The 126,007-nt window shown below is 43.4% G+C and overlaps 2 protein-coding genes and 1 long non-coding RNA gene across 9 annotated transcripts; 1 reads left to right on the plus strand and 2 right to left on the minus strand.

Moving 5' to 3' along the window:
* Window positions 1–44,768: 44,768 nt before the first annotated feature.
* Window positions 44,769–47,927, minus strand: LOC100911370 (uncharacterized). The gene is given in 3 exon segments (NR_102358.1): window positions 44,769–45,166; window positions 46,954–47,089; window positions 47,711–47,927. It is a non-coding gene; the product is annotated as an uncharacterized LOC100911370 (long non-coding RNA).
* An 18,586-nt stretch (window positions 47,928–66,513) lies between these two features.
* On the plus strand, window positions 66,514–103,976 carry Gcfc2 (GC-rich sequence DNA-binding factor 2). 7 transcript variants are annotated; one of them, XR_015685546.1, is made up of 18 exons: window positions 66,514–66,781; window positions 68,788–68,916; window positions 73,426–73,650; window positions 75,364–75,461; window positions 79,903–80,018; window positions 83,465–83,651; window positions 85,521–85,644; window positions 86,791–86,872; window positions 87,261–87,373; window positions 89,265–89,464; window positions 91,410–91,560; window positions 93,269–93,387; window positions 94,778–94,854; window positions 97,058–97,124; window positions 98,923–99,069; window positions 101,589–101,713; window positions 102,708–102,780; window positions 102,968–103,976. XR_015685546.1 is itself a non-coding variant. In XM_087657430.1 (18 exons), the coding sequence occupies exons 1-18, from the start codon at window positions 66,541–66,543 to the stop codon at window positions 102,970–102,972; spliced, it is 2,316 nt and encodes a 771-aa protein (XP_087513556.1). In that variant the 5' UTR covers window positions 66,514–66,540; the 3' UTR covers window positions 102,973–103,976.
* Window positions 103,977–106,508: 2,532 nt separating this feature from the next.
* Mrpl19 (mitochondrial ribosomal protein L19) lies at window positions 106,509–110,739 on the minus strand. The gene is given in 5 exon segments (NM_001029898.1): window positions 106,509–107,018; window positions 107,141–107,322; window positions 108,657–108,791; window positions 108,967–109,085; window positions 110,519–110,739. Coding segments are annotated over 5 exon segments (879 nt in total). The 3' UTR covers window positions 106,509–106,796.
* Between the last annotated feature and the right edge of the window lie 15,268 nt (window positions 110,740–126,007).

Consider the following 126,007-nt stretch of genomic DNA (forward strand, 5'->3'; position numbering starts at 1 on the left):
AAAAGAATGGGACAATGCCTGACAAGGTGGCATTTGCCACTCTGCGTTATGGGCTTCCCTTTCTCCTCCCTAAGTTCGCATGTGTTGTACTGCTTGTTGTGCTGGCTTTAACTCTGGGATTTGGCCCTCCTCCCCACCCTCTTCCTCCCTCCATTTCTGGTTACTCTTTAGTAACTCAAGGATCTCAGGCCACCCTCCCAGGTGTCTGTGAGGCTGAGTATCTCCTGAGATGGCCGACGCTAAGCGTCACAGCATATGACTCTCTGCTCAATAAATAAATCTTGCTGCAATTATTTCACTGCCACCAAGAGTCAGGGACTTTAATATCTACCTCCTATTGAGATGTGAAATCAAGATAATTATCTGTCCCGGTGCTAAATAATCTGGGATCTAATGCCCTTTCCTGTCCCTGTGTCCCCAATTTTGGCAGGAACCCACTTTCCTGTTGAGTGTTCTCAGTTATGTTGGACCTGAACAAAGGCATTCATTCCCTTAAGTGCCTTGTTCTGGGAGAAAATTGTACACCGTATAAACAGTGGGGAAGGGGGGTAGGGGGATCACTAATCAAAGGCTATATCGTCTCAACTATGAAAGGCAAATAAAGCTCAGAACCCCCCTACATAATTTTCACCAACCTGCAGCCCATGGGCCCCAAGAAGTCATAGGCTGCAGAGTACAGCTACAAATGTGGCCCACCACAAACTCACAAATGTACAGAAAACACCATGATGGGGGGATTCTTTATAAGGGGGTACTTGACTGCATTCTCAAACATAAACTTACATGATCAAAACTACATGATCTACCAAGCCCCACATACATGTGGTAGGAAAGAACTGATTGCCACATGTTATCCTACCTCCTTCACATGCGCACACACACTTTTTTTAAAAATTCAAATTAAAAAAAAAAAAAGGAAGAAAACCTATCCGGTGCTCCTAGGAGAGAAAGGAAGTAGTGTCCAAGATGCTTTGAAGCAATCTTCCTGTAAGGACCACGTTACTCACTAGAGGGAGCTCAGCAGCCATGGTCCGAAGCTAGACAAGCTGAACAGAATATCCTTCTCCCAGGAAGGAGATCACAGATGGGACTGACTCTATTTTCCCATTGTTAACCTCTGCGATTCTGAATAACCCAAGCCTCATTGTGACCACTCCTGCCCTAGTCTCCTCTCTCTAACCAATGGATTCCTCACCTAGATGGGATTTCAGTCTCCTCCAGTCAGTTTTATTTTATTTTCTTGAAATAATCCAAGATTTACTTTGTTTATCTGCTTCTTTTCAAGACTGTATTTGCTTCTTTGCCCCTATTGCTGTGTCTTGAACAAGAACAAGCTTCAGTTACATCCAATGATCTAAGAAGTAACAGTTGGATGGCAATCTTGTTGCAGAAACTGGAGAATACTACCACTCTTTGTGACTCAGTTACACCACCGGTTTCCTAATGCTTTCGATGAGATGAGTATCTTAGCAGGGTTAACAGAGAAAGTGTAGGATTCAGATATCATCAAAACTTCTATCATCTCCATGGTGCGTTACAAACAGCATGCCCTTAGCTCAGTAACTTTTTTTTTTTTTTTTGGTTCTTTTTTTCGGAGCTGGGGACCGAACCCAGGGCCTTGCGCTTCCTAGATAAGCGCTCTACCACTGAGCTAAATCCCCAGCCCCAACTCAGTAACTTTTTTAAAAAAGCATTCCTGTGAGCATTTCCAATCCTGACTCTTCCTATCCACTGGGTGTGTGAGCGTGCAGCTGTCACAGGTTCTACTAGGTCCCAGCAAGTCTCTAGTATTGACTATAGAAAAAACACACATCCTACCCCCAGGAATTTATAGGCTGAGTGGTACAAAATGTATCCATGCCAGCCTCGCTTAGTTTAAAACTTGTCTGATCAGGAAACCGACTACATAACTCATTTGTCTGGTTACCGGGTGGTGCTGAACCTTTCTGTCTATGCCTCTCTACGTAACTATTTTGGCTTATTACTAATGGTTGGCTTGCAGGAACTTGGCACCTAGCGCTACACTGGGGTTTGGGGGAGAACACGTGCTACTATAATGAGATCAAATAAAGTCAATCACCACGATCCATTGTTATCTTGGGGAGGCTGAACATAATTTCAGGCACCTTCATTTTTGTTAGTTCGTGAGGATGAGCTGCTTTGCTCACAAGGACCTGAAGTGAATGGGCAGTCAACAGAGAGATTCAGGAGCGCCCCAGACCACATGTCCTGCCTGAGGTGATTCTACTACAACTATGTGTTTCATTGTGATTCCTATGTTAAACTATTACCTCAAGGACTGTTGCGATCTAAAATATTCACATAATTTTAAAATTACAAGATGCTGAGATAAATTGTTAAAATAACATTTGTTGTGGGTGATGGTCTAGTGTTTACCACTGTGTATAAGGCCCTGAGTATGTGACTTACTATGTCTGGAATGGAAAATAACTGTGGTACAATTTAGTTGTTAGCGCAACTTCAACCTTTTTTTTTTCTTTTTAGTCCTGGTGACAGAGCCTAAGGTTTCCCAAAGGCTAGCACACACTCCTAGCAGTGAGCTATACCTCAGCCCTAATTATAGCTTTACTGATGCTTTCGTGGACCAACCGGTTACATTCAAGCTGTCTCCCCCTTCTATTGGCTCCATTTCCGGTTGTCTTTCTCAAACGTTTAACTGGAAATCCAAGGATGGAATAATAAAATATCTCTTACAGTTCTGAAAAGCTCAAAATAAATAACCTAGCCAGTAACAGGGTCTGATTGTAGCTAAAACAGCTATTACAAACTGTAGTGTTGGCTGAGGACATGGGGGTAGCGCACCTGCAAAGCCCTGGGTTCAATCCCCAGCACCAACCCACAGCCTCTCCGGACAAAACAATGAAGGGATGATTAGTGTTGACATAGTAACATTTAGCAAAATTGCCTGAATATAAAGCAGACGCTAAACTTGGGGGTGGGGGTATAAATATCTTTTATTTATTACTTGACAATTTCATACATGTTCATAGTGTTGATATTCTGTCTAAGCTCCACCCCCACAGCTACCTGGCAAGAACCAGGTGTGCTCTGCCCCAGAGTTGCCTGGCAACAGCCAGCTGTGCCTGACTATATAAGGGGCCGCTTGCCACACCCTCTTTCTCTTGCTCTCCCTTGCTCTTCCTCTTGCCCTTTTTGTCCCTGTCCCTTCTCTCCCCATTCCTGGCCCCTCCGTCCTCGTGCCTATGGCCGGCCTTTGCTTCTCCCCTCTTCTATTCTTCTTCTCTCATTAAACCTCTCCACATAAAACCATGTTGGCTTGGTGTGTTCTGTCTGAATGCGAGCCGAGATTTAAACCCCCAACATTGGTCCCAACACACAGAGTTTCTTGAATGTATCCACTCAAGCTTTCTCTGCCTACCCACCCTATTCCCAGGATATCCCCCTACCTCTTTCATTTCCTTTCTGTGTTTTGTTTTATTTTATTTCGTTTCGTTTGAAGTGGAAGGAAGATATAGTCAGGTGGCATCCAGAGCAGGGAAGGAAGGGAATCGAGGTGGATATGATCTAAATACATTCATTGTGAGCATGTATAAAACTGTCAAGGAATAAATAAATATGGAATACTACAGAAAGGCAAAGACAGAGACTGACCCTCTCTCCCAGACCTAGTGGTAACTTAAGAAAAACCACACCATAGCCTACAGAACCCAGTGGGGTGGAGACCAGAGAATCTCTGAGGCTTGCTGGCTTCTAGCTTAGCAGATAAAAACCTGAGTTCCAAATCCCATAAGAGACCTTCCCACAAACAAATAGGCAAGGAGGAATAGAGGACACCCAGTGCCCTGGTGTTACATATGTGTACAAGTAGATCTGCACATAGTTACACACTACAATCTCTCTCTCTCTCTCTCTCTCTCTCTCTCTCTCTCTCTCTCTCTCTCTCACACACACACACACACACACACACACACAGAGAGAGAGAGAGAGAGAGAGGTATTGCACTTATCTCTACTATCAGTGCTGGCGGGTGTTAAATCCACTATCAGTGCCTGCTCCTGGATGAGGGAGCCCAAGTCTGATCCTTTCACTACACAGTACTCTAGTCTCCACAGAGCTGACACCAGCTCAATCATAGGAATCTCCAAGTTCTCATAGGAATAGACAACCTGAACTTCAGAGTCACACTAGGGATCACTGTGGAGAGTAAGAACTGAGTGGGTTTCTGTAGATAAATTACAACTAAGCAGGGGTCGTTCTGTATATCAGCCCAAAAAGCAAGGACTGGTGTCAAGACAAGGCTGTGAGAACCACAGGACCCCAGCCCTTCAGAGTCTTATGTTACATGAAACAGCACAGGGATTTGTTCCAACTTCCTCTGTTTCCCTACATTCTACTTTACCTTTCGTGAAAGATCCCATCTTGCTCGATGGTCCCTTACTAGCTACCTTGTAACAGATCCCCAAACCTTAACACAACTGATACCGTTGTAAAACTCAGCCCTTAGGCAGCACCACCTGCTAGAACAAAACCAAAGAGCTAATCTGTCTTAGCCCATAGTTCTGAGAAAGTCTCTAAATCCACTAACCTCGTTTTTGTTTGTTTTCGTTTTCTATAATTCCGCGTCTAGCTAACTGTATTGTGACTGAGGCACACCAACCCAGGATGTGATTTTGGGAGAAAGGCTCAGGTTGAACCGCAACACACACCATGGTAGCCATCTGGCTCATAAAGACCTTTTATTGGTTTAAACCATTTCTGAGTAGTTTTCTCTTGTGAACGCCCCCACAACATCCTAACTTCTATGGATATTGAAGGGACTCCAGCCAGACCAAGCATGTCAAGCACAGCTCTAGCAGGCTTTGCCATTCTGCCCCACTCCCTCTGCCTTGCTAAAAAGCAGTAGATTACATTCCTACAGATGGCCACCAGGCTTCCTGTTCTTTTATTTGGCCACTCACTCCTTCTGGAGCTGACTACCAAGGTCCAGCTATCCACGTATTGAAGTCCAGCAATCAAAAGCCCCCGTTGACTCACCTAATTAATGTTCCCAATGAAAATTGATCACCTCATCCTCACACAGGGTTCCCCTTCACCTTTACAAACCGCCATTTATCTGTCTTTCTTTCCTCTATCCAGGAGTAGTCCTTTGTCACACCACCTCCAGGACAAATACCCCTGCCCCCTCTTCCTTGTTCCCTCCCCCTTCTCCTTCAACCTCTATCTCTTGTCTATTATTCTTGTCTATTGTCCCTCTGAGGCAAATAAATCTCCTTTGTGTTGAGAACTTGGTTTGGGGGTATCCTGAGTCAACTCTGAGGGTCATTATAGGTATTCTAAAGGAAACATAAAAGGCACAAAAGCAACCAACCACATATAAGAGAAAAGAAGCAGTTTGCTTTCTGGGTTTGAGCCACCTCTCTTAGGGTAATTATTCTAGCTCTGTAGTTCAACAGCTGAATAATATCCCACTGTGTAAAAAGCACAGTCCATCAGTTGGTGGGCATGTAGGTTGTTTCCAGTTTCTGTTTAGTATGAGTAGAGGAGCAATGAACATGGGTGAGCGAGTGTCTCTGTAAAACGAGGTCGAGTTCTTTGGGTGCCCAAGAGTTACGGTATAGCTGGAGTTACGGTATAGCTGGGGTTTGTGGTAAGCTGGTTTTCAGCTTCCTGGGGAATGTCCACATTGATTTTCATAGCAGCCATACTAGTTTTGCTCTCATTAGCAATGAATACTAGTTCCCCTTTCTCTGTATCCTCACCAGAATCTACTATCATTTGTTTGATTAATCTTGGCCATCCTAACTAGGGTAAGATGAAGTCTTAAAGCAGCTCTAATTTGTAGTATCCTGATAGCTAAGGATGTTGGAGAGTTTCAAGCATTTGTCAAGCATTTGTTTTCCATACTTTAAGAATTCTTTGTTTAGATCCATGCCTCATTTTTAAATTGGCATTTCTTGATGTCCAGAGTTTTTTAGTTCTTTGTATGTTCTAGCTATTATCCGTCTGCCAGATGCCAAACTTTTTTTGGGTAAAGTTGTTTATTATGTTGTGCCAGGAAGTGTTCAGGAACCCCAAAATATCACCAAAGTGGCATTTTTGATGTAATTGCATTAGGAGCGAGCTTTATTACAAGCTCGTGCTCAGGTTCTCTTCAGACCCAACCCTTACACCACAGGACTGGAAGACAGAGCAGCCTTGAACACTCAGCAGGACAAGGTTTTATAGGGAATGAGAGAACGGGGCTGCGGGGGCGGGGTGGTAAGAGTCCAGCCTGGCAAGTATCTAATGGGATGACTATAAGCCAACTGGTGGGTGTTCTGAAGCAAGGCCATGAACAATCACAAACAGTCTAAAAGTACACCTGAAACAATCAGACTAATCTTTGATTAATTGTTGCTAGGAAGTAGCTAGGGAGTAACTCTGGCCAAGGACAAGCCATACGGTCCTTCCTGGTACATGGGTGCAGCTTGGGTTCTGCTGCAGGTCAAGTTCTCAGGCTTTTCTTCATTAAGATAAGCACTGGGCCCAAGATGGAGTATGTTTGCTCTCTCAGTTCTTACCATTTTGTAAGTTGCCTCTTCACTCAAATGATGGTATCCTTTGCTATACAGAAACCTTTTAGTATCAGGAGGTCCTGTTGTGGTTTGCCCTGGAGTTATCTGTATTTTGATGCTAATTCTGCTGCCCCAAGGATGGCTGCCTAGTCACAGACTCAGGACTCAGGTGGCTTCCTCAGAACCTTCTCCCCCATTCAATTTGTAAAATTGATTGGGCAGGGGAGGGGAAGTTGGAGGGGAGGAGGAGAAAGAAGGGGTTGGAGGAGGAGGAAGAGAAAGCTGAAGCACATGGCATGGAGAAACTGCAAGTTCGGAGGGATTTCAGAGCTGGGAAATAGGATAGTGCAATGGTGGATCTGCCCAATCTAGGCACGAACTTGTATTCATATTAATCGAGTTGTGTTTTCTTTGCACGGGCATATTCGGGTTGGAGAGGTGACTGCAACAGGTCCCACTTACTCATTGTTAATCTTAATGCCTGCACCACCAGGGTCCCATTCCTAACGTTTTCCCTGTGCATTGCAATGAGCTCAAGCCCATTCCTTACCATCTCTTCTATCACATCTGGACATATGGTCTTAGGCTAAGGTCCTTGATCCATCTAGAGTTGAGTTTTGTTCGGCATGATAGATGTGGATCTATTTTCATTCTTCTAGATGCAGGTATGTAGTATGACCAGGAAGTTGAAGATGTTGTCTTTTCTCCAGTGGTTTTTCTTTTCTTTTGTTTTTTTTGTTTTTTGTTTTGTTTGCTTCTTTGTCAAAAACCGTGTGTCAGTTTGGAATTATGTCTGTGTTTTCAGGTTTGTTCCCCTGATTAGCATCTGTCCGTATGCGCATCCCATTCTGTCTCTTTATCATAGCTCTCTGTGGTGTGGATTAGAGTCTGGAATGGTGACACCTCCAGCTGTCCCTTTATTGTTCAGGATTCTTTTAGCTGTACCAGGTTTTTGGCTTCCATATGAAGTCAAGGTTAGTTTTTCAATTTCTGTAAGGAATAGTGTTGGCATTTTGATTGGGGTTGAATTGATTCTGTAGATTGTTTCTGGTAGGATGGTCATTTTCACAATCTTAATACTACCAATATGTGGTCATAAATGATCTTCCAACTTCTTAATGCCTTCTTCAATGTTTTTAAGTTTTTATTGTACAAGTCTTTCACTTCATTAGTTAGAAGTTGTGATTGGTATTCTTGGTTGCCAACTTGACTATATCTGGAATTAACTAAAGCCCATGTGGCGGGGTACACCTGTGAGAAACTACTTCTTAATTAAGTCATTTGAAGTGGGAAGACCCATATACCTGTAAGAGAGATCTCTTGAGGTGGGAAGCTCCACCTATAATCTGCATCACACCTTCTGCTGACAGGATATATAAAAGGCATGGGAGAGAGAAGCTTGCTATCTTTGCCTGCTTGCTCTTACTTTCCCTAGCAAATCCATTTTTTTCACTGGCATTGAAACCTACTTATTCAGGATTCCAGCAAATACTGAAGACCAGCTTGAGACATTCAGCCTCATGGACTGAACAACTACTGGCTTCTTGAACTTCCATTGGTTCGTAGCCATTGCTGGATTAGCTGGACCATATCCTGTATTCCATTCTAAGATTTCTTGTTCTGTATTTTACCAAATCATGTTCAGATAGATAGATAGATAGATAGATAGATAGATAGATAGATAGTCTTCCCTATCAGTTCTATTTCCCTAGAGAACCATGACTAATACAAATTTATCCCAATATATTTTATTGTACCCAAGTAGACACCATATGGTACCAAATAAAATCCCTAGTACCAGGAATGGGTTTCCTATTTTTGAGCTGTTGCCTGTTAGGGTTTTATAGATATCCTCTCCCCAACATTACAGGTTACTGTGAATGCTATTGGTTACCTCAAAAATGTATGACCCAATTACCTAAGATACCACATGCTTATGACACAGGTAATATCTAGCTAGTACTTAAGTGGAAGCTTCAACCTGCTCAATGATACTTATAGTGCTGGAAGGCATTATACAAGAAGAGGATAGTGGTCCTTAAACTTGCCCCAGTATGAACCCTTCAATTCACAATAATGACCTGCCTGGCAAGATGTGTCCCCTAGTACAAGACACTAAGTGTTGTGGAAGTAACCAGCTGCATTTTAAAAATGGTTTAAAGCATAAAGATGGAACCCGTCGCTAATATTGCCAATGAGGCTGTGACCCTGAGACCAAATAGTTCACAGGTCCTATGGGAAAACCTACCACTCTTCTGCTAAGTGGACATAGCAACAAAATGACTCATATTTTTATACACATAGATTAGTAAGTCACTTAAATTTCACCAGAGAAGTTTTCCTCACAGTAGGTGGCAATTAAGACAGAAACCCACTGAAGTCAATGAGCAGAGAATGAGGGGCTTTAGAATACTCATCCTGAATGAGATATCCATGTTACATACCCTCAAGTCTCAGGAATCTGTGTGCAAAGAGGAAAGGATTGTAAGATCCAGAGGTCATGGGTGACTTCAAGAAAATTGTGTTTTCAAAACACAACAGGGCTCTTCCTCCTCTCGCGCCCTCTTTGTCCCTGTCCCTTCTCTCCTCATCCCCGGACCCTCTGTCTGTGTGCCTATGGCTGGCCTTTGCTTCTACCCTCTTCTATTCTTCTCTCATTAAAACTCTCCACGTGAAACCATGTTGGCTTGGTGTGTTCTGTCTGGACATGAGCCGAGATTTAAACCCCAACATTGGTCCCAACACACAGAGTATCTTGAATGTATGAATATTCATACAGGATATGTATGAATTCACAGAGGCTGAGGCAGCATACATCACCTCACCGACATGGCTACACTTTCTGAGAACTGGTGTTGGCTGAAGTTTACAGAATCCCCATAGTGGGTCTTCGTTGTCTCTGTGGCTGACCTAAAATCTCCAGGGCAGCACAGAGCTGCTGAGATTTAAAAAGTCTCAGATCCTGAGCATTGGAAAGGAGAAAGGAGCTGGTGCTGCCCCTCCGGAGCCTCACCGACAGGCAGGACAGCAGGGCAGGGGGTTGAGTGAACGTGGAACACTGCTGCCTCTCCCAACCTGCTGACGTTAGAACTGTTCTAATACACTGTTTCAGTTTTATATTTCAGAAAGACGAAAACCTGAAGAGTCACCTCCCACAGAGGTACACCAAGGAGTATAAACAGCACCTGGCAGTGAAGGGCACGGAGACAGGAGGATTGTGTGTTGGTTGGCTACTCTGCTTGGAGTCTGTGTGATTTTAATGAGTTGGTTCATTCTATGTGGGCACAAAGACCAGTGACTCAAAACAAGCAATCACCAGTGGTATACACAGACTCAACCTACATGTCTAGGAATGTGACTTGTGGACAGATACCTGTGACCTTTCTACCTTATTCACAGCAAGAAACCTCCCCACAGTAAACACTCTTGCCAGGACATAAAAGTGTTTCTCAGGCAGGGTCGAGAAGATTAGATCATATGTGGTTGTTCCTAAAGTTGTGTGTAGTCACTGATCTAAAACAGTGACATAATAAACCAGGGGATGGTGGTGGCTGTGGTCCATGGCTCCAGGGGTATCTGGCAGAGCATAGATTTTGAACTGGGGAGTCAGACCAGATGCTCTAGGCATCTGCATGCTGACAAAGCCCTTTCTTCTGAATTGGGATGTATTAGCCTCAAGCCCTTTTCTCTTTCAGTAGAAGAAAAAAGAAGAGGAAGTGATGCCACTTGCTGCCTTCTGGCAAGAAATGGAAGAGAAAATAAAACTTCTACAAAAAAACCACCTAAGGAATTAACCAGTGAGCGCCCTGGTTCAAGTAAATCATTTGTTGCTGATTCAAAAGGTCCTTCTGAAGAGTTTAATCCCCCACTGCATCATGAATACCCACAAAGCCATAGGTGAGGCAGTGCTGGTGGACATGCATCTGAAGTCTGGGGGCACCGAGCACCACAGAGAAGGCTGCGTCCCCTTGTCCATGTCCTCAGTCTCCTCTGCTTCCATGGTCCCACTTACTCTGCTGTGGTGCAGAACCTCGTGTGATGAGTGCTGTCCTTTTGTGTCCTGCCACACTGACTGTCTGGTAAAAACGGTCAGTTTCCTGAAAACGTGTTGGAAGTTGGACCCTCATCTTTTGAGGGTTCTGTAGAAATCTAAAGAATCACAAGTAAGTGTCTATTTAAATCCTCTCCCATCGTAAGGAAGGTTTTGTGCTATTATTCTCTGCAAACCAGATTCTCGGATAATCTTGTGACATAACAGAAAGATGTGAAGTCAAGAGAATTTTAATCCTATGAGATCATGTTTTCAAAAATGTTGAAGATCCTCCTTGGATTCTCAAGTAGAACCAGGGAGATGATGACTCTGTGGATGAAGTTGAAAGGAGAATTATACGAATTCTAGGTTTGGAGATACAAAATTAAAAGAATAAACCCCAAAAGGCCACAGATACAAAATTAAAAGAATAAACCCCAAAAGGCCACAGACCGAGGGCTAAGCCCTACAGCCAGGACTAGCAGGCCATAAAGATAAAGGAGCACAGGAAACACTGTCCAGGCAGGACTGGCAAGCCATAAAGATAAGGAAAAGGAATGCAGGAACCAGCCTGAGTTAATGGGACTGATTCATGGGATGTCTGGCAGGAAGACATCTCCCCCCAGCTCACTCAGGGCCATCCTCCAGACCCTGATAAGCCCCTGACTTCTAGCACGTACTCTTTCTGCTTTGTTCTCACTGCTATGTTTGAATGAGCCAATTGTATGTAACCACGCCAAAACCCCCTAGCTTTCTCTATATAAACCTCTGACTTTTGAGTTTTGTGGTCGATACCTCTGTCTCCTGCGTGGGATACGTGTCGGCCCTGAGATCTCTGTAATAGGTCTCCGTAATAAACCTCGCCTTTGCTTATTACATCCAAAATGGTCTCTCTGTGTCTGGGGTCCGCGATTTCCCAAGACATGATTAAGGGTCTCTCTTCAGGGATCGTTCAAAGTACTGGCCCTGACTGTGTTAGGATAGATCACAACTGGGATCTCCAGGAAGCACATGAAGACTGGGTATGGTTGTACAGGTCTCTATTCCTAATGTGAGACGGAACGTGGGGACTGAAGAATCCCTCACAGCTCACGGTGCAGCTACTTAGGCAGACACAGCAGCACAAAGAAACTCTATGTCCAAATCACAAGGGAAGGGCAGACACTCTAGGCTATCCTTTGATGTCGATTAGAAGAAAAAGAGAAAGAAAAAAAAATTCCCAAACACTTCAATATAGAGAAAGTTCTTAAATATCTCAGCCATTTTTTCCCTTTGTTACCTCTAAATTTGCAGCCTGACTGGTCCTGATTTGAGATCCTGCTGCCTCAGCTTCCAGACGCTGAAATCCCTACATGTGCATCACCAAATAAACTTTGCATTGATTCTTTGTGGCATTTTCTTAGCTAATTTCCAACTTATTGGCTGATCCTTGTCCTACCTTGCTTGAGTCAATATCTTTTCTTGAAAGAAGAAGAGCTTCAAATCAAACTGTAGTGCTCGCTCTCAATTAGTCACAGGTGAAAGTCGGTCTTCCCCAGACATGAGCCTGTGCAGTCAGCAATCCACATACTTGCAAAACACAATGAAGGTTCGAAAGCAAGGTGCTCAATTCCATTACAGAAGAAAAGGTTAAGAAAGAAAGGGGTGGGTGGTCCCAACTAAGAATGCTTTCACTATGGTTTTGCTGTGCTCACTCTACAAGCTGCTGTCACAGTTGAAGTTGACCAAACATATATGCATACACACTGCTTAGGTGAGGAAATAGAACTCTGCCAGGAGCCTGGTCCACATCTCCACTTCCTTCCTCAGAGTGAGTCCTCTTTTGCTCCCCACCATTGCTTCCTTGCTTTCCTGAGAGTTTGTCTCCCAAGTGTGAGTCCCTACATTGTACTTCAACTCTTTTTTGGGTCTATCCTTCTTGAAAGGCAACTGTAAGACATGTAATTTTTTTCAGTTTTGAATGAGAGATTTTATCAACACGTAGGAAGCAAAAGTAAAAGAACAAATATTGCTGGAGAGATGGCTCAGTTGTTAGAGGCACTGGCTGCTCTTCCAGAGGTTCAATTCCCAGCAAGCACATGGTGGCTCACAACCATTTATAATGGGATCCAATGCCCTCTTCTGGTGTGTCTGAAGACAGATAAATTGTACTCATATACATAAAACAAATAACTAATAATTAAAAAAAAACAAATATCAAGTAGCAGTTAAAAGTCACAGACAGTGAACCATCATTGAATTTTAAAATGTTCATCAGAGAGGAGTGGGGAAGCCATGCTAAAGTTTCTGACTGAGAGCTAAGTCAAGCAGAACTGATTGTTCTTTGAATAAGCTTCTGGATTCTAACCCAACACAAGCAGTTTTACCCCAGGGTGCAAGCATGGTAACCTCTCCAGTAATCATTGCCTTCTAGCTGTTTCCAGAACACAGTGTTTTGATCGCCTGGATTGTTTGCTGTTCTCTTTTTTCTTTCTATGACAGGGCCAGTGAGCTAGTCTGCTCCAGAACAAGGGACACTTGGAGACTATATGAAATATTTGTTTGTTCTCAGACAGGCTTCTTGTCCAGTGGCGAAATATACAACCGTTTTGCATATCAAAGATGCTGTCTGAATCAGTTGCGGTGATCTATTCTTCTAAATATAAACAGTGAGCATGTTGGATGATGTTCTAGAAGGTATAAAAGCAAAATGCTCTATGACACAGACCTGTTTAAACACTAAATAAAATCCACAGGGTGTCTTAACTTGTTGCTCTAAAGGCTTTCATTAAAACTACATATTCTAGACACCCGCGGATCCCGGCCCGCAGCAGCCCTCTGCCCCAGACCCCATGGGAAAGAGACCTCACCGCCTGGTCAGGTGGGCACTCCTGAGGCTGCAGAGCGGAAGAGACCACCAACACTGCCCACCCCTGCCCACATCCCTGGCCCAAGAGGAAACTGTATAAGGCCTCTGGGCTCCCGTGGGGGAGGGCCCAGGAGCGGCAGGACCCCTGCCTGAGATACCGCAGGAACCTGAAGGAAACAGACCAGATAAACAGTTCTCTGCACCCAAATCCCGTGGGAGGGAGAGCTAAACCTTCAGAGAGGCAGACAAGCCTGGGAAACCAGAAGAGACTGCTCTCTGCACACACATCTCGGACGCCAGAGGAAAACACCAAAAGCCATCTGGAACCCTGGTGCACTGAAGCTCCCGGAAACGGCGGCACAGGTCTTCCTGGTTGCTGCCGCAGCAAAGAGCCCGTGGGCAGCACCCCACGAGCGAACTTGAGCCTTGGGACCACAGGTAAGACCAACTTGTATGCTGCAAGTGACCTGCCTGGTGAACTCAAGACACAGGCCCAGAGGAACAGCTGAAGACCTGTACAGAGGAAAAACTACACGCACGAAAGCAGAACACTCTGTCCCCATAACTGGCTGAAAGAAAACAGTAAAACAGGTCTACAGCACTCCTGACACACAGGCTTATAGGGACAGTCTAGCCACTGTCAGAAATAGCAGAACAAAGTAACACAAGAGATAATCTGATGGTGAGAGGCAAGCGCAGGAACCCAAGCAACAGAAACCGAGACTACATGGCATCATCGGAGCCCAATTCTCCCACCAAAACAAACATGGAATGTCGGAACAAACCAGAAAAACAAGATCTAGTTTCAAAATCATATTTGATCATGATGCTGGAGGACTTCAAGAAAGACGTGAAGAACTCCCTTAGAGAAACACAGGAAAACATTAATAAACAAGTAGAAGCCTACAGAGAGGAATCGCAAAAAAATGCCTGAAAGAATTCCAGGAAAACATAAATAAACAAGTAGAACCCATAGAGAGGAGACACAAAAATCCCTGAAAGAATATCAGGAAATCATAAATAAACAAGTAGAAGCCCATAGAGAGGAGTCACAAAAATCCCTGAAAGAATTCCAGGAAAACACAATCAAACAGTGGAAGGAATTAAAAATGGAAATAGAAGCAATCAAGAAAGAACACATGGAAACAACCCTGGATATAGAAAACCAAAAGAAGAGACAAGGAGCTGTAGATACAAGCTTCACCAACAGAATACAAGAGATGGAAGAGAGAATCTCAGGAGCAGAAGATTCCATAGAAATCATTGACTCAACTGTCAAAGATAATGTAAAGCGGAAAAAGCTACTGGTCCAAAACATACAGGAAATCCAGGACTCAATGAGAAGATCAAACCTAAGGATAATAGGTATAGAAGAGAGTGAAGACTCCCAGCTCAAAGGACCAGTAAATATCTTCAACAAAATCATAGAAGAAAACTTCCCTAACCTAAAAAAAGAGATACCCATAGGCATACAAGAAGCTTACAGAACTCCAAATAGATTGGACCAGAAAAGAAACACCTCCCGTCACATAATTGTCAAAACACCAAACGCACAAAATAAAGAAAGAATATTAAAAGCAGTAAGGGAAAAAGGTCAAGTAACATATAAAGGCAGACCTATCAGAATCACACCAGACTTCTCGCCAGAAACTATGAAGGCCAGAAGATCCTGGACTGATGTCATACAGACCCTAAGAGAACACAAATGCCAGCCCAGGTTACTGTATCCTGCAAAACTCTCAATTAACATATATGGAGAAACCAAGATATTCCATGACAAAACCAAATTTACACAATATCTTTCTACAAATCCAGCACTACAAAGGATAATAAATGGTAAAGCCCAACATAAGGAGGCAAGCTATACCCTAGAAGAAGCAAGAAACTAATCGTCTTGGCAACAAGACAAAGAGAATGAAAGCACACAAACATAACCTCACATCCAAATATGAATATAACGGGAGGCAATAATAACTATTCCTTAATATCTCTCAACCTCAATGGCCTCAACTCCCCAATAAAAAGACATAGATTAACAAACTGGATACGCAACGAGGACCCTGCATTCTGCTGCCTACAGGAAACACACCTCAGAGACAAAGACAGGCATTACCTCAGAGCGAAAGGCTGGAAAACAACTTTCCAAGCAAATGGTCAGAAGAAGCAAGCTGGAGTAGCCATTCTAATATCAAATAAAATCAATTTTCAACTAAAAGTCATCAAAAAAGATAAGGAAGGACACTTCATATTCATCAAAGGAAAAATCCACCAAGATGAACTCTCAATCCTAAATATCTATGCCCCAAATACAAGGGCACCTACATATGTAAAAGAAACCTTACTAAAGCTCAAAACACACATTGCACCTCACACAATAATAGTGGGAGATTTCAACACCCCACTCTCATCAATGGACAGATCATGGAAACAGAAATTAAACAGAGATGTAGACAGACTAAGAGAAGTCATGAGCCAAATGGACTTAACGGATATTTATAGAACATTCTATCCTAAAGCAAAAGGATATACCGTCTTCTCAGCTCCTCATGGTACTTTCTCCAAAACTGACCATATAATTGGTAAAAAAAACGGGCCTCAACAGGTACAGAAAGATAGAAATAATCCCATGCGTGCTATCGGACCACCACGGCCTAAAACTGGTCTTCAATAACAATCAAGGAAGAATGCCCACATATACTTGGAAATTGAACAATGCTCTACTCAATGATAACCTGGTCAAGGAAGAAATAAAGAAAGAAATTAAAGACTTTTTAGAATTTAATGAAAATGAAGGTACAACATACCCAAACTTATGGGACACAATGAAAGCTGTGCTAAGAGGAAAACTCATAGCGCTGAGTGCCTGCAGAAAGAAACAGGAAAGAGCATATGTCAGCAGCTTGACAGCACACCTAAAAGCTCTAGAACAAAAAGAAGCAAATACACCCAGGAGGAGTAGAAGGCAGGAAATAATCAAACTCAGAGCTGAAATCAACCAAGTAGAAACAAAAAGGACCATAGAAAGAATCAACAGAACCAAAAGTTGGTTCTTTGAGAAAATCAACAAGATAGATAAACCCTTAGCCAGACTAACGAGAGGACACAGAGAGTGTGTCCAAATTAACAAAATCAGAAATGAAAAGGGAGACATAACTACAGATTCAGAGGAAATTCAAAAAATCATCAGATCTTACTATAAAAACCTATATTCAACAAAACTTGAAAATCTTCAGGAAATGGACAATTTCCTAGACAGATACCAGGTACCGAAGTTAAATCAGGAACAGATAAACCAGTTAAACAACCCCATAACTCCTAAGGAAATAGAAGCAGTCATTAAAGGTCTCCCAACCAAAAAGAGCCCAGGTCCAGACGGGTTTAGTGCAGAATTCTATCAAACCTTCATAGAAGACCTCATACCAATATTATCCAAACTATTCCACAAAATTGAAACGGATGGATCACTACCGAATACCTTCTACGAAGCCACTATTACCCTTATACCTAAACCACACAAAGACACAACAAAGAAAGAGAACTTCAGACCAATTTCCCTTATGAATATCGACGCAAAAATACTCAACAAAATTCTGGCAAACCGAATCCAAGAGCACATCAAAACAATCATCCACCATGACCAAGTAGGCTTCATCCCAGGCATGCAGGGATGGTTTAATATACGGAAAACCATCAACGTGATCCATTATATAAACAAACTGAAAGAACAGAACCACATGATCATTTCATTAGATGCTGAGAAAGCATTTGACAAAATTCAACACCCCTTCATGATAAAAGTCCTGGAAAGAATAGGAATTCAAGGCCCATACCTAAACATAGTAAAAGCCATATACAGCAAACCAGTTGCTAACATTAAACTAAATGGAGAGAAACTGGAAGCAATCCCACTAAAATCAGGGACTAGACAAGGCTGCCCACTCTCTCCCTACTTATTCAATATAGTTCTTGAAGTTCTAGCCAGAGCAATCAGACAACAAAAGGAGGTCAAGGGGATACAGATCGGAAAAGAAGAAGTCAAAATATCACTATTTGCAGATGATATGATAGTATATTTAAGTGATCCCAAAAGTTCCACCAGAGAACTACTAAAGCTGATAAACAACTTCAGCAAAGTGGCTGGGTATAAAATTAACTCAAATAAATCAGTAGCCTTCCTCTATACAAAAGAGAAACAAGCCGAGAAAGAAATTAGGGAAACGACACCCTTCATAATAGACCCAAATAATATAAAGTACCTCGGTGTGACTTTAACAAAGCAAGTAAAAGATCTGTACAATAAGAACTTCAAGACACTGAAGAAGGAAATTGAAGAAGACCTCAGAAGATGGAAAGATCTCCCATGCTCATGGATTGGCAGGATTAATATAGTAAAAATGGCCATTTTACCAAAAGCAATCTACAGATTCAATGCAATCCCCATCAAAATACCAATCCAATTCTTCAAAGAGTTAGACAGAACAATTTGCAAATTCATCTGGAATAACAAAAAACCCAGGATAGCTAAAGCTATCCTCAACAATAAAAGGACTTCAGGGGGAATCACTATCCCTGAACTCAAGCAGTATTACAGAGCAATAGTGATAAAAACTGCATGGTATTGGTACAGAGACAGACAGATAGACCAATGGAATAGAATTGAAGACCCAGAAATGAACCCACACACCTATGGTCACTTGATTTTTGACAAAGGAGCCAAAACCATCCAATGGAAAAAAGATAGCATTTTCAGCAAATGGTGCTGGTTCAACTGGAGGTCAACATGTAGAAGAATGCAGATCGATCCATGCTTATCACCCTGTACAAAGCTTAAGTCCAAGTGGATCAAGGACCTCCACATCAAACCAGACACATTCAAACTAATAGAAGAAAAACTAGGGAAGCATCTGGAACACATGGGCACTGGAAAAAATTTCCTAAACAAAACACCAATGGCTTACGCTCTAAGATCAAGAATCGACAAATGGGATCTCATAAAATTGCAAAGCTTCTGTAAGGCAAAGGACACTGTGGTTAGGACAAAACGGCAACCAACAGATTGGGAAAGATCTTTACCAATCCTACAACAGATAGAGGCCTTATATCCAAAACATACAAAGAACTCAAGAAGTTAGACCACAGGGAAACAAATAACCCTATTAAAAAATGGGGTTCAGAGCTAAACAAAGAATTCACAGCTGAGGAATGCCGAATGGCTGAGAAACACCTAAAGAAATGTTCAACATCTTTAGTCATAAGGGAAATGCAAATCAAAACAACCCTGAGATTTCACCTCACACCAGTGAGAATGGCTAAGATCAAAAATTCAGGGGACAACAGATGCTGGCGAGGATGTGGAGAAAGAGGAACACTCCTCCATTGTTGGTGGGATTGCAGATTGGTACAACCATTCTGGAAATCAGTCTGGAGGATCCTCAGAAAATTGGACATTGAACTGCCTGAGGATCCAGCTATACCTCTCTTGGGCATATACCCAAAAGATGCCCCAACATATAAAAAAGACACGTGCTCCACTATGTTCATTGCAGCCTTATTTATAATAGCCAGAAGCTGGAAAGAACCCAGATGCCCTTCAACAGAGGAATGGATACAGAAAATGTGGTACATCTACACAATGGAATATTACTCAGCTATCAAAAACGACTTTATGAAATTCGTAGGCAAATGGTTGGAACTGGAAAATATCATCCTGAGTGAGCTAACCCAATCACAGAAAGACATACATGGTATGCACTCATTGATAAGTGGCTATTAGCCCAAATGCTTGAATTACCCTAGATGCCTAGAACAAATGAAACTCAAGATGGATGATCAAAATGTGAATGCTTCACTCCTTCTTTAAAAGGGGAACAAGAATACCCTTGGCAGGGAAGAGAGAGGCAAAGATTAAAACAGAGACTGAAGGAACACCCATTCAGAGCCTGCCCCACATGTGGCCCATACATATACAGCCACCCAATTAGACAAGATAGATGAAGCAAAGAAGTGCAGACTGACAGGAGCCGGATGTAGATCGCTCCTGAGAGACACAGCCAGAATACAGCAAATACAGAGGCGAATGCCAGCAGCAAACCACTGAACTGAGAACAGGACCCCCGTTGAAGGAATCAGAGAAAGAACTGGAAGAGCTTGAAGGGGCTCGAGACCCCATATGTACAACAATGCCAAGCAACCAGAGCTTCCAGGGACTAAGCCACTACCTAAAGACTATACATGGACTGACCCTGGACTCTGACCTCATAGGTAGCAATGAATATCCTAGTAAGAGCACCAGTGGAAGGGGAAGCCCTGGGTCCTGCTAAGACTGAACCCCCAGTGAACTAGACTGTTGGGGGGAGGGCGGCAATGGGGGGAGGGTTGGGAGGGGAACACCCATAAGGAAGGGGAGGGGGGACGGGGATGTTTGCCCGGATACCGGGAAAGGGAATAACACTCGAAATGTATATAAGAAATACCCAAGTTAATAAAAAAAAAATGTAAAAAAAAAAAAAAAGAAATACTCAAGTTAATAAAAACAAACAAACAAAAAAAACAAAACTACATATTCTAATTAACACCAGCTGCTCCTAAAAGATATGATGACTACATTGCTGTTTTTCAATGGAATGATTAAACTTCAAGAGCCAGAGGTTAAAGAATTTGCATACCAGACACAGTACCTGTGTATCACTATTTTTTTTTCATTCTCAATGTCTTGTTTATTGTGAATTCCTCAGCAGAACTAATGTGGTGAGAGCAATAAAGCAGACTACTTACTTCCTTTTTAAAGGGAAAATAACCACTCTGGATATTGTTCCACAGGCCCAGTGGACTCTGTTTTTAACATTCCCTTTTGCCCTAGCTCTGAACCCCAGATTGAATAATCTGAACAGACCTAATTCATTGATTGATTCTTTCTTCTTCCTATTAATTTCTGCTATTGAATTCCTCTGCAGACGTTTATATGTTTAGGTAGAGTCTAAACTCAAAGATTTCCTCCTTGGTCACTATTTATGATTTCTAGAGAAAATCTTTGAGAGTAATGGACTAGAAAGGAGAGACAAGAGCTCTTATTCTAGCAAAGCCTTCTCAAAGTACCTATGCCTTATTAGGTTACTGTGCAAGGATTGAGAGAGACAGACAGAGAGACTGAGGGAGACACAGAGAGGTTAAAGGACGGAATAAGAGGAGGGACAGGAGGTGTGGTGAAGAGAAGAGAACAGTGGAAGACAGGACAGGACAGGACAGGACAGGACAGGACAGGACAGGACAGGACAGGACAGGACAGGAGGGAGAAGAGAGAGAAGAGGAAAGAGGCAAACAGACCAAGACAGAAGGAAAGGGAAAGTAAGGGAGAGAACAGGAGGTAAGATGGAGAAGGGAAGGAGACCGGGGGCATCTCTGCCAACTGTTGTGTGTCTGTTGTTTTTCTTATTTCAGAGTTATAGTTTTTACCTGAAGCTGTTTGGACTGGAAGAAATACCATTCTGCCCACTGAGGGGTGTCCTACACCTCTCTTCTGCATCCATACTTCTGTACAAGAAATCAAGGTCAGGTTCCCAGCCAGGACACAGAGCCGGTGAGGTTTATCACCACACTTGGGCGTTCAGCAGTATCACTCACCTTCCAGAAATCCACAATGGCCATGTACCAAGGAGGCAGTGGGCTATGGTAATGGCTTTTCTCTGACTTGCAACCTGGTCACTTACTGTCCGCGAGGATACTGATCCTTCCAGCCCAATTTCCCTGATATCTGGGGTACTAATTCTATGTGCTTTACAGGGAGGTTGAGAGGATGAAGCACAAAGGACTCAGTGGCAGAGTGTGCACTCAGCATGCTTGGGTCCCTAGATTCTGTTCCTAATAACAGGCGTGAGGTAGGGGCCGGGGGAAACAAAGCATGGAATCAATTAGCTTGGTTAATAATGACTATATGTTACTTTTTTCCTCATTGATGTCACTAAGTTTCAGTCTAAAGTCTGAATGAAAAAAAAACCATTTAAGATGGTTTTCAGCTGAATGTGGGGAAGAATTTTCAAACAGATCTGTTCAAAAACACCAGGCTCTGTCTTGGGACACAACAATATTTAGGTGTAGGATATTGAACTAGAGATTGCGTGATTTAAAAGAAAGTAATGCCTGGAACACCAATGCCCATGTTCCCTCTGTGAGGATCCTTTCCAAACCACATGGCCTGGCCACGGCAAAACACATCTGTAATGCCAGGATTTGGGCAACTGCAACAGGAGGATCACCAGTTTGAGGCAAGCCGAGGCTATATAGCTAAACTGTGTCAAATTGCTGCATCCTTACAGCATTGCTTGTCAAATGTGAGCATCCCCTCAAGGACTATTAGGTCACCTTCACCAGATGATTCCAACACTACAATGAAGTTATTAGTCTTTTTTCATAAAGAATATTTCATGGTGCCTCAGCTCTCTGCACCCAGATCCCACTGAGAGAAAGCTGGTCTCCCAGGAGTGCTGACACACCTGAGAGCACGCGTAAAACCACCACTCCAAGTGCTCCAAGGGACAGGCCTAGAGCACTCAGGACACAAGAATTGAGGGGAAGTCTGGGACAGGATCCTTCCAGTTTCTGTCTGCACCCTAAGCTGACCCTGTGCCACAGCTCTCTGTACCCAGATCCTGCAGGGAAAGAGCTGGTCTCCCAGTAGTGCTGACACACAGGCTAACAGGAGGGTCAATCCACTGTCAGAGACAGTAAGACCAGCTAACACCAGAGTTAAGCAGATGGTGATAGGCAAGGGCAAGAACATAAGCAACAGGAACCAAGGCCACTTGTCATCATCAGAGCCCAGTTCCCCCACCACAGCAAGCCCTGGACACCCCAGTATACTGGAAAAGCAAGATTTTGATTTAGAATCACAAATCATAATGATGTTAGAGGACTTTAAGAAAGACATAAATAATTCCCTTAAAGAAATACAGAACAATACAGGTAAACAGGTAGAAGCCCTTAAAGAGGAAACACAAAAATCAACCAAACAGGTGAAGAAATTGAACAAAACCATTTGGATCTAAAATGGAAATAGAAAGAAACAATAAAGAAATCACAAAGGGAGACAAACCTAGAGATAAAAAACCTAGGGAAGAGATCAGGAGTCATAGATGCAAACACTATCAACCGAATACTAGAGATAGAAGAAAGAATCTCAGGGGCAGAAGATACCGTAGAAAACATTGACACAACCATCAAAGAAAATGCAAAACGCAAAAAAAGTGCCTAACCCAGAAAATCCAGGACACAATGAGAAGACCGAACCTAAGGATAATAGGTATAGAAGGAGACTCCCAACTTAAAGGGCCAGTAAATACCTTCAACAAAATTATAGAAGAAAACTTCCCTAACCTAAAGAAAGAAATGCCCATAAACATACAAGGAGCCCACAGAACTCCAAATAAATTGGATGAGAAAAGAAATTTCTCCTATCAAATAATAGTCAAAATACCAAATGCACAAAACAAAGAAAGAATATTAAAAGCAGTAAGGGAAAAATGTCAAGAAACATATGAAGGCAGACCTATTAGAATCACACCAGATTTCTCAAGGGAACACAAATGCCACCCCAGGCTACTATATCGAGCAAAACTCTCAATTAACATAAATGGAGAAAACAAGATATTCCATGACAAAACCAAATTTGTACAATACCTTTCCACAAATCCAGTCCAAAAAGGATAATAGATGGAAAACTACAACACAAGAAGAGAAACTACACCCTAGACAAAGCAAGAAAGTAATCTTCTTTCAACTAACTGAAAAGAAGAGAGACACACAAACATAATTCCACCTCTAACAACAAAAATAACAGGAAACAACAATCATTGGTCCCTAATATCTCTCAACATCAATGGACTCAATTCTCCAATAAAAGACATAGACTAACAGACTGGATACATAAACAGGATGCAGGACTTTGCTTCATACAGGAAACACAACTCAGTGGCAAGGACAGACACTACCTTAGACTAAAGGCTGGAAAACAATGGTCCCAAAAAACAAGCTGAGGTAGACATTCTAATATCGAATAAAATTGACTTTCAACCAAAATTTATCAAAAAAGAAAGGACACTTCATATTCATCAAAGGAAAAATCCACCAAGACAAACTCTCAATTCTGAATATCTATGCTCCAAACGCAAGAGCACCTACATTTATAAATGAAACCTCACTAAAGCTTAAAGTACACAGTGTACCTCACACAACAATAGTGGGAGTCTTCAACACCCAACTCTCATCAATGGACAGATCATAAAAACAGAAACTAAACAGAGACACAGAGAAACTAACAGAAGTTATGAACCTAATGGATTTAACAGATATCTATAGAACATTTCATCCTAAACCAAAAGAATATACCTTCTTCTTAGCACTTCATGGTACCTTCTCCAAAATTGATGATATAATCCATCAAAAAACAGGCCTCGACAGATACAAAAGATTGAAATAAGCCCATGCATCCTATCAGATCACCATGGACTAAGATTGGTCTTCAACAACAACAAAAGTGGCAGGAAGCCCACATACACATGGAAGCTAAACAATGTTCTACTCAATGATGACTTGCTCAAGGAAGAAATAAAGGAAGAAATTAAAGACTTTTTAGAATTTGAATGAAAATGAAGGCACAACATGCCCAAACTTATGGGACACAATGAAAGTGGTCTAAGAAGGAAACTCATAGCTCTGAGTGCCTCCAAAAAGAAACAGGAGAGAGCATACATTAGCAGCTTGACAGCACACCTAAAAGCTCTAGAACAAAAAGAAGCAAATACACCCAGGAGGAGTAGACAGCAGGAAATAATCAAACACAGGACTGAAATCAACCAAGTAGAAACAAAAAGAACTACACAAAGAGTCAACAAAAGGAGGTCAAAGGGATACAAATTGGAAAGGAAGAAGTCAAAATATCACTATTTGCAGGTGATATGATAGTATACTTAAGTAACCTCAAAAATTCCACCAGAGAACTCCTAAACCTGATAAATAGCTTTAGCAAAGTGACTGGGTATAAAATTAACACAAACAAATCAGTAGCCTTCCTCTACTCAAAGGATAAACAGGCTGAGAAAGAAATTAGGGAAATGACACTCTTCACAATAGTCCCAAATAATATAAAATACCTCAGTGTGACTCTAATCAAGCAAGTGAAAGTTCCGTATGACAAGAACGTCAAGTATTCTAATATAATATTTTTTAAAAAGATGTAAGTTGTTGCAATAAAGGAGTTTTCCACTCCTTAACCACATTTCCTTTTCTCCAATTGCAGGTCAGAAATCATGTCACCACCCCGATCAGCATACCCAAGCAACCTAGATCAGTGAGAATTTTGTGTGTGTGTGTGTGTGTGTGTGTGTGTGTGTGTGTGTGTGTGTGTGTGTGTCTCCTTTAGGGATAAATATTCAACATGTGTTCTTAGTACACTGACAAGTTGTAGTAGAAGTAATTTAAATTTATTCCCGAGTAACTTAAAAATAAATGAGACTCATACTGTGATCATTTTCTTGGCTTTGACGTTTACTGAGGTTAACTCCTAACCTACTCTTCTAATTGCTGGCCTGGTACCTCCTGGCAGTGAACCCCCAGATACTTGCTCTTTCTCCTGGCCATAGGCTCATGGTCCATCTCTGTTCATGGCAGCTTCCTCCTCTCCTCTTGTTCTTACTCCTTCCTCTTCTCATCTCTCCTCACTCTCCTCTCTTCTCCACCCTCAACTGGGTAACTCAAAACCCACCTATCTCTAATCCCTCTAGTAACTGGCTGTAGCCAATTTTATTTAATCAGTAGTTTTAAGTCAAGAAACAAGGTTTGCCCAACAAAAGCCTGTAAATCCAAGAATTTACTCATAGGTCTAGACCTTTGGGTACATAGTTTAGCATTACGATACCTAGCAACAGACCAAACCTCCTCAACAACTTATGAGTCTAGGCTTTAACCATTGTCCATTGCAAAAGATGCTTCTCTGAGCAGTGTGGAAAACTGGTGGTGACCATGCAGCCTCTGGGAATGGCACGGAAGGGTGATGTAGATGGCCCTCCCAGCTGCTGGGCAAGGCCCTGCCTGGATTGTCCTGCAGAAGTGCCCATGTGTGCTTCTTGGACACATGTGTGCACATGTGTAACCATAATAGGACTACTGGGGTTTCCTTGTGGTGCGGCAACATAATACTTTCATGGATTTAAAGGAATTGGAAGTGAAAATACAATAGTTATAAAAATTGGCTTGACCATGGGACTTCTGAGAAGCCAAGGTGCATGAATAAAACATAGATGGTTCATATTTCAACTTCCCCCAAGTAAGTTCCCAGGCACAGTGAAACCATACTGTTGGTCTGGTAGTGGCCAGTTCCCTCAAAGGAATTTTGACCTCCCCACCAGTGGCAACATTACCCTGATGATAGTCTAGGGGGAGCTAGTGATCTAAGGAAAATGCATACAGCCAGATAGAGCTCAGAATTAATGGCAGCATCTTAACCAAAGGTTCTGACTTCATCTGCTGTACTAAGTACCAAATCTTCCATAACAGCAGAGATCAGAGGCCAGTCAGGAGAGGATAAGAGTTATGTTGTGTCAACCACAATATCTAAGTTTCCAAGATATGTAGCTTATCGATTTTTAGGAAGGACTTAGTGCTGAATCTGTAAGAAAAAAAAGATATATTGGCTTGATCTTGCATTGCCTTATACAGGTGCCTACATAGATGGGCAAAGGATGGTGTGGAAGGATGAAATATAAAAAAAGATCTCCCCTGCTGAGAAAGGCCAGTCAGAGCAGGACCCTATTGTATAAAAGTTACTATACTAGACAACTAAATGGTTACTATAGAGAAATAGGCTGCAGGTCTTGCATAAGAGAGAGAATAGAATATATTCATGAGAACTAAAAGCTGCTTGTGTAGATCCAACTGGGCCTTGGCTCTCACCTTGTGAGCACACGAGCTACCAGCTAGTTCATGGCTAAAAAATATGTTTTGCTGACCTTTTCATATGCTAAAGGCTCTTTCTTGCTTAAAGTCAATAATAAGACATGAAAACGGGCAGAACCTCTGAGGGAGGTGCCAAGGGAGGCTTCAGAATCAAGAGAATGCTATCAGGAAGTTCCTTCGAAGCTGCAATCACACTCCGATACTTGCGAGCATAGCATAATGCTCTCACTTTTCTGGGTATAGATAAAGTTTGTCCATAAGGACAGCAAAGGAGCTTGACTCAATATTTCTGTGTAAGCCTCATTTCTTCTACCACTGACTCCACATCTCCTCCTCAGGTTTCTGGACTCAGCTGGAGATGGACTCCAGCAGAAAGCAGCATTAATCTGTGCACATAAACATTAATATTTAGGAGGCAGTCTGACAACATATCCATTTAAAAAATAACAGTAAATGTTCCTCCTCGGGTCTTTGTTGCTTTGGACCAGATTTATAGTACCAGGCATGAGTTCTATCTACTGAAGTGACCCGGAGTTCACAGTAAGACATAGGACAAAATGTGCAGAGAGGGATAGAACCAGGGTGGCTACAGTCATTTAATTTACACAGCAGAACACAAGCAGTCACCTTCAACAGTGAGGTGAGACGCTTACTGTCCTTTCTTCAAGAAGTACTTTATTGTACTTGTCCTGATTCATAAATCCTAAGGATTAACAATGTGGAGAAAGGGCATTTGTGTTGTATAACACCAGGGAAATGAGCCCGGGGGAAGTACAGATGGAACCCAGCATACGCAGACTGGAAGATTATGCCACAAAGAGAAAAATAGTCAGGCAAACTCTACAGCCCAAGTAAACTTGGAGATGTAATTATTGAGGTAAGCCAGGCAGAAGGGAAGAGCACTACATGATCTATTTGTTTGAGGCACCTAGAACAGGAGACTTTCTATAGAGAGCAGAGGTTATTAGGGGCTGAGGCCAGAGTGAAGAAGAACAATGTTTCATGCTTACAGGATGTTGGCTTAGGAGGAAGAATTGTATTTAGGCACATTGACTAGACATTACAGCTTCATTCCTGTCTCCAATGTCTCTTGTGTTTGTCTGCGTGATCATGTGGGTTTATGCCTGTAACTATGCAAATATGTACACATATGGAAAGACCAAGGGTCAACCCTGAGGTCTCTTCCTGACCCAGACCTCTGTGAACTGAGTAAGAGCTTTACTAATGGTTTTCATTATATGGTCCATGATCCTCCTTGCCTTTTGTGTCAAAAGCCTGGCATCTATTTTAGACAGCAAATAAAAACATGTTACTAGGGAAACCATTAGGTTCCCTGTCAAAGTCACCTTCAAAAGATAACAAGGTGGAAACAAATGACTTCTCACAGGACAATAACAACAATGTAACTAGTAGAACAGTTCTGAGGATAAAGAGCCAGCTAGACACTTAACAGCACTGGCTATGCAAGCATGAGGAGCAGAGTCCAGATCTCAGAACCTACCTACCAGTCCCAGTGTCCAATGTGCGCCTGTGAACCCAGCACTGAGCTAGGTAGAGGCAGGAGGACAGGTAGGGATCGCTGACTTCTAACCTAGCCTTTTGCCACTCAGTGAATTCATCCACTCTTAATTACATGCTATACGTTCCTTCTTCCTGTTTCTCCATCTTGAAAATATATACAAGGCAACAGCAATGTGCAGAGGTCTACAAAAATAGGCAATATCCCAAAGTAGAGAGTTCCAGAAGCTCTGCATCCCTGAGAAAACTCAGTCTGACACCAAACACTTAAGTGACATAAAGAATGTCAGAGAAGAGCAGGGATTATGTCAGAGGAAACTGAGGTGTAAAAGGAGGGGAGGGGCAACAAGAGATGGCACTGGGGACAGACGAAAGACAAGCAGTATTTTTTCACATGTGGAACATGCCTTTGTATGTATATATGCACACACATATGTGCATACACATATAAATGCATGGGTACAAGGTTGACAATTTGGGGGAAGAAAGGCGATGGGAGGTTCAAAGGATATAGAAGAGAATAGTTGGGGAGGAAAATTGAGAAAAGTGTAATGATTATACGCACAAAAATATAAGAAAATGGTATTCTGTTGCTAACTAAAATTATTACTGAAAACACTAAGGAGAGGTAAACACACATTTACTGAAAGGTCAAATTCAATCCTTTCCTGTGTCATGTTTCTAGCCCCTTAATTCTTACTTTAAACTTTCTATCAACTGCCCTCTCAAAAATTATTTAAATAAAGCTGTGAAGTGAAAACTTGAGGGTTCTTTGGAAAGATGATTGTGCTGGTGTTTTGCTGAGGCAAATACGTGCAGGAACATTTTGCTGAAGCAGACACAGGCGAAAGGATGTTTTGTTCAAGCAAGAAGGTAAAAGGTCACATGATAGATTCCTTGCTAATGATGCACATGCATTAGTCCACCTTACGTTTCATGGTTGAGCTCTATTTGTCAGGACTCCATAGAGAAAAATCCATACCAAAAAATTTCTGGTGGTATGCTGCAGTTTCTTGCCACTTCTGCAGACTTGGGACAGTTTGTGGAGTGATATCAGCGTGTGCAGACTCATGTGGAGTTTGGCTAAGGCTCACGTGCTGAGGCAGGACACGTGATGTTTAGAGGGAGTATAGAGAGGACTCAATGGAGTGAGGAGAGCTAGCTCGGCTTGCCTGGAGAGCTAGCTAGGCAATGCTTGTGGGTGTCACATCTTCACTGATCTTCACTTTGCTGAGAGAGGAACAACCAAGAAGTTTTACTGGCATTTCTATTGGCCCTGATCACTCCTGCTTAATTGTGCCAATTCAGATCAAGCCTGGCTGTTCCTGTTTTCCATGCCACCTGCTGTTATCCCAACACTGCTGAATTGGACTGCTAGTATATTACTCATGAAGTGTTTGCCAGTGGATTGAACTGCAGCTGCTGACCTATGAACTGAACGGCTGATTTCCTGACAGTGCATATGGGAGTTGCTCCAAAGAACTATTTCTAAACAGGGTCAACTTCCCCTGTATCCTTTCTTTTCTACTACCTCTGGTGGGTGGTGGGCTAGAGGAGAGTTAAATTGTTTAAGAACCGTCATTGAAAGTAGGCTTTGAAAAAATTCAAATTACAAACCTAACTTCCTAAAACTACTTAAATCAAGTCAGAAATTCCATAAAATTATGGATTCCTCAAGGACTTACATCTTAATGTTGATCTGCAAAATACTTGTCCATCCGAGTGGGCTATTACCCAGGAACTAATCACACCAGGCTATAGTCAGTGAGGGTCTCTCAGAGTCCACTCACACCAAGCCAAGTGAATGTGCATGGCAATGAAAAGCATGAGAAAACACGTCCATGTCGAGAAGCAATCCTGGGACAAAGTCTCTGGGGTCACAATGCACCAGAGCTCACCCATCACGGCTGAGCAGGACTATAGGCTATCTCCAGGGAGCTCACTTGCCCACTGTAGCTCTTCCTTCATGGTGTCTGCCAATCCATCTTGTATATTGCATATTGCTTATTTGTGGAGATAAACAAAGGACTGAATAATTTCTGGGAAGGAGAGAAAATCTTTTGGGCAAGCTTCAGCTAATCCTTATTTGTAGAGGTAAAATGAAGGTTTGAAGTCTGGGACCAGACCGTCATAAGAAGTAAAGGATTCACTAGCACCTACCTGTGGGCACAGTCATTGGCACAAAGGGGAAACTCCCTCCTCCTCCAGAGTCCTAGAAACCACAGAGTCCCTCCAGCTGGTCCCTAGGGCACTGTGCCTTCAACTCAGACTGGATACTTCACACTGTCTGGGCCTAGTTAGCAACTTGGAGACGCAGATCCCTGTGGTTAAGGGGCAACTCAATACTGGAATCTGTGTGTCCATCGTGTCCTTCAAAACTGAGCTCCACAGACAAAGCCAGGTCCAGATAGACCTGAAACCCCAGGATGAGCAGCCACAGAGCTGAAGCCTCTGAGAGGCAGAGGGAGAAGAGTCATCATACCCCTGGCTCATGTGGGTGCTGAGATGCCATCCATTCCATACCAGGTGGCTCTCAAAAGGCAAGTGAAGACCTCATGGCTACCAGAAGCTAATGGATCTGTAGTAACAGCACCGTAAGGTAAACCATGACCTGTGCCCCACCTTACACCCCCCACCCCTGTTCTTGAAAGCTCTTGGCCTCAGTGATGACATAAGGGATGCACCTTAGAAGAATTTGATTTCTCAATAGGACTTGGACCATGTGTGGTAGGTAGTGTGCCCACCTGTAGAACCCTAATTCTCAGGAGAGGAAATTAAAGTTTGATTCTCTTTCCAGACTGTCCCCAGACACCTGTGTATCCTACCTTGATGTAGTAAATAGTTACATTTTATACATTGTTCATTGTATGGACTTTCACAGGTACACATTGTTTTTGTAAAAAAGCAAACACTATACACTTACAATATGTGTCCAAACAATGCTCATGAACAGATCAGTATTGCCTCCGGACCCCCAAGACTAAGTTGTCAGCACAAACGAGATTTATTTTCCCCAGACAAAGGACAGGGAATAAGAAAGACAGGAGGCAGAGGACAAGGGAGAAAGGAAAAAGGGAGAAGGGGCAGGGGTATTTGTCCTGGAGGTGAGGGACAAAGGACGGCCTCTGGATAGAGAGGTAACACATGTGGCCTATAGGAAAATGGCAGTTTATAAAAGGAAAACCTCGTGTTAGGATTTAGTATTTAATTTTACTTGGGTGCATTAATTAGGTGAGTCAAAGGGAACTTTGGATTGCTGGACTTCAATACTTTTCTAGCTGGACCTTAGTGGTCAGCCTCAGGAGGAATAGACCCTGCTGGCCAGCTGTAGGAATGTAGTCTAACAGTTCTTAGCAAGGCAGAGGGAATGAGGCAGAAGGGCAAAGCCTGCTAGAGTCACGTTTGCCGTGCTAGAGCCCCTTCAGCAAGCACGCGCACACGCACACACACACACACACACACACACACACACACCACACCACACACACACACAAACACACCACACACACACACAAACACACCACACACACACACCACACACACACCCACACACACACACCACACACACACACCACACAACACCACACACACACACACACCACACACACACACCACACACACACCCACACACACACACCCACACACACACACCACACAACACCACACACACACACCACACCACACACACACAAACACACACACCACACCACACACATACAAACACACCACACACACACAAACACACACACACCACACAACACCACACACACACACCACACACCACACACACACACACACACACACACACACACACACACACAGTGTATCTCCACTTAAGTTTTAAAAGCTTCAGAGAATTTCACTGATTATAATCAATGAAATGAAAAGTAGCACAATTCACCTAACCTCTCTAATATTGGCATAACTGCCTGTTTGGGAGGTTTGTTCTTTCGTTTATTTTGGCTGTGATTTTTGGATCTTCTGTTATAGCAAATGCTGGACTGTTTGAACATCCTTATGCCTGTAGAATTTATCTAAATTTCTGAGACATGGGAGTAATGGAACAAAGGAAACACATACTAACACTTTTTAATAATCCCAGCCAACTGCGAAAAATAATACACCCATCCATTGACAGCCACATTGACTGGCTTCTCATAGCAGGTGTCATGACAGCTGTGGACAGCATGGCGTTTTGTTCTGGTAAACACCAAAGAGAAAAGAGCTACTCAAGTCCAAGATTTCTGCAGCACTCAGGCAGAGGCTCCTGTGCCTGCTCTGATTTACTTACAAGTGCAACCAAAGTCAGGGCATCTGAAGTCAGAGAAGCAGACTAAGCCCCAGCATAGACTGTGAGTAATTATGGCAGCCACTAAGAAATCAGTTTTACACTAGTTTGTAATTCCTGGAGGTACTTCACATCCATTTTAGTAATATTCACAGCAACTTAAATTTGTGTAAGCTGACAGGAAAGGAGAAGGTATTGGATGATTGAATAAATAGGCAAAAGATCACTAGATAATTATAAATTAAAATAGAAATTGTCAACACACAATTAGGCAAATTCCAGATCCACATTAATAGCATACTCTTTTGGTACGTATGTTTGGAATAGTAAAACCAAATTAGTCCTTTGGAAATAAAAATTGTTTATTGACCCCATCGTGTGTGCCCCAGCAAGGGGCAGGAAACCCTGTGTAAGCCAGCCTCCCACTCAGTTCTCTGCTACTTCTCACCTGAGCAAAGGCAGCCATCTTTTGTGTCTTTCCCAATAAATCTCTCGTGTGTGGTTTGTTGTGTGGTGTGACTTTATGGTATCCTTGGTTCCCGACTGCCAGGATACCTTTCCCCTCAAAGCTACAACACTTACCGTGACTATAGATGTCCACATATGGCTGGGAACTAGGCCACTGTGCCTCTGCCAGAGTCACCTGTTCTCAAGAGCTTCACCAATGGTTATGAGTTGAGCCTGACAGCAAAAGTGATCCATAGGCAAAAGCACACACTTAAAAAGCAGTTTGGCTGGTCTTCGCAAGTGTGTCTTTTCCATCCATGTGGAGGACTTTTGAGATTTCTACTCTTTACCTGTTCTTTTAACCACCCTCTTTCCCTTTCAATTAACCAGGCCCTAGGGTTGTAAGGTACAACCATTGTACCTGGTTGTCTTCAGCCTACTTTGACATCAATGTTATCTCTATTACTCAATTATTCTTTGAGGATACTCATAACACTTAGACCAGTGAGACCCTGAACGGTGCCTCAATCCATTGCTCACTTGCAGGAAAATGCTAGGAAGAGGTCAGTGGCAGAGTCTACTAATTGAGGACATATTTGCATACCTCACTGACAGGCACCGGCCCTATGATGTCTACTTGCAATCTCTTATGGGACAGCAATTGATGTGTGTCCCAACAGGACATCCATTTGTCAAAGCTATTAATTACCTGGAAATGGCCTCAAGTGTTTGACAGCATAGAAAATATCAGAATATCAGAATCACAGGAATCCCAGCAGCCTTAGAAAATTCCCAACCTATGTTGGCTCTCCTATGACCAGCCTTTCTACGGAACCAGTGAGCCCCTTTCAAGGGGACCTGAGAAATGCCTTACCAAAGTAAAGGCATCTGCTTCATGATTCCAGGTGGACTTAATGAGCTTTGGGCTGCCACACGGAAAACTACCAGGGGCTGGGATTCCTGCTGAACTTTACTATATAGTCCTTTCTACATTGTTCATGCAGTGGCCAACCAGCACCTGCCAGTCCTCTTCTGACTGGGCCGTCCATACAGGGAAGGCTCTAAATACAAACCAAATGACAGTAAAGACTGATATGGGCCATGTCTTATGATATGGCCCATACTGCTCTTAGTTCAACCCACTAGATACTTTTTCCTTCTCCCTTTTCTAGCCACATGGTGGTGTGTTCATTTTTATTGTCATTCTACCCATTCTCCTTTGGTGCGCATACTGGTACCAACCGTGGGCCAGGCACGTACAAGTGTTGGAGGCAGGGGTCGTCTCTTCCAGTGGTACTTAATCTGGCTTAGCTACTTAGCTGTTGATTCAACATCTGGGGGTTTCTCGGTGTCTTTGAAGCATTCTGTCTCTAGAACAGCCTATGTGGCATTGGTGATGGGACTTACAGACCTCATGTCTCATTGTCACCTTTGTTGAGTTTGATTCTGTGCCACGCCGGTTAGGGGTTTAACCAGAGGCCTTTAATGCTGTCTTTTTATATAGTAAGATAAAACTAAGAGTAAAATGTGCCCTCTCTTTGTAGTGAGAGCTGCAGAGGCTAGAGGAGTCCAATGAGCTCTCATGTATTCCAAGCACATACTTGTACTTCTGGAGAGGAAAATGGGCTTGTGGCAGGTTAGCGATCAAAGAAACCATTCATTCTAGGTTGAGTCTGGGTTTCTTGATCTTGTGATCCAAGGATGTGGTCACAGGTTTCAGTGCGTACCATGAAAAAGCAGGGTTTTGAACAAAGAGTAAATGATCCTATTATAAGAATAGAGACAATTCGCAAGGCCCTGGGTTCGGTCCCCAGCTCCGAAAAAAAGAACCAAAAAAAAAAAAAAAAAAAGAATAGAGACAATTGGGGTTGGGGATTTAGCTCAGTGGTAGAGCGCTTGCCTAGGAAGCGCAAGGCCCTGGGTTCAGTCCCCAGCTCCAAAAAAAAAGAATAGAGACAATTAACCGGTTTAGCAAAATAAGATTTCAAAAGGGAAGCATTTTTCTGTAATTGAGCCACCTTCTGGGTCTCACTGGTCTAAATGTTATAAGTCACCTTGAAGAATAACTGATAGTGACAGAGGTAGCTATTCCACTAACATTGATGACAAAGTGGGCTGAAGACAACCAGGTACAATGGTACTCTACCAACTTTACAATCCTACTAGGGCCATAATAATTGAAAGGGAAAGTGGGGTTGTTAAAACAACAGGTTAAAAGTCTAAATGCAAAAGGTCTTCCACATGGCTGAAACACACGTGTGAAGAGCCTGGCAAACGGTCTTTTAAGTGTGTGCTTTTGCCTGTAGATCACCTTAACTGTCAGGCTCAACTCAGAATTCTTGTTTCTTGGTTAATATAAACTGTCATCAGCTAACATAAAGGAAAAACTAGCTACAATCGACTCTTCTTGCTTAAACTTTGATAATCAATGACAAAAGAATCTTTGCCTTGAGGTTAGGACAAATTTGTGAAAAGATGGGAAATGTTCAGTTAGAGTTGGGTTTCAAAAGAAAAATAAACAATAATCATGTTATAATTTCAATTTGTGTCATGATTTTAATGTTTTTAATGTGTTTTTGTGGTGACTGTTTTTGAAGAACATATTGTTTTTAGACAACGTATTTGTGGCTATAGGGTGTTATTTTTATCTAGAGAAAAAATTAAAGTTGTCAGAGCCTTGTCTCATCCACCGTGTGTGTGTGTGTGTGTGTGTGTGTATGTGTGTGTGTGTGTGTCTGTCTGTCTGTCTGTGCGCACGTGCGTGTGCACACACACCTGCTTTCACTTTGCTGCTGATTGAGCTGGCCTTTGGCACAAAACCTTATAGGAACTGACTGCTTGGGTTGCTTTTGCTGTAGCAGATAGCTGTAGATTTCTTAACTGCTGGTACCATCTAACAAGGAAGGACATGAGGTAATGGGGCACCCAACTGTTCAAACTCACCTACAAGAATCTTGGCCTGCTCAAAAGACTCTTGAACCATTCTGCCGCAATCTAATTTAATGCTCTTCATCAAATTATACAGAGGAAGGACAGCTTCATCAAGATTGGATATGAAAATCTTTCAATTATCCTAGCGCTCCCAACATGCTTCTAGGCACAGACTATTTTACAATTCTATCAGTAGCACTGACAGGTATCAACTACATCTTACCAGATCATAATTCCCCCAAGAATTTTACAGCTGTCTGGGCCTTGCACCTTGCTCACACTGATCTCCTTCAGATGGACCTGTGTGCCTCTTCCATGGTTTCCAAATCTGCATAACATACAAAGGTTATCTACGTCATGCTATCTAGGTAAGAAATCCTCCAGGAGAGGCATGTTAAGGCAACAGCTTGAGCCACTATCCCAAAACTTAGTGTCGTTAAAAGATCATCTTAGTGAAGCACTTCCAAAGTCCATTGTCATGGATTCTGAGCAAGTGTAAGGTAATTCTAGAAGTTCACAACTCCAAAGATACTAAAGTCTAACAAACAAGGTCTAAGACAGTATGGAATGTTTCCATCCATTTCTATTGCTTCCACCACAGATCGAGGTTGGGTACAAAATCATGGAAAGGAGATGCTCGGTAATCCTGTCTCCCTCTCTGAGCCATTACATTTCCCATATGCCGGAGATCTTTCATGCTACCTCCATTTCTAAACCCTTGAACACAGTAAGACTGATTGAATTAGCTTTGGCCTCCCCAGGGACAAGAGGGAGCCACACCTGCTGGATCCTTGGCTCCAAGAGTCCCTGGCTTGGTACTGTAGCTGTAGTCATAGCTGTTGCCTCTCCACTCACCATATCCTGGATGGGCAAACCATCTCCACCCCTAGCAGTACCTTTTGGTGGAATGTACTATCCCTTCCTTGGTCCGGAAGGATAACTGCCCATCCCGAGACAGGCTTGCTCATCCTCACCTGCATTGTTTGATCACAGATGTCTGCTGTGGACTGCTCCTCTGTCTTTCCAGGTTCCCAGCAGCAACTTAGTATAGGATTTAGCTATCTATTTTTTCTTTAAGGACTCAGGCTCAATATGAATCTAGCCACATTTGTCTCTGAGTTAGCAACATGCATCTCTGTTTTGTCTTTATCTCCTCTAGATTGCTTTCTTACTTTATGGACACTTTTTTTTTTCCAGAGCTGAGGACCGAACTCAGGGCCTTGCGCTTGCTAGGCAAGCGCTCTACCACTGAGCTAAATCCCCAACCCCTATGGACACTCTTTACGTGTGTGTCCAAGGAACGCACTTAGATCTGCAAAAGCCTTTCCTGTTTTAGAAAGATTTTAGCCCTCCAAAGGGCTCAGCAATGTTGCTAAAACCCTATACTAGCCATGAGGTCCCTGCTGCATCAATCTTTTCAATACAGTTCTATCTGACCCCATAAACCGGGGTTCAAATGTAGCTTCTCATATGCCTAGCTCCCTTAACAGTACCTAACCATCTCTTCTATGATCCTCCAGCACCTGCTATTTATGGGGAGCTCAAATTGAAGATAACCAAGTGTTCCTAATGGGTCTGATAAAAACAGTCCATTTCCCTCCCACTGTCTCACTTTATGCGGCCTTTGCCTTCAGGGGGGATGGGCATTACTCAGCTCTTCTGCCTCCACAGGAGTTAAATGGATTCTCTTCCCTCCTGTGTCCCACAGCCTCACAATCCAAGCTGTGACAGGCTTTTTCATTGCTTGTTTAAAAGTCAGCTCTAACTCCTGATGGCCCTGGTTTCTTACTGGGGACCACTGTTATATGCCCCACTCTAGCACAGCATAGAATGTTCCTCCTTTTCTACTGAAGTCCAGATCTGAGGGGTGTAGTCTATTCACCATTCTCTCATCCTCTTGCTCATCCAACCTAATTGTCATAAGCTACTGAGGGAGGATGCTAGCTGTATGTATCTCCTTCTTGCAATCCCTCCTTCGGTTTCCTGTGTGGCCGTCATAGCAGCCACAGATGCATTTCTTACTACACACAGGCAATCTCTGCATCTGCTGGCTGAAAATCTCCATCCTAATGTATACCTGAAGGCTGCAAAATTTCCTCTGAGTCATTTAACTCATTTCTGGGCATCTCCATATTCACATGGGGGACTCCACTCAAGTAGGCATGCCACCCCACACCACATAGATGAAGACTGCCGTCCTGCCCTTCCTCCCACAGATGCTCCTAGTCCTGAGGGCTCAGCCTCAGTTGCCTGTCTCACTACCCCAAGCAAGAATCGTGCAACTGCTTACATTGCAAAAAAGCACCCTAACGGGTCATGCAGGAAAGAGAATGTATCCAAATTTCCTCCAGGGATGGTCCTCCGACAGGCTGCTTAACCTTGGTTGCATGACTTGTTTCCCAAAGTCAGCACCATGCACTCACTCACTCCTCCCCAGCTCATCTTTTGATTCTGCTGAGTCCCTTTCAGACTACAACGATGTTGACAGACTTTTCCTGAGATGTCTATTTAACGGATAGGAAACCCATGACTGACAAATGAAAGGATATCACTAAACTCCAACTTGGTGAACCAATCAATGAGTTTTATTGGGGTCACTTAAAGAATATGAGTGAGTGATTAAATATAGGAGCAAAATGACTCAAAATCAGCTGCACGGCCGAAGCCCACTGGCAGCTCCCAAAAGCTGACACATTGGACAACACTGCACAGCCTGCAGGGGACTCAGCAGAATACAGCGTCCGTTCCAGATGGTTCATTGGTCTAATTCTGTTCCGGGCATCATCTCTGTTGTTCTCTGCTTTGTTGTTGCTGTTGTTGTTGTTGTTGCTGCTGCTGCTGCTGCTGCTGCTGCTTCACTGGTCTGTTTACTTTCTGGATGGCTGCTTGGCCTTTGTCTTCCCAGGCATCTGGGCTGGTCTTGGTGACCTTGCCTTATCTGTCATTATTGTTTACTATTGGGAGGGAGGGAGCTAAAGAACATGATCAGTTTCAGGAATTTCCTGAAGCCGCTTTGAGTTATTTACTTCCTGCTCAAAGATCTTCCCTGCACAATAGAATGTTTTAATCTTGGAGGAAATTGCTACAGCACGTTCTTCTACTTCAAATCGACCATAACTCACCAATTGAGGGTTAGAACAAACTCACCCAAAGGTGACCCAAGAAAATTCAGACTATTGATGGACAAAGGTGCAAAAATTACTCATGAAATACTTGCAAACAGAAAAGAAAATCCCAGAGACACAAATAAATTGACTCAAGGACAGAAATCGCATGGCCATCTCAGTTTGTACACTAAAATCTTTTGATAAAATTCAATGTCCCTCGCTGATAAATAACCCCAGAGATACTTGGAATAGAAGAAACATATCTTAATATCAACTGTGCATTAAAAACCAATATCCAACATTACACTAAATGAGAAAAAAATCAAACTATCCTTACTAGAACAAAAAGGTTGCCACTGTCCCCACCCACATCCAACGTTCTACATAAAGTCTAAGCAGGAAGTAAAAGAAGTGAAAGGGAAACAAGAAGTCAGAGCCCTGGTTTGCAGAGGACATGATTCTATAATGTGACATCTACAGACCGTCCAGAAATTCTTAAGAATGACCAATAATTTCAGCAGAGCAGCAGAACACAGACCCAACATAAAAAGTAGACGCAGAGAGTGCAGGCTGAGATTTAGTGATGGAGCTATGGACCACAACTTATTCAGAAGCTGATGGTAGATAAGAGTGAGGACCAGGGCAGGACACACAGCCTCTCCCTAAAAGGGAGCATAGGACCTGCCTACTCACATGTGTAGGCATCAAATCTCCATGAAATGACTCTCCACACATTACATTTGGATCAGGAGTGCTCCCACAATGCTGTGTTTCAGGTTTAATCCACAGTGAGTTCTATTACAAGGTGATGGAAAACTTTTAAAATTGCTCCTTGGTATTCAGGGGCCCAACTTTCTTCTTCCCTTCCTCTCACAATTTTATCTTCTATAGAAGGCCTCTTAAAACCCAATTAACCTCAAACTTGCTAGTAGCCAAGGCTAAGAACTTCCAATCCTCCTGCTTCCCCCTCCCAACACTAGGATTATGGGAATGTCTCACCAAAGCAATTGTAAGATGCTGGAGATAGAACTCTGTGCTAAAACTTCTGGGATGGAGTGAGCCGGGTTTGAATGTTAGATTGTTTTCCTCTTTTCTGTCTTGGAATGACCAATCTCTGTACCTGATCATCAAGACATCAGGGTCCCAACAAAAGACTGAGGAGTTTACTCAGCAAGGCCCCAAAGTCGAATTCAACCAAGACTTTTCGTGTGCTTGCTACGAAAGCCTTGGAAACACCATCATCCACGTGGCGTTAGCCCCACCGAAGCGGCAACACAGAAGAGGCCTTCCTCTTAAATAACAGACTTTTATCTTAAGAACCTGCAGTTTCCATTTCCTTTCCTGTGACTGATACTACACTTATGCTTTCCTAGTGCTCAGGCTCCTCTGTCACTCACAGCGGGGGAGGGGGGGGGGATTGGCATTGCCACCCAGAAGAGCTAGCTCATTGTTCAAGTACACAAGGACCAAAGCGGGTGCTGTCATGACTCAGCAAGTTCACGAGGAGGCTGTTTTCAGTCTGTGCCCACGTGACACAGCTGTTAAAGGAGCTGGCCATTAAGCAGGATGTGTCCACACTGTTGAGTGTCCCGACTGACTGCCCTTTCTCTGCTCGGGCAGGCAGTTACAGAACCACTGCCAGTGTGTAACAGAGCCCAGATTCCTGTCCTCATCATGTGCCTTTAGAGTGGCACGGGAAAGAGGTTTCCTTCTTAGCCACCACTGTCGTCACATAGAACCTACGCGACTTTGGAGTACATGTTATATGTGAGACTCATCACAGGAAGACTTTTCCTGAGTAAGACTTTTCAGCATTTTGAGTAGGCTGTCCTCAGGAAATGATTCCTAAAGCCCCAGGGACAAGGAGGCTATGTGGCTGAAGAAGAAGATAGTGGGAAAGGTATCTGTCATGTCTAGTTTCCGCCATGTCTAGTATTCTACAGTCTAAAACGTTGCCTGCGACTCTAAAGAGTTCAAGCATCCAGAGAAACTTCCACAGCACCATTGCCCTGATTGTGAAGGGGCAGAGTACTCTTCAAAGGCATTGTCCTCTAGTTCTGAACTGCAAACTCTGGGTTAGGGATGAGCTCAGGTTTCAGGTTGTAGCGGCCCTTTCCAGATCTTGCAACTCCTATTTCAGGCTCTATTCTAGATAGAGCATAGGTTCTTCTTGGTTTCCATTTAGACCTACAGAAAGCAGTCTCTTGAGATCATACTAAATCTCCCTCTCTATCCTCCCCCCCCACAAGACAAGGACTCTTACCAGCCCCACGTGTGTCCTCCCAGACAGACACAGGCACAGCAGTCATCTCACACCGAGTTTCTTATCAGTACATCAGTCATGACACGCTGAGCTTCTCGTCAGTCTTTCTCAAGCACCATTCTGACACAGAAGGAAATACTTTTTGGTTCTGTGACCGATACAAGTGTTAAGGTTAGCAGCATCCCTGGGTGAAGCATCCCACTATGACAGTGGCACCGTATCCCTAGCTTTGACAAACCTGAGTCTCCTGACATGGCCTGGACTGAAGTGTTGTACTGCCTGGGACCTAATGCCCTAAAATACTATATAAGCAGAGATCCACTGTGACTGGAAAATGGAAAAGGGACCAATGTCTTCATTGTCAATTTTGAAGAGGAAGGTTGTCTCCTCTAAGTTCTAGTGATCCACTAACACCATTCACAGCCTCCCAAGTGCTGAATGACAGGCTACACCACCAAGATAGCTAAGGTTTGCTTTCGAGTGCCTGGTTTTGAGAAGATAAGTCTCTTTCTCCAGTATGGAAATAGAGGTAGACAAGGCCTTTCGGGGTGTGCCTCTTCTCACCCCAGGCAACCCCAGAACCCTGAACACAAGGACCGAAGGACCGCATCTCCTCAGGGTCCCATTTGGATATCAGCACATTTCTGTACATCTTAGTCACTCTGATCTGTTCCCTTAGATTCTTTGTGGCAAAACCACAAAAAAAAAAAAAAAAAAAAAAACCCACACCAAGTATCACATATCTGTCGGCACTGGGACAAGAAAGAACATCCTCGGTGTGGGTCTTCACTGTCTCTGGGGCTGACCTAAAGTCTCCAGAGCAGCATAGAGCTACTGAGACAAAAGCCTGAGCTCCAGGCAGGAGAAAGGAGCTGGTGCTGCATCTCCAGGGCAGGGTGGCAGGGCAGAGCGTTCAGTGCGTGGGGGACACTGCTCTCTCCCAACCAGCCTTCTTTTTTTCCTGACATTAGAACTGTTATTCATTTGTCATTTCGGTGCTGTATCTCAGACTGGGAAAATCATTTTCCTAACTCCTTAAAGTCAACTCCTCAATCAGTACAACACCAAGTATGAGCTACACCTGGCAAACAAGTCAGGGTAAAGATCACAGAGAGGGGAGGATTGTGTGTCAGCTGTGCAGCCTGTGCCTGCAGACCGCCCTCAGCAGGACCAATGGGGTGTGTCCTTTTAGTGGACTAATTCATTTTGGGGATACACAGGACCAGTGCCTCAAAACAGTCAAGCACAAATAGTGATGTGGACACTTCTTATAGATTCAGTCTATGTGACTGAAAGAACGACTGAAGACAAACATCTATGACATTCTGCCAGCAAGAAGCCTGCCCATGGTGAACGCTCTCACAAGAACATATGGTACTTCACAGGGCAGGAGCAAGAAGTTTAATGTGGTTATCCCATCTGTCGTCAATGACCTTCCCGATGATATGCACTATGCATAGTGTCTTGTTGGGAATAGTTTCAACTTGTGGGAAAGCAGATAAGGTTCAGCACTTCTCCCTAGCTAGGTAAGAATTCAGTCAGCAACTGCATACTAATTTAGAGCTGTTTGCTGAGGAATTCTGTAAGTTGGTGTTGATAGTCAGTAGAGGGTTGAACAGTTCTACATTATACATCCTCTAAGTAAAAGGAGTTTAATACTCAATATTCTGTGGAAGTGAGCATCGGAAAAACATGGGAGGCTTTATTTTTGATTCAAATTCACCAAAGACTACCAATCAGCAGGTGCAACATTTACTGTCAGCCTTGCCTGGGACACAGGATACACATGCCAGCAAAGCTACAGAGTAGAACTGTCGATGATAGATTGCCAGATACAGGGAAGGCCCATCAAGACTTTAGGAAAGAATGAAGTGCAGACCTGAGAGACTGTCAGTCCATAAAGTGCTTTCCAGGCAGCGTGAGGACCTGAACCCAAGTATCAATAATGATGATGATAATAACAATAACAATAACATCAACAACAACAACAATAATGATAATGATAATAATAATAATAATAATAATAATAAAGCAGGAAAGTTGTGCACACTTGTAATCCCAGCACCAGAAAGGAAGAGATAGGCTGATCTCTAGTAGATGCTGGGCAGCAAGCATTGCCAAAGGGATGAGTTTCAATGCCAATGAAAGACTCTCTCCCAGAAATACTGAGGTAATGCATAACTAAAGACACCTAAAGTTGATGACTGAGCTCCATTCTAACATGCACACACATGCATCCTGTGTGTGAGTGTGTGCGCGCGTGCGCGCGTGTGTGCACGCACACGCACAAACCCACAAAAGTGCAATGAGGTCCTGGAAATAGAGATTTCACTGTTCCTAAAGACAGCTATAAGGTAAGGCTATGGTGACTGTGCTCCATGGTTCCTGGGGTATGCAGAAGAGCTTGGATTCTGTATAGGCAAATCAAATCAGAGCATGGACATATCCATGTTGAGAAGACTTTTCTGAGATATTAACTGTAAGCCTAAATATTTTTCTTCCTCTCTGCAGAAGAAGAAAGAAGATGAGGTGGCCTAGGCTGTTGCCCTCTGATATGAACTGAGAAACTTAAACAATTGTCTAGGGATTTCATCAAGGTAACTCGGATCCAACTAGGCTAATGGTTGCCGATGCAGACAATCCCTGTGAGGAGGTAGGCTTCACCACATCATGGTCATCCACTAAGGTTGAAGCTCCCTAAATAGAAAACACCCCAACAATCCACTGCTGGTGCATGGTACAGAAGATGATGCATGTGAAGATGTAAGATGGGCCAGGGAAAGGGCCATTTAAAAAGATGTGGCTCCCAGCATATGGGCATCACCCTTTCATGACAGAGAAGTGTCATTCTAAAGGAACCCCCCAGCACATCAGTACCAGCCTCTCTGGCTATAGAGAGCACCATACTAACAAGCCCAGGTAAATCACCACTGGTTTCTGACTTGGAAAAATCTTGGGTAAAGGCAGTCCTCATTTCATCTGTGAGCCCATGAATTCAGCAGTCCACACTCTTCCAGATATAGATGAGAATCAGCATTCTTTGGCTTTGAGCCTGTGTACTGGGCAGTTTCATGCTTGCAAAATAAAATGGAAGTTCAAGAGGAAAATGCTCAGTTCCATTCAGAAGGGAGAAATAAGCAAGAAGGGGGTGACTAGTACCAGTTAAGTGCAGCACTCTGTCCACGATGGCTTTGCCAGGCTCAGAACACCCAGTGCTCTCACGGATGAAGTCTCAAGACTGCAGCTTTTCCGGGGTACAGATCAACACTGATCAGCACATTGTTTCTGATTCTCAATAGACTGCCATACGCCTACACTGTCCCTTAGAGACTCTTGAGACAGTCTCTGTGTTGACCCTGAGCCTGGCTGTAGCACGCTCTGAAATCTAAGTGAAGTTCCTCTCCAACAGATCTTAGGAGAACTGGCCTACATGGCTGAGCATCCCCACACCAGGCTTTCTGCAAGGTAGAAGCTCTGAAACGTTGGTGGTTGGTCTCAGTCTTGGTTTGAAAGACACGGACCAGGGAAGCCACTTGTATGAGCCTCAGTCTGAGGCTAGAGACTAGATGACCCAGCACAAGTTCACAACCCAGATTCTAGAGCCTAGCGGACCTGGAGTTCTGTTGTCTACGGACAGAAGAAGGGTGTGTCTGTCCCAGCAGAAACACAGAGAAAATCTCTTTTTTTTTTTTCTGTTTGTCACATGCAGCTCCCAATGGCTGCATGATCTCCACCCGTATAAGCAGAGCAGAGCCCAGGCACCCACATACCAGTTTTCTTAGAAATCCCTCCTGGTCAGGTCCATAAATAATGCTCTATCCAATTAGGATGACACTAAATTCCATGACCATGAAATTCAGTAAGCTGTGGTCAGAGGTTGGAGAAGAGGCTTTATGCCCCTTTGTGGTGCCATCAGGAAAGAGGGCATCATGGGAAAAATCCCAACGACTTAGCAGTTTTCTCATGTTCTCGTTTTATAACGATTTTTTTTAAACTAGCAACGTATGAATTGAAATATTCTGCGCAAGTAGAGGGTTCCATTCACATAAACATAGCATGTCACTGTTCTGTGTACACATCAAAGTAGAAGAAATAAAAGCCATGTTGTCAGTCAGGACATCAAGATAAGAAGGCTCGTTGGTCCTTTCTGGGCCACTCGAAGTTCGGCATTGTCAACCTCCTTCTTAGAAATCCACCATAACCATGTGTCTAGAAAGCAGTGGGAGAGAAACGGGTTTTCTCAGCTTTGCCACCTGGATAATAGATGGAACAGAAGATTTAAAAAATAAATTCTATGGTACCTCAAAATTCCTTTACAGTGAAGCAGAATGAAGACCAGCGAGGCCAGAGTACAGATGAAATATGGATCACACAGGCAATGGAATGTTCTGGCACATGCCACAGCCCAAATGAAGTTTGCAGATATCAGTGATTAGCGAAAGGGACATACGTGCCATTTGTATGAGACATCTAGACTGGGAGCTGGGAACTGGGGTGAAGAACAATATTTAATGGCCACAGAATTTCAGGAGAATGAACTATGTTAAGGCACATGTACTAAACATTACAGCTCCATTCATGTGTCAACTGCATCTAGTCTGTGTAAGTACACTCCTCTAGGTGCGTGAATTTACACATGTATATGTGTGCACACTCAGGTTGAGGCCTAGGGGTCAACTTTGAGTGTCCTACCTCGAGAGCCACCCAGCTTGCTTCTGGAGACAAATGTCTTTCAATAACTTGGGGCACAATGAACTGGATAGTGGTGAATCAGCCCCAAGATCTCCCTTCCTGTTTAAATCTTTCTAGTTGGGCTGACACACACTGTCCTGTTACCCCTTCTTTCCCATGGGGTTTCAACTCAAATGCTCAGGCTTGCAAGATAAGACATTTACTGTCTGAGATATCTCCCCAACCCTACTTTTTTTTTCTGTTCAAAAAGTCTGTAGCCTTGAACTCATAATCCTGCCTCAGTCTCAAAGCCCCAACCTCCACTCGAGACAGCAAATATAAACACGTAACAGGCCACTGTTTTGTCACCTGTCAAAATTACCCATGAACCACACCAGCCAAAGCTGGAAACCACTGAATTCTCAAAGAACTGCAACAACAGAAAATGTTAACAGAAAGAGTTCTGGGGAGGAGGAGATGACTCAGTGCTTAAGAGCACCCACTAGGCAAGCATAAGGCTCTGAGTGCAGATCTCAGCACCTAGGGAACAATCCCAGGGGCCCGTGTGCACCTGTGGCTCAGGCTGAGCAAAGTAGAAACCGGGGGATCGCTGGGGCTTCCTGACTTCTAAGCCTAGCAGAAAACAAAAAACAGTAGCTCTGTGACAGCTATTCTTGGTGGCACCTTGACTACCTCTGCAATTAACTAAAATCCAGGCAGTTGGGGACCCCGGTGAGGGATTTTTCTTAATTAAATCATTTTATGGGGGAAGATCCAACCTAAACCCAGATCTTTTGAGGTGGGAAGATCCACCTTAAATCTGAGCCACATCTTCTTCTGGTGGCAGCCTATCTAAAAGACATGGAAGAGGGAAGATTTAACTCTTCGCCTGCTTGCTTTTGCTGGCAAGTTTATTCCTTCACTGGCTTTACAGCCTATTTCTTTGGGATAGCTGTGTGTACTGAAGATCAGCTAAGGCTACCAGCCTCATGGACTGAACAGCTACTGGATCTTGGGTCGTTTCCCTTGGTACATAGCCATTGGAGGACTAGCTGAACTATAGCCTGTAAGTCATTCTACTGATAGACAGACAGACAGACAGACAGACAGACAGACAGATAGATAGATGAGAAACAGAGAAAGGCAGGCAGGCAGACAGACATTCTATCAGTTCTGTTCCTCTAGAGTGCTGGGGGGAGATAACCTCTCTCAGAAAACAGGGAAAGAATCATAAAGAAGGACACAAAATGACCTCTTCTAATTTATTTATGCATATATAAATATATATTATAAATTACATAAATATATCTAATACACACATATGCAAAAACACAAATAAAATTCTTGAAAAGGCACGTGTCCCACTTACCTCTGCTTCCCAGCAGTGCTCAATGCATGACAAACAACAACTGATTCAAGTTCTTCATTTTTTTTCCTCACAGTTTTAAAGATCCAAAAGGAGAAAAAAAAACATTCTTCTGGAACATTTGTCACTTCAGAACTTTCTGTCAAAGAGTGAAGAGAGGACAACCTTGCATAAAGTTCAGCAGAGACAGCTTAGAGGTGAAAAGCACTTGTCGATCATGCAGAGGACCTCATCCCCAGTACCCACATGGTGGTTCATCATCATCCATAACTCCAGTTCCAGGGGATCTGAGGCTCTCCTCTGACTTCCGTGAGCACCAAGCACCCATGCCATATACAAACAACCATGAGGGTAAAGCTTTTCATGCAAAAGCAAAACAAAACAAATAAATCTAATGAATTAAAAAGCCTTTTAAAAGTCCTGTCTTGGTTTTCTATTGCTGAGGTAAAACACCATGACAGAGGCTCTTAGTAAAGAGCCATTTAGTCTGGGGCTCATGATTGTTCCATGGTCGTCAGCATGCGTTGCATGGCAGCAGATGAGCAGACATGGCATTGGAGCGGTAACCAAGAGCTTATGTCTTGATTCCCAAGAGGCAGAGAGAGAAAACGACCTAGAAATGGTATGGTCTTTTGAAATCTCAAGCCCACCAACAGTGGCACAGCTCACCCAGCAAGACCACACCTCCTACGCCTTTCCTAACAGTTCTACCAACATTTCAACTATGTGAGCCCACAGAAGGCATCCTTATTCAACCCACCACGCTATGCTTCTATTCCAGCCCCTGGTGATGAACAAACAGTGACACAGACACACAGTACAGTTTCTACTCTCCTGGAAGCTCCAATACAGTCTCTCTTCCAGAGCTGGGAAGAGAGAAAATTCCTTTCAAAAAAGTATGTCATGGGAGGATGGGGGACACTGTGTGTGGCACACATGGGTGCAGAGGGCAGAACAGGATGCCAGGTGTCTTCCTCTGCTGCTCTCCATCTATGGCCTTGAGATAGTTTTCCACTGAAAGGGACGCTGACCATCAGGGTGGCTAGTCAGAAAGATCTCAATCTACCTATCTACTCCATCAGCCTCTATCCTGGGGTTACAGGAACATTTAGTGAAGCCTGGTTATTTACACAGGTGCTGGATATTCAAACTGAGGTCCTCATGCTAACATAGCAAGTACTCTCATCCCTGGCCCATCTCCCAGCCTTAATTTGGGAGTTTTGAGGCCAGTTTAACTCTGTCGTTCAGGTTGGCCTGGAACTTACTATGTAGACCAGGTTGATCCTCTGCCTTCAAAATGCTGGGATTACAAAGAGTATCCCATCTCCAGCCTTGATACACTTAAATACACACACAGACACACAGACACACAGACACACAGACACACACACACATACACACACACACACACACACACACACCTGCTTCTTTGTGACCATAACCCGATTAAGTTGAGAATGTCAACATTAAAACAGAAATAGAAAAAAATCCTATATAATCTTAGCACCTAATTCCATTTCACAAATGTTCATAATGTTTATAATTTTCATTGAATTTCCAGTAGTAGCTGCCTTTTGATACAGGAGAAAGAACTATTTATGTTTTTACTCTAGTTAAGCCAGAACATTCACACATTGCAACACATTATCAAAAATTTGATTTATTCATTATATCAGCGGGCTACACTGATGTTTTCCCTAAAATTACATGAAGGTAGATCCTATTGGTCTGTTTCAGTCCTGGTTAGTAACATAGCATCACTCAGCCACTTTACTCTCAGAAGGGTAAATGGAATGCAACCTAATGGAGAACCAGCATTCTACACAGGGAATGTGCATTTCTGAAAGAATCCCGAATTAACTTCCACTTACCTTTCACAAAGGAACTTTGAAAACAGCAAAATGAGCCCCAGGAATCTGCTGCCCACAGGAGATAGTCTCTCCACCTGTTACAGAGGATCATTGTTGGCCAAATTGCTTGTTATCCTTGTCCTCTTCTGGGAATGAAAGTGTCTTTACATGGGAACCAAGCCCAAAAGCACATCCCTTCTCTCTGTCCTGCCCCTTTCCACTCTATATACCCTCTAATAACCACCTCTACTTTCCTTCTTCCTGTTTCCCTATCTTGAAAATACAAGGCAACAAAACAGTGTAGTAGTCTCCAAAATTAAGCACTACCCCAAACCAGGGACGGCCAGAACTTCTGTATACCTGGTAAAATTCGGCCTGAAATCAAACACAAAGGTGACATGAAGGACATAAGGAGCAGGACAGATATTGTGGCCATGGGAGAGAAAGAGTCAAGAGGAGGGTGGCAACAAGAAATGGGACTGGGGACAGATAGACAAGTAGTTATTTCCTCACATGTGGAACCTTAATATACATACATGTGTGCATATGCATACACGTATATATGGATGAGCAGGTTGACAATTTGGGGGAAGAAAACCAATGGGAGGTGCAAAGGACACAAATAATAGTGGGGGGAGTGAACGTGAGCAAAGTATGTGTGGAAATCAGGTGCGTGAAAATGTGAAACCCTGTGTTTTGTTTGCTAACTAGAATTATTCATGGAAACACTCCGGAGTAATGCGCCCTGGCTGAGAGAGCCCAAGTCCTATCCACTCAGTACACAGTGTTTTAGTCTTCAGACAGCTGACATTAACTCTGACTGTGAGAAATTACCATGTTCTCACAGGAATAGACAACCTGAACTTCAGTCACACCTGGGGTCACTGTGGAGAGTAAGAGCTGAGCCAGTTTCTGTAGATAAATTACAACTAAGCAGAATCATTCTGTATACCAGCACAGAAAGTAAGGACTGAATGTCAAGACCTGGCTGTGAGAAGCCACAACAACAGATTTGCCTTTTTTTTTTTTTCTTTACTCTTAAAGCAATGCTTTACCTTGCTGTCTATGAGCCGTCTCCCAGTTTCAACTGCATTTCAGTTTAACTTCATAGAAGTATGGGAATAATAGATCGGAAGGAAAGAGTAGATAATTGAACATCTGTAGGACTCATCTGTAGCATGTCAGGCAAGTTCTGCACCCGGACGCCAAAGAGGGTAAACTGACAGACACTAAAATATATTCAGGGAATAAAACAAGGTCTTACCAAAGTATGGGAAGAGGAAAGGACAATCTGGCCAGCCCCGGCTTCGGGTATTACTTAATTCTGAAGATAAAGGGTTATGACGGCAGGGTGTCTCCAACTTAGACCGAATCCCTCCTAAGGTCAGCGCCTAAACAACCACCTTAGAACTGTGGGACCCTGTGATCAAGGGATGACTCAATACTGGCAGGTCCACGCCCTTCCGCGCTGCCGGAGCTCCACAGACTGAGACCTACCTTTACAAACCCGAGACGCCTGAATGTGGGAAGGCAGTGCAGGAACCTCTGGGAGGCAAAAGACAGTGAAGTCCCAGAGAACACCGATGGCTGCGAAGACTACAGGAAAAGTCAGGGCCGGAGCCATAACCCCAAGCTGTCCAGGACAGTTTCCTCCCTTCTTCCAGAGTGAGGCACGTCCATTGACCCATGTCCCCACTGAGACAACTCATAAGGACTCTGAGATGCTGCCCACCCAACACCGGGCAGCCCTAACGGCAAGAACGGCGATCTCCTAGAACAAGGGTCCCCGAGTTGCAGAATGCCAACCGACCAAGCTCAAATCTCGTGCCTGGCTAAAGTGCGTGCACAACGCCTACGGTGATGACATCACCGGGCCCACGAAATAGATTGGTCAACAGACCTTTGGCTCCAGAGCGCCATCTGTAGCTCAAGGCCGGTAGCTCAGGCATGCTTGGTAGTCTGCCCACCACTCTGCTACAATCACTCCAGACTAGGAAAAAGTTCAGTACTCCATCCACTCCTACTCCTACGCAGACACTAGTGCATTCTTTACGACATTCTCAAGCATCGTCAATTTTATATAGTGTATATAAGTATTTACTTCACACACGTATATCCTTTATCCACCAAAAGCGATTATGTTACACATTCTATACATTTCTCCATATATAGAGATATAGATGATAGAAACAGATATACACATATATAGATATATGTATGTATATACTCTAGTTTTAAAAGCCGCAGAACATTTTGCTAACTATAATCAGCATACCTAAAGGTGCCATAGTTTAACCTGTCTGATGTTGACATACCGCTACCTAATTTAGAGGCTTCTATTTGCTTCCGTTGCGATTTTCATTTTCTGGTAAAGAGAGTGCTGTGGTGTAAACATCATTATAAGTGAAGACTATGTCTAAATTGCAAGACATGAAATTCCTGGAGTGAAGGAAATGAATGTTTTGTTCACAAATACTGCCCAACTGACTACCAAAAATGCTCTCAGCTCGTCCTTCCGGTCTCTGTTTTACATGTACCACATGCCGGGTATCTTCACAGCTGTGGACACCATGACTGTCTGTTTGAGCCAATACCCAAAATAACGGAGCTGAAATGAAGCTCAGGTCCAAGATGTCCACTCCACGTTATGCACAAAGAACCATGGTTAATATCTGAATTCGCCTACATCAGGAAGCCTGGATGATAGAACGGCTGGCGTTACAATGGCGGAGGAGGTTTGCTTCAAGCTGGACTGCAGAAATATAAAGGACTTTTTTAAACCCCAGGTCACCCTGGAAAGCGCCACTCCTGACCACTACCTCCTACTCCTCCTCAATTCCCTGCACACATTGCCCACACAAAGGCAACTCCTGGGTTTTCCTCTCCCAATAACTCTCTTGTGCTGTGTGGTTTCGCTGTATTCCTTGGCTCCAGATTGCCAGCTTACCTTTGCCAGCAGAGCTGTGACACTTGCATTGAGGAAACCTTCGCCATAGCAGAGCAGAGAGAACCTTAAGGGTTCAGCTGGCAGAACCTTCCCCCACAGGAGCAGAGTGGTTTCACTTTGCACTTGCCCTATCCTCCCATTCCCCACCCCACCCCTAACCACTCTGGAACAGAATCGTAGCACTTCCATGGGGGAAGACTTTCCCTCACAGCTGTAAGGATTATAGGGTTTACCTTTCAGCTTGTAATTCCTGAAAGTAGTTTACATATAATGTTACTACTTTTCACAATTTTAACTCTGGATACTGACAGAAAAGTCAGATATTGAATGAATGAGTGAATGAGTAGGAAAGATACACTAACTATAACAATTTGGGGACAATCATATCCTAATACAGTTTAAAACCATTTGCATTTACAATTCTGAAAATTCTCCCAGTGCCAGGGATGATGGCACAAACTTTTCATTCCAGCACTTGGGAGTTAGAAGAAGGTAGATCTCTATGAATTCAAGGCTAGCCTGGTGTACATAGTAAGTCCCATGCTGTCAGGACCACACAGTCAGTCTCTCTCTCTCTCTCTCTCTCTCTCTCTCTCTCTCTCTCTCTCTCTTCTCATTTTTGCTGTTGAGTTCCTGTAAAGATGTTTTCATTTTGGTTATAATCTTCATCTAAAGGATTTTTTTTATTTGGTCTGTATTTATGATTTAGAGATTAATCATTCTTTATGATCCATGCACCAGAGAAGAGAGCTGACAGCTAGCATCCTATGAAAGCTGTCTCAAAATTACCTCTGCTCCACTGAATCAATGTATAAGAGAGGAGAGAGGCAAAAGGAGATGTGGGAGTGCAGGAGCACCTTAAGCCAGCTTTTTCTCATTTCAGAATTAGACTTTTTAAAGTAGCCGCTTGTGGCTTGAAGAAAATATTGTTCTGTCCATGTAGAGGGCTCAATCCACATACACAAGACACAGCTCTTTCTGAGTACATATCTATGTAGAAGAACTCTAGGCCATATTTATAACCAGGACATAGAGCTGATGTGGATTATGGTCCTTTCTTACTCACCTGGAAGATCAACTTTGTCACTCACCTTCCCAGAATTCAACACTCATAGATGCAGGAAGAAGTAGGCATGGGAAGCAGGCTTGGCTCTCAGCTGTCACCTGGTGACTTCATGTTTGTGAGGCTGCGGACCCTTCCTGGGTCTTTCATCTGATCTGTGCGATAAGAACACTTACTTTACAGGATTGTTGAGAGGATGAAATTAGTGGCACGCTGGTGACAGAATGCACACTCAGCATGCCTAAGGCCCTGGGTTCAATCCCCAACACCACAGGAAAAGGAAGTAATAACAAAGGACCCAATGCATTGTCCCTTATCAAATATTACTTTGTTCTCCATCGGTCACTAGGTCTCTGTCAACCCTGGGTTCAATCCCCAGCATCACTGGAAAAGGAAGTAATAACAAAGTACCCGATGCATTGTTCCTTATCAAATGTTACTTTGTTCTCCATCGGTCACTAAGTCTCCGTCAACAGTCTGAATGCAAAGAGAAAAGCCATGTCAGATAGGTGAACTAAGAACAAAACAATTCTAGGATTTTGCCTAGAAAGTAGGGCTCTCCCCTCCCCAGGAAATGGTTTCTTCTCCCGGGTTGTGTCTGTGATAGTGTGTTTAGCTGATCAGATGTCAGTGGTCAGATGAGCCTCAGAACAAAGAGATTCTGAGACTTTCCTCCACACCACACCATTTCTTTTGGGTCCAGAGAAAAGGGAGCAACATAGAGAAAGGAAGCTCCATAAAATATGAAAGATCTAGGGATAGGAAGAAGTGAGACCCATGGGAGAGTAAGATCATGGGATCTGGGAGCTGATTTCGTGTGGTAGAACAGTAATGTACATACTTTTATATCTACGAGGGTTTTGCTGTGCTCCCAGCACTAAAATTAAGGCCACATGAAATGACAGCTCTTTCAACAAGATTTATATGTATGCGCATGTGTATATGTAATGTATGCATATGTGTATTTGACTTCTCCTTTTAATGTTTACCTAATCACTGAATTTCATTTGTTCAGTCTTGTGAACTACACCTAGATAACATTTTTTCAACTGAACATAAGAAAGAACTTTCTGGCAGATTTATCCCAAACCCATCAATCTATATTGGATACAAAAATCCATAGGCAGCAGGGTGTTGAGATAGAGACTACACCATTAAAACTTGTGTTTTCCACAGTGTCCAGGTGCCCCATTACATAGACTGGCCAAGGCTGCATCTATAATGCCAAAACACAAAAGGCTGCTGCAGGAGGATCACTAGTTTGAAGCCAACATGTGCTACGTAACCAGACTTTTTCAGATTGACAAATCAGAAGGTAAGTGACCTTTATTATTGAATGTTATCATTAAACTGCAGTAAACCTGCTGGTTTTGGTTTTTTTTTTTAAGATGGAGGAATATTTCGCAAGTGACTATAAACTAATACGTAATAGATGGAAAGACTGATTCAGAGCAGGAAGACAGTGCAGTGGAGGAGTGGAGGTCCCCAGGCCCATTGCCATAGCTGCCAAGGACATCACAGTGTCACCTCTAGGCTGAGAATCTTTGGTCTTTAAGTGAACTTCTTAACTAAGAAGCCTGGGGCTGGGGTTGTGGCTCAGTTGGGAGACTGCCTTTCAACTACAAGGCCTTGGGTTCAATCCTCCGTGCTTTCTAAATCTGTTTTGGTGGTGTTGGCATATAACCCATTACTTTGAAGGTGGAATCAGGGGATAAGGAGTATGGGATCATCTTGGGGTACCTAGAAAGTGTAGCTCAATATGGGTCACGTGAGCCTCTCTTTTGGTATAATATAAAAACAATAAATGTATGCAGAAAAAGACATTTTCATTCCTTAACCATACCTACATTTCCCCTATTTCTGGACTACAACCATGTCACTATTCTGAGCTGCATAGTGACTGTCCCAGATTTAAAGTGAGTTGTAGGGGTTGGGGATTTAGCTCAGTGGTAGAGCGCTTGCCTAGGAAGCGCAAGGCCCTGGGTTCGGTCCCCAGCTCCGGCAAAAAAAAGAACAAAAATAAATAAATAAATAAATAAATAAATAAATAAATAAATAAATAAATAAATAAATAAAGTGAGTTGTAACCTGTACACGTAAATCACTGTGTGTGTGTGTGTGTGTGTGTGTGTGTGTGTGTGCGCGCGTGATGTATCTCTGTGTGTGTGATGTATCTGGGTGTGTGTGTGTGTGTGTGTGTGTGTGTGTGATGTATCTGTGCGTATGTTAGATCTCTGTCCTGGATGTACATATGTGTGCGTGTATAGCACACTGAGAATGTTCCCAGAGGTCAGAAGAGTACCACTAATGGAGCTTATATTCAGACAGGAAAAAAAAAAAGCAGGGATCTCACAACCCCCATATGCTGATTTTGTTACATAGCATGTCATTTAATAAGCTAGGACGTGGAGCAGGGGTGAAAAAAATAAGCTAGGATGTTATTTTCTTCTACAATAAAAGTTAACATTTGTGTTGCATTCTAGAATAGTCAGTCTGCTCAGGAATCACATAAACATGGTTGAAGTGGAAACTTTAAGGGCTCTTTGGAGAGTCAGTTGTGTTGGATGGCGTTTTGCTTGGTCAAACACATGAAGGAAGTGGACACAGGTGAAAGATTAAGGCAGACTTGTGTAAGGCACTGAAGCAGACACAAAACAGAGGATGTTCTGCTAAAGCAAGCATGTGAAAGGACCCGTGATGAAGGATTCTTGGCTAACAACACACATGTATTGGTCCGCCTTACGTTTTGTAGTTGAGCTCCATTTGTTGGGACTCCACGGACTCAGGCTGATTGAATGCGTGTGCTGAGGTGAGACCTGTGCTGAGGCGAGACCTGTGCTGAGGTGAGACCTGTGCTGAGGCGAGGCCTGTGCTGAGGCGAGACCTGTGCTGAGGCGAGGCCTGTGCTGAGGCGAGACCTGTGCTGAGGTGAGACCTGTACTGAGGTGAGACCTGTGCTGAGGTGAGACCTGTGCTGAGGCGAGGCCTGTGCTGAGGCAAGGCACATGGAGGACACATAATGCTTGGAGCATATAAATAGGACTCCACAGAGTGATGGAGACAGAGTCTGGCTTGCTGGTACAGCTAGCTGTGCATTCTTGTGAGTCTTGAGTCTTCCCTGATCCTCACTTTCCTGAGAGAGGCATAGCCAAGAACTTCTCCTGGTGTTCCCGCTGGTCCCTCCTGCTGACTTGAACAGAGTCTAAGGCCTGACTGTCTCTGTTAAGTTGTGTCACCACTGTTGCTAACCCGGCTCTACCAAACTGGACTCCTGGTGTATCCATGAAGTGTTTTCACGTGGATCAAGCTGCTGCTGCCTGCTGACCTGTGAACTGAACTGCCGATTTCCAGACAACACAGATGGGAGGTGCTCCAAAGAACCTTTCTAAAAAGGTCCATCTCCCCCTGTATCCTTTCTTTTCAACTACCTCTGGTGGGTGGTGGGCTACAAGGGAGGGTAAAGCTTCTAAGAACAATCATTAAAAGTAAGGTTTGAAAAAAATTAAAGTGCACATATAAATGAAAGGTCTGACTGCAAGCAGTTCCTGCGGCCGCAGCCTCTTCGTCTCTGAGGTGCCCTGCTTCCTGAGTGCTTGAGGTGCCTTCACACAGACTCAGCTTCTGTGAGATTGGTCAAGCTCAGGCTTCAAGGCTCTAAGTGGCAGTGGTGCCTTGAAGCATTGACTGTCTGATCAGGGAGCATCCTGGGGACAGTAGTTTGGTGCAACTGCAGTGTGGCACCTGCAATATTTATGTGTCAAGCTCTTCTCACCATGGCTCAGTACAATAGGGGGCTGTTTTAGGGGAGATTGTAGAAAAGCACATTCTTCTTGGGTATTTGGGTCATAGCCAATGGTGGCCCTGGTATCCATGAGCTACCTGTTTCAGGAATAGGAAAGAACCTTTCTCAGCTGGCCTCGGTTGGTCTCTCTGTCCTCTGACTTGATCTTTTCTGAGATGAATGGAGAATTTTCACAGTATCAGAAGGCTCGTGGTCATCATGGGGATAGAATATTCAAGGGTTCTGGAGGAACAAATGTCCCATGGCTTCATGATATTTTAGGGCCAAAAGGAAGCAAATTTGTTCTCCTCTGATGTTGCTGAAGCTCAGGAGGTTGAACAATTTGCCCCAAAAGACATAAGCTTGCTGCATATGCTGGCTCACACCTGTGGTCCTGGCACTTGGGAATCTGAGGTAGGGACATTACCATGACTTACAGGCAAGCCAGTGCTACATTATCAGACCCTATCTAAAAGAAAAGGCATCCCAGCTGGTGGTGATTCATCTCCTGAGGGATTGTTGCTTCTCTATCAGCTAGTGCCAAGACATGCTCAGATGCTGTCCTTACCTCGACACAGACAGGAAGAAGTTGGGTGTGATGGCATAGGACTGTAATCCAAACATTCAGGAGTTCAACGTCAGCCTTGGTCACATAGCAAGTTCAAGAACAGCCTGGGCTACTTGATACACCCTACAAACAATTGTCTAGATAGCCAATAATAACAATGAAACTTCATTCTTCATAAAGTTTGTAACAGTAACCGAAGTCTGACTCACATACTCTTGAATGCCCAAGTTTAATGTGGAAAATCCCCAAAGAGCAAAACCTCTTAAGTCTAAGATTCCCAAAGGACCAAAATCCTGACAATCTAATTTTTTTGTATAAAAATTTTAGTTTTTTAAAAGATATTTATTTTCATTTTAAAGGAGACTTGTTGAAGAGATATATGCAAATATGACAGAATGTATATTTCCTAATTAAAATAGGCATGCATATTATACTTGCCATAATTGTAAGCAAATGACATAGGTTCATAAGTAGGTTAAAAATAAAAATAGAAGGGGTTGGGGATTTGTCTCAGTGGTAAAAGCACTTGCCTAGCAAGCGCAAGGCCCTGGGTTCGATCCCCAGCTCCGAAAAAAAAGAATAGAAAAAAATAAATAAAAAATAAAAATAGAGGGGCTCCAGAAACCACCTGGACCTGAAGGGACGGATCAACAGTTCTCTCCACCCAAATCCCATGGGAGGGAGAGCTAAACCTTCAGAGAGGCAGACACGCCTGGGAAACCAGAAGAGACTGCACTCTGCCCACATTTCTGACTCCAGAGGAAAACACCTAACACCACCTGGGACCCTGGTATACGGGGGCTCCCGGAAAAGGCGGCGCAGGCCCTCCTGGTTGCCGCCCTCACGGAGAGCTCAAAAGCAGCACCCTCACGAGCAACTTGAGCCGCCGGACCACAGGTAAAACCAACTTTTCTGCTCCAAGCGACCTGCCTGGTGGACTCAGGACACAGGCCCACAGAAACAGCTGAAGACCGGTAGACAGGAACGACTACACGCCTGAGAGAAGAACACTCTGTTCCCATAACTGGTTGAAGGAAAACAGGAAAACAGGTCTACAGCATTCCTGACACATAGGCCTATAGGACCATCTAGCCACTGTCAGAAATAGCAGAACAAGGTAATACCAGAGACAACCCAATGGTGAGAGGCAAGCGCAGGAACCCAAGCAGCAGTAACAAAGACTACATGGCATCATTGGAGCCCATTTTTCCCACCAAAGCAAACACTGAATATCCAAACACACCAGAAAAGCAAGATCTAGATTTAAAATCATATTTGATCATGATGCTGGAGGACTTCAAGAAAGACATGAAAAACTCCCTTAGAGAAACGCAGTAAAACATAAACAAACAAGTAGAAGCCCTTAGAGAGGAAACACAAAAATCCCTGAAAGAATTCCAGGAAAACACAATCAAACAGTTGAAGGAATTAAAAGTGGAAATAGAAGCAATGAAGAAAGAACACATGGAAACAACCCTGGATATAGAAAACCAAAGGAAGAGGCAAGGAGCCATAGATACAAGCATCACCAACAGAATACAAGAGATGGAAGAGAGAATCTCAGGAGTAGAGATTCCATAGAAATCATCGACACAACTGTCAAAGATAATGTTAAACAGAAAAAGCTACTGGTCCAAAACATATAGGAAATCCAGGACTCAATGAGAAGATCAAACCTAAGGATATTAGGTATAGAAGAGAGTGAAGACTCCCAGCTCAAAGGACCAGTAAATATCTTCAACAAAATCATAGAAGAAAATTTCCCTAACCTAAAGAAAGAGATGCCCATAAGCATACAAGAAGACTACAGAACTCCAAATAGATTGGACCAGAAAAGAAACTCCTCCCGTCACATAGTAGTCAAAACAGCAAATGCACAAAATAAAGAAAGAATATTAAAAGCAGTAAGGGAAAAAGGTCAAGTAACATATAAAGGCAGACCTATCAGAATCACACCAGACTTTTCACCAGAGACTATGAAAGCCAGAAGATCCTGGACAGATGTCATACAGACCCTAAGAGAATACAAATGCCAGCCCAGGTTACTGTATCCTGCAAAACTCTCAATTAACATAGATGGAGAAACCAAGATATTCCATGACAAAACCAAATTTACACAATATCTTTCTACAAATCCAGTATAAAGGATAATAAATGGTAAAGCCCAACATAAGGAGGCAAGCTACACCCTAGAAAAAGCAAGAAACTAATCGTCTTGGCAACAAAAGAAAGAGAAGAAAAGCACACAAACATAATCTCACATCCAAATATGAATATAACAGGAAGCAATAATCACTATTCTGCAATACCTCTCAACATCAATGGTCTCAACTCCCCAATAAAAAGACATAGATTAACGAGGACCCTGCATTCTGCTGCCTACAGGAAACACACCTCACAGACAAAGACAGACACTACCTCAGAGTGAAAGGCTGGAAAACAACTTTCCAAGAAAATGGTTGGAAGAAGCAAGCAGGAGTAGCCATTCTAATATCGAATAAAATCGATTTTCAATTAAAAGTCATAAAAAAAGATAAGGAAGGACACTTCATATTCATCAAAGGAAATATCCACCAAGATGAACTCTCAATCCTAAATATCTATGCTCCAAATACAAGGGCACCTACATACGTAAAAGAAACCTTACTAAAGCTCAAAGCACACTTTGCACCTCACACAATAAGAGTAGGAGATTTCAACACCCCACTCTCATCAATGGACAGATCATGGAAACAGAAATTAAACAGAGACATAGACAGACTAAGATCAGTCATGAACCAAATGGACTTAACAGATATTTATAGAACATTCTATCCTAAAACAAAAGGATATACATTCTTCTCAGCACCTCATGGTACTTTCTCCAAAATTGACCATATAATCAGTCATAGAACAGGCCTCAAAAGATACAGAAAGATAGAAATAATCCCATGCGTCCTATCAGACCACCATGGGCTAAAGCTGGTCTTCAATAACAATAAGGGAAGAATGCCCACATATACATGGAAGTTGAACAATGCTCTACTCAACGATAACCTGGTCAAGGATGAAATTAAGAAGGAAATTAAAGACTTTTTAGAATTTAATGAAAATGAAGGTACAACATACCCAAACTTATGGGACACAATGAAAGCTGTGCTAAGAGGAAAACTCATAGCTCTGAGTGCCTGCAGAAAGAAACAGGAGAGAGCATATGTCAGCAGCTTGACAGCACACCTAAAAGCTCTAGAACAAAAAGAAGCAAATATACCCAGGAGGAGTAGAAGGCAGGAAATAATCAAACTCAGAGCTGAAATCAACCAAGTAGAAACAAAAAGGACCATAGAAAGAATCAACAGAACTAAAAGTTGGTTCTTTGAGAAAATCAACAAGATAGATAAACACTTAGCCAGACTAACGAGAGGACACAGAGAGTGTGTACAAATTGACAAAATCAGAAATGAAAAGGGAGACATAACTACAGATTCAGAGGAAATTCAAAAAATCATCAGATCCTACTACAAAAGCCTATATTCAACAAAACTTGAAAATCTTCAGGAAATGGACAATTTCCTAGACAGATACCAGGTACCGAAGTTAAATCAGGAACAGATAAACCATTTAAACAACCCCATAACTCCTAAGGAAATAGAAGCAGTCATTAAAGGTCTCCCAACCAAAAAGAGCCCAGGTCCAGACAGGTTTAGTGCAGAATTCTATCAGACCTTCATAGAAGACCTCATACCAATATTATCCAAACTATTACACAAAATTGAAACAGATTGAGCACTACCGTCCTTCTATGAAGCCACAATTACTCTTATACCTAAACCACACAAAGACCCAACAAAGAAAGAGAACTTCAGACCAATTTCCTTTATGAATATCGACGCAAAAATACTCAATAAAATTCTGGCAAACCGAATCCAAGAGCACATCAAAACAATCATCCACCATGATCAAGTAGGCTTCATCCCAGGCATGCAGGGATGGTTTAATATATGGAAAACCATCAACGTGATCCATTATATAAACAAACTGAAAGAACAAAACCACATGATCTCATTAGATGCTGAGAAAGCATTTGACAAAGTTCAACACCCCTTCATGATAAAAGTCCTGGAAAGAATAGAAATTCAAGGCCCATACCTAAACATAGTAAAAGCCATATACAGCAAACCAGTCGCTAACATTAAACTAAATGGGGAGAAACTTGAAACAATCCCACTAAAATCAGGGACTAGACAAGGTTGCCCACTCTCCCCCTACTTATTCAATATAGTTTTTGAAGTTCTAGCCAGAGCAAACAGACAACAAAAGGAGATCAAGGGGATACAGATCGGAAAAGAAGAAGTCAAAATATCACTATTTTCAGATGATATGATAGTATATTTAAGTGATCCCAAAAGTTCCACCAGAGAACTACAAAAGCTGATAAACAACTTCAGCAAAGTGGCTGGGTATAAAATTAACTCAAATAAATCAGTAGCCTTCCTCTACACAAAAGAGAAACAAGCTGAGAAAGAAATTAGGGAAACGACACCCTTCATAATAGTCCCAAATAATATAAAATACCTTGGAGTGACTTTAACCAAGCAAGTAAAAGATCTGTACAATAAGAACTTCAAGCCTCTAAAGAAAGGAATTGAAGAAGACCTCAGAAGATAGAAAGATCTCCCATGCTCATGGATTGGCAGGATTAATATAGTAAAAATGACCATTTTACCAAAAGCGATCTACAGATTCAAGGCAATCCCCATCAAAATACCAATCCAATTCTTCAAAGAGTTAGACAGAACAATTTGCAAATTCATTTGGAATAACAAAAAAACCCAGGATAGCTAAAACTATACTCAACAATAAAAGGACTTCAGGGGGAATCACTATCCCTGAACTCAAGCAGTATTACAGAGCAATAATGATAAAAACTGCATGGTATTGGTACAGAGACAGACAGATAGACCAGTGGAATAGAATTGAAGACCCAGAAATGAACCCACACACCTATGGTCACTTGGTTTTTGACAAAGGAGCCAAAACCATCCAATGGAAAAAAGATAGCATTTTCAGCAAATGGTGCTGGTTTAACTGGAGGTCAACATGTAGAAGAATGCAAATCGATCCATGCTTATCACCCTGTACAAAGCTTAAGTCCAAGTGGATCAAGGACCTCCACATCAAACCAGATACACTCAAACTAATAGAAGAAAAAGTGGGGAAGCATTGAAAGGTCCCATGCAGAGAGATCCTTACTCAAGTCTTGGGAAATCACGGACCCCAGACACAGAGAGACCATTTTGGATGTAATAAGCAAAGGCGAGGTTTATTACGGAGACCTATTACAGAGATCTCCAGGCCGACACATATCCCACGCAGGAGACAGAGGTGTTGACCCCGAGAGGCTGGGAGAAAGAGCATTTAAAGGCAGAGGCTGTGAGCCCAGGGGATGGGGGATGTCAAAGGGGAAGGCACCACAAGTTACAGGATTGTTTTATGGCTCCAGGAGATAAGGGGACGCCAGAAGGTTTTATGGCCCCCTGGTTCCTGGAACAGAGCTACTAAATCAGGAGAAGGGTAGGGTCTTAGGTCCTCATTATTTTTAAAAGTTTGTCAAAATTGATGAAGCATCTGTATTTGAAACACCTCTGGTTAGGCTTGGGCAGCCGGTTTCCAGGAGTGCTCTCTGTAGGATGCAATGGCTGGAAAGCACAAGTAGGGGCTTAAATAAACATCACAGGGGCAGAACAAAGAACAGTTACTCACACCGGGTGAGAAGCAAAGTAGTTCTCTTGTATTTCTTTTCTTTATCTTTATGGCCTGCTACTCCTGAGTTTGTGGCTTTTGGGGCTTACTCTTTTAATTTTATATTTTTAAACCTTAAATTCGTATAATTTTCTTTTCAGCATCTCGAACACATGGGCACTGGAGAAAATTTCCTGAACAAAACACCAATGGCTTATGCTCTAAGATCAAGAATCGACAAATGGGATCTCATAAAACTGCAAAGCTTCTGTAAGGCAAAGGACACTGTGGTTAGGACAAAATGGCAACCAACAGATTGGGAAAAGATCTTTCCCAATCCTACAACAGATAGAGGCCTTATATCCAAAATATACAAAGAACTCAAGAAGTTAGACCGCAGGGAGACAAATAACCCTATTAAAAAATGGAGTTCAGAGCTAAACAAAGAATTCACAGCTAAGGAATGCAGAATGGCTGAGAAACACCTAAAGAAATGTTCAACATCTTTAGTCATAAGGGAAATGCAAATCAAAACAACCCTGAGATTCCACCTCACACCAGTGAGAATGGCTAAGACCAAACACTAAGGTGACAGCAAATGCTGGCAAGGATGTGGAGAAAGAGGAACACTCCTCCATTGTTGGTGGGATTGCAGACTGATAAAACCATTCTGGAAATCAGTCTGGAGGTTCCTCAGAAAATTGGACATTGAACTACCTGAGGACCCAGCTATACCTCTCTTGGGCATATTCTCAAAAGATGCCCCAACATATAACAAAGACATGTACTCCACTATGTTCATAGCAACCTTATTTATAATAGCCAGAAGCTGGAAAGAACCCAGATGCCCTTCAACAGAGGAATGGATACAGAAAATGTGGTACATCTACACAATGGAATATTACTCAGCTATCAAAAACAATGACTTTATGAAATTCATAGGCAAATGGATGGAACTGGAAAATATCATCCTGAGTGAGGTAACCCAATCACAGAAAAACACACATGGTATGCACTCATTGATAAGTGGCTATTAGCCCAAATGCTTGAATTGCCTTAGATGCACAGAACACATGAAACTCAAGAGGGATGACCAAAGTGTGAATGCTTCACTCCTTCTTTAAAAGGGAAACAAGAATACCCTTGGCAGGGAATAGGGAGGCAAAGTTTAAAACAGAGGCAGAAGGAACACCCATTCAGAGCCTGACCCACATGTGGCCCATACATATACAGCCACTCAATTAGATAAGATGGATGAAGCAAAGAAGTGCAGGCCGACAGGAACCAGATGTAGATCTCTCCTGAGAGACACAGCCAGAATACAGCAAATACAGAGGCGAATGCCAGCAGCAAACCACTGAACTGAGAACGGGACCCCCGTTGAAGGATTCAGAGAAAGGACTGGAAGAGCTTGAAGGGTCTCGAGACCCCATATGAACAACAATGCCAACCAACCAGAGCTTCCAGGGAATAAGCCACTACCCAAAGACTATACATGGACTGACCCTGGGCTCCAGCTGCATAGGTAGCAATGAATATCCTAGTAAGATCACCAGTGGAAAGGGAAGCCCTTGGTCCTGCCAATACTGAACCCCCAGTGAACGTGATTGTTGGGGGGAGGGTGGTAATGGGGGTAATGGAGAGGGGAACACCCATATAGAGAGGGAAGGGGAGGGGTTAGGGGGATGTTGGCCCCGAAACCAGGAAAGGGAATGACAATCGAAATGTAAATAAGAAATACTGAAGTTAATAAAGATAAAAAAATAGAATTAAATAATTAAATAAATAAATAAGGTTGGTAAGATAGCTTGGCTCATAGGGGTATTTGTTTGGGAGCCTGATGACCAGCTTATACAGTGAAAGGAAAGAGTTGATATCATCTTTCCTTAGCCATACCTGATCTCTCTCTCTCTCTCTCTCTCTCTCTCTCTCTCTCTCTCTCTCTCTCTCTCTCTCTGACACACACACAGAAATAAATGTAAAAAATGAAACTAAATAGGGTGAAAAGAAAACTATAAATACATGTCATTATTCATTATTATCTTGGTTATTTTTCTCAAGACACCTTATAAAGAACCTGGCAGAAGCATCTTAAGTGAGGAGGGTTTACTTGACTCATAGTTCTGAGGGTACCCTACCCCCATCATGACAGGATAGGCAAGGCCAATGCCTCGGTCAGCAGTGGCAGAGACATTGTCAATCAGTAACTCCACATCTTGACCAATCAGGAAGGCTGAGAGCTCTGGCCGGAGGGAGATGTATACATCACCTGCAAGGCCTGCCTCCAGAAAGCCACCTTTGCTAACTGACCCATAGTCCCAACGGTTTCACATCTGTCCCACAGTGCCACAACCTAGGGACCACGTTTTCAACGACATGAGGCCATGGAGAATGCTTCTGATTCCGGCCCCAACAACAGTGTTTGGTGTCTGAATGCACCCAACTTTACGAATGGAGTCATATGAAATATTTTGATGGCAACCGAAGTCTTCTGGAAAACCAACCAAGAAATAAGCAAACAATAAAAGAATAGTAAGCTGGAGTCGGGGGTATGCTGCAGGTGTCCTGGAGCCCACAGGTTGCAGGCATGGAATCTGCTGCTTAAGAAAGCAATGCAAACTCTTATCACAGCTCAGAGAGACCAAGGTTTAACTCTCTAGATTGCATGGGACCCATCCAGATGTCAGTGTGAAAACACAGTTCTTACCCCAAAGGGAATAAGATTTTGGAGTCAAATATGTGGCCATGGGCCAAAAACAGATTTTTGCCTTTGCGAATTCCATGGTTAACATAGGCAGTCTTATATAGTTTTTATACTAACAAAGAAGAGAAGGTGGGGAGGGGAGGGGAGGAGAAGGGGAGGGGGAGGAGAAGAAGAATGAGGAGGAGGAGAATGAGGAGGAGAAAAGGAGGAAGAAGAAAAGAAATTCATAAGCCAAAGAACTTTTAAATACATTGGTGGAAACATTAAATGGACAGAGTGCAGTGGAGAAATCTCAGCCATAGGCCTCAGTTGCTATCTGAAAGCATCCTTGACCCTTGGATTAGTGGAACTAAGCTTAGGGCCTATAGCATCCCGCCCTCTCCATCACTCTAATCAGCCTTTGCAGACAGGTCTTTCCAGGATTTCTCGTTCACACACACAATGTGAGCAGATCCTCCTTACTCAGTCAACTGGAACCCGCGCTTGTTTCTGGAAATCTCTCTGGATGTACTCAAATACAGCTCTGTCGGGCTTGTAAACTGTTCATCTAATGTGTTGAAACAACAGAAAGTCCATTTATCCTGTCCCCAGAACTCAGCTCTCAACTCTTCCCATTAGATTCTCTTTAAGTCCTGTGCCCTAAGACAATGATGCGATTTTGCTTATTCCTGCCCTTAACAATTATGCTTAATTTCATTGTTTATCCCTCCACTTCTGTCTGTTCTGGGTGAGATGTGCAGGTACTCTCCCAGACCTCGAACATAAGAAACTGCGAGTGTTTGGCCAGTAATTAAGTCCCACTAAGAAGGCAGGCAGCCCATCCAATCCTGACCCTGAGTACAGAACCCTGCAGCACCTGGCGGAAATCTCCCAGGCACGCATGCGCAGCTCGAGGCGGGCGATTGCGCACGCGCCGAACACCAAGCCTTAGGAGACGCGCCAATCCTGCTTGGAACATGGCACTCAGGCCTCAGAGGACTTTCAGGCGGCGCCAGGTCGATTCCAGCGATAGCGATAGCGACGGCACGAAGGAGCAGAGTGCTGAGGAGCCAGCGGAGTCAGGCAGGCCGTCTGCAGGCGGCCGAACAGAGGGAGCGGAGCGGCCGCGCTGGGCCCGCAGCGCCCGGGGCCGAGGTCGTGTCTGGGCGAGTTCCCGGCGCAGCCCGGGAGCTGCTTCCCGAGGGGACGGAGGCGCAGGTGACCGAGGGGTGGGAAGGGCTCAGTTCCTCAGGTCTCCAGCTCTAAAGGTCTCTGTGGCCGTGCGCACCCGCATTTCGCAGTACCGGGATTGCCAGAAGCCTCCTGTAGGTCTTGGTGGCATTTCGCAGTTTGCATTCCCAGAGGAGTCTTGAACGACTCCTGATGCTGTTAAATGTGCATGAAAGTCATTTGTGCCTTTGGGAGCTTGCCTAACAGTTTTCTAAGAACACCTGACAGTTAATAAAAGAATAAGGAGTAGGGTTTAGAACATTGTCATTTTTAAAACCTGCAGCAACAACGAAAAGTAGTTTAAAAACTGTAAAACGAGATGCTGTGGCTGAGATTGGTGACACTAAGGGTTGTTCCATTCATGTGATCAAATACAAAGTCACTTGAGGGCTGGAGAGTCCGGTCAGCAGTTAAGAGCACTGGCTGCTCCTTTAGAGGACCGGAGTTTGGTGTCTAGCACCAACATGGAGGCTCACAACGGTGTGTAACTCCGGGAGATTGAAGTCTTCCTCTGTCAGGCACCAGACACACACATAGTGTACATACGTACATACTTATAGGCAGAACACTTCTAGTCCATTAGTCTTGAAATCCTGGCTTTTCTCTCTACTCTTGTTAGCCCCATTATAGAATATTAGTGATTTCTCATATATACATACTTGTAAATGAAAATCGGATATACTTAATGGTGTACAAGATGCTTTGAAATATGTGTATACTTTGGGTTGTTTACATGGATCAAATTTATTTGTTTTCATGGTGGGAATTCTTAAAATTCTCCAGCCATTCTCAAGTAGAACATAGAGCACACTGGTACTAACTATGGTCACTGGGTTGTACAATAGATACCCTGAACTTATTCTTGTAAAATTTTGTAACCTTTACCAACGTACTCCCATAGCAGCTAATATTAACCACCATTCTACTCTGTCTCTATGATTTCCTTCAAATTGTTTAGATTCTACACATTGATGAGAGCTTAACATATTTGTCTTTCTGTGCCTAGAACTTAAAATAATGTCTTCAAGATTTGAGGTCTTAGTGATTTCTTAGTCACTATCAGGGACCCTGTTCATCTTCAGTTTGAATGATCTTTTGTATTTGTAACAAAGTATACCAGTGTTCACCTTGATAAATAAGTATCTTCTCTTCCCTTCTAGAGCAGTGGATCTCAAATTTCTTTTGCCTTTGAACTCTCTTTGTAACTTAAAATTAGAGGTCCCAAATAACCCATGTTTCCATAGATTATTTCTATTTTGTTACCACTATCCTTAAGAAGATATGTACTCTGTTCAAATTTTTAAAAATTAATAATCTGTATTGCTTCATCAACAAATGTGATGAAACTGGCATTTTTCCTTTTCTTGGTGTGTGGTGAAGAACACAAAGACTGGCTACCAGCTGGTGTTGCTCCTTTGTGCTGAGGCGAGAGCTTTTACCCACCACACTTGTGCCTTATTGCAGTATTAACACAGAGAAAAGAACAAATAATGTGTGTATTACGATCAAAGTAGTTTTGGTTTGCACACACCTCCTGCCAAGACCTTGGAGTCTGCCTAGGGTAGCCAGAGACCCTGCATTGAGAATCACTGCTTTGGCTGGAGGCAGAGGTTGTCACTGACAGCAATAGTTAAGATGTGAGCTGTGGCTTTACTCTTTCCATATTGTATTATTGTGTATGTGTGTGTCCATGTGTTGAGTACAATGACCACTGAGGCCAGACGTGTCAGATCCCCTGGAACTGGAATTACAGGGAGTTGTTAATTGCCAACATAGGTGCTGGGATCCAGATTAGTGTCTTCTGCAGGGGCCCTATGTGTTCTTGACCTCTGACCCACCTCTCAGCCTCTCCTTCAAAATGTTTGTTTGCACCAATCTTTTTTTTTTTTCACAAAGTCTTGAATTAAGAGGGAATCTTATGGATTATATGTGTTTATTTTGGTTATTGATTCAAATGTTTTGACTCTTCCTTGCTTCTCATGGTGTCCTCTTAGAATGCAGAACAGCCGATCTCTCAACGGATGAAGAGGAAGGAGAACTTCCCTTGCCAGAAAATAAGGATGATGAGAGTCCGTCCTCGGATAGCTCTTGCTCTCTGGAAGAAAAAGAAGTCTCACCCATAGGTTGGTAGTTGTTATAATTTTGTGAAACTAACTTAACTTAACCTTTTCTTTGAGACAGGGTCTCACTTGGTGCCCCAGGCAGCTCTGATTTCACTCTGTGGTCTAAACTGGCCTCAAACTCACCATCTGCCTCCTGAGCCTGTGTGTACCACATGAACAGCTCTAGTATTGGCGCATCAGACACCTGTAATTTTTATTGTTGATAAAACAGTAAAAAGTTGGCAACAAATAGGTCATTATTTATTGCACGGTATGACGGAGATCAGACAGCTTATACATACCCCAGATGAGCCTAAAATCAGGGCGTCTACTCCACGCTGTGTTCTTGACTACCATGCTTGCTGCTCCACCTCATAACCAGAAGCCGGTCAGAGTTGATCTTGAGAATGTTGCTGATACCAGATGTAGCACGTCTCAAACCTCAAGGAGGACAGTATAACAATGTAGGAGACTCATAATGGCTTGAAGTGGCTTTTTTTAAAGAAAGATTGCTTAGTCAGTTGTTAGCTTAGCACGTAACCACCTCTGGGCCAAATCTAGCCAGTGCTCATCAAAACTCTTTAAGATAATAATTACCTAAGTCTGCTTAGGCAGACTTTTAAATGTAAATCAGGTGTTCATAACTTGTTTCCTGCTATATAGAGCCTTCTGTTTTCAGACACCTAAGACCCCTTTGAGAAAAATGGTTCATTTTCCAGCACCCACGTTGGGCTGCCTCCAACCACTTATAACTCTAGCTCCAGGGAGTCTGGTGCCTCCGGCCTCCCCAAGCACCAGGCCTCACGTGCACAAATGCACATGCCTAATTAAAAATGATAAAATAAATCTTTTCAAAAGTTGAGTTTGGTTAGCAAATACAGTTTGGTGTAGATTCTGGGTGCAGCCCTGTCCAGTAGAATCTTTTGTTATGGTAAAAAAAAATGTCTGTATCTTCACCACCAGTATAGTAGCCACTGGCCACATGTAGCTGTTGAGCTCTTAAGATGTGGATGCTTTAACTAAGAAACTGAATTTGTAATCTAATTAAGTCGATATAGTCAGACATGACTAGTGGCTACCGTACTCAGCAGTGCTTCTGTGGATGGACGGTATGAGGGACTGGTTCTGAAGGGCTGGTTGCACTGCTCTCCTGAGGAGAAGCCAGTCCGGGACAATGTGTGGCAGAATTTCTAATAATCACAGAGAGTTGAGTTGAAGTGTGCGTGGTAAATGAGCAATAAATTCACTTCAGACTGCAGGACAGTTCCACAGTAAAGAATTGTCATTCCTCCACATACACCATCTAGGCAACAGATGTGCTATTTAAAGAAGATGGCAGGGCTGGGTATGATGGCACATGCCTGTCTTCCAAGCACAAAGCCTCGTGTGTATAAAGAATATATTTGTCCTGTGTCTGGATGATAGTCTGTGAGAATTAACTGGTGATAGACTGTCTGCTTTGAGATGTTCCCTGTGGCAGATTCTTCTTACAAAAGAGATGGTGGTTGATCTCAGCTTATTAGATGATTGCCTGTCTGCTAGGTGATACATATACTAATGTCAGTTATCAAAAAAAGCATGGAGGTGTCTGTATCCACTCAGCCCATGTCTGTCTGACTCTGCTGTGTGGGAACTGTAGAGACGTGAGAGAACAGGATGGGAAGCACAGTCTTCCCTGAACTTTCACATGTAACTTGGGAGAGATCTCCCCTATAAGCTCCATGCTTGTGACTAAGAGTCTGAACCACCAAGTCGTGCAGGTGAGGTCACGTCCAATTCCTGTGCTTCTTTCTAGTGCACTCGTGTGCACTAGACTAATGCAACCTCATAACCCCACCCCATATTGCAGTCCCCGTGGAGGCTCTGCAAACAAGCCATGCTCAGCTCCAATACCAAGCTTTCCAGGTGTGTCTAGTCTGTCCTGGGCTTTCGATTTTCAAATGTTGGTTCCTGTGATGGATTTGGAGCTTTAAGCTTTAGACAGTAATAACTATACCTACTATCAGGGACATGTTGGCTTACCTTTCTTTACCTCACAACAGAACCACTACCCCGGGTTAGGGAAGGTCCAGAGCTCTGCCTGGTCCCTACTCAAACTTTGTCAGCAACATCTTTTCTTTTCCAGTGTTCATTTAATTAAAGAATCAAGCAAATGATTTGATTTGTACATCGTTCATTCTTTTGTATCATTGTTTCCAAGGCATAGCCAGCCTGAAAGTCATTGTCATGCCCAGACTGTCCATAAACTCTCAGCATTCTTCTCTCTCCTCAGCTACCTAATGCTAGGATTGCAGGCATGTGGCCCATTCCACACATATTTTATGATCACATTATCTATTAAATCCTATAAGGGAACATAGGTACACCTGTCCTTTTACTCCCTGATAATATCTAACTAAATACTGGTCCAGTTGGATGTGGTGACACTTACATATAATTCCAGAAAATCACAAGCTCTAGGCCAACTTGACCTACATGAGACCCTATCTCAAAAGAAGAACAAACAATTGGGCTAGTGAGATGGCTTCTTGCGGGTAAAATGCTTGGCATTAAGCCTAGGGATCTGAGTTTGATCCCTGGGACCCACATGATTGAAGGAAAGAACTGATTCCTAAAAAGCTATCCTGACATCTACATTTATACCACAGAGCTTGCCTTGCCCTGCCTCTAACCAAATAAACAAATTAATTAGACGGAAAGGAAGTAATTTGATAGCATGATTGAATTTTTTAAAAAGACTTCATTTTTATTTGCCTGTGTATGAGTACACATGGCAGGTGCCCACAGAGTTCAGCAGAGAGTGTCAGTACTATGGAGCTGGGGTTACAGTGGTGGTCAGCTGCCCAAGTGAGTGCTGGGAACCAAGCTGGTTCTTGGGAAAATCATCAAGCACTCATTGCCTCCTTGCTTGTTTGTTTCCCCTTCTCTCTCCCCCTCTCTGCCCCTCTCCCTCTTCTTCCCCCTCTGTCTCTCTCCGCTCTGTGTATGCATGTGCATGCATGAGTGTATATGCAGAGATCAGAAGACAGCTTATGTGAATCTTTTCTCTTTCCCCCACGAGCGTCCCAGGGGTCAAACCGAAGTCACCAAGCTTGGCAGCAAGCGCTTTTACCTACTGAGCCATTTTTTCTGGCCCCATGATTGATTGTCTTGTTGGTGGTGAATATTTTTTGGTTTCTAATAATTGCCATGTATTGTTTCATGATTGACTGCACATTTTATTTTCCTTAGGCCTGAGGTCACTGAGTCTTGTATAAAGACCGAGAATTCTAAAATCTCTCACTTTCTCTCCTGTGTTTTAAACATTAGCGCCTTTGCACATCTCATGGTTTCTATTTGTCTGATGTATACCTTGTGTTTATTTCTCAAAAACTGGGATCAGGTTGAGGTGTAGTGAGCAGGTAGACTGAACACCTAGTGTGTGAAACCCTGGATCGAGATCCTCGGCATCACAAAAGCTAGTCATGGTGGCCCCATGCATTTACAGCTGTAAAGAAAGAAGGAGGATCAGAAGTTCCAAGTCTTGCCTACATAGCTGCTACGTTGCCATCTTATTTACTGATATTTTCTTAAAATATGTTTTATAAAATATAAAGTTAATTCCTTGCATGAAGAAAGCTGTTACTAAATTGTAAGAATTTATGTCAGTGAATATATACTATACAAATAAAAACAAAAAATATATAAAGCTTTATTAAATAAAGTTGTCATTTAGGCAGGAGAGATGGCTTAGCAGCTAAGAGGGCTGGCCGTTCTTCCAGAGGACCCTCGTTTGGTTCCCAGCACTCACATAGTAGCTTACAATTGTCTATAAGGCATCTGATGCCTTCTCCTGGCCTCTGTGGCACCAGGTACACACATGTGCATAGACATACATGCAGGCAAAGCATCCATATATATAAAATAAATATATAACTATATATAAAACTAAATCTTTAAAAGCAAAATAAAAATATTTAAAAATAAAAATTGTGGGTTCATTTACCTGGTGAAAAATACTTATTTTCTTTACATTCAACGTTTCATTCCTTTCAATTGAGTCACTAAAAAACTGATCTGATGTGGGTTCATGCTGTTGCCCTGGTGTGTGCGTGTGTGTGTGTGCTGTTGCCCTATATGGCTGCGTGCTGTCGTCATCTGCCCCTCACTTCTGTGTGTGGAGGTGCCTCATGAGGAGGTATCCTGGTGTAGCCTCTACTGCTGATTTTGTCCTTCTTGCTACAGTCTCACTGACTGCTCAGCTCTCTCATGCTCCTGTCCTGACACAACTTCCAGAAGTGAGAGAGCAAAGGCAAGACAGAATGGAGTCATCACATTTCCTGATAGTACTAGATTAGGTTCATTTCCCTAATGTGTTTTTATATCTATTATATTAATATTCTATTCTAACCAGACGTTAAGCTGTCCATCACTGTCACATAAATCTGTGTAAATTGTGACTTTAGGAGCACAGTACATTTTGTGGCCTTGAATGCGAGCAACTTGCACTCTGTAACAGTTTGGTTTTCATTGTCCTTCCATGTTTTTCAGTTAAGATCCCTGATGCAGCTTTTATTCAGGCAGCCCGCAGAAAACGTGAGCTGGCCAGGACCCCGGGGGACTATATTTCACTGGATGTAAACCATCCCTCCACCACTTCTGAGAGTAAGAGAAGCAATGGCGAGGACTCGGAGAGCGATCCTGATGACCACGAAAAAAGAATACTATTTACCCCAAAGCCTCAAACACTCCGACAGAGAATGGCTGAGGAATCATGTGTGTATTTAACATACTTACCAGTGTGTAAAGATCACCACCTTCTCATCATAGCAGTGAACTTTCCCTTCGCTCGTTACTGTGCTTTCTGTTATTTCTCAAAACTGATGTCGGAACTGCCGCTCAGTTGGCAGAGCCTTGCCTAGTGTGTATGAAGTCTGTGTTTTCAGTCCCTGTACATCAACCAACTGATGTCTCATTCCCGTAATCCTAGCACAAGGTGAGAGCCTGTCTTACCTCCCCCTGCCCTCCCAATGCGCGCGTGCACGCACGCACAGTAGCATCAAGCTGAATCCCTAACACACGTTTTTTTAGGAGTGTTGGTATTGATTATTACTAATGTGGTCCACAATATTATAGCTTTTAAATGGTAGGATTCTATCTTTTCATATTACCACACAATATATGCCGGATCCTTTCCTTGATTTTTGACAGGCAACAGAATTATACAGATTTTTTTTTTTTTTGAAATGTTGGGAATTATCATTGCCACCTTTTAGAAAGATGTTTTTTTGTTAGCATGAAAGGTTCTACAGAAATTATAGGTACCATATACTAAGATCTTCCCTACTATATTGAAACTTTCATCTTGTCAGGAATGCTTAAGCTTCAAAGGACTGTTCTGATTTCTCGTGTATGTTTTACCACGGTTTTCTGCAAAACAAAACTGACCCCCCCCCCCAGGAATTTCTTTTTGTGTTTAAGACAGTACCTCATGTATCTAGGCTAGTCTCAGACTTAACCATGTAATGACCTTGAATTTCTGGTCCCCCACTCCCTACCTCCCATGTACTGGGATTATATAGGTGTGTACAACTACTTGAGACTCACCGAGTCCTGGGAACTGAATTTAGGGCTTCATGCATGCTAGTCAAGCACTCTGCCAACTGTGCTACGTCCTAGGCTTCCGGAAACTATTTTTAAATGTTCACTTCTCAGGTGTGAATTATCTTTTTCGTTTTAGAAAATAACATTTATTTATTTAAATTTTTATTGCCCTTTTTCTTACTTTATGTGTGTGAGCTCACACATTATCTGTAAGTGTGCGTGAGTGGGCATGGTTGGTCAGTGTGCACGTGTGGAGGGCCAGAGGATTAATTGCAGTAGGGGATTCTCTTCCATCATTGTTCTGGGTCCTAGGGATGGGCTGGGTCATTAAGCCTGGGGTCGGGTGCCTTTAACCATTGAGCCATCTTGCTAGTTCTATTTGCGTACTTTGTGTTGTGAGTGACTATGGATACACACATGCCACGGTGTAAGCGTGGCGTCAGAGGACAGCTTGTGGGAGCTGGTTTCTCCTTCTACCATGAGGTTCTTCAGAGTTGAACTGGGTGTCAGCCTTGGTGGCAAGTGTGCTTGCTGAGCCACCTCAGTGACCGAGTTAGACCTCCTTAATGCAAACCAACCTTTCGTTCCCCCCAGCCTCTTCCATATGGGAAACGGGAAGGTTGAAAGGGAGCGCTGACCCTGGGTCCAGTGTCTCCATTTGAGTTCTCATTAGGAAGCAGGGAAGCAGCGCTCTGACCTGTTACTTAGTTCTGAGTCGGTCTCCTTCTTAAAGTGAAGGTAACACTGGTTCTCCCTCCTGGATTATTATGAAGAGGAAACAGCACGTGAGGTGCTACTAAGCCTGCCTAAGATAACGCCCCGAGTCTGAGTACTGCCATCAGACTGGGAATACTGAGTTAATGTGTTTGTTCCTGGTTTTAATAGCAATCAGGAATGAAGACTCGAGTGAAGAGAGTCAGGAAGATGAAAGCCAAGACACCTGGGAGCAGCAGCAGATGAGGAAAGCCGTCAGGATCACAGAGGTAAGTTTCCAGCCGTGAGCATCCCGAGGGCACCGTGGCATTACCACAAGCCCTGTGACTTCATTTTTTCTTTAGAAATGTTGTTATTGTGGGGATGCCCATGCCACAGTGCATGTGTGGAGGTCAGAGGATAACTTTGTAGAATTGCTTCTGTCTTCTCAATGACATAAATTCTGGAGATCAGACTCTGATCTCCAAGCACACATGTGCATGTATGTGCCCATACATAAATTAAATACACAGTAATTTTGTTTTAAGTAACCACACTGCTTACTAATATGAAGTGTGCTTCTGTTGGTGCTGCATGACTTATCCAACACGGGACTCAGGTTGGACACTGAAGTCTAGTTTCTTTATTGATCTTTATGTAGTATCTTTCCTATAGCATCTGCCTAAAAGCCAGCTCCACAAATGTGGCTTCATCAGAGATTACAGCTGTAGAGACTGGGGAGGCAGCTCAGTGGTTTAGAGCACTTGCTGCTCTTATTGAGGAGGACCTGGGTTCAATTCCCAACATCCACATGGTGGTTTACAAACACCTGAAACTTAGTCCTAGGGGATCTGATGCCCTCTTCTGGCCTCTGCGGGCACCACATGCACTTGCTGCACAGACATGCAGGTGAAACAACTTTACACATTAAATAAAAAGTTTAAAAACAAAAGTTGCAACTGTGAATTCATTAGAGCTTGAAGTCCAGTAGATATTGGGGATGACTGTGTTTTCCTGGGCAATTCATAAGTCCCTGCTACATGCTTTTGAGTGTAATATAACATCTTCATGAACACTGAGAATGAACTCAATTCTCTTGCATGACCCATCTTCCTTTCTGTCACCGTGGCACAAATAGAGCCACTTTGGAAGAAGGAACATCAGGGAGGAACTGCTTCCATCAGATTGGACTCTAGACAAGTCCGTGGGCATTTTCTTGATTGCTGAATGATATGAGAGAGAGCCCCTCCCTCCGGGCAGTACCACCACTGGGCACTGGTCCTGGGTTGCGTAAGGAAGCAGGTTGAGTAAGCCATAGTGAGCAAGCCAGCAGGCCACACTTCTTTAGTAGTTTCTGCTTCACTTCTTGTTTAGAGGTTGGAGCCTCGAGCTTCCTTGTCTCCTTGATGACGGACTGTTGTTTGGAACTGCAAGTTGAATAAACCCTTTCCTCCCCAAGTTGCTTTTGACCAGCGTTTGACCCCAGCAACTGATGAGGAAACCCTGCTTCTACATAGTGCAAGTCAGCTCAGTGGTTGCCTAACATTCGTGAGAGTTGGCAAATCATCATTTACTTGACCATCCTTCCTTTGATGAGCATTTTAGGGACTGTTACTTACAGCAGGAATTGATTTTTCCTGCTTGCAAATAAGAATCTAAATATTTACTATTTTCCTCCTTCTTTTCTTCACATAGGACTAGTCCCTTGGAACGATTGCCAAGATAGCATCCCTAATCAAGGGAGGAAACCTTTCTTAGGTTTTTGCTGCTTGTGTTTTACTACTTTTCAGAGGAAACATCTCTCTGTTTCTGTGAACACTGTTAGGAAATGCCTCACTTCAGTCCTGCCATCTTGGGGTGCAGATTGCTTATTTCATTTTCGTCCTTACCCAGTGTATGATGACACCTGCTGGAGGTCTGTCACTGATTCCCTTGGCTGCTCTAACAGCTCCCCACTGATTTGGTGTTACTTTACACCAACAAAAGCCAGAATCAGAATATGAGCTGACCTGCACTTCTTCCAGAATCTCTAGAAGAGAATTCACTCCTTGACTCTTGTGGGTTCTGTTGGTATTCTTCAGCATGTGCCTGAATTTCTCATGGCGTCACTCTGCCTCTCTTGAGGACCCAAGTTACTGTGGGCCCTTTGTGCATAATCAGATCCAGTCCCACTCCCCAGATGTATCTGCTGCCGTGTAAGGCAACACTGACGTAAATGGAAGTGTTATGGGGTTTCCATTAGCACATACCTCAGCCAGTTACAGGGATGTGCGGTCTGCTGGAGAGACAGCTGAGGAAAATCTCTGCAGTGAGCTTCTGTGCCACAAGTCTCAGTGTAGTCCCAATGACACAGGGACATGCTAGGCAGTCAGTTTTGTAAAAAGTCCACAGGAGTGATCTTCCGGTGCATGACTTAGGGAGTTGGAACCTGAAGGGATGTCAGGACTATTTGGGATTTGCAGGCTCGATTGGACATGGAAGAGGCTTGGTGACAACAGAGATGAGCTGCGACGCCTGATGGAAAATAGAGGCAGTGGCTAAGTCTCTGGTCCATGTCTTCATGTTCCTGGTCTGAAGTCGTGGACTTTGAGAGCCTGCTTTACACTGCAAGTGTGGTGTTGGTCATCATGCTTGGTCAGGGAGACTGGTGGGAGGGGCTGTAGGATGTTCTCTTAGGAAGGCACACTCTGCAGGTTCCCAACCCTGGACTCCACAGGGTTACTCATTCACAGTTCTTCAAGAACTCCATGACTTGCCACAAATGCATCAGAATGTCAGCAAAGCCAGCCTTGAAACTTCAGGAACTAACTGTCATGGAAGTCAGAACTTTGCAATTTGGCATGTCCGTATGAATTTAATAGTCTCAGGGCTAGAACTGTAGCTCGGTGAAAGTGCACCTACCTGCCTGGCGTACATGAGGCCCCAGGTTCAGTCCTTAGTACAGCCACGCTGGGGGTGGAGTGGGTGGGGGCTGCAGTTGATTGGTTTTGTTCAATTGGTTTTGGCTTCTGTTTCTTTGGGACAGGGTCTCCGTATGCAGCCCTGGCTGCCCTGGGACTCTTGTATAGATGAGATAGGCATCAACAGCATAGAGACCTTACTGTCTCTGCTATCTGGGTGCTGGAAGATAAGGCAGTTGCCACAATGCCTTACTAGAAAAATAGGCATTGATATATTCTAAAATTGTTTGGAGATTTTTAGTTTCTCCATCTATATTAGTTGAAAGTTTTGCTGGATATAGTAGTCTGGGCTGGTTTTGTGTTCTCTTAGGGTCTGTATGACATCTGTCCAGGATCTTCTGGCTTTCATAGTCTCTGTTGAGAAGTCTGGTGTAATTCTGTTAGGTCTGCCTTTATATGTTACTTGACCTTTTTCCCTTATTGCTTTTAATATTCTTTCTTTGTTTTGGGCACTGGTGTTTTGACTATTATGTGATGGAAGGAGTTTCTTTTCTGGTCCAATCTATTTGGAGTTCTGTAGGCTTCTTGTATGTTTATGGGCATCTCTTTCTTTAGGTGAGGGAAGTTTTCTTCTATGATTTTGTTGAAGATATTTACTGGTCCTTTGAGCTGGGAGTCTTCACTCTCTTCTGTACCTATTATCCTTAGGTTTGGTCTTCTCATTGTGTCCTGGATTTTCTGGATGTTTTGGTTAGGAGCTTTTTGCATTTTACATTTTCTTTGACAGTTGTGTCAATGTTTTCTATGGTATCTTCTGCCCCTGAGATTCTCTCTTCTATCTCTTGTATTCCGTTGGTGATGTTTGTGTCTATGACTCCTGATCTCTTTTCTAGGTTTTCTATCTCCAGGGTTGTCTCCCTTTGTGATTTCTTTATTGTTTCTATTTCCATTTTTAGATTCTGGATGGTTTTGTTCAGTTCCTTCACCTGTTTGATTGTTTTCCTCTGATTCTTTAAGGGATTTTTGTGTTTCCTCTTTAAGGGCTTCTACTTGTTTACCTGTGTTATCCTGTATTTCTTTAAGGAAGTTATTTATGTCCTTCTTAAAGTCCTCTATCATCATCATGAGATGTGATTTTAAATCCAAATCTTGCTTCTCCGGTGTGTTGCTTTGGTAGGAGAACTGGGCTCCGGTATTGCCAAGTAGTCATGGATTCTGTTAGGTTCCTGTGCTTGCCTCTCACCATCTCGTTGTCTTTGGTGTTAGCTGGTCTTGTTGTCTCTGACAGTGGCTTGACTCTCCTGTAAGCCTGTGTGTCAATAATCCTGAAGACCAGCTTTCTACCAGGGGGATCTGGGTACAGAACCTGTGTCATAGGGTCAACTCCAGGTACAGGCAGAAACAAGAAGGATCCTGTCCCAGACTGCTCCTGGGTTCCTGTGTTCTGAGGGCTTTAGGCAAGTCCCTCGGAGCAGAAGTGGTGGTCTTACCTCTGCTCTCAGGTGTGTCAGCACTCTGGGTGACTACTGGCTTTCAGCTCTGGGTGTAGGCAGAGACTGGAAGGATCCTGTCCCTGACTGCTCCTAGGTTCCTGTGTCCAGAGGGCTCTAGCCGGGTTCCTCTTGGGCCAGGAATGTGAGCAGAAGTGGTGGTCTCCCCTGAGATCTTAGGATTGTCTACACTTCTGAGAGTCCAGTTCTCTCCCCCACGTGGTGTGGGACCTGGGAGACTTTTAATTTTTAATGATTTATTGTGATTGGGATATTGCAAGCATGGGAATTTTACTTAGTTTTCTTTGTATGGTAAAAAGTAATTGCTCACATTTTTTTAGGGACAAAGTATAGACCTTCTCCACAGCAGTAAGTCTCAGACACTGAAGAAGTTTGATACTTCCATTTCATTTGCACCAGTAAACTTGGAAATTATAAAGAAACAGTTAAATAGTAGGTGAGTAATGCTTACTTTGTAATTTACATTGTCCTCAGTGATGAATACTAAAAAAGCATGATGTCCTTTCAATTATTTAACATTAATATTAAACAGATATTTAGGAAAAAATAATCTCTTATTTTACCATATAAACACAACAGATTTTCTTTTTCTTGTTGGTCTTAATGACAAATACTCCTTACATGATTAAAATTAGTAATTAGGTTTTTTTTTTTTGTTTTTTTTTTTACTTAATATGACTGTAGGCATTTTTCCACCCTGCTGGGATTTGTCTTCAGAGACATTGTCTCAGTTTGTGTCCCAGCTGGCCTTGAATTCCTAGGTTACAGGAACCTCCGTGTGCTTGGACTGTGTCGTAGCATGCTTACCTTCTAGGGTGTTAGACACATCTCACGGCTGTTCTATAATCAATCACTGTAGTGATTTCTCTGTTCTGTCTCATCTATGTATTGATATAATAGTAAACATGTTGCTTTATTGTTGCGTTTTGTTTTTGAGGTAAGGTCTTTCTATAGTTCAGGCCAGCCTTAGACTTAACTATGTAGTTGTGGCTGGCTTTGAATTCATGGCCCTCCTACCTTGACCCTCCTACTATTACAGATAATGTGTGTGACTATATTGGCTTTTTGTGTGTGTGCATGTGGGTTTTGTTTGGTTTTTCGGTTTGGGGGTTTTGTTTTGTTTTGTTTTGTTTTTAAGGCAGGGTTTCTCTGTGTAGTCTTGGCTATCTTAGAACTCACTCTGTAGACCGAGATGTGCCACCACACCCAGCTTTTTGTTTGTTTGTTTGTTTGTTTGTTTGTTTTTTGTTTTAATACATTAACAGGAAAAATTCACCATGATTTTTACTTGTTTACTTGTATGATTTGGTATGGTTTCTTCTTAAAGCACAATTCCTTCTTTTTTTTTTTTCTTTATTATTTGGGCATTGATAATTATCCCAAGCAAACAGTAATTACCTAGTGACTGTGCACTTTCTAAAAATAATGTGTGTCCTGTCAGAAGCTGTTTTGTTTTAAGTATTTTATAAATGTACAGAGATTCTGTTGTCTGCGGTCCCTGTGTTTATGAAATAGTATGTGTGATGGTCAGGGTTTGAGTAGCCTACGTGACAGTTTGTTACAAAGGGTGCATTTGGTTATGCTGCCTTTTAAAGAACATCTTCATTTTTTTTTCAGCGTGTATGTGACACACATGCACGGCACATGTGTGAAGTCAGAGCGCTGCTTCGTGGAGTTGGTTCTCTCCTTGCATCTCTGTGGGGTCTGGGGATTAGACCCAGGGCATCAGTGCGTTATCCCTGTGCCATCTCACTAGTCAAGATACGGCTCTTGTACATCTGAGAATAGGTTCACTTTTCCCGTATCACATTATAAGTCAGCTTTAAAATAATTCAGTTCCTTAGTCATGCTACAGAATATGTCAGTGTAGTTGTTTAAATGAAGATATTTTTGTAGAAAGGTCACTTTATAATATTATGAGATAAATACTGGAAATCTTCAGGATCCCGCGCTTGGCGTCTGTGTTCTGTGGGGCGGGCTGGCTCCAGCCCCCCTGTGTTGTGAGGGAAGCTTTATTGGAGCACAGCTCTGCCTGCCTGTTTACTGCTTTCCGTTGGTGACAGAGCACAGCGATGAGTAGCTCCGAGAGCAGTTATGAAGCTCTGAAAGCTGAGGCTGAGGCTGTCCGCCCTTCTACAAAATAAAGCTCCGAACTCCTGGGTGCGTGTTCTGAAATGGTGGTGTTGGGTGAAGTTACTTCAACAGATCCGACAGTATTCCTGAAGCACGTTCATTATCATTGACTGGGGTTTTAATTAGCTTTCCTGAAAATGAAACAATTAAAGCTATTACATCTAGAATAGTTTATAAACCAGAACCCATATGGTATTTCTTGAGGGATTGTGTTTGAGAGACTCATCTCAAAGTAAGAATGACAAGTGGGTCAGTAATGTTTCAGACACTCTGATCTAAGTAACTGCTACTTTTGTCTTTATTCTATTTTCAACTCGGTTCTTTAAGAGGAAAATATATTTTAAATGTTTTTTTCTTTCTTTTTTTAATAAATGAGTACAAAATGGTACCAAAAAAAAAAAATATGTTGGTTTTCCGAAGGAAACTCTTTACTGCCAGTTTTTTTTTTCCTTCTAGAAATCCCCTAGCTTGTGTATCTTATAGACTTATGTAGTATTTTACATTGCCCCACTTTTTTCCAAAAGCCATTATATACCCTGTGCATGCCTGCCTTTTCACATAACATACTGCTTAGAAACACTGCTAGAGCTAGCAGTGCTCCTGCTCGGAATCCCCTTGGGCTTCTGAGAGGGTCTCTCACTGGCCTGGGACTTTCCAAGCAGTTTGCTGGGGTTACTGGTGTGCCTCCATGCCACCCTCCCTGGGTGGCTTTGGAGCTCTCACTCAGGTCCTCCTGCTTGGAAGGCGGCCCTTTCCTGACTGAGCTTTTCTCCCCAGCTCAGCTTGCACCTTTATCTCCGTGAAATAAGAGAAGTTTTTAGACATGTAGTGTATCTCCACAAAATTTAGAAAAGAGATAGACTGTTTATAGGCTAAAGGATTTCTTTTAAGGATCAGGTTAGCAGGATTAGTTGAATTAATTTTTAATTAAAGACCATGTACTTTGATAATATTTAATTATTTATTGATTTGCTAATTCTAAGGCATCCATAGAGTTCAAATGCTAATAGAATATATATTCCTGATTCTTTAAAAAAAATATGTTTCATGTGTTTCTGTTGGCATGTGTTTGTGATAAATAACTTAATTTTAAAAGATAAACAGTCATTGAGTTGATGGTGTGTGTGATATTCTCAAGAGCTGGACCAAGTCAGCTGTCTTCACTTTAGCAGAGTAGTGTGGGGTCATGCAACAGAGGAGGTAGAATAAACACATGAACAGCAAATTCTAATTACAAAATAATCACTCATGAATCAAAAAACAGATAAATTATACCAAACCATAACATGTTTAAGTGGTGTCAATGCCAGCTCATTCCGTTTTCCAGGCGAGACAACAGATTTGTGTAACAGTAAACACAGTGCTCATTCCTTTCATATAAAACCTTTGGTTACTCTTGGAACTCACTTAATTGACAAGTTCTGGTCAATCTTAGCCTAAAACCAAGTGATCTTTTTGATACATAGTGAATTCAAGGCCAGTTTGGGTTAAAGTGACACAGTTTCAAAAAAAAAATTAAATAAAATTTATAAATCCTATGGCCACCTTGTGTTTCTAAGTCACTGGAGATGTTCTTTTTTTTTTTTAATCTTTCCCTCTTGAGAACAGTAATTGTGTTCTCCCTAGCTTCACAAGTCTAATAAATCAAGGTTTATACAGTAATCATTTTCTCTGTGTTTGAAATCATCTTTATTAGAATGCTGCTTAAAAGGCAAAGAATGAAAAACGAAACTTTTATTTTTATTTTAGATTAACATTACTACAGGATTCTCATCGCTCACACCAGAGAGAATATGAAAAATATGAACAAGACATCAAGAGTTCAAAGACAGCTATTGAGAAGCTTGAAAGTGGACCAGATCAAGCTCTAAACTACAAATTCTACAAAGGCATGAAAATTTATGTGGAAAATATAATTGATTGTCTAAATGAAAAGGTATGTATAAATATGCATGAAGAGAGACTCCCCTTACCCCCATTAGTCAGTCAGTAAAGAAGAGACAGGCTGGAGAGGTATTTCACTGGGTAAGGTACTGAGTAATCGTGAGGTCCTGAGTTTTGATTCCTAAAAGCAAGTAAAAGGCAATAGTGGTGTGGGTTTTCAACAGGTTCTTAACTGTGTAATCCAGGGAGACTCATAATTCCCCTGCCTCAGCCTCTGAGTTCTAGGACTACAGTTATATGCTACCACGCACATTTTACCATGGTATTGCGCATTCTCTTGATGATAGACATGGCCCAAAGTATTCTCCAGAATGAATGGTGGTTTATTGCTTTGCTAGATTAGTAAAAATGAGTTTTGTAAAATGTTGATCTTTGATTATAGAAAAGACCTTTGTACGATTAGCTGGATGTAATTTTGCCTGTGAACAAGGCCACAGTCTGAAGCTTGGGCTGTCTTAGGGTTTGCTATGTAGCAGAGGTTAGCCTTATACTTGTGGATTATCATGTCTAAGCCTCCTGAGTGCTGGGATTTCAGGTGCGTGAGTCACTGTGCCTTGTGTAGAACTTTTTCTTTTAAATTCTCTGAGTCCTTTGCCTTGTTCATACTGGGGATTTTTTTCTCTTGATTTTTAGTGAATTTAAACAAATTTTTATGGTTTAAGACATTTTTTATTTAATTTGTATGAGCATTTTGCCAGCATGTACATTTGTGCAGTGTGTGCATTCAGTATCTGGAGTCCAGCAGTAGAACATCAGATCCCCTGGAATTGGAGTTACAGATGGTCCTAAGCCTCCATATGGATGCTAGGAACTGAAATTGATCTGGAAGAGCAGCCAGTGCTCTTAACCACTGAGTCATTTCTTTTTCAGCCCCTACTTTAGAATGTTTAATGCTTATTCAGTATGATCTAAAATTTATACTTTTGTTTGTGATGGTTTTAATAGTTGTATGTTTAAATTTTTTACACTAGCAGATTTTTAAATCTTTCATTTCACCTTGTGTTTTGTGCACACACAGTGCTGACTTGGGATCCTCTGTGTTCTGTGCGCACTCAGTGCTGATGTGGGATCCTCTGTGTTCTGTGAACACTCAGTCCTGACATGGAATCCCTTTATTACCTTTTTGCAAGGCACTTTATTTAAACCCCGGAACTTTAAGAGAAAAAGATTGCTAAAGTAGTTAAATTTGACTTCCTATATCTATTTTATCCAGAAAATATTGCTTTATCACACGGTGTCATTTGGTATTTGCTTTCTGGGTTTTTTTTGTTTTGTTTGTTTGTTTGTTTTAAGTGTAAATTTCTCTTCATTCGTCCTTGAATTCCACTTTTAAAATCATACCAGCCTACATGGGGTTGCCTTTATCCCTGGAAGCAGCAGTAAGCCTCAAGAATGACATAACTGCTCCCTAAAAAGGAGGATTCCAGTTTCATCTAGTCACACATTCTGGAGCATAGCCCTCTTCTCTGTCCCTAGTGACTCTCTTCCATTTTATGAAGTTTATTCTGTTGCGGGACTCAAACCCAGGGCCTTCGACATGCTCAGCAGGCACTGTACACTCAGCTCTAGCCCAGCTCCGTTCTTCAGTTTTTCAGATTTTTACCAGCTTCTTCTAGTATCTCCTTGCTGTCTGTCTGCATTTCCCCCTCACCTTTCTCTGACAAGGTCCTTCCTTCTACCCATCCCTCAAGCACATGCTCCTCACCCCTTATCATTTGGTTTCATAATGTGTGATACTTGCACTGATATTGGAACTATTTATTCAAGAATTGAATGTATACATATGATTACAAATAATGCTTTTTAATCCTTTTTATAATTTATTATTGATGAACTGCAAAATTTGGCTTTTGTGTTTCAGATTAGCAGCATTGTGGAACTAGAGTCATCCATGTACACACTGCTTTTAAAACACTCAGAAGCACTTTTGAAACGCAGGCAAGATGAGCTAAAATGTGAATCCTCATATTTGCAACAGTTATCACGTTAGTGTTTTATTACATTTCATCACTTGTTGAGCTAAATTGCCATATGGAGAATAAAAATATTTTTAGAGTTCTGTGTTTTAAAAAAAGCTGTTTAGTTGGGGTGGGGGTTACCTATTGCTGTGAAGAAGCACATGACCAGCAGTGAGTTAGGGAGGAAAGGGTTTATTTTGCTTACACTTCCGTGTAGCAGTTCAAGCACAGAAGGAACCTGGAGGCAGAGCTGATGCTGAGGCCATGGGGTTGCTGCTTACTACCTTGCTTTCCTACTTCCTCAGCCAAACCCAGGGATAGCCCCACCCACAATGGGCTGGGTGCTCCCCATGAATCACTAACTAAGAAAGTGCCCTACATACAGTGCTTGCATACAGACAGACCTTCTGTCTTAAGTATATTTTTCTAGTTATGTATGCATTACCATGTGTGCAGGAGTGTTCAGAGGTCAAAAGGGTGTAAGTTTCCCTGGGCCTGGCAGACTAGACACTTAAAAGCTCCTGTGGGTGCTTGGAACTGAACCCTGGTCATCTGGAAAAACAACCAGTGCTCTTAACTGCCGAACCATCTCCCCCGGCCCCTCGACACAGAGTATTTATGTGCCATTCAATAAGCAGAGTAATTGGAAATGACTCCCCAGCAATTGAGCTCTGTAGGTGAAGGGCTGCACAACTGGTGGGTCTCAGCAGAGTTGGTAAGGAATGGCACTCAGCTTCCTCACACCATATTGCCGCTGCACTTGTGTCTTAGCACGATGCTTAGGGAAGGAGATCCTGTGTGGTGTGGCTGACAAGAGTGAAGTGACTGTCAAGCTCCCTCCCACATTTGGTCAGTTATAAACACTGCAACGTGCTGAAATGGACAGGCCATAGTATAAGTACGATGTTGGTGGTGTAAATATCTCTAGTACACGACTATGGGGGAAACGGGGAAACTGCTCGAAAAGAGAGACACCTGCTCTGGTAAATGACATACACCAGTAAGGCCAGTGGGCTTGATGGCTGTGAATACTGATAGGTAATGGGCGTTACGTTCTGTGGCATAACAAATGTACACTATGAGACATTACGTGTTCTTGTACACACATGAAGTCACCTGTTCAGTGATTCACTGTTTTGAGACTAGTACAAAGCTAATTTTGTGAATTAACAGGCAAAGATGAGACATTGGCAAGTGGAAGCTTGGCTCTGGATGAAAAGGATCAACGGATTTTAGAAGAGATTGAAGCTCGAAGGTATGTGTTTGAAGTGCAGACTTAACACACTGAGCAAGGACTTGCCACTACTTCTGTAGAATCAGCTGTGTGGTAGTCCCAGTTTTCGAGCGTGATGTAAACCCACAGCTGAGTTAGTCCCGCTGGCCTCCCGCTCAGAAACAGACTGGGCTCAGGAGGGTCGGTGAGGTGGCCATTGCTAGGAGGGTTGCTTTGAACTGGAAACTACCTCTAGCTAGTGGACTCTCCCTAAGGAACCTTTACATTCAGAGGATGACCCAAGCGGGGCATTAGAACCAAAGCAGCTGAGGAAGCAGAGAGTGTCTGAGAGTAGTGACATACATGGTGCCATCCGGTGACGTGTCACTATAAAATAGTAACATTGTGATTACTTTATTGCACAACACAGGGTGCAGAGAAGACAGGCAAGGGTGCTGTCGGGCAACTGTGACCATCAGGAGGGGACATCCAGTGATGAAGAGCTGTCTCCTGCAGAGATGACTAACTTCCACAAGCGCCAAGGTCAATTGCCAAGATTCTAACCTATTTTGAAATGTTGAAATAACAAGGAAGGCTTTGTTGTGTCTGCTTTTAAATCTATATTACTAAAACAGGAAAATTCAAGGAAAGTGGAAACATCTTCCTGTAAGATGGCTGCCTCTGGAAAGGGGGCGGTGTGAGCTCCTGCTCCCACGGCTCCTGGCTGCCGTTGGGTTACAGTGGGCATTGTGACTGCCCTTTCCTTATGTTGTACCATCTGCAACTAAACAGCTAAGTCACTGAGGCTGATTGTGATGAACTCGCCTTAAAGGCATCACGAAGCCGATTAAACCCTCAAACCCAGCAGTGCATCTCAGCGAATGTTGCAGCCAGCACGGTGGTTCTGAAGCCTCTTAGGTTTCTTACTTTCACCATCAGTCACCTTTTGTTTTTCAAGGTGTTTCGTTTTGTTTTTGTAAGGTTTATTAGAGGTGTAGATGCCCCTGTTGGACAGATTGGGCAGGACCCAGTGTGCCTGTCCTTCAGAGTGTTGTGGCAGTGATTGATTGGAGTTGTTGCACCTTGAATTGGTGTGGAGTACTAAGACTTGGGCTCTGTATCCTTTTAGTTCCCGTTTCGTTACCTGTCCACCACACGTGCACTCATGCACACACAAAGGAAGAAACTGATAGAACTGACACTAGAAAGGCATGTATGTAACTCTGTGTCCTCTTTCACAGCTGCGTGCCCTTTACCTGTATTATTATCCCCTAATGTTGCCCTTTCTTGCTCTCCTTTCTAAATGATACACTGTACCTGCACTCGATGTCTGTGCAGTGTAGGCTAGGATCTGTACAGGAGACAGAACAGAAGGTCTCAGGTTCTTCCTGACATTGGATGACTCTTACCAGTATACATTCTAGGTTCATCCACTTGCATGCAGACTTCGTGATTCTGTCTTTCCTTAGCACTGAAGAGCACTCCGTGTTGTACATACACCAGGCTCTCAGTGTCAGCTCAGATGAAGACGCGCTCCTTGGTTGGTTCCATTTCCCGGCTATAGAGCATCAGAAATCAAGGTGCCGATCTCTGTGGTAGGGTATGGAGATCTCTAGGTGTGTGCTTAGGATTAAAATTGCTGGGCCATTTCTAATTTTTTGAGGAACCTCCAAGCAGACACCACCAGTGAATAAGGCTCCTTTCCCTCATCTTCTCCAGCATTGGCTACTGGGTTTTTTGATGGCCTTTCTGACTGTGGTGAGGTAGAGTTACAAAGTAGTTTTAATTTGTGCTTCCCAGTAGTTTGGGGTGTTCTGCAGCCTTAAAACTTGTTATCGGTCTTTCATGTTTCTTCTTTTGAAACTGTTCAGTTCAGTAGCTCACTTGTTGTTGGGCAGTTTCGTTTCCTTGGTTTTTAATTTCTGTGGGTCTTGGTAAGTTCTAGATCCTAAGCCTGTGTCTGAGCACAGCCGGTCAGGCTTTTCTCCTGTTCTGTGGACTGTGTACTCTGCTGATGAGTGAAACTACTTACAATGGTCTGAGAAGGCTGGTACTGCAGCTCTTTAAAAGATTCTGGGCTTTGCTGTTTACTAGATCCAAAGGAAAGGCGCCTTTTTCCTTGCCTGCCTCAGTTCAGTTGTTTGCCTGCCTGCTTTGTTTAAATCAATGTATCTTCTCTGCCTTAAAGGGAAGAGGGCAATGGTAATGAAACGAGACAGTGAGTGTATGGTACATTGGCATATAGACAGGTACTCAATACATGGTACGCTTTCTTAGTATCAATAATATGACTTTCAGTATTAAAGTGACTTTAAATAAAATGAATATATGAAATAGAAAATTTCCCAGCCCAGCTGGTTAAGTAGCAACTCGTGACTGTTGGTAAGAAACAGGCTTAAACTGCATAACATAAAGAGACTTACTTTGTTTGCAGGTGACATTTTACAGGATTGTAAGAAAGTTTTTGAAGATGTGCATGATGATTTTTGTAACGTCCAGAATATTTTATTGAAATTTCAGCAGTGGCGAGAAAAGTTTCCTGATTCCTACTACGAAGCCTTCGTTGGTTTCTGCTTACCAAAGCTTTTAAGTCCCCTGATACGAGTTCAGTTGCTTGATTGGAATCCTCTTAAGGTATCATTGTTTAACATGTGACTGTCCTGGTCATGTCAGCTGCTTTTGCTCTTGCTGTCAGGTTAGGTCTAAAATATCACAACCTCAGCCTGGCAGGATGGCTCAGTATACAAAGTGCTTGCTGCCAAGGGTTATGGCCTCGGTTTGGACTCTGAAACCCATGTGATAGAAGGAGAGAATTAATTTCCACATGTTATCCTCTGGCTTCTACACATGCCATCTCCCACTTGCACAGATTAGTAAATAAACATCATTACAAAGTAAAAATGAAATCATTTGCCCTTAAAGTTGTAGATAAAATTTAGAGCCCTGGAACAACTGTCTAGAAATTTATCTGAACTGTATTGCCTGGGACCCTTACATGATGTCGGGGGTGGGGGGTGGTAAGGAAAGAGACAGACAGACAGACAGACAGACAGACAGACAGAGACAAGCTGGAGTAAAACCTAGGGCCTTCTATGTGCTAAACAATCATCAAACCGTTGAGCTACATCCCCAGCCATCTTTTGCTCTAAAGGCATAGAAGACCAAACATTAATAATTCAAACACATTTTAATACCTTTGCAATGTGTGGAAATGTCCCCAGAACTATGTAATACTGAGTTTGGTTAACATTATGTAGTACTGAGTTTGACTTACAAACCTGTTTTGAGGATTATGAGGTTGGAGATAACTCATTTTTGAAAACAGTAGTAAGCGTGATATACAGAAGGTAATTTGGAGTTGTTTTTTGTTTATTTGTTTTGTTATGTTTTGTTTTATTTGTTGAGACAGGGCTTCTCTGTACAGCCCTGGCCGTCCTGGAACTGACTGATCAGGCTGACCTCAAACTCAGAGATCTGCCTGCTTCTGCCTCCTGAGTGCTGGGATTAAGGGTGTGCACCACTACCACCTGGTGGGAATGTGGAGTTTTAAAAATGTTTTATTACATGTATTTGTGTGTGTGGTGGGGTACACACATGCCACGGCATGCATGTGGAGGTCAGAGGTCAGCATATGGGAGTTGGTTCTCTCCATTATATGAGTCTCAAGGATCCACATTAGGTCATCAGACCTGGCAGCAAGTACCTTTACATCCAAGTCATCTCAGAGACTTGAAAGTAGTGTTTTAGGAAGCCACTAGAAGTAGTTAACCTGGAAGAAAGAGAAATAAAATATAGAAGACTATTTATATAATCAAAGTTCAGGGTGAGCCTGACAAAGGGATGCTGGGTTATAAGTGTGTCACAAAATAAGAATTAGTAAAATAGGGAGGAGCTCTAACTCTCCATGTGCAGACCCTCCAAGGCCTGGATCCTGCGCTGAAGAATGGAGCTCTGTAAGGAAAGCTCTCAGCACGAGCTTACAGAGAAGATGGTGGAGAGTGTCAGTGTCTCTTCCTTGGCCTTACGCATGTGTCTTCAGGCTTCCTGGGACCACAGCACCGTCCCAAGTTAGAGCAAGGTCATTGCTATGGAACTGTTAGGGAGTGTGTGGGCAGCACCTGGGGTTAGCCATTCTGGCATTTCATTGATCTACAAATAGTAATAGCCTTTGCTGTTTGCTGATTGGCTAACAAGCTAAACCACATGCACATTACACATTTATTCTTAAGTGAAAGGACTGAAGTCAATTTTGCTTGAGGCAGTTGAATGAATTTTACCAGTGAATTCTGTAGCAGTTCCAAATGCCTAACTCAAAGATGTTATTTCACTCCGGTCAGAGAGCCGCCATTGCTGGTCTCTGAACGTCCTGGCGCACAGTGGGCCACTGCCGCATTTTTGTTGTACAGATGAATGCATGAAACACAGTTCTTAGTTATTCTGCCTCAGTGCTGTATACATAGTATTAAAATACATGATTATTCTCTTTGAGCCTTAGGAAAAATCTAGGAATTTTGGAAAAAGTTAACTTAGAAAATATACACATTTAAGAATGTAAAACTTTTATTATCTCATCTTATAGATGGACTCCATGGGTCTAGACAGGATGCCCTGGTTCACAGCCATAACAGAGTTTATGGAGAGCAGCATGGAAGATGTAGGAAAAGAAGATGGTTCCGATAAAAAAATCTTGTCTGCTGTCATCAACAAAACAGTTATTCCTCGCCTCACAGGTATCCCTGGTAATTTTGATTCTGTTAGAACTTTGGAGATACAGGAAATACTGTGTGTGTTAAAGAGCAATAGATTTCAGATTGACCTGGTTGGAAAATGCTTGTTTGTGCAAATGTTGGCTGTCATAGTAGTAGTGTAGTATTTGACCAGAGTATTTTTACATATTCCAGAGAAATGAGTTTTGAACTTGGCTAAACTTGGAAGGACTTATTCTAGACAATGGTTTTCTTTTTAACTCTTGTGCTTGAGCCATCCATCCTATGGCTAGGGAACATCGGTTCTGTGTGTTCTGAAGACAGCAGTCCCAGGGAGTGCTGAAGGATGCATTGTTGTACAGGGGAGCAGGAGAACATGGAGAATGTTTCTGGGGTTCTGACTCAGTTGACTTTTCCTGACTTGGGAATCTGAAGGAGGCGGCATCTGGTGGCTGTGCTGTGTTGGTGCCAGTCCCTGAGTGGGGTGTTCGATGGGTGGCTGAGTGTACCATCAGAGGGGTTCAGGCAGGAGGCAGCTGGGTGTGGGTGGCACTTCATACCTCAAAGTGATGTGCAAGAAGGAACGAGAAGGATATTACCTCAGTCCTAAGGTCCTTTTTAGCATTTAAAAGCCACAGAAGTGACAAGTATCAGCAAAGACCAGAGAGGATACCAGGAGGACTGCATCCCAAAATCAAAGAAAGTATTTCCAGGGAGAAAGGTGGGGCTAGTTGTGGTTGTTGACAGTAGTCACACAGTATTAGTCACACAGTAGTAGTCACACAGTAGTCGTCACACAGTATTAAAATCAACCTTTAAAGCTGGCTTAGGTGCACAGGCCTAGTTGAAAGGATTCCTGGAGCAAACAGGAAGAAAAATATGAGGTAGACATCCAGACAGCACTTTGAGGAATTTTGTTTTAAAAGGAAAGGGAGCGGTGGACAGTGCTGGAGTGAGGGCTAGGGGGCAGTGGACAGTGCTGGAGTGAGGGCTAGGGGGCAGTGGACAGTGCTGGAGTGAGGGCTAGGGGGTTTGGAGCTAGAAGATAGTGCAGTGTTTAAAACTCTTGCCCTCAAGTGAGGACCAGCACCCAGATCCCCCAGAACCCACATAAAAACATGGTAAGCATGGTGGCTGGCGTGTAGTATCATGTTTGTAACATGGAGACAGAGGATCTCAGTAGCAAGGTGGTGTGCCAAACTCGCAACCATCAACCTCAAGCTTCACACGCACGCATGTGTGCTCATGTGCAAACACGCACAGTCAGGCACCCACACACATGTCAGCATGCATACATAGCATGAGGGTAGGGAGAAGAAGTAAGTAGAAAGATCCTTCAACTGAAAGTAAGAACTAGGAAAATCAACCAGGCAAGCAGCAGGCCAGGGGACTAATGGCGGCCTAATATGGAGGCTTATTGAGTTTTGGGAATTTAGTTTGGTATACCTTTCTTTAAAGCTACATTTAGCTGCACATTACAGGAAGAGTTTGGAGAAGTAAATTTAGCTAGGAGTGGGTTAACCTGCAGGTATAGCAAAACCCAAGGAGGAAAAACTGCTGAGGGTGTGTGCAAAGAGGGCATGGTAACAGTAGCGATCTGGAGTGTATACAAATGGGAAACGTCATCATTAGCTGTGGGTATGAACCTTGATGTGGCATGGACAGGGTATGCTAAAGACCGGCTGTTTGTACATGATCTAGTAGCTTGTGTAACCACTGAAATGTGTTTCAGATTTTGTAGAGATGATCTGGGATCCCCTGTCAACCTCGCAGACAAGAATTTTAACAGTGCACTGCAGAGTGGCTTTTGAACAGTTTGCTTCTGAAACTGAAGTCAGTAAAAGCAAACAGGTAATGACATCTGCGGACTTGGGGTTAGCTCAGTGACACAGTGCTTGCCTAGCATACGTGCGACCCGAGTGCAATTTCCAATAGCACAAAAGTAAATAAATAATGTAGACTTGTCAGATTCCATTGCATGGTGATATTACTCTTTCTTCTTAAGTCAGAATTCAAAGAATTTAAAAGATGGGATAAAACAAAAATTGAGTTTTGTTCTTGATGTTCTAAAAATTGATATAGGACTCTTAAAATATATGGTACTTAAAATTAAGTGGAAAAAGCAATAAAACACTATTTTTCAGGAAAATTGCGATGGGGCTACATCTCCAGATTTGCAAACAGCTAAAAAAAAAATGAGAGGAACACAGTGTAGTAAGGATGGCAGATGTGTACACACACACACACACACACACACACACACACACACACACACACACACACACCCGTCTCTTGGCATCCCTTCCTCTTCCCATCTTTTTGTTTTGCTTTATTTTGTGACCATCTGATTGTAACCAGGACTGTGCACCCATGGATTTAGAATTAGAACTTTCTAGTGTAGCATTATGGACTCCAGTAATTGTCCTTTCCCTGGAACTTGTCAGTTGCCAGGAGTTCATCAGGGAGGGGCCAGGCCTTGTGGCCTCTGCAACCCATGATTGGCTCTTGACAGGCTCAGTCTTGTATAGGCAGCCTCTGCTGCTCAGATCTCATGGTTGCATTGGCTATGCCATGTCCTGAAGATGGCATTTTCATATCTCTTCTCCCTGTGTTCTGCTCTTACATTATTTCCTTTCTCTCTTCATGCCATTCCTTTACGAGGGTGGTAGAAATGTCCTATTTAGGGGTGAGCACATGGGTCTCTGCATTTACCGTTATTTACTGCAAAGACGAGCTTCTCGGGTTAAGTGTGAGTAGCATTTGTCTATGGGTATAAGCATAAATATCTAAGCTGTAGTTTGATGCCAAGTCAGTAGCTAAACCATAATGGGGAGGTTGCCCGTAGGGTCTATGATCTCCACCACTGGGTTTCTAGTGTCAGATGTGACCATCTTATTCCGTACAAAGTTGAATACAAGGTCATGAGCTGTATTACAGCAATTCCATTTCATTGTGTATACCTATAAAGTATTCTTACACACACTGAGACTTCTGCAGGGTATTTACAGCATCATTAAGCACAATGAACCCCCTAAGTGGAAACCATCAAATGTCTCCCGAGTAGTATTCATGCAGCAGAATGCAGTTTAGCAGTGAAAGTGATTTACTGCATCTCCTAAGTTTCTTACAGCATTGTAACATCTGGCTCTAACTGCAGACCAATTTGCACTGTTAAAATTACTTGATTTAGCTATTTTATTTCCAATTATGGGTTGCTGATGCTTTTCAAAATTTTTAATAGGATTTACTTAAATCTGTTGCTGCAAGAATGAAGAAGTCAATAGAAGATGATGTTTTTATTCCTCTATACCCAAAGAGGTAAGAGCTCTCCGTGGTTGTACTGTTTGAAATGACTTTTCTTTTGTGGGGAGTAGGGTGGTGTCCTTGAACTGTGTACGGAGTTGAGAATGATTTTGAACTCTTCATTCTGTGTTCCTGCCTCCACCTCCCAAGTGCCAGAACTAGAGCCATGTGCCGTCATGCCCAGCCTGGCAAGAATACAGACCTGTTTAAGGATGTAATGCTAAAGGCACTACAGTTGTTTCTAAACATAATACACACACTGAATTTAGATGCAGACTGAGATTTTAGCAAACATCTCTCTAAATTTCCTGTGTGCCATATATGATGCCTAGCACTTGGACATTGTGTGCTTGAGTGCTTCTTGTGTTTAAATTTATCCTAGCATCAGGAGGTTGTAGCTTAGAGAAAAACAGATTCGTGGCTCCAGTGTTTCTGGTTATTCGACCTGGGCCCTTGCTGTGTTTTTGGCATCAGTATGAGGAGGCAGAAATCAATACAACCCTACATGACAGCAGGATGATGAAGGCAGTGCTAGGACAGAGCTGTGACGTGTGTGCAAAGGAGCCTAGCACAGCCTAGCGCACCCCAGAAGGCCAGGAGACTGCAGCAGGGAACTCTGTTAATCTTAGGAAGCAGGAGGCTTGATTGTGGCCATATTCTTAGGAGTGATGACGTGTGATACTCCTAGGAGTGAAGTTGGGTGGGAGACAGGAAGGGACTTTCTGATTTATTTGAGTCAAAAAGAGATACCTGCAAATAAAAATATGCACCACTAAGTTTTGTTCTGCACTATTTTAAGTAACTAATATGTTCATATAGTTCAAAATCTGAGTGCAGTTTACTTATATTTAAGGCAGTCATTTCTGAGCCCTTCGACTAAAGTCAAGTGTGTCTTTAAAATAAAAAAGTTGCTTATTTTTAATTTATATATTGCGAGCATTTGCCTGTGTATTTGTATGTTTCACATGAGCGAGCGCCTGGTGCCTGCAGAGGTCAGAAGAGAACACTGGCTTTCCTGAAGATGCAGTTACAGGCAGTTGTGAGCCATGATGTGGGTGCCTGGAACTAACTATGTCCTCTGTAGGAACAGCAAGTGCTTTTAACCACCAGACCGTTTCTCCAGTCCCTAAAATGAGGTTTATTTAGTCTTAGACTTCTGGGTGCAGATTTTGCCTTCCCTTATCTCTGCTGTGACCTTATTTCCCACTCTGTGTATTCCAGGTGAAGTAGATTATAAGCAGGTATAGGCAGCTTTATACTTTTTTCACTTAGTACATAGTTTAAGTCATTTCATATCCTTATATGAGAAAGTTTCTCTGCTTTTTTTAAGCTTGATAGGTGTTGTCTTAGGGTTTCTATTGCTTCGACAAAACACCGTGACTAAAAAGTAGCTTAGGCAGAAGAAGGTTTATTGGCTAAAGCTTCCATATTTCTGCTCATCATCAAAGAAGTCAGAACAGGAATTCAGACAGGCCAGGAACCTGGAGGCAGGAGTTGATGCAGAGCCCATGGAGGGGTGCAGTGTACTGGCTTGCTCAGCCTACTTATAAATAAGCCAGGACCACCAGCCCGGGGATAGCACCAATCCTCCACTGATCACTAATTGAGAAAATACCTTACAGCTGGGTCTTGTGGAGGCATTTCCTCAACTGAGGTTCCTTCCCCTCTGTTGACTCTAGTTTGTGTTGAGTTAACACACAAAACCAGCCAGTACCGGCATGTTGGTGTCCTGTAACTGACCAGCAATGAGATCACAAGCAAACTGCAAAGGCAGTGATAAAGTTGCACAAACCCACTGTTGGCTGAGAGTGGATGCATTTGTAGTTCTTGGTCAATACATCAGAGTGCTTTGACTCATTTTTCATTTAGACTGTTTAGTTGCATAATTCAAACAAATAAATAATAGAGAATAATAGTGGTGAGATTGCTTGGTGGTTTAGAGTGTCCAGTGCTCTCCCAGAGGACTGGAGTTTGATTCTCTGCGCCTACGTTGGACAGTTCATGACCATCTTCATGACCATCTATAACTCCAACTCCAGGGTCTCCCATGGCCTCCTCCAGCCTCTGCAGCTACCACACTCATGTGTACAAACCACACACACAGACACAAATGTATACAGAATTCAAAACAAAAACGAAAGTCTTGTTTTTGAGCCTTTATTCTGAAAGAATAATGGTCCTGTGCACTTCCTCCCCTCCCTCTCCTGTCGCACATTAGCTCTGAAGAAGGAAAAATGTCACCACACTCCAAGTTCCAAGAAAGACAGTTCTGGGGAGCTCTAAAGGTAAGCAGAGTACTAGTTTTTAAATGTGTCTATATTGATCTTTGCAGCTAAATAGTATGTGTAGAACTACTCCACTCTGCTACACTACAAGTCACTAACAGGCTATCAGCATGTAATCGCATGAACTATGTTTGGATAAACTTTGCTTACCAGCACTGGAATTCAGACACCACATAATTTCCACATATTGAAAATATTTTGTGCTGAGTTTGTTTTGTTGTGTTGTGTTGTTTGAGACAGTCTCACTACATAGTCCTGGCTGACCTGGTACTTGCTATGGAGACCAGGCTGATCTTACATACATACACTCCATGGTATGCCTTCCTGCCTCTGCCTCCCATGCACTGGAATTAAAGGTGTGCGTCACTGTGCCCAGCTATAGTCTGTTTTGGTCTTTAAAATTTTGAAATGTCTTTTAAAAATATGAAAGCTGTTCTTGTCTTATGGACCCTGCAAAAGAAGCCTCCTGTTAAACTTAATTTCAGTGACCCAGTGGTCAAAAAAGCTACAGTTAAGGCAGTCCAAGTCAGTGGAGGTAGGAGGAGGTGGATTCAAGCGTTGTTTCAAATGAAGCATCGAAAGGACTCCTCAGTGACTAACTGCACGTGAGGAGCACGAGACTATCATAGCCAAGTACCAATGCCGGTTCCTGGTGCCCATGTCAGTCTTAGATGTAGGGGATGTAGGAGGAAGCAGCTCGGGGAGATTGTGAAATCTGTGTTGGCTGTCGTAAACTGCACAGAACTGTGGAGATGGAACACAAGTCAGACGGCATATGAGTTCCAATTCCCTTGACTTCAGTTATGCATAGGCTGTATTTCCGTATGAATGACACTGGGATAGAGCCTGGAAAACAGAGTGTGTGTGTGTGTGTGGCGGGGGGGGGGGGGGGGGGGGGGTATGTTGGCAATTCCCTTGACTTCAGTTATGCATAGGCTGTATTTCCGTATGAATGACACTGGGATAGAGCCTGGAAAACAGTGTGTGGGGGGGGGGGGTATGTTGGGGGGAGGGGGGTGTCTTCAGGTGTACCCTGTAGTGAATTGTGAACCTTTGTGCCTCATTGATCCCTAGAATGAAATTGTGATTTAAATGCCATGATAAAGGATCAGAGGGCACTGAAGATGTCCATCATGTTTGAGAATACAAAGACATAAGTGTCCTTAGCAGGAGCAGTGTTAGTGCAGTGAGTGTATGTGTGCCATGGCCAAGTCAGGGAGATGCTTCCGTGGACAGGCAGGGATGCCAGTCACAGTGTAAAGTGTGGTGTGTGTCATTCTCTACTCCAGATACTAGAAGACTCAGACTTTGCATCACAACTCACAGACACCTGCATTCAGCCCTCCAAAGAAAACCCATATTTACTCAACGATCTCACTGCAGGGCACTCATCTCCTTTATCAGCAGACTCATGTGCTGTCCTGTCTTACCTGTCAGCAGTGAGGTCTCTGGCATTGCCTGTCTCCCTACACACTGGCAGCAGCCTTGACAGCACTTTCTGATCCTGACAACCACAGACTTACACTCAGTGGCCTCAGACAACAGGGAAGATGGGTTAAGTGGGACACTGGTCTGGAGAGGCCCCAGTAGAGTCGCACGGGGCATAGTGGTGTTGGTTACTCTACGAGTGAAAATAGGATGAGCATGTGCATGGGGGTGAGAGTCGGGTGTTTAATTGGGGATTTTTTCCTATTCCAAAGCTGACATGAACAGAGCCAACTAGTGAGAGTGGGGGAGCTTGACCAGCTCTTATAGCTTCTAGGGAGGACACACATAATTACTTCGTATTTTCTTTTAGCTCTTCGGAAATATTCTTCTTTGGAATGGACTTCTCCCAGATGACATCTTGCAAAATCTGGGACTGGGGAAGCTGCTGAATCGCTACCTTATCATTGCTCTTACTAATGCCGTCCCTGGACCAGATGTTGTTAAAAAGTGCAGCCAGGTAAGTTGTATAGAAACCAACTCTAATTATGACGTTTTTATACACACTGCCTGGTGCGGTGGCTTACGTCTCTAACTCCAGCACTAGAGACTCTGAAGTAGCAGAAGTGTGGGAAGCTCCAGACAACCTGGGCTATAGGAGGGTGAGACCCTCTCCAAGCAGCGACAGACTAGGCAGGGGCTGGACAGTTAAGGCTGCATCCTGCTCTCGTAGAGGACCCGAGTTAGCTCCTACTCACCTACCGGGCCGCCCACAACCCCTGTGATTTAACACTGATGGGGAATCCAGTGCCCGAAACTTAGACAGATGCACACACAGACATGAATTTAGTTATTGAAATCTGTATTGATTACAGTCAAATAATTAAAGTTGTAGAGCTTGCACCTGAATAAACACATGAGTTTCACAGCAGAACCCAGACACTATTTTGATATTTAAGAATCAGTACTCTGGTTTGAAAAGAAGCATTTAGTAAGTGACGCTCAGCACACACGTGGCGTCTCAGTGCATGAGAGGCTAACGCAGGAAGAGCACGTGCTCAAGACAAATCAAGAAAGGAGGCAGGGGAAGAAGGGAGGGGGAAGGGAGTATGTGGTACTTCATACATGGGCAGGCTTGCTGGTTCAGACACAGTGAGATAGCAAAGCATGGGGAAACGGGAACAGTGAGTAGCTCCCAACCCAGTTGAGGCTGGTTTTAAAACTTTGGAAACAGATATGGCTTGTCAAGCAAGCTTGTCTCCCATGCCTCTGCCTTCTGCAGTCACACGTCTGTTTTTTTCCTCGACAATTAAAGACTAATGCAGTGAGCCTTTTTTTCCTTGCCTTCACCTGCTTTCTCTAGCATTTGTAATCAGTGCTGCTGCTGACTCAGATTCAAGGCCTCACACACTTTAACACTGTTCTACCACCTACACATTCAACACACCCAGCTCTGTACCGTTTCAGCTATCATCTGCCTGCCTGCCTACCTACCACCTACTACCATCTACCTACCTACCACCTACTTACCTACCACCTACTACGATCTACCTACCTACCTACTACCTTCTTACCTACTACCTACCTACCTACTACCTACCTACCTACCACCTACCTATCTCCCCTACCTACCACCTACCTATTACCATCTACCTACCTACTACCTACTTACCTACTACCTACCTACTACCTACTACCATCTACCTACCACCACCTACCTACCTACCACCTACCTACCTACCTTCTACCATCTACTTACCTACTACCTACCTACTAACCTTCTACATCTACCTACTACCTACCTTCTACCATCTACTTACCTACCTACCACCACCTACATACCATCTACCTACCTATCCTACCTACTACTTACCTTCTACCATCTACCTACCTACCTACTACTTACCTTCTACCATCTACCTACCTATCTACTACCTACCTTCTACCATCTGCCTACCTACCTATTACCTATCTACCTACCTTCTATCTGTGTGTGTGTGTGTGTGTCTGTCTGTCTGTCTGTCTGTCTATCCATCTATCTATCTATCTATCTATCTATCTATCTATCTATCTCTCTCTCTCTCTCTCTTGAGGCAGGCTATGTCTGCTGACTAGGCTGGCTGACTTAGAACTCAGAGTCCTTTCTGCCCCAGGCCTCTCAGATGCTGGACTTAGACACCTATCACCATACCCAGGTTACATCCTCTGCTGCCATTTTGTACAACTGCTTTTAAGGCTGGCACTGGACTTCTTTATTTCCAGCCCCTGTGTTCCTTTACTGTGCATGTTTGGTGTTTTGGCTTTCTCCTTTCTGGTCTCAGATCCTCATCTTGTGGCCATCCAAGTTTTCCTCTCCTCATTGAGTTCTCTCCTTTTCCTTCCTGTTGCTAAGAGGAAGTTACTTGTCTTCAACATTTTTCTGACTTTCCCCAAACTCTTCTCTAATCTTCCGTGTTATTTTTGAAGAAGGATTTTTTCGTCTTTGTCTTCTTGAAACAGTTGCATGCGTTGTATTGATCTGTTTGGCAACCATGGGCATGGATAGCACGTTGGATAAAAGACTTAGAATCACCTGTCCTTTCCTCCTCTCCAATGTCTGTAGACTGTGGAATATAAACATTGCTAGAAAGTGCAGAGCAGATGCCGTCTGCATATTTATGCCTCTAGCAATGAAGAATGATTGCTAATCAGGTGGCTTTGAGCTTTTTTTTTTTTTTTTTACTCTTGTTATTCTATATGTATGGGTGTCGTGCTTCTGTGTGTGTCTGTACTGTGTGAATGTAATGCCTGAGGAGGCCAGAAGGGGACACCAGATCTCCTGGAACTGGAGTTGCATATGTCTGTGAGCTGTCGTTGTGGGTTATGGGAATTGAACCTGGGTCCTCTGGAAGAGCAGCCATTGCTGGTAACCACTGAGCCATCTCTCCAGCCCCTGAAGAGTGATCTTTTTAATGCCATGTTACCTTTGACACAGGAAAAAGAAATCTCAAACTTTCTTTGCTCTTATCTTGTAATCCTGTCGTGTGTCTTGACTGACAGATAGCAGCATGTCTGCCAGACAAATGGTTTGAGAACTCTGCTATGAGGACATCACTTCCCCAGCTAGAAAACTTCGTTCAGTTTTTGTTGCAGTCTGCACGCAAATTATCCACAACTGAATTCAGGTAATGCTCAGTTTTTCACCTCCAAAGCATTGTGCGAGGATTTTTAATGTTGTTAGCAATTTTGAGCAAGTTTTGCACTTATATTATAATTTTTTAAATCTGGGTCTTGGGATATAACCAGTCTGGCAGAGTATTTGCCTAGCAACAAAAGGCCCTGGGCTCAATCCAAGTACTCAGAAACAGGCACTGTGGCACGTGCGGAATCCATCCTTCTGTCGTGCTAAGGAAGTCGACTGTTCCCGTTAGCTAGCAGCACAGTGGCATTGACGCTGACAGCACAGTACTGTGGAGACCCTGATGCCGGGCTTGCTCTGTGTTCTGCTTTGCGTTGCCATCGCATACAAATTTTCCAAAATATTGCGTATTGGACTTTGCAGTTGCAATCGTGAGGTGTATGAAACTGTGGTCATTCTGAGAACTACATCATTGGCAGTTTATGTCTGGCCAGTACTGCAGTGTGCGTATATAAATGGATGACGCAGGCTGCTACCGATAGACTGTAATGCACATGTATATGTAGCTAATACAAAAATACACAATGTGGTCACAGTGTCCAGTACTGTGGACAGCTCATATGCTGTGCTTTTATAGAGCTGTCAGCACATTTGTTCCGACCAGCGCATAACAGCAGGTAATGTGTTTCATGGCGGCATGCTAGGGACTAACCAACACCTTGCCTTTAACTGAAGCATCACTGCGTGTGATGAGGTACAGAAGGGATAGCGTCTCTGTATTGTATGCAGCTCTAGATACTGGCTTGGGTCCTCAGTCACCATTGTTACTCCCTTCTGAGCTGTTATAGTACTGTTATTATCACTTTCCTTTCATTTTATTCCATCTCGTTTTGTGCTAAGGATCAGATTTAGGGCCCCCTGCCCGCTAAAGACTTTGTGTCTCTCATGTGCCTCCAGCCTGGACTGCATAAGGGGTGAGTAAATGCTTTTTGGCTGTTTTCAGGAATGAACTCAATGGAATAATTCTTATCCTGGTGAAGGTAAAGGCTCTGAGTCAAGCTGAATCCCTCACAGAGGAGCATCGCCTGGAGCCCCTCACAGCCCAGACGGCAGGTGTGTGAGCGTGCTGTACAGAGGTCCATGATGAGAGTGGACAGCGCCTTTCCTGTATATAGATGACGCCTCCTGTCCGCTGTGCCCACCGTGGCTGTGTGGAAAGCTTCCTGCTGCTGTGTGTCTGAGGGAAGTACATGCATGAGGCGGCTGGCGCTCAGTGTGCTTCTCTTTTATTCTCTCTCAGTCTGAGAAGATGATGAGGAAATCTGACACACAGAAGCATGCCCCTCGTCAAAACCACCTTCAACAGACTCCAACTGTTTACAAATCAGCTAATGAGGGAAAAACTTTCTATCTCTTGATTTCTTTTGTCTTATTCTTTTGTGGAGACTGGGTCTCATTCTGAAGTGTAAGAAATTGCTTATTAATATTAAATGGTTAATACATTTTTATACAAATTATCCTTTCAAAATCTGTACTGATTGATTGATGAACTTAGGTTAAGAGAGCGCGAGTGAGTCTCCAGATTTTAATTCATTGACAATTTATTAAGAAAAAAATTTTTGAAAAGAAGGTATATTTTTATATGTTTGCTTATGTATGTTCCTGGGTTTAGCACTGCGTCCATGTAGGGGCCAGAAGGCATTAGATCTCCTAGAACTGGATTCCAGGAGGTTGTGGGCCACCTGATGTGCTGGGAACCAAACCCAGGTCCTCAGAAGGGATCTTAACCACTGTGCTGTTCTCCAGCCCGTTGAAGAATGAAGATGTGTCGGTTTGGGTCACCTATAATTCTTTTTGAAGTGTCCATCTTTTTCTACAGGAATACTGATCTTTTGCCTATGTTCTGACAAGTAGCTTTTCAGAAAACTGACCACTTTTCTTTAAATTTTGTGTAAGATTTTTTTGGTAACAAAGTTATCAGCTGGTAGCAAGTGAGGCTTTTTTGCTGTTTTGTGTGGTTCGTGGTAGGATTAAGAAGGCCATTGCTATTTTAAATACAGAATTGTAAAGTATTTGTCCAATTAAGGTAGTCTGAGCCAAAGTTATTAAGAAATTAAGAACTTTTCTCCAAATGATTTTATTAGTATTCTTAAGTATACTTGTTAAGCAACTCAATGATGGCCCTATATTTATTTTTCCATGTTGCCATTTTAGACATTTGCTCATTACAAAAGCATGTGTATATGTGTCCAGAAAGTTTTGTATATAAATTGGCAGAGACTTTATTACATATGAATTTTCTAAACTTCTTACTGTTAAAGTGCACTTTTGGAAACTATTCTCTGGCCTCAGCTTCTTAGAGGTAGACATGTGGGTGGATATGCTCTCCTCCTAAACTCGGCTGATTCTCTGTGTCACAGGATGCTAAAGAGCAGGCTATTGCTTTTCAATTCCACTATGCCTGGAATGTGAACGCCCAAGCGTCTTTGAAACATAATGTGATGCCAATTCTACTGCCTTTTGAAAGTTCTTACTCCTGCCTCCTAGTCTTAGGAAATGGACAAATGCCACAGCAAATGCCAGTATTCATCTGGTGACTCATCTTCCAGACCCAATGAGCTGCAGGCCAGCCGGGGCTGCACGAGACCATGACACAAATCTTAATACACAGAAACAAAAACTTTCATTCTCTATCTCTCATGGTTTCTTTTATCTTATTCCATCGTAGAGACTGGGTCTCATTCTGAAGTGTAAGTGACATTGCTCTTGGAACCCTCCTCTCTCTGCTTCCCAAGCCTTAGGATTACCACACCTGGCAAGGAAAACTTAAAAGGCCTAAATGGAGATAGACAATGTTCATGAATTAGAAAACTAATTTTAGATAAAGTCCTATTTTCCTTAAACTTGACACATGAATTTAATGTCAACACTGAAACAGGTTTAGGGAAATAAAGCATACAGGAGAACAACCTGGGGCCATGTTACTCATGGCCCAGATCAGTGTTAAAAAAACAAAAACAAAAAAACAAAACATGTCTGACTGAGCCTTAGTTCCATCTCAACTTTCTATCCACCCAGACAAGTTACAGATCTAACAGGAGACACCAAAACAGACTCACAGGAACATCAGAGGAGACCTGTGTCTCAGATTGGACTCAGTGGAGTTCGCTTCCCATCACCCATACTAGGTGGCTCACAACCACCTGTAACTCCAGCTCCAGGGGATCTGATGCAGTCACACAAGCATACACTTAAATATAAAAGTGTTACTCAGTATCTAAACTCCAAATAACAGTTCCAGGAAAACAGAAGCAGAGAGAAATCCACAGCAAGAGCCAAGTCTCCCAGAACATGAGTCAGTGCACTGAGAAGCTTACCCAAAGCCCTAAGCTATGGATTTAAATGTACCTGTACCTGCACCAAGGAACAACACTGAGGTTCTCTGCTGTGAAGACTAGAACTACACACTCTCAAGTCATACCTAAGAACTGGGCTTCTCAACTAAGCACTAAAACTCTTCTAAGTAGACTTTTAACAAGGAAACTTCAGAGCAGAATGATGGTACAGGCCAGAAAGTCTGTCTCAAGAGTAAAACAGGCCACATAAGTGAAAGGACTTATGAGCCTCATCATGAGGGATCTCATGTATGTCCAGTGAGGTCCACACACATGCACGTCTCTGAAAGCTAGTTCTAACGGAGTACACAGCCAGGAAATGAAAACACAGAATGCAGAGCAGTTCAACAGAAAACAGTCCTGAGGTCCAGGCTGGCACTGTCACAGGTGAGTTACAGGTGGGTTAGCCTTTATTCTGTGACGCATCCCAGCTTCCCAACCCATGTTCAGCTGCATGGAATACCAAGTACCCTTCTGTCCCCACAGAGGGACTGTTGTAACCCCCTAAGAGCTGAAGCTTGATTCATATGGGAAGTAAAATACACTCTCTGACCACCTTCCTGCTGGACACTCGTCACCCAGTCCACACTGGCCCTGCTAGGGACCCTGAGGTGTCTTCTGTTTAGCAGACTTCACTTGTAATTTTATCCATGGAATTCCTCACAAGTGGCTTTGGTAAACTTGGGGAAAATGAAGCCAGATGACAACTGACTCTCACATTCCCTTTTCCACCTGCTAATGAGCCTGTCAAAACTAGACATTTAACACGCAGGAGAGATAGCACATGATTAAGAGCATACTGCTCCACCAACTGCCAGTTCAATTCCCAGCACCCATGTCAGGTGGGTTGTCTTAGCTATGGTTTCATTGCTGTGAAGAGACACCGAGACTAGGGCAACTCTCATAAGGGACAGCACTTAATTGGGGCTGGCTTCCAGGTTCAGAGCTTCCATTTTCATGATGGGAACCATGGCAGTGTCCAGGCAGACAGCAGCTGAGAGTTCTGCGTCTTGATCAAACTACAGCTAGGAGAGCCTGACTGACCAGACTTGAACATACATGAGACCTCAAAGTCCACCCCACAGGGACACACACACTTCCTAACAGTACCAGTCCCTATGAGCCAAGCATATTCAAACCACCACATGGGTCATAAGCAGCTGTAACTCCAGTTCCTGGCAATCTGATACCTTCTAGTCTCTGGACAACCATGTAAACACATACAGACCTGGGTGCTGGGAACTAAACTAATATTCTCTGCAAAAACAGCAACTGCTCTTTACTAAGCCACCTCTACAGCCCGTTACTACATTTGAACTTGCACCCTGTTGTGTATGATTTTTTTCCTTAATCTTCTCCCCTTGCTCAGATCCCAGTATATCTTATTCTGGTGACGCTAACTTCACTGGCTACAGAAAGGGAATGAACATTAGGTGAGTTCTCTTGTTAGAGGAATAAACTGACGTACAGACTTTATGATAGGTACTGAAAAGGGGCGAATGCTCATTTTTAATCACTGTGTTCTTAGAAAGCAAACTTAATGGCTTTCAAACCAAATCCTTAGAGCCAGTACATCAAAGGCATTGCGGTCCACGTATGCAAGGGTGTGCATGTAGAGGCCAGAGGGCAACTTTAGGAGTCAGTATTCTCCTTCCACCCTCGGCTCCAGAGTCGAATTCAGGCCTCATGAGCAACAAGCATGTTCACCTCTTGGGCCATTCACCAGTCCCAGGATCAAGACTTCTTTGATGCTTCTATTTCTTCCCACAATGCAGCTTCAATTTTTGAAGTGTCATATTCTCTCATCATATCAAACTCAAGCCATGGCTTGCTCCACTTCTGGGCTTCTTTCATTTGCTCTTCAGTTAAAGCAAGATCAAATCTGATCCCTTTAATGTTGAAGTTCGGACGTTCCCAGCGTTTAGACCACGGCTTTGGCTTCATTTTAACTTTCAGCTAAGCAAAACAAAACCAGGAATTGTGGGCTGGTGAGAGGCACAAGAAAGTTCTCCCCAACCCCCAGGTTTTCTGCAGGTGCCTCTTTCTTACTTGCACCTGAGCAGACGTACACCACCTACCTTGTTCACAGGCACTTCCTGGCAGGACTCAAGTGGAACTGGCTTCATATTCACATCGAAGGTGCTGTACTCGGGGAGGGCATCCCGTAAGTACAGCAGGCTGTCATCCAGCCGCTTCTCCAACTTCACCACTTGGATCTCATGGATTCGAGGGTTATACAGTTCAAAGCAAATCTCCACACCTAAAAAGGGAACAGGCTTCTTCAAGTCATGCACTTACCACCTAAGTCCAGACTCCTGCAATACTTTACCATACAGTAAAAAAGAAGCTAGCAAGTGGGCATTGAACAAACACGTGTAATTGTTAAAGATCAAGATCATCAAAGCAAAGCAAACTAAATTCAAAAGTCAGAAATTGAATGATATGGTATAAGAAGTCTATAAGTACATCATCCCACCTCTTATACATTACCCTGGAAGGAAAACCTCAACTGAAGAACTGTAGATCAGACTGGCCTGTATGTCTGTGGAGCCAACTGATATGCAAAGGCCCAGTCCCCTGTGGGAGGTACCATCCCTGGACAGGTGGTCCTAGGATGTATGAAGAGTTGGCTGACATTGAGCCCAGGAGTGAGCCAGCAGCAGCATTGTGCCATGGTTTCTGCCTCTCTCTCGAGACTGACCTGAAGATGTAGAAGCTGAAAATCTCTCCCCCTCTAAGTTGCTTTTGGACACAGTGTTTCATCACAACAAAGATTGCACTAGTATGCCAGGGAGAGGTCCTCTTGGCACAAAGGGTAACTCGGTGAGCATGTTTGAATGTAACCCTCCTTCTCTCATGCAGTTTCTCTGAAGATAAACTTCACTGGTAAGAACCCCAAAGTGCACCCGCGAGTATAAACACTCTTACTTGCTGTTTCAATTCTTTCTAGAACTTTACCATTTGTTCTTCTGCTGTGTTAGTCATGGCATGTATGACTGCTTCTGACACCATAACCCAGTAGTAACTGTGTCACAACATAAAGCAAAGTAGGGACCTTCATTTTAGGAGCCAAACTCCTAAGGACACCGTCTGTCCTAGGGGACTTCAGGGTATTTGCTGAGAAAAGGAAGATCCTGCTAAATGTGAAGGCTCACATCTCTAATCCTCTAAGCTCAGTACTCAGGAGGCAGAGATTAGAGGGGACTTTAAGTCTGAGGTCAACCAGCAAGTTCTTGGCCATCCGCGTGGGAGACCCTGTTTCAAAACCACTACTAACAAAAACACACTGTCTCCATATTTGAAGATGCCATGTTTATTTAGGCAGGGTCTCACTATGTAGTTCAACCTGGCTTTAAGCTGAAAGGTCTTTCTGCCTCAGCACATCCCTGTGCTAGGATAACAGATGTCCAGTCTAGTCCTAATGGGTGTTGCCCATATAATAAGCCCTCAAAAGAAAGCAGACCACCATCACCATCCCCCATCCCCACCAAAGCACACTAAACAGTGAGAACAAATCTGTATCCACTGCAAAGCACACCTTGTTATCTTGGGGAAAACCCAGTTTCACTCTCCGATGCTCAGGAAGAAACATACCTTGTCCTTCGATCGTGTTCCTGAGGGTGAAAGTAGCCCCAAGCCCGCTTCCTGATCGCTTGATGCAAATCCCCAGGAACTGGCTGGTTTTCCCACTGGCATAGGGGTCAGCTGTGGTGACGCGCAGTATGCTTCCTACGGGGTCAGAAGAGAAGCAAGCTCTGACACCGATGCAGGAATGAGCAAAGAAGGTTTATCCCTTAGTATGGCAGCAATAAATAAGAGCACAACCCAGACATCTGAAAAATAATCCTTATGCAGTGAAAACTAGCCCCCAGCACCTGCTGACAGACGCCCTGCTCTTACTCACCGACATAGAACTCTGGAATGGGAAGCACCTTTCTCCTGTCCAGCATATCTCTTCTTTCTATCTGAAATTTCAGAGGGTTTGTTCTCCCCCTTGGAGGGATGAATTCAGGACTCAGGAACCTATAAAAAAAAAAAAAATTAAACATGAAAGTTAATTTGGGCCAATATAAGAAAAGGGGGGGGGGTATCATGTAGATATATTTCATTCTTTCAATAAGGATTGAAATGTTATTTTTTAAACCATGGTTTTGCTCATGAAAACTGCCACCGCTCCCAAGTACTCACCAGGTATTTTGTTTAAATGGTGGTCAAATACCTAGGTAGCCCTTAAGGTCTTGTCCAAGAAGGCATATGTGCTAAGGGTTTATCGCCATCCTGAGCAGCTACTGGGGCTTAGGAAGCTTTAAAGAGTTTCAGCCCAGTAAAGGAAACACGTCACTGGGCATCTACCCTTGAAGGCAAGACGAAAGACCCCACCCCTTTCTGTTTGTCCTTTTGCTTTACCTAGCTGGTGACTCCTGCCATGCTGTACTGTGTCACTGCAGGGCTGAAGTAACAGGACCAGGGCCAAGCAAAATTAACAACTGTCTAAAGCCTGAGCCAAACAAAATTGTTCCCTTTAAGCTGGCTGTCTTGGGTGTTTGTCACAGCACAGCTTGTGAGGCAAGCTGACCCATAGTAGCCTAAATTGGTCCCACTTAGATGCTTTCTTGTCATCTTCCTTAGAAAACAAAGCAAAACTGGAGCTAAAGATGATGAACTACTGACACATTACTATTACTATTTGTTACAATTTTGTCACAGTTTAAACGCTGAGTTTCAGTCTGCAAAGCCTATGAGTACGGGTCTCCCACTGAGCTATAAACATGGAGAAAATATATACAAACCACCAATTGCAAACTGGCTTTAAAAGAAACCTTCCACCAAGCATAGTGGTTGATCCTAACACTTAGGAGGCAAAAGCAGGCAGATCTCTTTTGGGTTCAAGGCCAGCCTGATAATACACGGTGAGCCACACACCCACATACATATACAATTATTGTGTACTGGGGTTGGGGTGCACACCATAACATCCACGAAGGGATTTGAAGGCAAATTTTGGAGTAGGCAAATTTACTTCCTCTGTGGGTTCTAGGGATGGATTTGGGTGGACAGGTTTGCACAAGAGACACCTTTACCACCGAACCACCCCTGCTGGTCCATACTTTTAGCTTTTGAACATGTATGTGCATCAATTGCATCAATGCATGGCCTGTTTCCCTCAGAGACGAAAAAGACTGTGCTGGATCCACATGCTTGATTTGACCTGACATCCCCAAACCCTTACTCCTAGATAGAATCTGTTGGCCAACACTCGCTGTGGTGGATTTTAGGACAAACAGAACTGAGAGGAAAGGGCGTCCAAGCCTACGTCCTTCGGGATCTAGAGAAGGGCAGACACGAAACCTGATTTCGTGAAGTCCAGCTACAAAGCGGGTATCAAAGTGTGCGCACGCCCATGCAGCAAGAGCTGCTGGCACCCGCGCACCCCCACGCGGCCTCGGCTGCCTCACCTTCTCTCTTCCTCTGGGGCTCGGCGCCGGTCCACAATGACAGGTTTCGGCGGCGGCTTGAACCCACCGGGCTCGGATGGCCCAGTGCTCTGAAACCGACTTGGGCCCGTGTGGACACGGCAGGCATCAGACGCGAGAGCAGCAAGCCGTGGCCTGGCCATTCGGTAGCTCCAGGCCAGGTACATGGACACCCTACAACTTTCAGCCATGGAGGCCGCCATGTCTACACCCACAATAAATGACTACAACTCCCAGAAGTCAGTGCGATGAGGTGTGGCCAGACGGTGGCTCCTATGGGACTAAACTTGCTTCCCTGTGGATCACCGCTAGTTTGAGGAAGTTATATGTGCAAACATATATAATTTCCCTCTTCTCCATAATTTGCAAAGTTACACTACTCCACAGAACTGGCAAGTTTGTACATTGCACAAAGCATTGATCTCATCTGCATTTAGCGAGTAAGTGGGGAGTGTGGTGTGTGTGTGTGTGTGTGTGTGTGTGTCTGTGTCTGTGTCTGTGTCTGTGTCTGTGTCTGTGTGTCCGTGAGTGTAAATGTGATTTCAGGTGCCCATGGGGGCCATAGGATCGATCCCCTGGAGCTAGAGTTACAGGCAGGGCAAAGTACTCTATGTGGGTATTGGGAATTGAACCTGGGTCCTCTGAAGGATTAAGTGTTCCTAACTGCAGGATCAATCTCCAGCCTCCTCAGTTCCACCTTTTATTTGCTTGTGCCTACATAAAAATCACAACTGTCGCCTCAAAGGGGAAAAGAGTTTATTCTGGAGTCAAATATGAGCGGCCATGGCTCCAAACACACATTTAGGCTACCACAAACCCATGTTCCGATAGAGTAACGATTTCATGGCATTTTCGTAGGATCAGAACATACTTTGGCGGGTACACCAATTTAGGTGTGCTGTGACAAAGTGAAGAAGTCTCTGCTCTAGGCTTCAGTTGCTCTGATGGCATTCTTAGCCTCCAGGTTGATGGAAGTGAGGGGGTCGCTGAATTAATTTACTTAATAATTGCAAGGTTCTTGGTTCACAAACAGCCTGGTAATTAATTACCATTTGAGGGTCTATGGCCCAAGATAGTTTGGCTCTGGATCTGCAGTATCACAATGTCTCGAGTCACTGAAGTTTTAATTAGTCAGCCTTGTAGTAATGTTACTTCTTTTAGGAAATTTTGGTTTGCCTCATGTGTAATTATCATATTTGTGTTTAGTTCCTTTATTATGTATTTCATGGGGAACAATGAGTTTCTTCTTTTGTTTAAATTCTGTCTTACTACCCAGCACTACTGGGCTCTCAGACTCCAAACAGAATAATAAATGCTAGCTGTTTTGTCAACTTGATGCAAGTTAGAATCATCAGAGAGAAGGGTACCCCAACCGAGAAAATGTCTCCATAATATTGACCTGTAGGCAGGCCTGTAGGACATTTTCTTAATTAGAGATTGATGGGGGAGGGCCGAGCCCATTGTGGGTCCTGGGTTCTATAAGAAAACAGATGGAGAAAGTCATGGGGAGCAAGCCAGTAAGCAGCACCCCTCCATGGCTTCTGCATCAGCTCCTGCCTCCATGTTCCTTCCTTGTTTGAGTCTGTCCTGACTTTCTTCAGTGATGTCCAGCGGTATGGAAGTGTAAACCCGATGCAGCCTTCCCTCCTCAACTTGCTTTGCTCATGAAGTTTCATTTCATCAATAGAAACCTTAACTGGAGCAAAACGTGTAGAGGAAAACCATCATTCTTAACAAAAACTCCCACAGAGTCCCTGAGCTCACGGAGAACATTCCCTTTTCCGGAGCTAAAATTGAGTTTGCCTTAGGCATTTGGGAGACATACAAGCTAAAAAGGGTCCATTTCAAATCTTCTTAAATTGGGGCCTGGGAAACAGCTCCATGGGTAAGAACACTTACAATTCTTATAGCAGTTCCCAGCACCCACACTAGGTGGCTCCCAGCTGCTTATAACTCCGGGACCAGGGGAACTAAAGTACATTAGGTGTCCTTGAGCACCAGGACACCTGTCCTGCACATAGACCACACACACACACACACACACACACACACACACACACACACACAGAGGGAGACAGACAGACAGACACAGACACAGACAGAGAGAAACAGAAAGAGAAAAGGGAAAGAAACTGTTTGAAAAAATTAGAGCATTTGAGGGCAGATGTGGGCTGGAGGTGAGGTTTAGTGGTACAGCACATGACCAGCATGTACAAAGACTGTGGATTCTAGTATGTCATCATCAATACCATAAGGAAAAGGAAGGAAGGAAAGAAGGAATAGAGGGAGGGCAGGCAGGCTGGGTCATGCTCTCAGAGACGATGAGTTGCTTGAACTACTGAATACCTGTACAGTGTGACTGTCGGTCACCCTGACTGGATTAATGCTTCACTGCTACCTCAGACTCAACATGAGCACACAGAACTCACCCATCTTAGGCACCTCCAGCTTCTCCAGCAGGACCTGTTTCAGGGACTCCCATGGCCATTCCATAGCTCCAGCCAAATTCTCAGTGCTGTGGCCGTTTCCATCCGGCCTCTGGGTAAAGCATTCTAAACTGACCTGAGCTATCCAACAGCACAAGGATCCTGTGCTTCATCCTCTTCCTCTGTGACTCTGCTCCAGGCCCCATCCTCCTCTTTAGATCACCTCAGTTTACTACACCAGCCCGCTGTTGCTCTTGCTATATCTGGTTTCCTCCAAACCTCCTCACTGCACACAGCAGCAAGAGAGAGGGCTCAGAAATACCTCTGGAACCAGCGAGAAAGCTAAATGATTCAGAACACTGACTGTTCTTGCAGAGGCCATAGGTTCGGTTCCCAGTACCCACATGATCCACATGATGCCCTCACATCTGACATCCTCTTCTGGCTCCCTCCAGCACATACACATACAGTTTTAAAGACCTTCATTTCGTCATTTCTTTCCATATTGCCGCTAACCAAATGCCACCAGGCCACTCTGTCCTCATGTCAGTATTAAAAATAAGTTGTAGTTTTAATCATTGTACTAAACAACTTCATGGAGGAAAGTCAAAGAACAACCTTCTCACCCTGCCCCCATCCTAAACCACTCCAGGTCAGCAGCTGGGGTTCCCTTCACCCAGCCTCTGCTCCCCACATCTCCTCAGCCACTGGTTCTCTCTCAGCTCCTGGCTGGCTCCACTCCTGGGTCTCTCTTGGTCCACTTGATCCCCGACTCCTCCTCGTAGGGCCCGGTCCAGTCTGCTGACTTTGTTCAGCCTGGACTTTTCCAGATGTCTCTGGCTGTGCTCTCCCTCACGTCCACAGTAAACCTCAACCCCCGAGGAGCGTCATGTCCTTGTTTTCTGTTCGCTTCTCTGTTTTGCTATTGTGGCCTCCGGAGTTTTGTCTGCTTTGCCTTGTGATTAAATCTTCCACATTCACAATGCTATCAGGTGCTCAGTAAAATGTCCAGATAAAGTTGAGGTGATACATTAGTGTGTGGATCAGAGTCAATTCTTTGTTTCTAGTTTGTGGAGGCGAAATGGAAAAACACAAAGTTTATATGTTTATTTAAAGGCTTCAATGAAGATAGTTGTAGCAGAAGATACCTTTAATCCAAGTATTTATGAGCCAGAGGCAGGCATATCACTGAGAGTTTCCAGGCCTGCTTAGTGAGGCCTGTTTCACAAAACCTAGGGGCAGAGAAGTCCAGGAGGAAAGACGCTCAGAGATTAAGACCACTTATTGCCCTTACAGGGGACTCAAGTTCAGTTCCCATAATCCCTGTTATGGGGCTTACAATTATCTGTAATTACTGCTCCAGGGGACCTAACACTTTCTTCTGGCCTCTGTGGGCATCCACACATGTGGATATATATATATATGTGTATATATATATATGTATATATCCACATAAATAAAAATAAAATAAATGTTTAGAAAAGAAACTATGAGCCTCTTTGTGATGATTAACTCTTGATTGTTAATTTAACTAAAACTTCAACTAAGAGACCTCTGGGTGGACCTGTAGTTGCAGGAAGGGTTAACGTCAAGGAGAAGTCTCTCCCCAAGAGTAGGCAATACTTCTGCGTGTGTGTGTGTGTGTGTGTGTGTGTGTGTGTGTGTGCATGTGTGATATGTATGTATAGATGTGTGTATATTATATATATATATATATATATATATATACATTTATACACATTTTATCAGTTCTATTCCTCTAGAGGACCCCAACTAATACATCACCCACAGCTTAATCTATGAAGCCATGACTCTTATAATCCAAACACTGTCCCCCAAACCAAGCCCTCAGCACATGGATTTGAGAATATTTTTAAGATTTAAATAATCATAGTATCATGTTTTACCTGTACACCATGTTTATGTCCATATACCATATGCACGCCTGGTGCCCTTGGAGGTATTGGACCATCTGGAACTGGGGTTAATATGGTAATGTTCAGCTCAACTTTAAAAGTCCCCAGGGTCTTTTAAAATTTCGACACTTGGTGCTGGAGAGATGACTCAATAGTTAAGAGTATGGAAGAACCTAGGTTTGGTTCCTAACACACACACACATCAGGCAGCTTACAACTCCCTGTAACTCCATCCCCAGGGGATCCAACACTCTCTTCTAGACTCTTTTGGCAACCACCCACACATGCATACTCACAGACACACATACATCATTAAAAATAAAATAGGACTCCGACCCCAACACTTGTGAGCTCATATAAAAGGTCCTCTGAGACTAGGGTTCTCTCTCAGCCCCCACAGATGTACAAATGCACTTGCACCCAAACACATGTTCAGAGACAAAAATTAAAAATACATAAAACTCATCTTTTGCCAAGAGGTCATGTGTTCCATTTATTGAGTGTTTCAACAGATCAGCAGATAAACATCACGTGCCTGCTGTGGTCATCGAGGAGGACTTTTGAGAAGTGACTTACTCTGAAGAAGTCATTGTGGTACAAAAGCACTGTGGGCTGATAAGGACATGTGGGAAGGCAGTCTCTCCAAGCAGCACAACCAGGAAAGCTTCCAGAAGTAGGGAGACCTGAACTGAACCTCAAAGATCTGCTTAGCTAGGCCAGTCTGAAGAGATTAGGCTTAATCAGAAGGGATCAGACGGTGCTAATCTCCTGTCTCGGTTACTCTAGATTGTCAACTTGATAGGAGCTGAAATCACCAAAGAGACAAGCCCGTGGGCATGTCTGTGAGGGATTATCTAGATTAGATTAATTGAGGTGGTGTATTAGTCGGGGTTCAATAAAAGAATGAAAGTATCAATTATACATACATATGCATTATATATATACGTGTGTGTGTGTGTGTACACATACTAAAAGGGGATTAATTAGGCTGTGATCCATGTAATATAACAATGGCTGTCTCAAAATTGAAAGACTGATAACATGGTAGTTGTTCAGTCTATGAGACTAGATGTCTCAGTATTCTCAATTTGGTGCTGGAGTCCTAGGAGATATTTTGGAGAGCTGCTGGTCTTCAGTCTACGTTGGAATCCTGAAGAAGTTGGATGTAATTCAGGCTGCAGCACCAACATTGGTAAACACGTTAGTGAGACTGACGGTACACAGGCAAAATGGAAAGCTTCCTTTTGTCACATCCTTCTCTCCTGGCTACCACCAAATTTAAAGTGGGTCTTCGTGATTCAAACAGTTCGATTAAGAAAATCCCTCACAGGAGTTCCCAGAAGCTTGGGTTTCGGTTGATTGCATGTAGTCAAGTCCACAACAGATGGGAAGACCCATCCTGAATGTAAGCAGGACCATCTCATGGGCTGGGCTCCCACACTGCGCCAAGGGACGGAGACTAAGATGATACTAGCAGTTGTTCTTGGCAGTGAACATAATGTGACTATCTGCTTCAAGCATCTGCTGTCGTGATGGACTATACTCCGGAACTGTGAGCGAAAATGAAGCCTTCCTTCTTCAAGTTGCCTTTGCCATGTATTTTGTTGGAGCAATAAGAAAAGTAATTCATTTACTCCCTAAACCTAGCCCAGGAGATCGTGCTTGGAAGCCAGACATTATACCCAACCTTTGTCAGATCTGAAGTCCTTATTAAACGAGACAACAACTTTTCTGGTTACGGCTTGAAGCAGTAAGTCTATTTTAAAACAACAACAAATATTTGAAAGTGCGTTCCAGATAGACTTGACCCCCCGATTGGTCCTTCTGCTCTATCCTGGATTGTTCTTCTACGTCTCCTGGTCCTCAGTCTCTGAACTATCAAAGCCACCAAGACCACCTCCGCTCTGGTGTTTCCAGTCACTCCCTCTTTGTGTGGAAGCTGGAGTGAGTGATGGTTTCCCGGGCACTTGGAACGCTTTTTACTGTCCTCGTCTTCTTTACTGGGTCCTGAATCCTGAAACCAGGAGCTGGCTTTCTCCCTTAACAGAAAGTGAGTGGGAGGAGAGCTGGTGTTGTGGAACGCTCAGGGCGCACCGTGGCCAACACCCCTTTGAACTCTCAGTAGCTGACTGCCCACCGGAAACCTACCCGGAAACAGGCCCATTAACTTTCTGTCATGGGTGGGTGCATGGGAACCTCATGTGGCCCTGCCTCTCCCTAAGGATTTGGATAGTTAACAGTTGCTGGGAGAGAGATTTTTCTTCAGCGGCAGAGCCATAGGTAAATTGTCCATGTTTCTCTAAGGAATCTATCACCCATGTTCTTGTGAGAAACCCCAATTCAGCTCACTGGCTGGCCAGGCTACAGTTGGCTAGAAATGCAAAAAGACATTGACTTAGGTTGTACTCCGTGCCTGTCACTTGTCCACAGAGAACACTGTCTACAGAACAGTCAATCAGGGGACAGCCCAGCAGTGTGCTCAGTGTTAGAGCAAGGGATGATGGGAAAGACACATGTGGAAGAACAATCTTTAAAGCGGCAGGAAAGTAAACAGCTAAACCAGAGTCGATGAACACTTCTCCCTGGCCTTCCTCCTCCGCCAGGAGAGAAGCAGAGAGTCCCTCTGATGGTCCCAGCACCCAGCTATCAAGGGAGTATCTTCAGATGGAGGCCATGCTCCAGAGGAATCTGTAAGCACCATCCGCCGTAGTTTACAGAAAGAACATAGTTTAATAATCACTCAAGGGCATTAGCATTGCAAGCCTCGAGTGCGGAGTGGTCTAGTGATTATCAGGGGAAAGAAGAAAGCTTGCTAAAGGCAAAGTCCAGCAGGTGGAACACCAGCTGATAGCCCTGCCCATCCCAGCAGAGCAGCTCTGTGTGTGCGTGTGTGTGTGTGCGTGTGCGTGTGTGTGTGTGTGTGTGTGTGTGTGTGTGTATGTGTGTGTGTGTGTGTGTACATACAACCTTGGGGAATCAGTTTTCTTTTTTAACCATGTAGGATCTGGGAACTGAACTGGGGTCCTCAGGTATCAGCAAGGGCTTTACCCACTGAGCTATCTCACAGGGCCCTGAAAAAAATTTTCCCTGGAGAGAGAAGAAAGAAATGAAGGATAACCCTGTTATTCCGATATTTTGAGGCTGCATTAAGTATGGCCAGGTGTTAATGTTTGTCACCAACAGCTTTGTGACGTGGCTCTCAAATCTCAAGTTCTTCAGAATCAGCTCGTGTTGGCTCGAGCTGGGTAGTCCTAAGGGGTTAGACCCAACGACTCTGGAGTGAAGACGTGAATTTGAGATTTTAACCCATGCCCAGGAAAACGGGAGGCTGAGGAAGAAACCAGCACAGGCGGGCTGAAAATTAAAAGTAGCAGACAGCGGCCTAGCATATAACTCGTTCCTCACAAATGCAATCCCCATCTGTTAGAACCTGGAGGATCCCGCTGAGCCGTTTGTCTTAAACCCTGGGTCTCTTCTTTGTTTTGAGGTCTGAGAGAGTCATGCCAGCCAAGGACGGAGAAGATGAGGCCCAGGACTCCATGTCAGAAGTCATGCAGGTAGTTTTTGCCGAGGGGACTCCAGGGAAGCAGAGAGAAAGTGTCTAAGGCCAGCAGGAAGGGACCTGGGATCAGAAGCAGTGGGGAGGAGCCTGAAGAACCAGGCAGAGAATTAACCCTCGGGAGGGACAGTGAGGCTCTCCGGAGGCAGGGTTACCATGGATAATATTGTCAACTCGGTGGGGTCTGGAATCATAAAGGAGACGGGTCTCTGAGCCCACCTGTGAGGAACTTTCTAGATTGTTTTAATTAAAAAAGAAGACCCATCTTAAATGTGGGTGGTTAGGGTCCTGGACTGAACATAGAGGAGAAAGTGAAAAAAAATCAAATGGAGACATCAAGGTGCAGTGTGGCCGGCAGCCAAACCCACCCAGAGGGGCTGTGTCCTTGGACTTTAAGCTGAAATAAGCCCTTTCCTATGTACAGTGCCGGTTGCTGGGTAGTTTTGTCACAGCAATGGAAAAGGTAACTCATAACCAGATGTAGGGTGACTTTCCTATCTCCAATCACAGCCTGCCAGCCAGCCACAGGTTCCCGTGGTCCTCTGTTCCTTTCATTTGAAGGCAATGCTCCGACTACGCTCATTCACTGACAACGCCCCTGAAAAGTGACAGAGACCCTCGGTCTAGAGGTTGAGACAAATGAGCTTCTGAACCTTGAAGTGGGAGCCTGGGGTGCAGCCATCCACAGGAAAGGGGAGCCCAGCTGGGCTTTGCGTGCCATTGGTGTAAAGTGTAGCCCACATCCCTTCTAAGCCCGCAGTGGTGATAAGGAGCAGCTCCCCGAGTACTGGGTGCCTGCTGTAGAACCTGCAGCTTCACATCAGCGTAGGCCTGCAGGGAGCCTGAGAGATGCCCACAGCGTCTCAGGTCAGCCTCATACACCTCATGCAGCCTTGTGCACCATGTACCCTCAAAGTCTCTGGCAGGCTTCATAGGGGAGCTGCAGTTGGTTTACGATGACCAATGACCGATCTGGGTTTCCAGGACATCTCCCTTTTGTGCTGCTAGCCTTCATGGTCATGGAGTGCTCTCTACCTGGCTGTTCCCATCCTGGGTCCTCCATGCCTGTTCCCTGTGTTTCCTACATGACTAAAGATTCCTAGCTTGTGGCACATCTACACTGTATCCCCGCAGGGCCCTTCAGCTCTCTGTGTCCTAAACTGAGTTACTGAAGTTATCTCGTCTACACAGATCTCGTTCTGTACGTCCTTGTTTTACCATCTAGGGGTCTGGGCTGGTTCATTTTAGCTGTCATTTAAGGAATTAAAATCTCTAGGGAAACAGGAAGCAGGGAAAATCCTAGACATCACAGCACTCAACTGGTAACACTTTTTACTGAAGGTCTGTGTGTCCCTGCTAGTGTTTACACACACACACACACACACACACAGAGTTTCACACACAGTCACACACAATTGCAAATACACACACTCTCAGAAATGCATACAAACACCACACACATTCACTCATACACACACAGAGTCACACAGTCACACCGACTCATACAGAGTCGTACATACTCATACACACATACACATACAGAGTCACACACTCTCACACACATACTACATATACACTGAGACCTATACACACACTCATTCATAGTCACAACATACATACAGAGTTACCCACATACTCACTCTCATACACACTCACATATACACAGATTTACACCCACATACACACACTCACATACACCTTCACACACAGAGACACATATACTCATTCTCTCTCACACACAGTCACACACAATTTACACACACAGTCACATATACACACAGACACACACTTCAGAGACAATCAGGGAAGCCAAGAGTGGTCGACTTTGGGTAAACTTGTCCTGGTCCAGCCTTGAGCTTGCCTGATCTGTCTGCTGGCAGCCCTAGCTGGTGGGAGAAAAGCTCACAAAGGACTTTGCCTCATGTCAGCACGGTGAGGAAGAAGCCAGAAGTTTGCCAACTGTTATTTATCTGTGAGCTCTCCCTGCCTGTCTGTCTGGGATCTGTCTCATTCCTAGCCCCTAGCTCAACTTCCGATAGGTAGAAAGAACCATCCACTTCCTAAACTACAACTTTGGCTTCTCCATCTTCCTCACCCTGGATGGTTCTGCTGGAAGTTGGTCCTGCTGATTATAGGTCACACTGAGAGCATTTCTTGCCCCCAGCATTTTTTAGTGAGGCTTTTTCAATTTTGGTCATTCCCCGAGGAGATTTGCAGTAACTTCCTACTGGCCTCTTTAAATCTTTAACTCTGTGTGTGTGTGTGTGTGTGTGTGTGTGTGTGTGTGTGTGTGTGTGTGTGTGTGAAGGATGCCATGGAGCTGCAGTTTACAGGTGGTTTTGAACTGACCAATATGGATGCTAGGAACCAAAATCTGGTTTTCTTTGCCTTCCTAGTGTATGTATGTGGGAGGGGGCACATGTGTCAAGTCACATGTGTGAAGCCCAGTGAGCAGCTGTGTGAAGCAAGTTCTCATACACCTTCACATAGGTTTTAGGGATTGAGTTCAGGTCCTCAGACTTGCATAGCAAGTGACTTTACCTTCTGAAACACCTATCCAGTTCTTTCCACAGTTTGTTACGACGGCTTGGGGATGGGGGATAGTTTAGTCAGTGAAATGTTTGCAATTATGAGGGCCTATAGTTCAACCCCTGGAAACCACATTCAAAACAAAACAAACAAAAAACCCAAACAAGCAAAAAGAACACTAAAGGCAAAACAAAGCCAGGCACGGTGGTGCATGCTTGTAATTCCAGGGCTTGGAGGCAGAGAGAGGAAGATTCTTGAAGCTCACTGGACAGCTAGTGTGGCCTATCTGGATACCACCCTGCCTGTGACGGACTTAAGAAAAAAAAATTTTTTTTTTTTTGGTTCTTTTTTTCGGAGCTGGGGACCGAACCCAGGGCCTTGCGCTTCCTAGGCAAGCGCTCTACCACTGAGCTAAATCCCCAGCCCAAGAAAAATTTTAAAAAGAAAGAGAAGGACCTCCCTGAAGGACATTCAACAATGCCTTCAGAGCACCACACATACAAGTTCACACACACACACACACACACACACACACACACACACACACACACACGCATGCACTAAATATTATTGGCACGTTGAGAAAAATACAATTGTATATTTTCACTAAACAGTGCTGAATTCTCTTCCTGAGGCAGTAGGGAGGGTTGAGGCAGGGTGCTATAATCTCAGTCCTTAAGAGGCCAAAGCAATAGGATCATGAGTTCAAAGCCAGCTTGGGCTACATAGTAAGACCATGTCTTGACAGAACAAAAGGGAAAACAAAAAACGTGGTGGTTGAAGAAACTAATGTAAGAGTTATAAAGAAAACCCTTATTTATCTCAAAAGAATCAACCAAGAGAGAAGAGTAATCACCAACAGTATGCAGAAGTGACCAGCAGGTGGCACCACCTACCCACCGGGTTCCTACAGCTCCTGTGCGCGCCATTGTTCACCTCCTAAGTGAAGCTTTAAATTAAGCATCCTGCTTCTGCTGGAACTAAGGATTCTATTTCCATTTTCCCGATGGAGAGCTATTTCTTGTTTCCATGCCCACTACCACTAAAAATAAAATTTTGTTATAATTATATTTCACAAACTTAACAAAATGCTGTAGCTTAAGGAAGTCTGTCGACCGCGTTCTAAGCACCATACCTTACTGCCATCTGAAGCCACAGCTGCGCCCTGATCTATGCCAAGTCCAGTCAGAGGCCCTTGCTCTGCAGCTGAGCGCTTATATCAGGATCCTCATTGGTGGAGGTCTTCTCTGAGATTCGGGGAATACAGTAAATCTTCGGGATGTGGCAGTCCTGGGAATAATAATAACTTTTAAACTTGGCATGCAAAATCATGAGTTGTATTATGCTATTTTGTAATGCATTTGTAACAAATGTCGTTATACTCTATTCTTTTTCATACTCCCTCACGGGTATGTTCCCTGCTCTATCTTGCTTTCCCCTTCCTCCCTCTAACTCCCCTCTTCTGGTTTTATGCCACACATTTTCCCATTACCCTCTGTTGCCGGTTAGTTCTTCTCAACACAAATGGCATTTATGTGGGAGAAGGGAACCTCAGTTGTGGAAATGCCCACATCAGACTGCCCATGTCCGTGGGGGCATTTTCTTGTTTGTTGGTTGATGTGGAAGTGTCCAGCCATTGTGGGGGTGCCATCCCTGGGCAGGTGGTCCTGCACTGTGTGAGAAAGGCAGCTGAATGAGAGTCTGGAGCAAGCCAATGAGAATCTTCTCTGTGGTTCCTGCTTCTGCTCCTGCTTGAGTACATACCTTGGTTTCTCTCTGGTATTGTCTTAGTGTCTTAGTCACTATTCTATTGTTCTATTTCAGCGAAGAGACACTAAGACCATGGCAACTCTTATAAAGGAAAGCACTTCACTGGGGGCTGGTTTCAGAGGTTTAGTCCATTATCATCATGGTGGGGAACATGCAGCATGCAGGTAGACATGGTGCTGGATAAGAAGCAGAGAGTTCTACATCCTGATCTGTACATTTGGGGGGGGGGGGAGAGAGAGAGAGAGAGAGAGAGAGAGAGAGAGAGAGAGAGAGAGAGAGAGAGCGCATAAGTGAGGACTCTGGGTTTAGAGTGGGCTTTTGAAACCTCAAAGCCCATGGGGTGATACACTTCCTCTAACAGGGCACCCCTCCCATTCCTTTCAGATTGTGCCACTCCCTGCTGAGGAAGCATTGGAATCTACGAGCCCTAGGGGGCCATTCTCATTCAAACCACCACAGGGAAGGACTATAAATATCTAAGCCAAGTAAACCTTTTCCTCTCCAAGTTGTGTTAAGCCATGATATTTATCACAGCAACAACGCAAAGCACACTAGGATACTTCTGTACCCAGGTGAGGTCTGTTCCTTCCCTCTCATGGATCCCCTTCTAGTTTCAGGACCCACACACACAAGCAGTCATCCTTACACACACTACTAATACATGCACATACATACCTACCCCTATGCAAATTTAAACCAGATTCCACTCTGAGTGCTCTCCAGCTCTATCCATTTTCCTGTAAATTATCATGATCTTATTTTTCTTTATGGCTGAATAAAGTCTCATTTCGTTTATGAACCTCATTTCTCTACTCAGCCATCTGCTGGTGTCCGTCTAGGCCATTTCCGTTGCTCGGTGATTGTGAATAGTCCGGCAGCAAGCATGGGCGTGCAGGTTCCTGGGTGGTGTGGCGGCTCAGAGTCATTTGGGTAAACCCTCAGGACTAAGACCTTTTCCTTTTCTTTCCTCTTTTATTGAAAATGGTTTTTTTCTCATATAATATATCATGATGGTTTTCCCTCCCTCTTCTCTTCCCAGTTCTTCCTACCTCCACTCTCATCAGGTCCACTCCCTTTTGTGTCTCGTATTAGAAGAACAAGCAGGCATCTAAGGGATAATAATACTGTGGTATGATATAATATAGTGTATGGTATGAAATGATATAATGGAAACTAATACATCTGAATAGGACAAAACAAACAGAAGGAATGGAGAATGGAGCTCCCTCCCACAAAAGACACATGAAACAGAAATAAGTGCAGATATCCACTTGTTTAAATTCTATTAAAACACTAATCTGGAAGCCGTAATATATATGTAAAGGACCTGTAAGATATATATCTTTTTACAAAAGAACCTCTAACGACGCCCTTGAGTTCATTTTCTGTTGCCCATCTACTGCTGAGCATACATCCTGCTCTTAAGAGGAGTTTATTTCCCCAGTGACACTCCCTTGGAAAAAAAACTAGATTTTTATTTTCAAGTGATTATGAACTGAAAATAGCTTCTGAGTTATGAATAGGGTCATATGTCAACTTCTTTCAACTTTGGGACCCTGTCTTAGTTAAGGTTTCATTGCCATAAAGAGATACCATGACCAAGGCAAGTCTTATAAAGGAAAACATTTAATTGGGGCTGGCTTATAGTTTCTTTTTTTTAATTTAATTTTTTGGATATTTTATGTATTTACATTTCAAATGTTATCCCCTTTCCCCCTTCTCCCACACCCCTCCTCCTGCTTCTATGAGGATGCTCCCACTCTTACCTCAGCACCCTGGCATTCCCCTACATAGGGGAAATGAGCCTTCCCAGGATCAAGGGCTTTTCCTCCTATTAGTACTGGTCAATGCCATCCTCTGCTACATATGTGGCTGGAGACACGGGTCCCTCCATGTGTACTCATTGGTTGGTGGTTTAGTCCTCTTAGGGTCTTGGGCCTGGTTGGTTGATATTGTTGTTCTTCCTATGGGTTTGCAAACCCCTTCAGCTTCTTCAGACTTTTCTCTAATTCCTCCATTAGGATCCCTGTGCTCAGTCCAATGGTTAGCTGCAAGCATCCTCATCTGTATCAGTAGGGCTCTGGCAGAGCCTCTCAGGGGACACCCATATCTGGCTCCTGTCACCAAGCACTTTTGGCATTAGCAATGGTGACTGGGTTGGGTGGCTGGATATGGGATGGATCCCCAGGTGGGTCAGTCTCTGGATGACCTTTTCTTCAGTCCTTGCCTCACTCTTTGTCCCTGTATTTCCTCCCATGAGTATTTTGTTCTCCCTTCTAAGAAGGAATGAAACATCCACATTTTGGTCTTCCTTCTTCTTGAGCTTCATATGATCTGTGATTCTTGCCTTAGGTATTCCAAGCTTTTGGGCTAATATCCACTTATCAGTGAATGAATACCATGTGTGATCTTTTGTGACTGAGTTACCTTGTTCATGATGATATTTTCTAGTTCCATCCATTTGCCTAAGAATCTTGTGTAGTCATTGTTTTTTTTTTTCTTTTTTCTTTTTTCTTTTTTTCGGAGCTGGGGACCGAACCCAGGGCCTCACGCTTACTAGGCAAGCGCTCTACCACTGAGCTAAATCCCCAACCCGTAGTCATTGTTTTTAATAGCTGCATGGTACTCTATTGTGTAAATGTACATTTTCTGTATCCATTCCTCTGTTGAAGGGCATCTGGGCTCTTTCCAGCTTCTGACTATTATAAATAGGGCTGCTATGAACATAGAGAAGCATGTGTCCTTGTTGTATGTTGGAGCATCTTTTGGGTGTATTTCCAGGAGTGGTATAGCTGGGTCCTTAGGTAGTACTATGCCCAATTTTGTGAAGAACCGACAGACTGATTTCCAGAGTGGTTGTACCAGCTTGCAATCCCACCAACAATGGAGGAGTGTTCCTCTTTCTCCACATCCTCGGCAGCATCTGCTGTCACCTGAGATTTTGATCTTAGCCATTCTGAGGTGGTATAGCAGGGTTGTTTTGATTCACATTTCCCTTATGACTAAAGATGTTGAACATTTCTTTAGGTGCTTCTCAGCCATTCGATATTCTTCAGTTGAGAATTCTTTGTTTAGCTCTGTTCCCCATTTTTTAATAGGATTATTTGATTCTCTGGAGTCTAACTTCCTGAGTTCTTTGTATATATTAGATATTAGCCCTCTATCGGATGTAGGACTGGTAAAGACCTTTTGCCGTTTTGTCCTATTGACAGTGTCTTTTTCCTTAAAAGCTTTGCAGTTTTATGAGGTCCAATTTGTCGATTCTTGAGCA

This window comes from Rattus norvegicus, chromosome 4 (assembly GCF_021556685.1).
Source record: "Rattus norvegicus strain SHRSP/BbbUtx chromosome 4, alternate assembly SHRSP_T2T, whole genome shotgun sequence".
NCBI classification, from domain to species: Eukaryota; Metazoa; Chordata; class Mammalia; order Rodentia; family Muridae; genus Rattus; species Rattus norvegicus.

Excerpts from the sequence above, each read along its gene's own strand:
- Gcfc2 (XM_087657430.1), top strand. The coding sequence starts at position 66,541 with ATGGCACTCAGGCCTCAGAGGACTTTCAGGCGGCGCCAGGTCGATTCC. Across the intron at positions 73,651-75,363 it reads GAGAATGGCTGAGGAATCAT|CAATCAGGAATGAAGACTCG; the intron begins GTGTGTATTTAA and ends TGGTTTTAATAG. Across the intron at positions 86,873-87,260 it reads GAAGAGATTGAAGCTCGAAG|GGTGCAGAGAAGACAGGCAA; the intron begins GTATGTGTTTGA and ends TGCACAACACAG.